This window comes from Paramormyrops kingsleyae, chromosome 8, assembly GCF_048594095.1.
Source record: "Paramormyrops kingsleyae isolate MSU_618 chromosome 8, PKINGS_0.4, whole genome shotgun sequence".
In the NCBI taxonomy this organism is placed as follows: domain Eukaryota; kingdom Metazoa; phylum Chordata; class Actinopteri; order Osteoglossiformes; family Mormyridae; genus Paramormyrops; species Paramormyrops kingsleyae.
Window position 1 is genome coordinate 27,479,702 of NC_132804.1, and position 104,675 is coordinate 27,584,376.

At 42.2% G+C, this 104,675-nt stretch overlaps 6 protein-coding genes across 10 annotated transcripts; 5 read left to right on the forward strand and 1 right to left on the reverse strand.

Annotated features, from left to right (window-relative positions):
• The first annotated feature begins 1,448 nt into the window (after positions 1-1,448).
• Positions 1,449-12,156, forward strand: ippk (inositol 1,3,4,5,6-pentakisphosphate 2-kinase). The gene is made up of 13 exons (XM_023799540.2): positions 1,449-1,664; positions 3,091-3,150; positions 3,837-3,932; positions 6,006-6,072; positions 6,886-7,007; positions 7,176-7,265; positions 7,742-7,800; positions 8,032-8,104; positions 8,232-8,487; positions 10,719-10,854; positions 11,022-11,124; positions 11,372-11,451; positions 11,757-12,156. Exons 1-13 carry the CDS (start codon positions 1,584-1,586, stop codon positions 11,995-11,997), a joined length of 1,464 nt encoding a protein of 487 aa, XP_023655308.1. The 5' UTR covers positions 1,449-1,583; the 3' UTR covers positions 11,998-12,156.
• A 1,975-nt stretch (positions 12,157-14,131) lies between these two features.
• Positions 14,132-88,501, reverse strand: cenpp (centromere protein P). Its single transcript, XM_023799718.1, has 9 exons — positions 88,426-88,501; positions 87,086-87,216; positions 86,573-86,736; positions 86,299-86,387; positions 85,534-85,619; positions 78,720-78,816; positions 16,616-16,695; positions 16,323-16,414; positions 14,132-14,470 (listed from the first exon to the last, which is right to left on the reverse strand). The coding sequence occupies exons 2-9, from the start codon at positions 87,208-87,210 to the stop codon at positions 14,349-14,351; spliced, it is 855 nt and encodes a 284-aa protein (XP_023655486.1). The 5' UTR covers positions 87,211-87,216; positions 88,426-88,501; the 3' UTR covers positions 14,132-14,348.
• On the forward strand, positions 25,100-41,445 carry ecm2 (extracellular matrix protein 2, female organ and adipocyte specific). The gene is made up of 11 exons (XM_023799715.2): positions 25,100-25,273; positions 25,945-26,025; positions 28,992-29,313; positions 31,479-31,667; positions 33,416-34,087; positions 34,437-34,552; positions 36,416-36,551; positions 36,720-36,877; positions 37,668-37,807; positions 38,658-38,984; positions 40,081-41,445. The coding sequence occupies exons 3-11, from the start codon at positions 29,031-29,033 to the stop codon at positions 40,250-40,252; spliced, it is 2,193 nt and encodes a 730-aa protein (XP_023655483.1). The 5' UTR covers positions 25,100-25,273; positions 25,945-26,025; positions 28,992-29,030; the 3' UTR covers positions 40,253-41,445.
• aspn (asporin (LRR class 1)) lies at positions 43,916-53,906 on the forward strand. Its single transcript, XM_023799716.2, has 8 exons — positions 43,916-44,288; positions 45,199-45,509; positions 48,212-48,324; positions 48,637-48,850; positions 49,586-49,696; positions 50,751-50,844; positions 51,097-51,235; positions 51,784-53,906. The coding sequence occupies exons 2-8, from the start codon at positions 45,230-45,232 to the stop codon at positions 51,985-51,987; spliced, it is 1,155 nt and encodes a 384-aa protein (XP_023655484.2). The 5' UTR covers positions 43,916-44,288; positions 45,199-45,229; the 3' UTR covers positions 51,988-53,906.
• Positions 71,962-76,627, forward strand: ogna (osteoglycin, paralog a). 2 transcript variants are annotated; one of them, XM_072715572.1, is made up of 6 exons: positions 71,962-72,351; positions 73,740-73,812; positions 74,533-74,697; positions 74,967-75,169; positions 75,350-75,442; positions 75,764-76,627. In XM_072715572.1, exons 1-6 carry the CDS (start codon positions 72,229-72,231, stop codon positions 75,932-75,934), a joined length of 828 nt encoding a protein of 275 aa, XP_072571673.1. In that variant the 5' UTR covers positions 71,962-72,228; the 3' UTR covers positions 75,935-76,627. The 2 variants fall into 2 exon arrangements, with proteins under 2 accessions (XP_072571673.1, XP_023655487.1); XM_023799719.2 differs by having other exon boundaries at positions 71,964-72,351; positions 73,737-73,812.
• A 192-nt stretch (positions 88,502-88,693) lies between the features above and the next one.
• On the forward strand, positions 88,694-102,864 carry nol8 (nucleolar protein 8). 4 transcript variants are annotated; one of them, XM_023799714.2, is made up of 17 exons: positions 88,694-88,844; positions 89,247-89,322; positions 89,410-89,472; positions 89,559-89,637; positions 90,282-90,432; positions 90,772-90,840; positions 91,338-93,050; positions 93,146-93,337; positions 93,549-93,662; positions 94,089-94,191; positions 94,472-94,610; positions 96,221-96,304; positions 96,596-96,864; positions 97,182-97,332; positions 97,418-97,479; positions 97,618-97,700; positions 97,854-98,076. In XM_023799714.2, exons 4-17 carry the CDS (start codon positions 89,561-89,563, stop codon positions 97,911-97,913), a joined length of 3,267 nt encoding a protein of 1,088 aa, XP_023655482.1. In that variant the 5' UTR covers positions 88,694-88,844; positions 89,247-89,322; positions 89,410-89,472; positions 89,559-89,560; the 3' UTR covers positions 97,914-98,076. The 4 variants fall into 4 exon arrangements, 3 of the variants coding, with proteins under 3 accessions (XP_023655482.1, XP_023655480.1, XP_023655481.1); XR_002836669.2 differs by lacking the exon at positions 88,694-88,844 and adding an exon at positions 102,415-102,864 and having other exon boundaries at positions 88,856-89,322; positions 97,854-97,993; XM_023799712.2 differs by lacking the exon at positions 88,694-88,844 and having other exon boundaries at positions 88,856-89,322.
• The last annotated feature ends 1,811 nt before the right edge of the window (positions 102,865-104,675 follow it).

Consider the following 104,675-nt stretch of genomic DNA (forward strand, 5'->3'; position numbering starts at 1 on the left):
TTTAGGACATGGGCTCATGATGAACATGAGGATACCCTGGATGGTGCCAATCCAACACAAAACAAACCCACAACTTCTCACTACAGGCAATTCATTTAAAGACACTGATTCACCTAATCCCTTGTTGCTGGACTGCAGAAAGAAAACCCACACATATGCAATTGGAATATACCTGAAGGTAAGATTACATATAGAAATAAAATTAGTATGATATTCAAATGGCCATATTTTATGTTTTGCTTCTTTTGGCTGAAGGTTTGTATTGCTAGTACTGTACTCATTCTATGGTAAAAGCAGGGCTGAAAGAACTCTTATGTCTGGGAAACAAATTAATCTTTGATTAATAACTCAACCCTGATTAAATCCTGCAGTTCTTCATATAGGTATTATTTTACATTTTCATCTACTAATTATCAATGAAAAGGTGGGGATTCCAAACATAGTTGACATTTTATACCACATTTATATTACTCTAATTCTCAGTTGTCATATTCAGTCACAGTAATTTTGGTATCTGAAGCATTATACTCTAACTAAAATGATTAATTTCTGAGCTCTGTAGTACTGTGTCATAAGATGGAATATAGTTCTCTAAACACTATAGGTTTTTCTGATTTCACATTCAGGGTGTCCTCAGCCACATTCCTTGTGATTCCTAGTGCTGCAGGTCTATTGTAACACATTGTACATGGATTGATGGATGGTGGCAAAGGAATCAAATCAGTGACTGCCTTCACAGGACTGAAGGCCATTAGTGCAGCTCATCTGATTTATTTAAAAAACCTGGGTCATAGTAATTATGAGGGTCCAAAACGTACAGTCTTATATGTATCCTTATCAGAAGGCACTTACTTACACATAGAAATGTCACTAAAACATGATTATCGGCTATTTTTATTTAATCGTATATGACTCTAATTAAATTCGCAAAATATGTTTAACATTTTATGTTATAGATTACAATTAGGAAATAACTGTCGTTTTTTCTTGTTATTCAGATGTTCCAAAACATGAAACATATTAGTGCTACTAATTATATTAAATCACAAATAATACTTTTACATATTAACGAACCTCTATACTTTATGTGTAACATATCCAATGGACATTTTTAAGCCAATCGTGTAATATAAATGTATACATACAATATACAAAAGTTATGATGTGTGACGTCATACATTTCAGAACAAAGCATATTTTGCGCTGAGTAAAAGGAAATCTTTTCGTTGCACTGAAGTGTTTCACGTCTTGACGTCATTCATTCATTACAGATTTTTACATAGAAGGCTTTACTTCCTGGACAAAGAGGCAGGACTTAAATTTGATTGGCGTAACTATTGTGCAATAGATGTCCAGTACTGGACAGCTTTCTGGCTTGTCAATTTTCATTTGCCAATGAACGTTGTATTTATGAAATCTTGGCAAATCGGGTGAGAGTAGGTGGGATATCCTTGAGAAAAGCGGTAGTGGTAGTAGTCTGTTGGTGTTTCGCTTAGGGAAGCGATCATTTTCATATCAGTTTGTGTTTATGTGTCTACACGTCCGTTTAGTTTAGTTAAATCATAATTAAGGTCATTTGTGTTATGGAACTAGATAAAATGGACGAGAACGACTGGAAATACCACGGAGAGGGTAATAAGAGTCTAGTTGTCTCTCATGTTCAGGTAAGTATCGATAGCATCAGCTAACATAACAGCTACTTTGTACAACTATTAAACATGCAATAATTTCAGGCTGGTTGCAACTGAAGTTTCTTTTAAAAAAGGAACCATCACAGTAACCCTGTAAAGATCTAATCAGTTAGTTGAAGGCGTTATATGATTATAATATGAAGTGGCATTTTATTATTTATAATTTTCACTGTTTAATGGATTAATTAATTCCAGTTGTTATTCAGTACAGGTGCATACGTTCACGCCCTCAAAAAGTGTTATTCACTACTGACGTTCAGACGTTCATTTATTTTTTTCAAGGAATGTCCAAAATTTTACGATCACACTAATTTTGGGTTTAATTCTAAGTGATTTGTAGGTCTCATCAGTATAGTTTAGCACACTTACGGAGTGTGTGGCAATTAACCTACAGAAATGGAATGAGGAGGAGTACTGATCTATACTGTATATATATATCGCTGAAAATATTTCCGTTTGAGAAACCCAGCAGAAACTGCCCTTTAGAAGATGGAGTATTGCATTTAGGCTGGTACATTTCTTCCGGACTGACACACTGATTTATGTGCGAGCACTATTTTAAAAAAGTTTGCTTTCTTAATGACATGGCGCTTTGGAAATTTTAAGATAGCTTGATCGTACAGCTATAAGGACAGATAAAGACAGATATCCTAGAGAAGTGCGATATAAAGCCTTTGTTAATCAACAGGGCGAACTTTTAAAAATATTTATGGAAGTGAGCATCGCAAGGATCTTTTAATTTAAAGACATATGAATGAGAGAAATGCGTCAAATATAGCCTATAGGCGACCCGTTTCTTTAATTTATTCCAGCGACGCTTAAACGGCTATTAAGGATCATTAAGGAGCAAATGTCAAATAACCCAGGGGAAAGTCTAACATAATAGTGCGTAAAGCGTTGAATGAAAATGTTTAACAGTGTAAATTGTACATTTAGAACCATGCAGTGATTCAGTATTGTATTGAACTTGGTTTCTAATGTGGTAAATACGTGATCGTTTCAGTACATGCTGTACATTGTGAACATTCAGAGGCAAAACTGCCTATATTTTATAGGAAACTATAGTCCCATCTTTATTGGTAACATGTGCATATCTGTTTTTATTTCCTTTTGCTGTTAGTGCAGTTTTAATTTCATTATGCCGCTCATGACGTTAATTGGGGAGTGTTTCCTATTTTCTGGATTGGGTGCTAAAACTGAGACAGTTTCGATAAACTGTTCTTCTATTACATTATTATTATTATTATTATTAATAATAATAATAATAATAATAAAACGCAGTGTGAAAATATTGTCATTAAATACGGTTTATAACGGGAGAACTCAAATGCCATCAAATTGAAAAGTAAAGGCTGTAAATGATGAATATCGTTTCTGTTTCAATTTATTTTTATTGCAGCATTCGCAAGTCCTTCGCCTTTTGAAATACCCCACAGAAGATGCTGAACACGCACACCAGGTAAACTTTAATCAAAACTTTGTGGGGGGTGGCAGCTTCTTAAAGAATAATGAATGTTCTTGCCGTCATTGCCTTCTTAAATTAAGTAAACACTTGTGACACACATCAAGCCACGAAGTGAGTAAAACAGATAAACAGATAGTGTTACTTGTTAATCTTGCTTTCATTTTATTTTTGGCCTTCATTTGGCAAATACAAAAACCGGGAGCAGTGACTGGTTCTGAAATGTCTTCAGTCAGTGGGCTGTCACAGCAAGGATCCAGTCCCATGTGAGGGCTTTTGTTACAGCCTGGGCACCCACTCTGTATACAAATGAATATTAGTGTCTAAATGTTATTTGCAGTATAAAGACGCACGCTAGTGTTAAATGGGTATAATATGTAGAAATAAAAACAAGGACAAAATCTGGAATTTTTGAAAGGTTAGTGCTGTGTCACTAAGAACTTTTTGAAGTTCTGTTGAGACTGGTAGTTTGTTGGATCATATGGCCAGATCTTCAAGGGAGGCAGCTGTTGTTTGATGTTAGGGCACTGGGGATGCGGTCCGGCCCAGGCGTGATAAGGGCCACGAGGCATTTGCCTGGATGCAGAGGCTGTTTTCGAACTCTACTAAAATTAGTTATCATCCATCACTGATGTCCCTGTACTGTCCCTGATGATAAATGGCTGTGTTCTTTCTGCGTCCAGACATCGGAGCAGGCCTTCAAACACATCCAGAACATTGTGGAATTCAGTAAGAACGTCATGAAGCCTCTTCTCGGAGAGACCTGCGTCCACCACGGGGTAAGGATTCCTTGCGGCGTTGCTAAAACAGAGCAGCATGTCACCCGAAAGCTGAGCTCGTGACATCGGATTACTTCACTGCAGCTTAACTGGAAAAAAGTGTTGTTTGCTATGTTGCGTTGCCATAGAACATTCCGGTAGGTCATTAGCACAGTTTGAAGAGGAGCTCTATTTTTAGGGCTCCTAAATTGTACTTTTGCAAGCTTGTCACACTGAGACCCAAAACCTACTGGAAAATTTTGCATCACTGAAAACTGGGTTTCATTTACTTATTTAGTGCCTTTTGTCCAAAGTGACGTACAAGTGAGTAAATCCTGGCGTCAGAGAGCAAGATCAGCAATTTTCCACCGTCTATGATGCAGTTAGGGTTTACGAGCCTTGCACAAAAGCTCAACAGCAATATGATTACTGCGTCTCCCACAGAATTCAAAGCCACTACCTTCTAGATGTGGATAAAAATGACAAACCGGCTGAGCCGCATTCTGCCACAAGAATCACTTAAAATTTTTACAGCGCTTCTGCGTGGCTCATAACTTGTTTTTATAGTGAGATTTCTGCTGTGGGATTCTTTGCTTTGTGTGGCAGGTGTAGGGTGGCCTTAGACTGGGGAGAAGCTGCTGAAATGACTGTTAAACACTTTAAGCCAGTTCCCTTCACTAACATTTTCATACTGTGTATTACCTGTACATTCAGCACAGAAGCCAACTGACCTGATGTTCTCAAAGGGCCCAATGGTGATAGTTACTCTGCCAACCACGAGCTTAGACATACACACAGTGGAACTGGCAACCTTTTTTCTTAAGCATGTATAATAGTGTATGCTTAATACAGCATGCAGAATATTCCATAGGATTTAATGGAATTATATTTCAAATTGGCTTGAGTAGCTGTGGGGTTAGGGTTAGCTGTAATCCTATACATACATACATACATACATACATGTATGTGTGTGTGTGTGTGTATATATATATAATTATATATAAGTATATAATTCCTTTACTAATCTGATTGCAACATAAGAGCATTCAAAGAACATCTGTTGGCCCTTGCATAGTCTTCTTAGTAGCTGTTGTGCAGCTCCTGCTTTGTACCTGGGCGTTCATTGTAAGCTCAGCCTAGCTGCATTTATGCCTGTCCGACTCTTTCACAGCCTGAATGTTTGCAATGTGCTATTTGCCTTGCTGTACCAGGATGGCAAAACAATGGCCCTCAGTCTGCCTTTGGGTTTCCCTTGCTGGGGAAGGATGTGTGGTTTTGTAGTCCTCTGGTTTCCTGGTGGAAGATTCTATGTTGGTTTCCTGCTTGGTGAGGGACACCCATTTTCCCCATGTTTGTTTGTTTTATTTATGCAGTGTACTCACTTCAGACACTGTTGCATTCATATCCGGACATTGCCGTCATGTGAATCGAGTCTTACTGACATTGCCGTCAATGTGTATCGAGTCTTACTGACATGGACGTCAATGTGGTTCCCCCCTCGCAAGTTTATTGCGTGATTTTTGCCCAGGCTGCTCTCTGGTGTCACGTTCCTCTCTGCACAAAGCTTTTACTCCAGCCTGTCCACTGAATCCTTTGTGCTTGTAGCAGAGTAAAATGATCTGTGTTTTCTGAGAAAGATGTTCAGTAACTGGGAACAGTCAGACTACCACTGAAACCAATCCCCCCGGGAACTGTGCAGCAAGCTCAGCGACACAGGAGATGGTCTGAGGATATAAAATAAATGTCACTTTCCAAAAAAAAAAAGAAGAACCAATCCTGCTATCAGTTTTTGGAGAGCTGGGAGTGAAGAAAATGCTGGATTTATTTTTTAATTAGTACTCTGCATTTAAATATGAGGTATGGAATTACAGGAACAGCTGAAGGTTATCATTTGTTGGTGAATATAGTACTATGAAGTTGCATCTGTTTAAGGAAGGTGAAAATGCTAAAGCACTAATAATGAAGTATCATTTTTAGTTTGTCAAGCCGTTTCCTGTTTAGAGGTTTTCTTATTGCAATCAAACGCAGATCAAGCAAATCAGTGGAATAGCATAACAAGGATTATGTTTGTTGCTGTCTTTCATGTCTTTGCAGGAAGCCGTTAAACTCCCCTTGGATTTTCTGAGGCAGCTGTCCTTAAAGGTCCAACAGGAGCGGCCAGGTAAATGTTTAAGACCAGCACTGCGTGGCCTGCTTTCCCCACATTACCGACCCCTCCCACCTAGTGATTGGCCCCTTAACGGATCCTTTAATGACATCACCCGCATTCTGACTGCATCATGGAGTGAGGTGATGACATCACCCACATTCTCATGCATCATGGAGCAAGGTGATGACATCACCCACATTCTCACTGCATCATGGAGTGAGGAGCTGGAGCTGCACTCACTGGAGCAGAACTTGACGTGACTCGACCCTGTGGTCAAAATTGCTCATTAGGTGGAAGTTGAGTCAGGTGGAAATGTTGCTACACCCTTCATGTGACTTGGCTCTGGCATGCAAGCTGTCTCAACCCCATGACCGGATGGCCATGTGCAGCAGCTATGAGCATCTTCTTAATTGCTTAATTCTGGGGAGTAGATGGTCTCTAGTTTTCTCTTAATTCCAAAATAAGAAGAATGAAATGGATTGTAAGGTCAGTTCCTCCTGCAAGGGGAATTTGTCTCTTATGTAATGTTAGTCGACGGGGTAATGAGTGAAGGGAGTCCCTCTTTTCCAGCAGGTGTCAATCTCATTAAAATAACTGGTAATAAGTAAAATGGCTGCTTTTAGATTAATTTCACTAATTACGATTACTATAAATAAAATAGCTCTGATTAAATGTGTCTGTGCCCTGCATGTAAAAAAATCTCAGTTCCAGCATTTTCTTTTTGGTGAAGTGTAGAGGTCTAGGTTTCGAAGTGCAAGTCTGTCCCACAGGTGTCGGTGAGAACGCGCCCTTTATCGCAGCGTGTTGCCACTTTGGTTTCTGCAGAGTCGCGCTGTGACAAGGTGATGGACACATTCAGCGGCTGCGCGCTGTGCCTGCCCAACCTGACGCAGCTCTCTGCCTGCCGCCTCAGCGACCGCGGGCCGCAGCTCTGCATCGAGATCAAGGTGAGTTTTGTGGGGGTGGTTGTGGTAACGACGGCTTGTCTGTGAAGGACACCAGTGCTGACTGTCACTCTTTCCTGTGGGTGGGAGATTTTCAAATCATTGCAACTCATTAGCTCACACAGGCTTAGAGGGTAACGCTGTAAAGTCTGTTTGTTTTTTTTCTTGCAGCCAAAATGTGGATTTCTGCCATCTTCACAGCTGATCATGAAGGAGGTCAAGCGTAGGGTGTGTCGGTTTTGCATGCACCAGCACTTTAAGGTGAGGGGGTCAGGCTGCGTCCTCTTAATGTGGGGTCTTTAAGATGGGGGGGGGAGGGGTCAGGCTGTGTCCTCTTAATGCGGGGTCTTTAAGGTGGGGGGTCAGGCTGTGTCCTCTTAATGCGGGGTCTCTCTTGCTAGTCTTGGTAAACCAGCAAATAATGATTTAATGGCACTTAAAGAAATAACATTTGTTTTTATCTTCTGTTACATTTTGTCCAATACTGGTAGGCCTGGAGCCTATCCCAGAATGCACAGCGCTCACGTGTGGGTTTACCCTGGACAGTGTGCCTGCCTATCGCAGAGCCCACGCACATAGCATTCATGTTAGAAACCACAGAGCCCCATGTATGCAAAGGCAGTGGGCCGGAATCCTGGGGGCCATTTGGCTAGTTTGATTCCCCCTGGTGGAAGAAATGCAATATGACTTTTCGAGGTATGCATTAAAGAGTACAAATATGGTTTTGTTTTGTGCAGATAGCTAATGGAAAGTGGAAGCGGATGAGCAGATACTGTCCTCTGGATCTGTTTTCAGGGTAAGTGACCACGAAACACGCACAACTAGTGTTTTACTGCTGGGCAGCTTCTAGCATATCAGATTATCATGATCTTAACTAGTAATACTGAAGAAATTTGTAGAGTGGGGGGAGGTGAAGATACTCATTAAGGAAACTATATCTGTAGTTACTTTTTCTAAAATATTCTTACAGTATGGTTTCATACAGTATAGATCACCTTCACGTATGCATCTTTATCTGTTCATCTAGGAACAAACAGAGAATGTACTTGGCAATTAAACACTTACTAGAAGAACCACAGAACAACTTAAAAATTTTCAAGGTAAGCTTTGACAGTCTGCAGTAATTTTAAAGAAATGTTTATTCACGCGCCCTTCGGCACTTTTGGGACGGATGGCTGGGGTTGGGTCCGTGGCTGGCCGGGCGTGACGCCGCCGTGTCCCCCACAGAATGGTGAGCTGATCTACGGCTGCGAGGAGGTTGCGTCCTGCCAGCAGGACCTGGATGCGCTCGCGTGCCACCTTGGCCCGTACTTCCCCCCGCAGGACACCGATGCGCCCGTCAACGAGCTCATCCAGGCCATCGTGGGCGCGCTGCTCGACAGCCCAGGATGCGACCACGCCGGGGATCACTGGAGAGCGCCCCCTGTGGATGGCTGTACTTACTGCGAGGGCAGCCCACTGCCTTGTGAACTGCTCCAGAACGGTGAGACGCCCCTTGTCAGCACATCTCTGCTCCTGCTGTTTTCATGATATTTCACTCTTCCTTTTTGTGAAAATGCAGCTTTCTGTCTCCCGTATTTAGTACAGGCTGCATTTTGCATAATGTAATTCATTAGGTGGTATGTCAGGGAAACGACTGTCTGCAGACTGCCTGTCTGCGAGGTCACTGGTCTATTGCACTGTTACTTCATGGATTTATTTCTAACTCTTCATTCAGTTTGATCAGGGTGGTCACTGTCCGGCTGTAGGGTTTTCGTCATGTTTCATTGGTTAATTACCTAATCTTTTTTCACATCTCTTTGTACAAACATATTTTGAGTGTTGCCATTTGAGCTTGTATTTCCTAGTTGCGTTTCAGGGTAAACATACAGTCATGTCAAAAAAAGTATACCCTCTTTCAGTTCTATGCTTTTAAGTATCAGCATGTAATAAAATATTTAGTCCTTACTAGGTTATATTATTTAAATCTAACCTGAGGTGTAAAATAAGATTCCACTGTGTCAGTATTTAACAGAAATGAAGCCAAAATGGAAAAGCTGTATGTGGAAAAACTAAGTAAACCCCATGATTCAGTAGCTTGTAGAACCACCTTTAGCACCAATAACTTGAATTAATCGTTTTCTGTATGACTTTCAGTCCCTCACATCATTGTTGATGAATTATGACCCACTCTTTACAGCGCTGCTTCAGTTCATTGAGGTTTGCAGACATTTGTTTATGCATAGCTGTAAGATCTTGCCACAGCATTTTGGGTTGAGGTCTGGACTTTGACTGGGCTGTTGCAACACCTTGATCCTTTTCTTTTTCAGTCGTTCTGTTGTAGATTTGCTGCTGTGCTTGGGATCATTGTCCTGTTGCATGACCCAATTTTGGGCAAGCTTTAGCTGTCAGACAGATGGCCTCATATTTGTCTTTATAATACTTATAATAATATAATAATAATACTCGTATACAGAGGAGTTCATGATTTACTCAATAACTGCAAGGTGCCCAGGCGCTGTGGTTGCAAAACAAGCTCAAATCATCACCCCTCTACCACCGTGCTTGACAGTTGGTATGAGGTGTTTGTGCTGATATGCTGCGTTTGGTTTTTGCTAAATGTGGCGCTGTGCATTAAAGCCAAACATCTTCACTTTGGTCTAGTCTGTCCAAAGGACATTGTTACAGAAGTCTTGTGGTTTGCTCAGATGCAACCTGGCAAATCTAAGCCATGCTACCATGTTGTTTTTAGAGAGAAGAGGCAACCCTTCCAAACAAGCCATACTTGTCTTTTTCTAATTGTACTGTCATGAGCAGTAATGTTTAACATGCTAACTGAAGCCTGTAGAGTGTGAGAGAGGTCATGGATTTTTCACAATTTCTCTGGCATTGAATGGTCTGACCTTGGGCTAAATTTGCTGGGACGTCCACTCCTGGGAAGCTTGGCGACTGTCTTGAATGTTTTCCACTTGCGAATAATCTTTCTCACTGTAGAATGATGGACTTTAAAATGTTGGTAAATGGCCATATAACCCTTCCCAGATTGATGGGCAGCAACAATAACTTCTCTGTGATCACTGCTGATGTCATTCCTCCTTGGCATTGTGGTAACACAAACCTGAATGCTCCAGACCAGCAAGCTGCCAAAACTTCTGCTTTTATAGATGTGGTCATACTTGCTGATGATCAAATAATCAAGTGCATTTGATTAGCAGCACCTCGCTGCTACCCTCTGAATTTCTGTGGAAGCAGTAAATTTTTAGTCTTAATTTTTCACACTGCTTCTGCATTTTGGCTTAGTTTTTGTTAAATAATGTTCATCTGAGGTTGTATTTACCTAACTGTAAGACCTGCTAAGAACCAGATGATTTTCTTGTATCCTGATACGTAAAACCATATTAGTAAAAGTGGGTGAACTTACTTTTACACGTAACTGTATCATCACATTCTAAACTGTCAGAATTCCCAAATTAAACACATATCAAGCAAGCCAGTAATTTTTTAATCAAGTCGGTTTAAACCAGAGGAACTAATCTAAATGAATGCTGTCAAGGGCAGGGGGCGGCTTCGAGGCCAGGGAGGTGAGATTTTACTGTGTAGTTCAGGAACGCAGATGACCTTATGGAAGTGGAACTGGTTTTAGTGACAAGTCGCATTCTTCCGTTCAAACCCCACCAATCTCCATCAGTCACTGTGGGCGTGAAATGTCAAGCTGAACTGTCCTTTGTATTGCAGGGAACCACAGCCTGCCCAAGGATTGCATCTTGCACAAAATACTTCAAGCTCAAATGCTGGACAACCTTGACATCGAAGGGGTTTACCCCTTGTACAAGCGAGTTGAGCGGTACCTTGAGGAATTCCCTAAAGAGAGGTACTGGGGTTCATTATGGATCAGTGTTTAGATGTGTGTCTAATTTTTGAAGTTGAAAAAAGTTTGTCCACTAGGTGGCGTTTATGCACAAAGTAACGTGACTGAATTAAAGTATTTTGTCATTCTTTAGCTGCAAGCTGATGGATAGGGATGTTTTTCTCTGTTAGGGGAAAGCTACAGATAGATGGGCCCTACAATGAAAAATTCTTGGAAAAACTGAAAAACTGTCCAGCTGAAGATGACGGTTCCATTGAATATCCTGTTGGAAAGGTACCGCCTCATATTTGGGTAGAGCTTCCTTTAACGTGACATTGTGAGAAACTATGATCTGATTGCATATCTGTTGTGATACTTCTGTGGTTGTCGTACTTGAATCCATCAGTCCCAGTCAAGGTGCATGTGGCGCCCAAGGCAACGGACTTGCTAATTCAGTGCCCCTCAGATGGCACTCTAGGTAGCCACTGGTTGGCCATTTTGGATAAAAACATCAGATGGCAAACACTTCATTTTCTTCCAGGTTCACCAGTACAGAGTATCGATGACAGCCAAAGACTGCTCCATCCTGATCGCCCTCTCACCATGCGGAGAGGATGAACTGTAAGTATGGGCGCAGTCACACGCCTTCCCAGTTACCAAGGGTCTCTGTTTCCATTTCAAAAGGCGAAAGTCTGTCTTAACAACTGAGAAAGGACTGATTTTGTGTTAGAAATGCTGCAATATAACAGCTAATATTTTTTCCTTTTACTATTTTACCTTTTATTTTCTAAACATTTCTTTACTATAGGGAGCTCTCAGGGAAAATCCTTCAATTACCTGCATCTTCTGCTGTATGCTGTACTGTTTAGCATTTGACGGACTTTGACTTGTACTGAACGTTTGTGTTTGTTTTTTTTTCCTCTTAGACTGGAGCCCAACCTGGATTTACAGGCTCCAAAGCCCAGGTTCACATACTCCGTGTCCATCTTAGATTTAGACCCCAAACCGTACGAGAGCATCTCTCACCAGTACAAACTGGACTCAAAAATCGTGAACTACTATCTGTGGAACACGCAGGCCAATCAGAACAAGCCGCACGCACCAGCAACGCATGTCTACCTGGAGAGAGATGCTCAGGACTGCACCCTAGTGTTCCAGGCTGTCTAAACATCCGCGCTCCCGTCACCTGCACGGAGCATACTTTAGTTATGCAAAGTGGACCTAGATACCTCCTCCCTCCCCCCCAACCCCCCTCCTGCAAAGCTGAATGCCGTTCTTGCTGAGTGAATGTAAGTTGGACTGTGGTATAAAGTTGTCGTTCCTCGATCTGCTGCCTATTTCCCGAGATTGGTCTCGAGCAGTATGACATGCCTTCACTATGTCATAGAGGCAGAGCTGGATGGATCCTGTACCTTAGGCGGTTTGGACGCCCATTCGATCATACAGAATTCTGCCGTAGGTGCAGAATCTAACGTGCGCTTTGACTTTTCAATTGGCTCCGATCTTGGTCTGTTTAAGCAACATAAGAAAAAAAAAAAAAAAAAAAAAGCACTAATGTTGGTGACACATGTAAGTGTGCACAGAAGTACACTGAGCAAGATTATCCAGTTGGTTATACTTTTTTCTGCAGTGATGTCAAGCTCTGACTAAATGAGGTCTTACGGTTCTGTTCCTGAGCATTTATTCAGAGTTACTAGTGTAATTCAGGTTAAGTAATCACTAAAGGTTAGAGAAGCTTCTGGGAACAAACTAGTAACCACCGCTTTAAGTCTGACTATTCTTTGACGCGGTGAATGTTTAGGCCTGCATTTTATATTTTGACTTATGTGTACAGGAAGCAGAACTGGTGGTGATGTGGGATAATTCTTAGGAAAAACTGTGGCAGGTGGTGAGTAGTGCAGGCAAACTGAGGCACAGGGGCTGCTTAGAGACTTGCTGAAGTGACCCCCTTACAGTGAACAGGCTGTCTCACCGCCGCTTTACTCAACCCTAAAACCCCATAGAAGCCAGCTTGCTTTATCACACATTAAGTTCCTAAAACCTGTATGGTGATTTTGTGTCAGGGCAGAAAGCATGGAGCCCTTGTACCCACCCACATTTAAAATGAAATCCTTCCATGAGCAGAATGGACATCTCTTCAGAGGAGACGGCCTGGGAGAAATGCCAGAAAAAACCACTTCATTTTCCTTGTTAAACTGCTCTGGATTACAGCGTCTGTTTTATTGACTCTGTTGAGCAGTGCATGGCTCCCTTTATACCGCGTGAGCTGGGATTTGATGAATGTGGTTGAGGTCTGAGGCATATCCACCCCCCCTCCCCTCCACATTCAGAGTCTCTTTTGGCAAGACTTGGTAACTGGTTCTGGAGACAGGAAGGCCACAGAGTCATCTTTTCCAGTGTTTAACACTGGCTTGAGCCTGTATTGGTTTAAATGACCCGTTACTGAAAATGCAGAATAAGCATAAATGAAAGCCCCCCCCACCCCACCCCAGAACCCAACAGCTTCAGTAATGTGAATTACCTCAAGACATAAATGGGAAAATCGCAAACTTACAGCTTTATTCGGCTTCTTTCCCGTTCGGATTTGGTTGAGCTGAACAGCCTTCAGCTGTCAAGTGCTGCTACACGACTGCGATGCTCACGTGTAACGTCTCGGGGATGATTATTCATAGCACAAGTATTCCTGCATACGAGATGGCAAATCCACCACCAGAGGATCTGGGCTTTGTTCCTCAGTCCCAGTAAAATCATGCCTGAAACTCCAGGCTGAGCTGGAATGCAGACCCTATCCACCAAGTCGTCCTGGATTGTTTTCACACTCTCGCTATCGTTTAGCTTGAACTGTATGTGGTAGATTTAACAGCTACTACTCTGCATCATGCCTACTTTTCAAATTAACTGACCATTATTAACTAATCTGAAAATCCTGCCAAAGATGGAATATGATCCATTTGTCTTAACAAATCTCCATGTTTCGCAGAAAACTCCAGTTTTTATGTATTTTAAAATTTCTATGTGCACATGCGCGCGCACACACACACACACACACACTCTCTCTCTCTCTAATAGACCCAGTAATAGTTAATTGACCCAGGGTGTATAATGCAGTAAAACAGCATTTTTGGAACATTTTGAAGGGTATATTGCAATTGTATCAAAGACTTACACTGTTTTCTTTTGAAAATTGGAAGATCCATGATTAAACAGGACCGGAAACACTAATAATAAATAAAAACTAGCACTGTGATATTGAAGTAACCTGTACTGCTAAGCTGGGTAGGTGCAGCAGAATATGACAGACTTTTTGTATTTAAATGTTATTTATTTTTTTAGGACTTGGCTAATTATAAATATTGACAGTACAAGTATATGTACATACAGGTGGAAGAGAATGTGGGTTGGAGGCTTTGGTTTCAACAGGAATTGTACAGAGATTTATACTGCTAATAAAATGCTATGAAAGCAGAATGGCTTCTGTCTTCCTTACCCAACCACTGACATGCTACCAGCAGGAGGCGCTAGTCCACACACACTGCTCTTATCAGACTGTCGATTGCGGCCTCCACTCCCAGCACACGGAGCAGACTCTGAAAGGAGCACGGGGCTTTTTCCATCACCTTCTTCTGGTCCATGCGGAGGGCTGCCACACACACACAGCAGTTTAAATTTCACCCTGTGATCCTGTGGCTTGTGCTAACCTTATGAAAACCTTTTTTGATAATTATGAATCAATTCCTTCGAGATTAGCATTTCACAAGTCGTGTAGACAGATCGCGTTGTATGGCTCAGTGAGTTAAGCCTATATGCCTATATGCCTATGATCAGAAGGTTGCTAGTTTGAGCCACATCTGTGGCAGAATAGTCATATGTCTTTGAGTAAGACCCTTAACTCCCAGGTCCAGGGGTGCCACACGCCGGCTGACTCAACTGTGACCCCACTCGCCTGTATGTGTGTCCCATGGAGAAAAAGATGGGGTAGGTGAAAAGACAGTTTTCTCATAGGGATTAATAAAGTATCGCTTCCAATATAACTCAGTCCTGATATCTGCAGAAATCTTCAGATGACTCTGCAGTTGTGGGGTGTGTTGGTGCAGTCATTGTGTGGGAACATGTGGCTCAGTGTGCCTGTGATCAGAAGGTGGTAGGTTCAAGCCTGGTCTCAGCATGTCTTTGGGTCCATGAGCAAGGCCCTTAACCCCCCAACTCCCTGGGTGCTACGGTGGGTGGCACATAGTGAGCAAGGTGGGGAAATAAAGAGGATTTCCCCACAGGGATCAAATAATAAAAAAAGTAATGATTATTAATGAACGACCTTCTCTTAAGTGTGACCAAGACCAAGTAGATGGTTGTGGGTTTTAGTAGGAACAAGACTAAGCTTCCATCCTGGGAGAAATGGTGAAGAGACCTAGTCTGGAAATGTAATACTGAGGCTGTCTACAGGAAGGGACAAAGCAGACTCCACTTCCTGAGGAAGCTTAGGTCCTTCAGTGTGTGCAGCAAGATGTTGCATATCTTCTACCAGTTTTGTCGCGGCAAATGCTATTTTCTATGCAGCCATCTGTTGGGGCAGCGGCATCAGAGCAGGTGACTCTAAGAAGTAGAACAAACTGACTAAGAAGGCCGGCTCTGTGCTGGGGACCGCTCTGGGAGACTGACTAAGAAGGCCGGCTCTGTGCTGGGGACCGCTCTGGGAGACTGACTAAGAAGGCCGGCTCTGTGCTGGGGACCGCTCTGGGAGACTGACTAAGAAGGCCGGCTCAGTGCTGGGGACCGCTCTGGGAGACTGACTAAGAAGGCCGGCTCTGTGCTGGGGACCGCTCTGGGAGACTGACTAAGAAGGCCGGCTCTGTGCTGGGGACCGCTCTGGGAGACTGACTAAGAAGGCTGGTGAAACCGGAGATGGTTTGGGAAGAGTTTGACTAGAAAGTTAAGGAAAAGTGCCCAATGAGTGCTCAGCATATATGTGGGACCTACTGCAGGACAGCTGGAAAAGCTTCCCAGGGTCCACGTCATGGAACTCGAGTAGAGGAGAAAGCAGGATCAGCCAGTCCCTGGAGCTATTGGGGATAAGGGCCTTGGTTTAGGTTCCAATGGTGGGATCATTCTGCCGTCCCAGGGACTTGAACTAGCAACCTTCTGAGTGCCAACACACAGAGCTGCCCCCCCCCCTCAATAAATAATATTTTTTTGTTAAATATTTTTTTGGTCAGTGCATAATTCCATATTGTTATTTTATAGTTGTTATGTCTTTATAATTATTGTGACATGAAGGGAATAGAACAAATAAAGTTTTCTATGGATAGGTGTGTCCAAACTTTATATATTTGGTTCTTCTGTGTTATGTCTTCCTTATTTGTGTGTATTTTCGACATTTATGTGAATTGATACTGCAACTCCCGTGGGGGATGAATAAAGTACAGTGAATGTACTTCTATTCTGAATGTCCGGTAAGCATATGAAAAGGCAGGGAGCTCAGCCTGGGGGGCTCTCACCTCTCTCTGGCAGTCTGGGCAGCACCTCCAGCTTGGGAGTGACCCCTCCCTCCTTTGTGACCTTGATGCTCCACACGACGCACAAAGTGCACCTGAGAAAAGCCAACCATCCTCAGCTCAAATACATAGGAAGGCAAACCCACCAGGTCCTTCCAGCGAGACGCCTGGAACCATCTCGCTCTATGATCATGTGTAACAAAGCCAGCAGCTAGAATGTTTATACTAACAGAAGCATGTTTCACTTTATACAAGGAATAAATGGCAGATTTAATGGAATGACATAGAAGAATCACCCAGGTAGTTTCGGGCACTGGATCGTCATGATGTCCGCTCTGCAGCCCTCAGGAAGGCTCACCACGTCTGGGTACTTATCCTGCCATTGGGGAGGACAAACACAATGTACAGGCATAGCACTGCAGCACTGGTACAAATGAAAAGCAGGATGGCTGCACACTTATATGACATGAGCTGTTCCTGATCAAAGCAGCAATATTTTTCCATCTGCAGCAGCTGCAGACTTTCCATGCTTTTGTCGGATATCAGCCCCATCTGCCATTTCGTTGACTGCAGGAGAATTTATTAGAGGTAAAAATGGAACAAATAAAAAAATTCCAATGGCTGTACCTCAGCGGGTCAGTCCTCAGTGCCTGTGACAGAAGGTCGGCGGTTTGAATCCCGCGCTCGGCAGAGTGGCCACATCTACACTGGGCCTTCAGCAAGGCCTCTATCCCCCAAAAACATGCTCCAGGGGTCCCTGATAAATAGCTGACCCTGTGCTCAGACAACAAGCTACCTGTATGTGTCCTAGAAGAAAGCAAGATTGAAATGTACTTGTACAAATGGCAAATAAAGCATCATTCCAGGGGCCCTCCCGGGCTACCAGGTTTCCAGGGGCCCTCCCGGGCTACCAGGTGAGCCATGCAACCTAGGAGACAAACCCCGCTGAGCCACTTACTATCCGGCCTCCGTTTTGTCCTTGGAGCAGAGTCTGCACTTTCCAGAAGAGCCACACAACTGGGTTTTCAGCACCGTTCCACACGCTGTGGTGAGGTAGGGGAGACGTTTCAATTCGGGGCCAGAACGGAAACAGGAGATGCGCTGCAGTAGCTGCATGTCCTCCCACTGGATGATGCAACTCGAGGCAGAACAGGCCACTTACGCTCGACTAAGCACCGCAGGAAAATATCGCAGAGCGTGAAGGCTCATACACCAGGGTAATGATGTTTTAATGTTGAAATTGTATTGAAAATTCACACAACCAATACAAAGGTAGAAGACCAATTAAAAAGAAGAACCCTTTTTAAGGCTTTGAAACAGTTTTGATGTAACTGGCTCTCCCACACTGTACACAAGCTTGAAGACCAGCCTAACTCTACATTCTCATAGGACTTTAATCACACACCAAGCAGTGCATATAAAAAAGCCACCCCCCCCAAGATTGCTTGTCCTTAACTATACCAGTCTTCTTAATTTTCTTAATTGTCACCTTAAAAAACATCAGCGTGCTGGATCACACCACATCAACACTGGGAGAGTGAGGCAGTGACCTGCCTTTACGTCTCATAAGAGATTAATAGAAACATAGCAAACGCCGGGACGCAGAAATTATTAATGACCTCATAAATTAGCTAAAAGACAGCTGAAGTCACAGGGAGACTGCAGAAGCACTTTAAAAACTAGATTAGTCATAGACTGCAGGAAAAAATAACTGAATAAAATGCGTTAAAGAAAAAAAAAAGAAGAAAAAAAAAAAAAAACACGCTTCTCCTGGCTGGACTTGTGCAGCTTGCCGAGCTGCAGCCACGTTTCGGTGACTCTGAACCGGGCAGCACATCCTGCAGAAAGCAACATTCATCAGATAGGCAGCAGAGTGCCAAGCAAAACATGGCCGCCAGCTCGCCTCCGTGTCACTGTGCAGATGTTATCGATGCAGTAGCCACTCTTGCTGAAGCAGCCCGCAGGCTACCCCGCCCTCAGCTTCAAATGGACGCCATTCCATCACCTTTTTTTTAAATGAGATTAAGCATTCATATGACTAAAAGAATTAGTTTAATCAAAATGTAGGGCATGCTAGACTGGCAGGTAAAAATAGGGCATCACAGCTAGAAAGGTCTCCCATGTCTCTGTCTTCTCTGTTCATGCCCGAAAACAGCTTCTCTACAAAAAAAATGCCATCTCAGTCCTGCCAGCTGTGTTTCTCCCTTCTGCACTGTAGATGTCAGGCTCACAAGAGCCTTCGCACGAGCGGCTGTTTTTATGCAGAGGCGGGCAGAGTCGTGTGTTTTCTCTGGCCTCATAAATTTAAATGGAAAGAGTGTTAGTGACCAAATTATTCGTTTAGGAAGAATGTTGATTGTTTTAGTTTTTAAGAGTACGAGGTGCACAATAAACAGGCAGAGTTTATAAACGATGGGCCACCACTTAGTTCAAGAACAAAACAGTCCAGTTTTTACAGGAATCTGCTTCTGTGGCTTGACCTCACCCCCCCCCCTCCAATTTATGAATTAATATCTACAATTTGTCATAAAAACGGGAGAACATGGGATTCCTTCAGTCCATTCTCACAGTAAAACAGTGCAACGGTGACACAGAAAAGTAATTTTAATGACATTAGATAGAAAACACCAAGCAAGTCAAAGAAGCTTTCTGGGTAAAGCGAATAATGAGGAGAAGTCCCTGAACGCTGCATAATACGCTCCGGGTGAATTTAGAGGGTTTATATATAACTGAGCCAGACTAAACAATGGTGAAATATGGAAAATGACTTGTAATTGGAGGATATCACAAGATGAAGGGCTACTTGGTTTTGGATCGATACACTGTAACCTTATCTGGTAAACAGTGATTCTCTGAAGTATAATTCAACCTCTCCTTGGCCTTTGAGGAAGAGCAACATGAAGGACACTGTTACACAGTAATACTTCATGAGCATTCAAAAGTCTTTATATAAAAAATGCTGCAGATTTAAAAGGTTAATTCGGGTCTTCCAGAGCACGTGTAAAATAAAACGCTGTCGTCCTTCCAGCGAGGGAGTGGAGTTTCATGACAGTTCAGTCAACAGTGTGAGGAAACCATTTTCCAGAGTAACCAAAGAATTCATAGAGGCATGGGCTGACGTTCAAAGGGAAGGGGGCGATCACCCATGATGCATCAGGCCAGGCACTGCCACCGTTCACATTGAACTCACACGAGTGCCTGGCAAAATACACAAGCTGACCACTTAACTAAGTCAATTAGCTAATGAAAAGCTGACGTACAGGTATAACTGGAAGGGACCTAATAACCCTGATTTTACTAATTATTTATAGGAATAACAGTGTTTGAATTCTATATTTTAATGAAGCATTTCTTTGTCTTAATATTACAAACATTATTTGATAATCATATTGATTTACAATCATTAAACTATAATTATGCCGGTATGGAAACCCACATGTAAGGCCAGAAACAACAATAGGATAATCACTCAAAAATTCACATAAATAATGGTACAAAATAAAAAATATTCAAATGTTTTCAAAAACATTTAGTGATACTCATACAATTCAAGGCAGTGACTTGGTTCACAAATTGTATGTTTGGGCTGAAAAGGGTAACTGCACTTCTGTTGTGACTGCACTGTGAAACCAAATCTTTAAGCATTAACCCAAACTCTTGAAGATACTACATGAGCTCTCACAGATACAGGATGAGCGTTACATTTAAAGCCTTTTCCCATCTGCATAGTGCCAACGAGACTGACATCATCTTAGCGAAGCACAACAGCGCGGAGTACTGCTGGCTCCAGAACACGATGATACCGAGGATGACAGAAACAGCACCAGCGGCAGACCCTGCATCCACGGAGTCACTGGGACCCGGACTGACCCATTACTGGATCAAAGCTTTAGCGGGAGCATGATGTGCGACAAACCGCTGTGAGTCCCAGAATTCACCATGTGCCAGAACTGCAGTGCAGAGTGCAGTAGTCATGATGGTAATAACAGTGATAATGATGACAGTAGTAGTAGTAGTAGTAGTAGTAGTAGTAATAATAATAATAATAATAATAATAATAATAAATAATAATAATAATAATAATAATAATAAATAATAATAATAATAATAATAATAATAATAATAATATCATCTCTGTAACCCTGGAGGAGTCCTTAGCAGATGGATGGATGCGTAGTGGTAGTAGTTATAATGGGGGCGGCACAGTGGTTAGCACTGTTGCTTCACACCTCTGGGACCTGGGTTCGAGTCTCTGCCGTGGCTCCATGTGACTGGAGATTACATGTTCTGCTCATGTTGTTGTGGGGTTAATAATAATAAAATAATAAAAATACAAGGCTCCAAAGGGTCAGATGTAGGCCTTCCTGTAGTTCCTCTTACACGGAAGTGTTAGTGGCAGAGCGTTCAGCCGCAGGGTTCCTCGTCTCTGGAACATTCTGCCAGCATGTGTGAGGGCGCCACCCTCTGTCTCAGCATTCAAACCCCGACTGAAGTCCTGTCGCTTTAGCTTAGCCGACAATAAACAAAGCTGCTGCCTCCACTCAGCCGGATGCCCTGGACCGGGGGTGGACACCAGCTGAGTTCATGCTATGGGCACAGCAGAGGACTGAAGACGTACCTGCCAACGGCGGGATAGAGAGCTGACCTATAGGGGGCGTGGAGAGTCACAGAAGACGCGTCACGGAAACACACCACGCCCTGGCCTGTGTTCTGTTAGCACTGAAGGGGGGCAGCTGGGCAGCCAGCTGACCCTAGACCACCAGAGGCCTCGTTTCCTCTCCTCCATTGTCTTCCGGCTTGCATCCCCCATCCGTTCACACCATTGTCACCCTAAACTGTGGTGTGTCAGTAAAAGCTACTCCTGCTTGATTCTATGTTGAGTGTTTTGAGGGCGGCGTATTGGGAAAGACGTTATATAAAAATAAACGGAATTGTCACGTTACCAGAAAGAGTTCAACCTCAAACTCGGGAGAAACGTAAACAGACATTTGGGATGAGGCTAAAATTCATACCCTATATGCTGCATATTCTCACATCAAGAATTATGATTGAGGTTGATGATAAACAAAGACTGCATATTAAAAACAGCCTGGGAAGCTGTAATCCAATATGAAAGACACTTAACCACAGCTATTTCTGTATTGTTTTCTATCAGTTTTTAACTTAATGGCTGTGTGATTCCAAAATAAAGAATACATTTAGAAAGAACGCTGATTTAAGAAGCCTGTCCCTGAACATCCCTGCTGCGGGGGCAGCATGGGGCTTTGTGGGCTACGATGCTGTACACCGGTCCAAACCCCAGGCAGCAGAGTGATTTCAGCACTGGGCCTTTGGGCAATGTCCTTATTCCCCAATTGGCACTTTCTCAAAAAGGTACCTGCATTGCATAAAAGCTTTTGCTAAATAAATGTAGGTTAAATATATTGCGAAGGCAATACGGGATTCTGGGCTATAAGGTTTGGAGAAACTGAGGCTCCTTAGTGACTCCCCCATAACATCCTCTCGGTTCACACGCTGCTATCCCTGATGGAGTTTTCCACCCTGGTTTTTATGCTGTCCTACACCTCACCATTACTGCTCTCTATGCCTCCCCGTCTGCGGGCATTCCACACTGCCACACTAATGACGGGTTATTAAGCCGAGGGGCCGCACGGTCCAGCAAATGATGCTTATGAGCTCGATACACACAGTGACCCTACAATAGCTAGCTAATCCGAGATAAAACCTCTATTCTCCTCTAAATGCAGGCTTGGTCTCGCCACAGTAATTGCAGCAGCGAATGTCAGGTTAGGTTTCTGTAAACAACAAATAAGCATTATTTATTTCCCAACGCAGTGAGAAAATCTTTTTATTCAGTCATCAGGTCTGAGACACACATACCAAGGAACACGCAGGGCAAAGGTGTGAAAGCAGGGATGGGGTCACTCCAGAGGGCAGCGGCGGGCAACCAGGCCGCAGATGGGGGCCATAAATGCTGGAAAACAGGGGCCCCTCTGTCAAGGTAAAAACAGCAAGAAGCTTGTAACAGCAGCCAGGATTTTGTTACGACATGGGAAATCCTCTGGAACGTCTGACTTGAAGTAATGGGTGGATGATATGGTTGAGAAAGCAGCATATGGAAATATGTTAGGAAGGACGGAGGGGAAACAGGAAACGAGGGTGACTTGGGACCATTTCCCAAATCGTGCTCAAACGTCCCAAGACGTTTCTTCCTTTTCTTAATTGTTCTGCCATTTTCACGGCTCATGTCTATTAAAAGTTTCCACTTGCATGATATGTTCTTTTTTATTCTGATATAATATGAATGGCTACGAACCTATCTAAAGTAAAGACAATAAAACTAGTACCAGACCAGAATGGAATAAATCCAGTAAGTCAAGACGCTGCTCGTGCATCTGCCTCAGAGCATTATGTTATCAGTGTTTTCTGTGATGAGTAAGGGATTGCAAAAATAATTTCTACTTTTTTGCTTTTAGCTTTCACAGCAAGGTGGTTGTTGCCAGGGCCTCGAATTGCCATGGTGACTAGGGAAATGCCCCCAAATTTCGACATCACGTGGAGAAGTGTGACCTCGCCGCCGAATCCTGCTGCCAGTTCTAGCCCACGATGGAGAATTTCCACAAAACAGGGACACTGTCACAGAGCATAACATTCTTTCCAAAACCCACATTCAGGAATTTTTTGCTAAAGGACAAAAAATAGTGAGGCATGTCTCTGTCCCCTTATTGGGGGGGGGGGGGGGGCATGGTTTGCTCTGACAAGCAGCAGCTGCACATAGCAGGCGAGTGAGTCAGCGGGGTGCCGCCCCTCACCTGACAGCATGGGGCCAGAGCAGCCTGTCTGTCACACAGCCTGCATACCACTGGCCAGCTCACAGTAAGGCATGGGATTCTGACAGTACTCTCATCTAACCACCGGACCACCACTGCTAAATGCTAAACCCTGATTTTCACCTGTCCTTCCCCATTCGTTAAACAGTAAATAAAACCTTAGGATCTTGTACAAATTATGTAAATTACTGACAGTTAAGATAAAGAACCAAGGGGAGCTACTTAAGCTACCATACATACTATTACATGCATGACTGCCACCTGCTGGTCACAAGTATGCAACAGCTAATACTTGCTTTCTCTCTCTCTCTCACACAGACACACACACACACGCACACGCACACGCACACATACACACACGCACAGCTGTGCTTCACTTTCTCAGCATAACAACTCTCAGTCTGGTGTCTCGAATGGCTCCTGCTAAGTCACATGAACCAGACAAATCAGATATTAGCCAAACGTTTAACGAGGGCACTTATTGCAGCTAATCACCCGCCGGCATGTGGTTTGCATTCACCTTTCCCAAAAACATTCCCCACGTTGGTTATGAGGGTGCTCCCATTCCCAGCAGACCCACATACGTACGACACAGGGAATGCTCTAACGACTGATTGACCTAGAATTTCACCAAATGCATGTTCAGAAACTAAAAGCAAATCAGATTATCCAGACGGTCATTAAAATAAAAAAACATTTATGAAAAGGGGCTAGACTTCTGGCGAGGAGCACTATGCCTGACCGTGATTCTCAGCCCTGGTGTATCTTACACTTAATCCCCATCAGAATTCCCAGATGTTCCACCTCCCTGTCATCCAACCTGGCATCAGGACCATCGCTTCAGCATAACACCTAAAAAAGCGCATAACAGGTTGCGAGGTCAAGACTGACGTTTCGAGTTACAGCCCTTTCCTTCTGCCTTTGGAGGACTTCTCTCCAATGTTACTTCTTGTGTCTCTTCAGGCTGGTCAGCAGTGATAATTACTACTTTTAACAGTTACTTAGCAATGGTGAATTACAAGCTGCAACCAGAGCGTGCATGACATTCCTGTAACACCCCAGATCCAAGGCCTTGCCTATAGTCTCCCGAGAAGATCACATAAGCAATGAAATAGGTGTGACTGGTTAGATCTGAGATTACTCATACTATGGGCTCTCTCCAAATTCAAGATCTGACACAACAGGGAGCATGAATGGAATGCACTAGCCTCTTGTCAAACTACAGCACTGTTTTGTCCAGAGTTACACCAACCAACCTCCACCACTGTTATAGGAGGAAAGACTCTGCGGCTGAGGAGTGTCATTGTACTCTCCGGATACACATAAAACCTGAAGCAAGCCAAGAAGCCGCCTCAGTGCCTGTTGAGTGACACGTTAATGAGGATGCTGAAGCCGGCAAGTTCAAACAAGACGGTGATGCGCCCATGTTTGGCTAAATATCTTCCGGACGTTGTGCTTCTAGGTAAAGAATCTTTCCAAGTTCGGCTATTATAGGCTTAAACTTAAGTCCACACAACTGTGAAATGACTTCCATAGCTATCGTCATCCCTGGAGAGACATTGGTCTTCCATATTTAAGCTTCATTGGCCTGGTTCCACTAGAGGACTGGAGAGATGTTTGGTAGGGATAGTAAAATAAATAAAGCACTTTTTGTCATCAGAAGCTGGATGGAGCAGAGCGGCCCCCAGTGCCACCAGCCCAGTGCCTGCAGTCCGGCTGCCCACGCCCCATCCTCCAGCAGTCCTCGGGACAGGTCAGGCATGCCGTGTTTACGTTCCTGTCGCCCACCACCCTACCCTCTCCTCCCCCAGAGCGGCAGGTCCTCACGCCCGGTGGTGTTGCCGTCTGTGCTGCCCTGTAATTACGGCAGCGGAAAAACCCCCAGGCCCCCAGCGCCACGCCGTAGCTGACCCGCTCACGTCGGGCGGCTTTCAAACGGCGACTTCAAACACTCCCCAGACAAGCCCCGGCTCCCCCCGACTGCAGCCTCAGCCTGATCGTCTGCTCCAAGCATTTATCAGATCAGCCAGGCAGTAGGACAGACGCGCTCCCTCTCGCAGCCGCTGGCCGTCCCATAAAGCCACGGGCGAATTGTTGGCCAGGCGCACTGTCCGCGAACCACTGGTAACGTACTTCGTCCTTCTTGCTCGCTCTCTCTCTCTCTCTCTCTCTCTCTAAGCTAAACGGTAAAGTTCGTGCTCCCTGCCCTCCTTGAGTTAGTATCGCGCTCGCAGCAGCGCTGCTGCCTCCTGTCTCGCTCGCTGATCGTTTTACATCCTTAGTGACTAGAAAATGTGCTTTTCTCTAAGGTAAACACAGTCCGACGTAAAGTCAGAGATGTTCCGTAGGAGGAAAAGTTACGTAACTCCTTATGCTTTTCTTTGTGTCCGGTGCTCTCTCAGGGGGTCTTAGGGCTGCGATCGGTAACTCAGATTCGTCCGCCCCGAGTCCTTTAGTCAAGGCGGAAGTGCTTCTGGCTACTGACTTGGAAATGGCAGCTTTTGGTCTGGACACCAGGCACAAGAACAGCTGCCTGTTCAGTAAATTGAGAGAAAAAATAAGACTCTCCATGTGAGCCTTGGCACCCCGAGGACCACATGAATTAAAATCCCTTCCTTTCTTTCCTTCCATTCCCCATGCCCCCTCCCCCCCTCCTCTGCAGCGTGGACTGTTTTGCTACGGTTCCCAAGGCAGTTTATTACTAAATGAAGGCGTCTGAGCCGCAGGGCCTGGGGTTACTGTTTCGGGGGCAGCCAGCCTGTTCTGACCCCCCCCCCCCCCTCCGTTCTCTGCAGGGGCCCCCATCAGAGCGACCGCCGTCTGTTAGAGGCTTATGGAAACAGCTCAGAACTGCAGCTACGCTGTTACCATCGAAGGTAAATCACTCTTTCGAGCTCCATGCCGACATCCTGGTCAGTATTTCAGCATCCGCTCTTCCCATAACATCTGAATCCTTTTAGACTGTAAACCGACTGAGCTCTGATCTTGGGGTAAGAGGGTCGTCACGGAGACCAAAGGAGGAAAGTAAAACAGACACTCAGGCCATGCATGTCAAGCTAGCTTACATTTACCTTTAATTTGTTTAGCAGATGCTTTTTGTCCAAGGTGACACACATTTTATTCTTTGAGAGAGAAAGCAGGGTCAGAAAATTAGCATCATGCCGAAGGGTTTAACAGAGACATCACTCTGCTGACCCTGGGATTGAAACCTACAACCCTCTTATCACAGGCAAAGGGTCCTAATTCACTGGGCCACACTCCACCCCCCTCTGAATGATTGGTGACACACTGATCCCATCAGCATCTCTCTTGGTCATGTGGGTCTCCACTCCACCCGCAGCCTGTGGTTCTCTCCCAGTAAGCCGTCTTTCTGGAAAGGGCTGCAATGCCGCCCCCCCCCAGAGATCATGGCCCCATGCTCTGTGGACACGTGCCTCCCACCCAGAGGGAAGGGAAAAGCTGAGACGTGGGTTTTTACAGTAATGCGGTCGGGGGAACTGGAATCGTCCGAAGCATTTGAGTGAATGTCGATGTTAAGGGGGGGGGGGGGGGTGACCAAGGACGAATGGAGCGAGATCCTTGGCGGGGGCCTGAACGACCTCGTAGCTTTTTATTTGCATGATGCAAAGACTGATGACATCCTCTACTCCGGCGGTCCATGTGAACGCGCACTCACTGCCAACTCGGGATTCAAAAGCGGGGTATTACATGGTGTTTTACCCAAAGCCGCAAAGTTTTAAAAGGACATGTTTTAGTATTATTCACAAAAAATAAGTACTTTTTTTTTTTTTTTTTTTTTAATAAACGAATTGGCTCAGATTTAGCACCAGTTTCATGCAAAAACCTCCATCAGAGATTGTGGCATCACTGTGAACTCAGGCCACCATCAAGCAGATAACACCTTTCTGACATAGAGACAATGCTATTCAATAGCGGTGGGTATCAGCAAAGAGATCCTCCGTTTATAATATATTGATATATTGCTGATTCGATATGTGTGGCAAATGTTAAACAGAAGAGCGATTGAGGTCTGCATTTAAAGTGAAGACCAGGGCTGTAATGGCATACTTAATGTGTAGTATTCAGTTACAACATTTTCAGTTTGGAACGTGCAATGAGACGAATAAATAACATTACCTGAGACACATGAAACCTAAATTACAAGTAAATTATACCAACAACAGAGAGAGTAGTTGATAACATCAAGAATGTCTGTCAGTTCTATTATACTGAACTTGGATCCATTGCTGGAAACATATCCAACATACTAACTCATGTGAAAAAAAATCATTACTAATTATTATCAATAATTTATCACTACAGATATCTGACCATACTTGGTAGCAGGAAACATAGGATTTAGTTCATTACCTTTGTTATGATAGTCATATAATATTTATCTTTTTCTTATACTTTTTGCGTGCAAATGTGTCTCTTAGGTTTTATTATTCAGACGTGGACAGACACGTTGCCATATGTTTGGTTTACAATTGCTCCTACATAGTGTTTGCAATTTTAATAATAATTTCAAAACAAATTCTGTTTCAAGATTCAAGATGGTTTATTGTCATTCTGAGAACATGGGGGTAGCATGTTAGGGAATGAGATTAGGTACCGAGGTCTCATGAACAGCACTATAGTTTAACACAAACATTTACTTCTAGGAAGAAGAAATGGTTACAAGTGATTTGAAGTGCAGCTGGTGCTCGGGGAAGTATAAAGGGCTTCAAAACGGGTAGAAAAGGTGTGCAGAGCATCGGGGAGAGACTGAACCCGAGGGCATTCGGTGTCTCTTTGGCTGTAGTTCATGACAATCTTGTTGACTGCTCACATGCTCCAGGGCTCACTGGTGTGACCCTGAGTTTTTCCCTGCTGTACCAAAATAGTCCCTAACCATGAAACCAAGCAGACTGCCATATTCGTGTCTAGGTGTCCATTTACTTTACAGTTTGCCCAAACATTGGCTTTCAATTGAGATGGTACAGGAAATGTCTCTGCACATGCATACTCACTCATTCATGACAGCACCGTGCAGTAACAAATGCGACCAACCAAATTTCAGTAAGACATGTTTAAATTTATGTTCGGCAAACGATTTTTTAACTCTCATGGCAATATTATAATCACCGCCTGGAAGAACTGCGATTTGTAACGGAATCAATTCCCACCCTCGCAGAGACAGCACGAGAAACAACTCCTGTAGTGTGACGTGTCTGCAGTTTTAGACATTAGGCGATGGTCACAAAGGTAACAAAGGCCATACAGAGTAAATGACAGCAGTGGACCTCTCAGTGTTCCTGTATTGGGCTCTATAGCTTAGTGCGCGTGTGTGTATGTGTGTGCGTGTGTGTATGTGTGCGTGCGTGTGTATGTGTGTGCGCGTATGTGTATGTGTGCGTGTGTGTGTATGTGTGCGCGTGTGTGTGTGTGCGCGCGTGTGTGTGTGCGTGTGTGTATGTGTGTGCGCGTGTGTGTGTGTGTGAGCGTGTGTGTATGTGTGCGCGTGTGTGTATGTGTGCGCGTGTGTGTATGTGTGCGCGTGTGTGTGTATGTGTGCGCGTGTGTATGTGTGCGTTTGTGTATGTGTGCGCGTGTGTGTATGTGTGCGCGTGTGTGTATGTGTGCGCGTGTGTGTATGTGTGTGCGTGTGTGTATGTGTGTGCGTGTGTGTATGTGTGTGCGTGTGTAAATATGACCCACGAGCCTGGGCACCCAGTGGACCCACTGCCTTGCTATTTAACAGCACAGCCTTGTTATTAGCAGGAACAGCACCCACAAATTACCACAGGTATATGTAGGGCTTCACAGGTAGGCGACCCAGCTCTGTCTCCTGCCCTCCCAGTGCTCCCAGTCTCCGGATAAGACTCTTCCAGGCCCCAGCATGAGGCGCGTAGTTCTAGCCAGCCTGGTTCTGTTGGCCTGCCTGGGCCTCACACTGACCCAAGACGCCAGCAGCCCACCCGGGACGTCGGGCAAAAGGCGGAGAGGCGGCGGCGGGCAGGCCCGGCGAGGCGGGAGGAACGGGCCGGCACAGCAGGCAGGCCCCAGAGCCCCGGCCCGGCATGGCGGGGCCCCCCTGAGCCACGCTGACGACGGGGCCGCCGTGTTCATCGACTCCTACAGAAGCATCCAGGGCCTGGAGTCCAGCTACAACGTGTTGCCAGGTTAGCCAGCGGCCGCCACAGTAAATGTTACTCAGAGAGATGGGTGCAGGCTGCTTTCGCTGTTGTAAGTGATCCATCCCACAATCCCTTGTGTAAGTCATATTTTACGCAAGTCAGATTTACCTTCCCATACCATTCATGACGCCTTATAGCAAAAATCCAAAAATATTCTCGGTAATATGTACTAAAGAACACAGATAAATGAAAAAATAAAGTGTAAATTTCCTTAGAGTTGTGTCAACTTTTTGCGTTAGTGCTTCTGGAAACTACCGTAAGTCCGAATTTACGTAAGCTGAGAGCTGTCTGTACCTGATCCCTGCTGTCCCTGACATGAGAAAGCACACGCGAGGCTGTTCACATCACTGTTTGGAATGAAAATATAAAGGGGAGACTGCAGGCATTTGCATCCAACCTCCTAACTGGCTGGAAACTTTCAGCATCTCGGTGCCTAAAGCAACTAGAGCAAGGACAGCAACAGAGTAACTGACACTCACTGCCACGGCACTTCATAACAAATATACCATTAAATCTCAGCATCTGTTAGTATTAGATTTTATTAGATATTATTATATATTAGTTTTGTAGTCAGAATCCACGTAGATAACTTCCAAATTCAACTGTGTAAGAAGTCTTAAATTGCTGAATAATCAAAAGCCTTCTAATCATTAACCAATATAACCAGCGTGAGTGTGAGAATTTTGACCCATCGTGAGCAAATATTAAGGTATAAATGTGTGCGCTTTAGTTCAGGGAGATTCCAAAGAACGGCTAGGCCGCGCCTGAGGGCTGAGCTTGGGTGGCACGTTCGGCCTCCGCCATCACTCTGGCTGTGCGTCACCCACCGTGGAGCTGCCAACTGACCACATGAGACCAACCTCGCACGCCAGTGGTGAATTACTGAACACATGGCTGTGAGAGATCACGGCCGCGTGGCCCAACACCCGGCCACAGCCCCACCCACTAAGTACAGAGCATGGATCGCTGGCCAATACGGTGTCAGAAACTTTCACATCCACCTCTCTACTCACAGCGAGCAAAGCGAAGGCCGCCTGACAAAATATACGTAAGATATTTACTATTAGAATTAAGCTTGACATGTATACTTCACTGCTCCCTCCCTCTTTTCTAATTACATTGTAATAACATTTATTGCCATCGTGTTGTCTTATCTGACATCAAAAGGAAGTAATATCCAGCTAAAAGACGGAGCCTGACAAAAGAGTTTCCGAAGGAACTTGTTGAAACGAGTCAAATCTATAACTTGATGAAACAAGCTGGATTAGATTACGTTCTGCTTTGAGTCAAGACACCTTACAAATTCTGGTAGCATGCGAGAACAAATTAAGATGCAAGAAAACGTGCTTCCATATTAATTAACTCAATGTCAAATGATATGAATAATAAAAGTTAAACCTAGTAAAGCTGAGCATTTCACATATGATTTCTGCTAAATGCCCAGCCAGTGTCACTCTGAGGAGAGATTTTGAAGGGCAGGTCACACATTCAAAGGGCACCTTAACGGGAGCGTGAAGGATTGGAACAGGGTGGATAAAAAGCTAAGGCGCTTCTTGTACAAGCATATCGAGAATGTCTTCAAAGTGCAAAAGCAAGTCTCAAGTTTCCACTTGACTGGAGTATATGATCTCTGCGGAGGACATATTTTAAGTGCTTGGTACATGGTGTAATTCGCATAAACCCCATAATTATCCATCCTTAACACTGAGGCCACGTAAGAAGGCTGAGCTCCTGCTTTGTATCACAGTATTTTAACTACATACTGCAGTCAGATAAGTGACAGACGGAAACTCGATTACAGAGCGAAAAAACGAGGCGTTTTATTTTCTTGGTGAAGGGATTGTTGCGTACTGCCGATGACTATTGTTTAGTTATTTAGGAGGGCTGTTGTTATTATAATTATAGTATACAATACAGCATATAATATTATAGATGATGATTTTACAGTCATATAGTGGTAGAATAGTAGTGAAAAATGCAGATTTGTGAATAAGAAAACATTCACAGGGTAGCAGTTGTACAAAGGGATGTAAAAGGCAAAGCTGTGCTAACCAAGTCACTGTGAACAAGTGCCATCAAGTAAACAATATTCCCACCAGGAGTTTCTCACTGCGACACCCCCTCCCTCTGCCTGTGGCCCCCTTTCTCAGGGAAAACTGGGGCGTGTCAGTACCAGGGCATCACCATGTTCGACACGGCAGTCTGGTCCCCCAGGCCCTGCATCACCTGCCTGTGCTCCAGCGGGGAGGTGGTCTGCGATGACTTCATGTGTCCCCGGCTGAGCTGCCCATTCACAGCCACCCCCGCAGGGGACTGCTGCCCCGTCTGCATGGACCTTGGTAAGTGGCCTCACCGTAACCCCACCCACACCAAAACGGACGGAGATGCTAGCTAACCCCGGTGCACATGCCTGGCTCTCACATGACGCATTACATGTGACATCTTCTGACAAACCTGTACATAAACAACAGTGAAACATTTGGAATCTGGCACCTGCCTTCAGTCATTCCCGCCCCCCCCCCCGTGGATTTCCGTCATTAAATGACAAAACTTACAGTATTGTCAACAACGTCATTGCAGCATGTATTTGCTGGTTCCTACAGACCCCCGGGATGCACATATGTCTGTCAACACTGGGGCGAGACATGCTACGCTATGCTGTGCCCTTCGGTAAAACCCCCCGGTTTCATTTGTGGCAGATGTGAGACAATGCTAATCACCCGCAAAGGACTTTCTCTTGGATGAGTTTGTCACAAGCTAACTTTAGGAAATGCAGAGATTGAGGGCGAGATCTGAAGCCAATGTTTGCATGGAAATACTTTATTCTGCCTGGATTAAGTTTGGTAATTAAGCGTTTCAAGGCTTCATATAGTCTATTGCGTTTGCTTTCCAGCATACATTATGGGACCTGATGAATATGGAACATGATCCTGAACAATTAGCGTTACCTTTTGGTGCCAGTAATGCTTAACGTGTAGAGCACGTGGCAGGATTAGCATTAATGCCACATACAGCAGGTGACATGGGGACACTGCTTTCTCTGGCAGGTTTCGCAGGCTTCCAACATGGGCCTATTAATCATGTGTTACCTCTGGCTGCACACTGAAAATAATCAACTGCACGCATTCAATCACGCAAGCCAGGCATGGCTGAGATCAACAAGAAGTATGTTTTACTTTAGTTATTTGAGGAACAAAATGCTCGTCTACCTACCGCTGGCTAGATTAAGAAAAATAAGGCAATTTTCCTACTCAACTCATCAGGTCTTTCGCCGGTGCGTCCAATGCTCACAGATTCATTGCCGGTGTTTCAGTCAACGTTCGACACGCTGTTTTCGAGTTTCCGGTGCCCACTGTTAACTAACGGCTGGGAGCTTTTCGCTGGAGTATAGTTTTGAGATTCCAAGAGACTCCACCAAAAACTCAGCACTCAAACCAGTATGAACGGCAATGACCTATCAGTCTGTGTGCTGAACCTCACAGTGAACAAGACCATGTGGCACTACACGAAGACAGCATCTTCAATCATACCCACATGTGGGTTTGTCCTCCAAAAGCGTGCATAAATACAGACACAGATGTTATATAACATGTAGCTACCTTTACTAGCATTCTTACCGCTTAGTTAATGGTCTGTCCCATTAGTGACATGTACAAACACATTGATGAAATCAGATAGTCATTTACACCACCCTGTCGAGCTGACAAAGGCAACATGCTTCTAGGAAATGACTTATTTTAAGGTATGGTACATCCCATTCCCAGATAAACATAATAAGCGAACTACCAGCAAAATTACTTCCTGGAATAAGAGATGAGAATACTTTCTTTAAAACATAATGAAACATTTAAAATTCTGATAAGTCTCTTAATGATATTTGACAGTTTAAATAGCCTACATAAGGCCTGTTGTACATAATTTCCCGAGCTTGGGACAAAATTACTGCAACCAGGCCCACTGACGTGCAGCACCCCCCCCCCGCCCTCGAGATGGCCGGCCTAGTCTACATGGGAGAATCTCCCAAGGCCGTTTTGTGTCTCCCCCTCCAATCCTGAAACCACACTTGGTGTGTTGCTTGTTTCCTCAGCCCCCGACAGCCCAGAGATTTCCGGCGATTCTCCACTGCCTGACACCCCCCACAAGACAGGAATGAATGCAGCCCCACCTCAAACCCGCATCAGGACCGACGAAATGCTGAAGGAGAAGGAGCAGGGGGAAGTGCTCCCAAAAAAAGACGCCAGACAAAAGAGGAAAAGGAAGGAGAAGAAGCCGGAGGCTGAGAAGCATCAGAAACCCCTGGCAGAGCTGTGGAATGAGGAGGAAGAGGAGCAGAGAGAGAAGGAGGTGAAGGAGACGTGGAGGGTGGAGGCAGGGAGGAGGCAGGAGGCGGTAGAAGAAAGGAAACTGGAGGTGGAAGAGGAGAACTTGCGAGACAAAGGAAGGAGGGAGGAGCTGGAGGCAGAAGAGAGGAATCTCTTAAGAGCCATGCAGGAGGTGCTGGAGGCCATGGAGAGCAGAGAAGAAGAGGAAGAAGAGGACAAAGTATGGTTGAGAGGTGATGTTTTTGAGATGCCAGAGGAGAGCCACACAGAAGAGGAAATCCCGCCCCTTCCGGAACCTGAGGAGGAAGTGATGGGCGGGGCACCCTCCCTGCCGGCCGGCTGTACCATCTCTGATACCGCGGTCACCTGTGAGAATGCCGAGCTGACCAGCATCCCGCCCCTGTCCCTTCCCGAACTTAAGGAGCTCAGCCTGGAAGGTAAGCACCTCCACGCAGGCCAAAAGTCTGCTGCTCGCCCTCGACCAGCAACGCTGCTTAGAAGGAATTTCCAGAAGCAAGGCCACTCGGTGCAGAAATCTGCGCTCAGGCTGTGAGGACCCCGCGTGACCCTGTCAGAGGGGGAGTTCGTAAAACTCAGTGTTGGCGGGAATTGTTTCCATGTGTACATAGCAACAGCATCCCGATGACCTGCTCATCAGCACGCATACAATCGCATTGAATAAGAGATGCCTGTCAGACAGTCCTGATTAATGGCGCTGTAAAATCCATAAGTGATATTTTATGATGGATAACCTCTGTGACTGAATGTGAACATTGTCCTTTTGAGGGAATGCCATAATGAGCATCCCAGCAGAGGCGTTCAATGGCATCCCTAACCTGGAAAGGATCAACCTCGGGAAGAACAAGCTCACCTCGGCCGGCATCAGTCCACATGCTTTCAAAGTGAGTGACTGCAATCATCACCCCCTTGTTCTCTTCTTCCTTCCATTCATTCGTCCACCAATCTATCTATCCAACCATTTTCTAACTGCTTATTCTGAGCAGGGTCACTTTCCATTTCTTCCATTTTTTTTTTGGGGAAAAAAAAAACATGAATCAAATCTTCCAACCACATTTAGCAAAGCCATCTGGGAGAATGTTTAAGAGTAAGACTTTCAAAGGCAAACCAGCCTCACAGAAAATTCACCTTTTAGGCAGAAAGGGTTTCAAAACACACATTTCAAAATGTTTTTCTTTCATGCTGCCATGCTCAGTCCAGGAACCACCAAATTTCACTGCTTATGTACAGTTATTCACTCCCCCCCCCCAAATGTGCATGGATCCATGTCGTAGGATCCGACGGATCCCTTTCAATTCTGACTATACACTCACCTAAAGGATTATTAGGAACACCATACTAATACGGTGTTTGACCCCCTTTCGCCTTCAGAACTGCCTTAATTCTACGTGGCATTGATTCAACAAGGTGCTGAAAGCATTCTTTAGAAATGTTGGCCCATATTGATAGGATAGCATCTTGCAGTTGATGGAGATTTGTGGGATGCACATCCAGGGCACGAAGCTCCCGTTCCACCACATCCCAAAGATGCTCTATTGGGTTGAGATCTGGTGACTGTGGGGGCCATTGTAGTACAGTGAACTCATTGTCATGTTCAAGAAACCAATTTGAAATGATTCGAGCTTTGTGACATGGTGCATTATCCTGCTGAAAGTAGCAGTCAGAGGATGGGTACATGGTGGTCATAAAGGGATGGACATGGTCAGAAACAATGCTCAGGTAGGCCGTGGCATTTAAACGATGCCCAATTGGCACTAAGGGGCCTAAAGTGTGCCAAGAAAACATCCCCCACACCATTACACCACCACCACCAGCCTGCACAGTGGTAACAAGGCATGATGGATCCATGTTCTCATTCTGTTTACGCCAAATTCTGACTCTACCATTTGAATGTCTCAACAGAAATCGAGACTCATCAGACCAGGTAACATTTTTCCAGTCTTCAACTGTCCAATTTTGGTGAGCTCGTGCAAATTGTAGCCTCTTTTTCCTATTTGTAGTGGAGATGAGTGGTACCCGGTGGGGTCTTCTGCTGTTGTAGCCCATCCACCTCAAGGTTGTGCATGTTGTGGCTTCACAAATGCTTTGCTGCATAACTCGGTTGTAACGAGTGGTTATTTCAGTCAAAGTTGCTCTTCTATCAGCTTGAATCAGTCGGCCCATTCTCCTCTGACCTCTAGCATCAACAAGGCATTTTCGCCCACAGGACTGCCGCATACTGGATGTTTTTCCCTTTGCACACCATTCTTTGTAAACCCTAGAAATGGTTGTGAAGAAAATCCCAGTAACTGAGCAGATTGTGAAATACTCAGACCGGCCCATCTGGCACCAACAACCATGCCACGCTCAAAATTGCTTAAATCACCTTTCTTTCCCATTCTGACATTCAGTTTGGAGTTCAGGAGATTGTCTTCACCAGGACCACACCCCTAAATGCATTGAAGCAACTGCCATGTGATTGGTTGATTAGATAATTGCATTAATGAGAAATTGAACAGGTGTTCCTAATAATCCTTTAGGTGAGTGTAGATCTGCATTAAACACTAAAGCCACCATTTACTGGAAACTCCCCATCATGACAGCAACAGAGCAGAGCACGGGAGCCACGTATTAACCTCCATGTTCATTAATTTAATTTCATTTCATTTAAGCAGCACAGACCTACATTCTAATCACAGCCGTGCCTCCTGATCTCCTGGTATCATGACGTCACACCAGTCCATTCACCTCATCATTTTCACTGACAGAAGCTGAGACACTTAAGGCGGCTCTACATGGGTGGAAACCTCCTGCAGCAAATTCCGGAAGATCTACCATCCAGCCTGGAAGAGCTCAAGATCAACGAAAACAAGCTGAGCGGGATCGACGATGACAGCTTGGATGGTAATTTCACATAAGCTTTTGAAGTGCCCGTAAACAACCCATAATGATCAAAAGCGCACAAGAGCGGCACTGATTACTGTTACAGCCCTGACAAACGACCATAAACATTCATTAGCTCGCTTGAAGGCCATGACAGGCTCGCGGCATTCACTATGTGGTGTGTGCCAGATCTCAGCAGCCTGGTGACACTGGAGCTGGAGGGGAACCTGCTGAGCGAGGCCAACGTGGACCCCATGGCCTTCCAGGCCCTCAAGCAGCTCGCCTACCTGCGGCTGGGCAGAAACCACTTCCGCACCATCCCACAGGGGCTACCACAGAGCCTGCTGGTGAGTCTGCCCCAGGCGGAGGGTCATACGAGGGCAAGGGTGTGTGGTTCGGCGGGTTATGACGCTATGCTTGTGATCGGAAGGTTGTTGGTTCAAATCCCAGGATCGGCAGAGTGATATTAACGTCAGGCTCAGTTCCTCCGGGGACTGCCTCACCCTACTGTCTCAAAAAAAGCATGTCGGGTAAAAACTTTAGCTAAATATGACCCTGAATTGGATAAACAGTTACAGAATATGGATGAACAGAAGTAAGGATAATGCCCCCCTGTTTACAAATGGCTGGCTATTTTCAGGCTCATCACCCTGGATGAGGAAAAACACAGATTCCCTCAATATCCCAAAGCTCAATAGCAATTCCCTAGAGGAAACAGTAAAACAAACCTCAGAGTTCACTGTTCAGTGTCTATTCTAGCCAGCACTCGCCACCACATTCTATGTAGAACCCTTGGGGTTACTTAAAAAAAATCGTGATGGGCACGTTTTGTTGTATGTGAGTTTATTTCCAATGACAGAATATCTCTTAAACTATTTGCAAAGTTAACCAGGCTGGATGAGTGGAAATAAGGATCAAATTCTGCCTGTCTGCCAGACTGTACTGTGTTTTACCTGGGGAAGCCATTTAAACTTGAACAGTAACTATGGTTAACCAAAACACCAAAGCTCACCATAGAAACGAGTGATTTCTTTGCCCGAATAGCCAGTAAAGCACCTCAGAGGTTCGGCAGTAAGTATGATGCAAGGAATGGTGTATTCACAAGATCAACACAAAATCTAAGGCTTCATTTCTCAGGAGCTGTACCTCGAAAACAACCTGATCGAAGAAATATCGGAATCGGCACTCAACCGCACCACAAACCTGAATGTAGTCGTGCTGAGGCACAACAAACTGGAGGAGTCGCGCATCGCCCCCCTGGCGTGGATCAATCATAAGTGAGTAAGGGGGCCTGCAGGCTCGCTGCCGCTCAGCGTGACTGTAAACATCTACAAATCACCTGATTGCTTTCAGATGTTGGTCTTGGCTGAGATGTCTAGTGTGATGATAAAAAAACGGTAACGGTGTTTAAAAATGCTAACACTTATCTTCCAGATGCACAACAGCTTTGCTAATTTCTATCCTAATTGTAACAAAACATCAAGAGCATCCTTAACAACTGACCTGAAAAACAATAACCACACGTTCCGAATATTATATGAGTGATTATTTTATAACAGGAAAAGTTAAAATTTTAAGCTTTGATTTTAAACTGTTAATTCACATGTGTGTTTTTACCATTCATCCATACAATGACAAATATGACATATTCAGCCTATTCAAAATGTTACACTATTTCAAATCCTATTCACATATGGTGGACATGTGGCTCAGTGGGCTAAGCCTGTGTGCCTGTAATCAGAAGGTTGCTGGTTCAAGCCTGGCCTCGGCACATCTGCGGGCCCTTGAGCAAGGCCCTTAACCCCCAGCTCCCTAGATGCCGCAATGGGAGGCTGCCCCTCACAGCCAGCTTGCTCTTATCTACAGAGAGCAAGTTGGGGGAGGCATAAAATACCTATTATTATAACATTTTTAGCTGCTCAAACAGAAAAATCCTTAAATACAGAATTTCTCAACTATATCATTTCTCAAAACTCCCCTATTTTATAATGCTTCAGCAATGTTCATTGTCATTGAACTAAAAATCAGATCTACTGGAGTTACTCTGTTACTTTCCTACTTATAAACTCAATGACTAAACAAAAAAATATCATCTCCACTTTTCATTTCCGGTTTCCCCACTTTCAGGAACCTGGAATCCATCGACCTGTCACACAACAAACTGTATCAAGTCCCTTCTTTCCTGCCGGGATCTCTCGTCCATCTGGTTCTGGTCGGAAACCAGATTGACAGGATTCCAGGCTACGTGTTCGCCCACATGAACCCGGGCATCGAGTACCTGTACCTGTCATTCAACAAGCTGGACGGCGATGGGATCGACAGCACATCCTTCTTCGGGGCGTACCACTCGCTGATCGAACTGTTCCTCGACCACAACCAGCTGGCTTCCATACCCCCAGGAATCAGCGAGATGAGGTCGCTGCACTTCCTCAGACTGAACGACAACAGAATCAGGTAAACCTGCAGCTAAACCCGCAGCATTCTATGGGCGAAGATGGCAAGGAGTAATACTCTTTCCGGGTGAAAAGATGCGATTCACTGATAGTCATTGGTTTCTCAGAGTTGAGGCTGTTCTCCTTCTTGAGTTAAGACTGAGATTCTGAACCCAATCCCAAGTTCCCCACCCAGTCTGGATTTTTGTTCTAATATACCACCTGCATGTCTGAGCTAGAAAATCAAGAACATTATAATTAGCCAACAAGTCAAATCAAATCAAAGTTTAATTATCAATTGCACAACAGTACAGCACTCAGCTGTAGATTTAGGCAATGAAATTAGTTCCCTGAGAGCTTCCTATAAAGCAATAAGTACATTCTACTTATTTAGCAAACAATTTCTTTGACAAAGCAGGGTCAGACAGTCCCTAGAGCAATTAGGGATTAAGGGCTTTGCTTAGGGACCCAACGGTGAAATTCACTTTGCCAACCCTGACAGATTTGAGCCGGCAACCATCCGATCACAGACGCACACTTAGCCATAAGTAATAAGTAATTAAAATTAAGTATGTAGGTAACAAAACAGAAGAAGAGTGTGGACCAGCTGAGGAGTCTGAGGAGCAGGCTGAGACCTAGTGACTTCAAAGGACACAAGAGGAATTTATGAATGAGCATCTGTAACAATTTAAAATAGCTTAGGGGTGTTCCCAACCTTCTGATGACTGCAGACCGACATACGCTGCGCAAAAATTTCACGGACTGGTAAAACTTGTCAACTGGGGGGGATCAATCGGCGAGCCAGAAGTGGCTTTTTTTTTTTATGTGAAAGCAACAAGCTTTCACATAAAAGTCAGGGGTCATAACAAGTCAGGGGTCATAACAAACGGTGTGGTTTGAAAACATAACGGTATTTAATAGATCATCCAGCCACTCCCCCAATCCCGAAGTGTCCCCTGGTCCAGTGAAATACTGGGAAAGTCTGGGGATGGGGATCCCCTAAGATGGGGATCCCCTACGATGGGGATCCCCTAAGATGGGGATCCCCTAAGATGGGACTCGGTTTCTGAGCAGCCCTGGCTATACGTTCACTCACGCAACCGTTCCCCCTCCAACAGGAGCTTCGAAGAAGAGTCCATATGTGACCCCCAGAATGACGAAGACTCCAGCCTGGTGACTCTGCGTCTGGAAAACAACTTCATTGACACCCGGAAGCTCTCCCCAACATCTTTCTCCTGCATAATCTCCTACTCTAGTGTTGTTCTGAAGCCACAGAAGGTCAAATACTGACTTAATCTATGGTATGATTATGGTCCAAAAGAGGAAAAAAACAAACAGATGTACAAAAGGGCAAAGTCAGTGCTTCACAAGAAAAAAATCACACACAAGTACATGGATATAAATGATGATACGGTGCCGCCACGATTCAAAGACAATTCCTTTTTTTAATCTTAAGATTAGACATTTTAAGATGCAATTGCCATCTTACATTTTTTAAAGCAAAAGTAATCATTACCTGACCACAGATTTGCATTTTTTCCCCCTTATAATATTTAATAAAATTTCCATAAATTCTCAAAAAAAAAAAAAAAATCATGTAATGAGGAAAAAATGTTGAAGCTTTGCAGTACGGTAATGATCACCTTCATCTACTTCAACATTTCCTTTCCGTACCAAAGAGACGTCTGCAGATGGTGCAGATGGAAGCCATTTCCCACAATAACATGTTTATCGTGAGCGGTGAAACTAATTCTTTTTCTGTGGAAAGTGCTGCCCCATGGAGAGGTGCCCTCTGTTACGTGACGTCTCCTTAGCATTGGCACACCTTTACAGATATCACAGAGGAGAAGAACTGGGCAAGAACATGGCTCATTAAGGCTGCTTATGAAAACAAGAGTCCTTGGCCAGCTGTAATCAAAGTTGGGTTACTGGATAAAAGAGCCTCACTTTGCTGTACAGTTACAAAAACCATCAATATAGAAACGAATTTCTCACATAAAACATTGGGATCCTTTAAATCAGAGGTAGATAAGATTTCAACAACTCTGAGCTATTAGTTGAGTTCTCTCCAAACGAGCTTGATGGACTCGTTTGTAAATTTCTTATGTTCTTATATTCATAGGAATGGAAGTTAATATCCTGGTACATTTAGACAACGAGGCAACTCTTATTTAAATCTAATCTAAAGACACCAACAGAGAAATTTATAGGGACAATGCCAACGTCCCCTTTTAGGAGACCGAGTTCTATGCGAAAACAGCTCTTTTTATTTGTATTTTAACTATACTTTTATAGTATTTGGATACATTATTCTTTTTGACTGTTTCAAGTTTATGACTCTTAAGCACCTGTACTTGGCTGGTTCAGATTAAAAGCAGGCTTTTTAAAATAATTTTTAACAAAATAAGGTGTGATTATGTACATTTTAATAGGATAATGTCAGTGGTACTGCTTCAGTGCACCAATAAAACATCAAAGCAAAACAGTGGCTCCTATAATTGTATTTCCACGTACAGAGTAAATCACTCATGGCTGGACGATTTTACGAAATGAGATAAACAGCGTAATCAAGCCTGGTTCCGCCAGCCAGCAACGATCATAAAGAAATCAGAGAGAGTATATTTCAAAAGGGCATTAGCTGATGCTGTACTAACGCTGCACTGTCGCTGGTTCTGCACCCTTAGCTGTTCCTCAATATCCCCATAATGATGTTCTTTCCTGTCACATGGAGACATGAGCTATTAGTAAGGAATTTCTTGAGGTCATAATAAAAAGGGCCGTGTCCTCAGCCTCTCACCAGGAATACATCTCTTGATGCTGCATAAACAGATGGTTTCTAAATAAGAGGTTGCTTTTGAAACCATGAGTTAAACAATCAGTCATATGATGTCTAATAATGCACAAGTTATGAAAATTAAGCAAAACGAGAGCTTGGGTTACCCAGTCAGACTTTCCCCTCTTCTTCTGAAGCATAAAATGCACACATTTTCTCTCCCCCCGGCTGCCGACTGGACCACAGTTTGGAACGGCTCTGGTTACACGTAGACTGCCTGACTGGCCTCAAGCTTGAGAAAATGACAGAACCCAGACAGGGAGCCATGTTATTTGTAAGGCCGGAGGGACCCATCCTCTACTGGGATGTGGGCAGTTTGGTGTGCAGCATTGCAGAGCAATGACAGCATGGTGTGATTCACAATTACTTGAAGAAAGAAAATTCGTGAGAACAGTAGATGGGGGCAAGTTGGTAATCGTGCATTGAAAATAATCTGTTCCAAAGTACATAATGAAAATGTGTTATATTTGCTTGCCGTTGTCGTCAAAACCTAATGGAGGAAAACGCTGACCTGCCAGTCCATGCTGCTCAGAGTACTGAAGGTGGCTGCACAGATATCTGGAAGCCCAGCGCAGATTGAAGGGTTTACAGTGACGTAGTAATGTAGATGGATGCTCAGTGACTCAATTAAAATGTTACACTTTTGCATATTAAAGTTACTTAAAAAATTTATTATTAAATTTATATTTATTATATTAAAAAAACGTATTATTATTATTATAAGATAAAAATGTATTTTTGGAATAGCGTGTTGCCCCCCTGCGCAGCCCCCAATGTTCAGGAAAAAATGATTTCCTAATTTCCAGCTCCTTGCCAAACCGAAACGTTCTTGGAACACTGACCAGCCGTAAGTACAACTGCAGGCAGCTCTTAAAACAACATTTTGTGCTGCAGTAAGCATATGCGTGTGCCGCCATGAGAGGGAACAGCATTACATTTGCCTGGAATCTGAGCTCTCCCTGTACCGTTCTGACTGCTACAATCCATCCCCGCTTCTCTCAGTGTAAAGAGATCATACTTTTCCATTTTATTCCAGAAATAAAATGATATAACACCCCCCCCATGTCACTTTAAAAAAAAAAAATCTCAATATACGTGTTGTCATATTTGCAAACTCTGGTGGAAATTTCATATTTTTAATGTAACTAAATAAATCTGAAGTTCAGCGTTTCTGCGATTCCCTTAGCAATTTTATTGAGGTGGTTTGAAACATAAAGAACCCCCCCCCCCCCACCCCAAAAAAAAAATAAGTTTGGCAAAAAAAAAACAAGTGTTTATCTGAACCAGGCTCATGCTGGAAAAACAACCATTCTCTGAAAATATGTTTGCTTTATCCGATTTGGCACGATTATATTCCCACTATTACGGTTTGCTTTTACTAAGTAGCTGCCGTTTTATTACCTCCTTCTTTCAAATTGACCCATTACATTTTACTGTGGATACAGACACATGAGGAGGTGATCTCTGGTCTCGGAGACATTTTGCTGGGGCTCATAGCATAACTGATAAGCAAAAACCGCACAAGCAACCATGCAATTTACAAAGCGAAAAACTGGCCATTTCATTTTCATTCTCAAAGGATGCACATTATGCAGATTACATAATTTTGTAGACAGTCTTGAAGTTCCAAACAAAATTTTGGAAATCCAGGAAAAGTTTATGATTTGCATTTCCTGTACAAAATTTCGTGGCAACAGTCATTGTGGTGAAAAGGGGGGGTGTCTGAGGACAATACCGAGGTTAAACCCCATTTTTTGGGTCACAGCGTATTTGAGGTAGACCTAACACACATCCTGCCGTGACACTGACATCATCATAAACAGCCAAATTAATGTTTTTACTGGTGACTGCGTGGCTTTGAGATCCAGGAGGGAAATTATCAGCTGATCAACTGATGAAAAAATAACAAGCTATTGGAAAAATAAGTCACGGTAGTCAAACATCTTCAAGCAGGGTGTTTAGTCCTCTTTAATCAAACAAATTCTGGAAATTTCACTGGAAAAAAAAGTGTGTTATTTTTAAAAACAGCTACATTAACACTGATCTCTTACCCCTCTCTTAAAAAAAAGGTTTTGCCCCACGAGTAGTGTTTGAAATGGCAGGATGCCACCTACTACGGGTATACCCTCTGCGAGAATCGAGCAGAGGAACATAATCTAGCAGCCCTGGCCCAAGCCCAGTGTGCTGATGGGAAACATATGAGCAGCAACAATGCATTTTCAACGTTTGTCAAGAACACGGCGATGTGACGAGCAGCGAGGGCTCGCCATTCGAGCATAACCTCGCAGTGCCAGTGGCTGCTCAGCTTTGATTGCTTTTGGGAACTGTGCTTATACTGAACCACCATCTCCTTTCATTTTTCAAATTCTCCAATTTTGCGGACATAGAATCTATTGATGATATTACCAGTTTTTTTTTGGGTGCATGTTTTGCCTAAGGGATTTTTTTTGGAATTAAAAAAAGATTAATCTCTCTTTTTTAAAAACAAAAAAGGTATGTGATTATTATTCCTATTTCCAGTGAAATTCATGTGTTTATGTGCAATTAAAACCTGTAACCTGGTAACAAAATGTAGTCATTTATTGAAAGGGTATATTGTAGCAGGTTTATCACTCTACATTAGCTACTGGTTTGTTTCTGCTCTGCTCAATGCTAGATGAAAGTGAGATGTGAAAAGCCATCAAAGCTACAGGATTATTCTCATGTTGATAAATGAGCAATGAGAACAGGCATGCTCTTGTAGGTAAATATATTTGCTGAAGCTTGAATTCTAACCATTTGAGGCAAATAAAGATTAATGATTTAAAGGCAATCTCATTCAAATAAAGTTATAATTTATTTTTATCATTAATTAATTTTCAACTAATCAAACCCCCAGACTGAAATATTTTCATTCATAATAAATTAAAATGTTGTTAGATGCTCAATACAACAATAAAGCAGAACAGATAAATCTGATTAAATCCAAAATCCACAACACTGTGCACTGTGCACAAAAAGGCTGTCACCTACCATTCATCTAAAAGGAAATCGTTATCCCGATTTGTGAAAAGAATATCTTTATGTGATGTACTATTTTTTTAACCACTATACCTACTTCTTTATGTTATGCTATCAAGTCGGGGATTAAATAAAACACACCAGACACTGAGGGCGACGGAACACAAACCCTATCCTTGGAATTGCGCCTGTCAGTCTCTCAGTAAAGTATGGATTCAGGAAGTCTGTCACATTGCAAAGGTGCCTGAACTGCAAAGTGAACTTCGAGGCCGTAAACAGATCTTTAGCTGCTCGGGTGTTGGGATCATTGGGTGACACGGGTGTGTCTGGAGCTATGACTGACTGTCCATGGCTCTGTTATTCCAACCGAATGACTGAACAAGCGGCGCCTGTGCTTCTGCAGACCTCCCCCACTCGGCGATCGGACCCCCAGCATGCGGGCGCTCCTACTGCTGACCCTCCTGGTTCTGGTCCAGGGCCGGCTGTACAAATCTGTCAATACCCTGGATGTCCTGAGGAGCCGAGACTTGTGGCTGCAGGACGCTGGGGATGACGACGACGACGACAATGACGATGACAAGGACGACGACGACGACGACGACAATGACAACTTCCTCATTCCATCCAGACGGTTCTTCCCTGCAAGCTCCCCCGACTACCACTGCCCGTTCGCGTGCCAGTGCTCTCGCAGGGTGGTCCAATGCTCAGACATTGGTGAGAGGATGTCGAACCTTTAACCCAGTGTTTTTCCACCAGGTCCTTGGGGACCCCAGACAGTCCGGGAGCTGGGAAGGAGCAAAAAGGTGGAGTGTCTGGCAGGAGGCTGGGAGGGTGAAATAACATGGACCATCTGGGAGTCCCTGGAACTGGGTCGAGAAACACTTCTTTAAACAGAGTGGGGGGTGGGCAGGGGGTGTCCAGTCCCCCTCCCCACAGGCTTATTTAATCATACCTATAAAGCACATTCATCTACCCTAGACAGCTGGGCGTGACACATCACAGGTTTCCAGGAATTACAAGTAAGGCCTCAGATCTTAGCCTGCCTGCATCAGTCATACAAATTAGCTACGACGATGGGCAAGATTATCACGCTTTAAATAACAAATCGGCATAAAAGTGTGTATAAAGAGAAAGGATAGGAAACAATACACTGACATATTTTGTTTAATATTTTAAATTTCTATAGCCTGACAGTACAGCAGAACAAAAGAGGTCTACTGGCAAAGTAACCGTTGTAATGTCAGACCCACGGCTGCAGATTGTCATGCTAAGTGAGATTAGCATGCTAAGCAAGAAACCACTACCTACCGAGAGTTACACAAGTGCCAATGGAGCGGTCGATATGTGCGGCCACATTGGGGGAGAGCATCATGTGGTGTCGCTGAAAAGGCTCACCATTAAACCACAGCACTGAGTCCAACGCAAACACGCTCATAATACGGCAGCTTCTTTCACAGATGTTAGCTTAGGCGGTCAGTAGGGGTCACACCTCTGGGACTGTGGGTTCCCCAGCTCTGTGTATACAGGGTTTTTGTGGATTTCCTCTTAATGCTCATTTAGACTTCACATTCACTGTGCTTTTGCTTTAGCATCATGGCCGCCATGCGTATCCTGCATTCATTCCATGCCGTTTGTGCAGCTATGAATGCAATTAATGCTACACGTACGCGAGATGCAGTACCACCAAAAAAATTGTGATCACTCATAATCATTTCCATCCTTGCTGTTTGAATCACACAGACAGGTTTGTGGGGAATGTATTTTGAAATCCTTTCTTTCTAAATTTTGCAATATTTATCACAAATGATTCTGATATGGTGCAGCTGTAATATTAGGCACAAAATATTAACTACTTTGAGATTTTTAGTTACATATAACACAACATCCAACACGAGATAGAAAAGTGATATGTGGCAGAATGAAGTACCAATATGAAGTGGCACAGTGAAGGCTGCAGCAGTATTACAGAATCAGCAACAATACATTTATTATATATATTTATCTTTGGTAGCTTGAGGAGGCACAAGTGTAAAACATTTCAGGCCAGAAGCTCATACAAACAAGTGAAACAGGAAACGAAGGAGCCGACCAAGATTGGTTTTCTTGCACTGCCCTCTAGTGGATATAAGCTACGCATGCAGGTCTGAGCGCAAGCGCGCATGTGTTGAGCATAAACTAACCCTTACATACACATGTCGCTTAGGCGAAACAGATGGCACCTCTAGTCTCCTGTAACAACCCATCCAACGTGCACCCAGCTTTCTGCCCAAAGCTTCCAGGGTTCACCTGCAGGCCCAGAACAAGGGCAGGATAACCAGTAATGGAAAGTCGATGGATGAATTTATGAATGGATGAACGCTCAATCGTTTTATGACATACATGGACAAAATATACCAAACGAGTAGCTTCATGATGTATTGAAATTCCAAAAGTAACATTTCATCCCCTGTAGAAAGTACACTTAGTTCATTTAAGACATATTTTCTTGAGGCTAGGCATTACATATTTTTAGCCAGCTAAACAGTGCATCATGATGGGAAAAATCTACTGGAAAAATCCAAACATACTAGAAGAAAAATGAATAAAACAGGCAGATTGTTGCGTTCACAGGCAAAGGGGAATTTCTTCACATCAGTGGCAGAATAAGGACCAAGTTTAATCAGAAAGTTTCAATGGTAGAACTGCGGTATAACTAAATAATTACCATTATTTTTCATTTGCTTTCATTTTCATTATGGTCATATAGAACTTTTCATACCAATGCTCATCAGTTTGTAATGTTAACTTCAAAGGTTACCTGAATGAGTTTTAAAAAACTAATTCAAATAAGCCAATACTCATATGCAATAGTGATATATTTAGTTATTACACTGTAGTAGCAAACAATATGAGCCCAAAATGACTATAAAGCTATAGTGCAAACGGATCCAAACAGATCCAGGTTCATCAAAATATGGATGCTGTTCTTTTCCTGAAAATATTCTGGTATGTTTTACAACTACTGCAAAGAAATTGCTCAGTTCTGCCATCTTGTGGTATAGTGTATTCCATGGCAAACAGACTGGAGAATCTCAGACCACAAAACGCTAGTTTACTAAGGTGAAATGGGCCACTGCATTAAGAGCACTTAAATGTAATAGAAAACAATTTAAGAGAAAATAAATCCATTAAAATCTGGTCAGGCCAAATCCACACTGCATGAAAAAAAAATCACATTACAGACGTTTTGTTTAGTAATACTGCATTTTTCTATGCTTTTAAAAACATTTCATTTTAAAATACTTTAGGATAACGTTTACACAGATTGTTGCATTTACGTAAATCTTACTTTAGTTTCTGTGAGTGATTCCTAGACAGGAAATAAAATCTGTATGTGACTTAAATGCTTTTTAAAACTTAAACTGTTTTCTTAACAGGATTGAAAGGTGTGCCAAAGAACATCCCAACAGATGCATTTCTGATTGACCTTCAGAACAACAAGATAAACGAAATCAAGGAAAACGACTTCAAGGGCATTAATAACCTTTATGTATGCTAAACCTCTCCGTCTGCTCACAGATATGTTTTGCATGTTATTTTACTTAAAGAAAAAAAGACTACACAATGAGATTCATCAAATCTTTTGAAACCCTTAGGATGCTATGAACTCTTTCACATAGAGTAAAGTTATGTAAAAATATTCAAAATGTGCTGAAGCAACCAGCTACAATATCAACATTTTGGTTGTTTTACCTAGAGTTCATATTAGCAAGAGCTAGATAATGTGTCTTGTTATACAAAAACAGCTGAAATAGAAAATGGCAGCATCATTTGAGTGTCTTCCCCTTCGATGTGCCCCCAGGCTCTGTTCCTGGTCAACAACAAGATCACCAAGATCCATCCACAGGCCTTCAGGAACATGAAGCATCTCCAGCTGCTCCACCTGTCCTACAATCTGCTGAACCAGGTCCCATCCAACCTGCCCAGCAGCATTCTGGAGCTGCGAATCCACGATAACAAGATCAACAGGATCCAGAAGGACGCCTTCAAGGGAATGAGGTCCCTACATGTCCTTGGTAGGCCTCTCCTGTGCCTCAGAAAACGCTGGCAGTAGTGGCCTTGATTTTGGAGCCCCACTCAAAAAGTTACTTCTAGGGCCCCCGACCCCACCTCAAATGTTTCAAAAACTAAATAAATACCTAGCGCACAGAGCCAGAAGGTTGTAGCTAGCTAGTTGGTTAGCTGCTTCTCCTAATAAGGAATGTGTTTAATATTCAGTGTAGTGACTGTTTGCGGCCAACAGGGGGGACACCCTAATCTCAGAGGCACCAAGAATGTTTTGAGTGGTGGTAAACACGGCTGCTATACACTGGTTGCAAAGGGCTACACCACAATTGACTCTAACCAGGAATTCCTTAAAAGACACAAACTAGCATTTTTTTTATCCCCTGAACAGCTCGATCCATTTCAGAAGGGCTCCAGTACTCTGCACCACCATAACAGTAGCATCACACAAGACCACGATGGTCAATTGAATTCCTGAAAGTCACCAGAAATGTAGTTGGCTCAAAGCTCAGAAAAGTCACTTTGTAATATCAGGCATAGAACATCTGTTGGTCCATCTGCACTTAAACACAAACTTTTGATTTAAAACCCTGCTTCTGTTTTTTGTTTTAATTTAATTTTTATGTTATTTACTACAAAAACATAATAAATAGTACTGTGTTGATCAATATTAAACTAGCATAGGTCCTGCCAGGATGCACTTACTAACGTTGCCCATTTACGAGATTCTTTTCTTTCCTTCTTAGAGTTGAGTGCAAATCCTATTGCAAACAGTGGGATTGAGCTCAGAGCCTTTGACAACATGGCTGCCCTCTACCTGAGAATAGCTGAAGCCCGGCTGACTGCAGTGCCCAAAGGTACACTTGGCAAAGAGCACCGAGTGACGGTCAAAACGCGGCCCTTCGTCACACCAGACTGGGCGTCCCTCATCATCGTTTGTGTACCCAGGGTGCAACAAGGATATCACAGAATCCAGTGTGACGTTTTTTAAGGGCGTTTTATTAAGACTAAAATGAGATGCAAAAATGAGCCTGACAATATTTCAGTGCAATATTATGATAAAGGTTTATAAAAGAGTTCAACAAATGAAATTAACTATAAGACTCATTAATATGATGCAGGATAATTACAGGATAATTATCCCATTTCTCTGAGTCAGCTATATCAGCTAGAGAAACATTCAGCTGTCTAATTTGCAGTACTGTGCAAAAGTCTCAGGCTGCCAAAGGAAATGTTTAAAGCTATTTATCTGGGTAGTAAGAGTATATGTGCTCAGAACAAAAGCAAAATTTAGCATTAGAACAATATTATACAATATTGGATGTAAAACATTGTAGTTTGTATTATACAAACTAAAAGTAACATAACAAAACTAGTAAGAATTTCTTATGTTCTCCAAAATGTTAGCGATTTCTCGCTGGATGGTTAAATGAACACCGCTTCAGTTCCCAAACCATTCCTCAGGGCCACCACAGCCATCCCATGTATTTGTTAAATTTCACCACTAGCTCATTTATTTATTTAAGTAAGTTAATTAAGTATTGATTAGCCATATGACATGTACCAGTGTTCAGGTCAAGGGATTTGTGGGTGTACTGGGTGATTATTGTGAAACTTAAGGGGAGGTTTTGCAATAACCAAGCTGACACTTTGTCAGACATCATATTTTTCCATCAACAGGAAGCTCATGTAAGCATCATTTTCTTAGACTGCCTAAGGCTTTTGCACAGCACTGTATTTCTAAATAATTAAGAGGTATGACATCTACATTGATCATTTTCAGCCATATCTTAAAATGTTCATTCTGGCTGGAACAAATCCAAGAAGCAAGAATAGGATCCAATACCTTCAGTAGAGTGAATCACATTGGTCAGGTGACCTTTCTGTTAATTCATAATTTATATTTTCAAGACCTGCCTTCCAGCCTCACCGAGCTGCACCTGGACTACAACAAAATCGGCAAAGTGGAGGTTGAAGACTTTATCCGGTACAAAAAACTGCGGAGGTAAAACAATAATCTGAGTAATTCATAGTATACTGAGCATTTTGAAAATATTGTAGCCAGTGCCAGACAAATGCCATGTGCCGCCCTAAGCAAGCCTCACCGCTGGCGCCCCCTGTCTGAGACAAAGTGAAGTCCGGCTGCTTAGTCAACATGCTGTCAGAAGATGGCGCCCCAGGCCGTCTAATGGGTTGACAAGAACTGCATGTAGCAACTGAAAATTCTTCATAAATAAACCGCTCGGAATATTTACAGGCTGGGGCTCGGATTCAACCAAATCAAGTTTGTAGAAAATGGGAGCTTGGCCAGCATCCCCAGTGTCAGAGAGATTCACCTGGACAACAACAAACTGAGAAAAATCCCCCCCGGCCTGGACTCTCTGAAGTACTTGCAGGTGAGCCGCTCTGGGCCGGCCGCCCATCTGGGTGGGATGCGAGACAGACCTTACTGGACTGCAGGTTTCTGGGTTTATCAATACTGCCATTAGCACTGCAGCTAATGAGAGACGGCACATCAAATTATACACTGCGGCAGCACACGTTGGTAGAAAACAAAGATTAATTAACAAGCAGGAGAATAAAACTAAATATTACCAAAACACCCACATTATTCTCCATTTGATGCACCATAATATAAATAAATCTGTGTTAGTCACAGAGGTTATGTCTCAACCGTAAGTCAACATAAAACATTGAACCTTCCATCCAGTCAACATCATTCTTTCTTACGTGACACATTTTCCCATCAGCATTTTGGAGTTGCCGGGGTGGGGTGTCACTGTAAAGTGGGAATAAATATTTTGTTTTGGGTCCACACACATCACACATGATTCCAAACATCTAAACTTTGTTCAAATGAAGTATAAATAAGTTAAAATAAGATGACGGGGGCAGCCGCTGCGTCAGCATGACACACACTGTTGTTGCTTCTACCGGTCACTAGGTGGTGTACCTCCACGGGAACCAGATCACCAACGTGGGGGTTAACGACTTCTGCCCCACCAAGGCTGGCATCAAGAAGACGCCGTACATGGGCATCAGCCTCTTCGCCAACCCGCTGAAGTACTGGGAGGTCCAGCCGCCCACCTTCCGCTGCGTGTCAGGGCGCAGGGGGGTGCAGCTGGGCAACTTCAGGAGGAGAAAGTAGGGGGGGGGGGTCCCGACCCCATATCCCATGAAACACCCGGAGCCCCACATCCTGGGATGGAGATCCGCACGACGGCAGATCACCGCCTCAGATTAGCTATTATTCTAAGAGGACCAGACGGGAGGAGCAGCGCCGGGGGTTTCGGGTCGAACGAACGCTGGCTGTTCATGACCGGGACTGGGAACTCCCAGTGCAACACTTTAAACACAGATTTAAAGCTTTAAGGAAGGAGAACAGCTCTTACTTGAAAATCAGTCATTGTAAAAAGGGGAAAAGTATAATCCACCAATGGGAAACCTGCAGGGATGAAATGGCAACTACTCTAATACAAAGCCAATGCTTACCTTCAGTAACAAGATACCAATAAGAAAATAATAAATCATTAATGTGTGTTACTAGGTACTGAATTTACCTTGAATTATACATGCAAAGCGCAAATGTCACCACAGTCAAAGACTGAAAGATGCAAATAACTGTCTATATGGTGCTTTAGTACAGTATATACAGACCGTCTTGTAATTCTGTAGCAGAACTGTCAACATTAAGATTATCTGACATAGACTGAGCTGCAGTCGTGTTTTTTGTAAATATGCAGGAATTATAAGGAAATGTTTGAATCCTCTCTTAAATTTGAGCGAAAAACATTACAGTGATAGCTCAAGGACAACAGTATTTTCTTTATTCCCCATACAGTGGCAGTTGCCGTAAAGTGGGGTCCGGTAACTGCCACGAAAGCTCAGATCGATCCTGCCATGAGGCACTGAGAGCGTGCAGCACAGTGGCAGCCAAACCAGGTCAACAGGTGAATCAACCTCTGCCAGGAACAGGCGGTGCCACGTAACGTATAAAACCAGCTACGGGAAGGTTCCCCGGGGCCAGGTTCGGTCAGCCCAACTCAGAGACTAATAAATCACCTTACATAAGCTCAGCTGTATAGGAATCAACAGACAAATTACACAACCTGTGCTCAGTGGGTCAAGAACGCACATTATTGACCATATTCAAGAAATGTCCACTTCTACCTAAAACGGACTTAGTTCAGATTCTGTATGGTCTGAAACGGTGCTTACTTGAGTCACCGTATCCAGATTCAGCTACATTAATCAAGTGTAGTAATTAGCTGCTGACGATGTGAAGATCTTGAAGGCTACTAGTGCGAGACCTGAAAGCTAATTGCCACAGCAGTGGGCCAAGAGACCCACCTTTACTCAATGTGTTCTGCACCAACTGCAAGAAGTAAAGTTAAGACAGAGTAGTAAAGTTAAGGTAACGTTGCACAGAGAGTGTTGCAGACTTTATCATCAATGTAACCATAGTTCTGCTGATAACATACCACATGACAGTGAAGCCACTAGACATCTGACATATAAGCATCATACCCTCAACTAGACGGTTTTTCTCCCCTGTGCTATGTACATCTATCCATCTTAACACTTTGGGAACTGCAGACGTAACAGCATAAAGCAACATTGACATTTAGAACCCACAACGGCTGTCAAACTGAATTGAACCCTATGGTGACCTGTACGTATCAAACTGAATAAGTGAACTGAAGTGCTTTTCACTCAGATTTATGCAAAGTGGCGGAAGGTACCTCCCTCCCAGTGCCGTCCACTGATATACTGCTATGGCACCATAGAGAAGCATACAGACATATTTCAGACACAGATTTTAAATTATATACACAAATGGGTTTCAAATCATGCTTCCCAGCGCCCACAATGACAAAAAATCACTTTTTTTCACATCCTCCTTCAGATATTTTTTTGTTTCATTAAATTTTAAACTGCATGCATTAATAGAAAATGTATCTGTGGGAAAAATGTCCTCTTGAATTTACTGTCAGAGAAAAGCTCTCCTAGAATATTGTTTGATTTGTTCAATAAATTTTCTTCTGAATAAATTCCATATTAATATTTGCTGTATATCTATTCTGTTTTAATAAATAGTTAATGCAAATTCTTTTAAGAAAGTTTATGGGTTCCACTTAATTTTTAAACAAGAACTTTTCATAATTCATACTTTAACATTCCTATCCATGTTAAACTGATTATCATTATTTTTTATTTTTTTTACAAGCCATTCGTCGCAATATGCAACTGTAGAGGAGTCATTACACAATGCGCCAGCAGATGGGGCTGTCGGACACACCACTAAAATTGCATCAATGCAAGCACATGCATGGTAAACTTCACCAAAAATATTATTTGGTACACGTCCACACTAAAAAAAACTGGCAAAAAGGCATTTAAAATATACAAATAAAAATTAAGAATACCACAAACATCAAATCTGAAAGATTACTCCATTGATTTTCTTTTCAGCTATAAGGAGTGCTGGTCAAGTCACATATACTTTATCACCCTGGTTGAACATCTGCAACAACAGAAATTAAGGAAGGTCAATTCATTATGGTTTTGTAAAGCAGGCCAATCACAAGGCAGGCCTAGCCCTTCACTTCCCACCTCCATTATTTGGGCTCCTGTCCTAAAACTCCCACTTGTACAGAATGAGGCTTCAGGGCACGCTGACCGCCGCCCACGTCACACTACATACAGGCAGTGCTACCGAGTGTGTGGCTACCATCCTCCATCACGTCTCTAACATACCGGGAAACAGACCGGCAACCGCCGTTTGCAGGTGCAGCCTGCAATGGGACACACGCTTCCTCCCATTAATTTACTGTCAGATCTTCACAACAAATACCGATGGTGTCCCATTTATTTACTGACCCATTTTCCATTCGCTCAGTAAAGACAGCATTTCCATCGAGAGACGAGAAACGTTGTGAAGGGTTAAATCAAAAAGAGCAAGAGCGAGTTTTCCACGATCTCAGCACGTGTCCGCTTTTGTTTCTCTTCAAGAAGGGCGTCTAGCCCGTCTGTTTTCTCCCCTTAATCACGACTTGGACGTCCCGGCCGATGCCGAGGGAGGCTGTGTGCAGGAAACATATGGAAGAGATCTGCAGGCTGGCGGGGCCTACTGCCACGTCTCACATAGTGAGGTCCCCCCGAAAAGCTACCCATAGGTTGTGAGCATTTGCCTCCATCAGCCCAGGGGTACTGAGTGACATAGAGCATTTACCTTCTCCAGGCCAGGAGGTACAGGGTGACTGGGAGCGTTTATCTCCAGGAGTCCGGGGTTACAGAGTGACAGGGACTCCAACAGTCTGTGGGTACAGGGGGGGCTGCAGCGTTTACCTCCAGCAGTCCAAGGGTACAGGGCGACCGGGAGTCTTTACCTCCACCAGTCCAGGAAGTACAGGGCGACCGGGAGTCTTTACCTCCACCAGTCCAGGAAGTACAGGGCAACCGGAAGAGTTTACCTCCACCAACCCTGGGGTATAGGGCGACCGGAAGAGTTTACCTCCACCAACCCTGGGGTATAGGGTGAGCGGGAGCGTTTACCTCCAACAGTCCTGGGGTACAGGGCGACCAGAAAAGTTTACCTCCAACAGCCTGGGGGTACAGGGTGAGCGGGAGCATTTTCCTGCAACAGTCCTGGGGTACAGGGCGACCAAAAGAGTTTACCTCCACCAGCCTGGAGTACAGGGCGAGCGGGAGCATTTACCTTCACCAACCCTGGGGTACAGGGTGACCAGAAGAGTTTACCTGCAACAGTCTGGGGGTACAGGGCGACCGGAAGAGTTTACCTCCAACAGCCTGGGGGTACAGGGCGACCGGAAGAGTTTACCTCCAACAGTCTGGGGGTACAGGGCGACCGGAAGAGTTTACCTCCAACAGCCTGGGGGTACAGGGCGACCGGAAGAGTTTACCTCCAACAGTCTGGGGGTACAGGGCGACCGGAAGAATTTACCTCCAACAGCCTGGGGGTACAGGGCGACCGGAAGAGTTTACCTGCAACAGTCTGGGGGTACAGGGCGACCGGAAGAATTTACCTCCAACAGTCTGGGGGTACAGGGCGACCGGAAGAGTTTACCTCCAACAGTCTGGGGGTACAGGGCGACCGGAAGAGTTTACCTGCAACAGCCTGGGGGTACAGGGCGACCGGAAGAGTTTACCTGCAACAGCCTGGGGGTACAGGGCGACCGGAAGAGTTTACCTGCAACAGTCTGGGGGTACAGGGCGACCGGAAGAATTTACCTCCAACAGTCTGGGGGTACAGGGTGACCGGAAGAGTTTACCTCCAACAGTCTGGGGGTACAGGGCAACCGGAAGAGTTTAAAGTGCATTTTTTAAAACCTGAATGCACGCCTCAAAAAGCCTAAGGACTAAAGAATGAAATGAATCACTCATGCAAATGCACCGTTTTCCAAATATTTCTAACTACAATCAAAAAAATAATAATGAAAGACCGCTGGGGAATTCATTCCTTAACGAATCTGGAAAGGAGCATTTGCCACAAATATTTACGAATGTTTCTGGATATTACATTTCTAGCTATAATCAGCTGAGGCTATTTTTTTTTAAGTCATTGTTGGCAGATAATGGAGCACAGCACATTAAATATGGAAGGTGTGCTGAGCCAGATCAGCACTGATTATTTTGTGTGCCGGAGAACCAAAAGCAAATAAAATACTCCACATACTAAGCATGTCGAAAAGCTCATCAGACATGTCCAGCCAGCCCTTTATCATCAGCGGACAATGTGCCCCCATGTGCAGGAAGAGCGGCTGTTAAGGATGTGGAGGAGGTTACAAGATTGATTCCAGAGAGGCACCCAGTTGTGAGAATAGGCACTTAACCTGTATCACTACAGAAGAAAAATACAGCTGCTTATACAAATGCAGAAAACAACCAACATTCAGAATAACATGACAACAAAGCACAAGACAGAGGCCTTTCCCATAAACAGATGTGGTCATTGATGCCCTGTGATGGCTGTAGGGTGGTCAGTGGCCCCGACAGGGTCTGTAGAGAGATCAGTGGGCCTAGCTGTGTGTCTGTAGGGTGGTCAGTTGACCTGGTGTGTCAATGGGATCTATCCATCCCAGCCAACTTGCATTTATCCCTTTGTGGCCAGGCCTAGTGTACTTGGCATCATGAACACATTCCAGCTTGTTCTGGCAAGCAAACTATAACCAATAGCATGATGTATAACAGCAGCATGTTCTTGGAAAGCACTTCAATCGTTTGTTTTACGCATATAGCACAGGAGCACATTAAACTGCCAACCACATCAGCTTCAAGTACCATGCATTTAAGTTTGCATTGGTATTTAATGGCATTCATTTCTAAAACATAAAAGAAATTCTTCAAATTAATTTTTTAACCACATTTAAACACACTTTCTCTGAATTCGTCCGACAGAGAAACAGAAAAGAATACATCTTTTTCCTAAAATTTCAACAATGCACGTCTTTATTTTCCTATTCGTTTCTCCATATTCCTAAAACTACTTGAAAACATTTTCAAAGCAAAAAGCTTCGGCTTACTTTGCACTGCAGGGACCGACAGTATATTAGGTTGTCGGTTATTAACATGATGCAGAAATATTATAAATTAAGGAAATGGTCACAGAGGTGCTCCTCCACCTGCGTGGTGAGTTTTTCATAAGCCTGTGGAGACGGGAGCCTGTTCCACACACAGCCAAGTCCACCCCGTAGAGCACTTTAAATCCTGCTCACCCAGGGGTCTGGCTTTTCAACCCTGCCATTTCTGGCGACAACACATGTGGTAAAAATATTCACAAAAAGTCTCATAATTGCAACTGGATAAATATACAGGGTGGTCCCAGCACAGAGTGATACGAGCACAGCCGCACTCACACAGAATCCCACAATGTAACTGGTACAGTACTTGCATTTTCTGACATTACATTTATATACCAGATGCTTTTTAGAACCTCTACAGAATTAGCCACAGTAGTGGGATCTCAACACTGCGTAGTAAATAAATGGCCTGAATTCTATACTTATTGTGTGATATATAGCAAAATATTATTTCCTGTTTACATAGCTGAGTTCAGAGCTGAAATCACAGTAGATCCAATTTAAGATGGCAATTCCCAATCCACAAACCATGGCGCCCATTATAAAACCACGAGATGCAATAGGAAACACAACACAAGATTACAGTAGCTATGGCTCCTCCTTAATCATGAGACATGAGTAATGGAGCCATTTACGAAGTCACGTAATTTACACAAAAAGTCAGTTCCCACCTTTTCAGATTCTGCATATAGTCTCACCTGCCGAACAAATATTTCTCATTGTCACACCTAATATTATTGCTCATTGAACATTAAATTTGCTGCAGGGGAGACATCGTCCTAGGAGATTTTGGGAACGAGGAGATCACACACACCCATCTGTTGAGAATGATTTTCCGCCATGTCACCCTCATGCTGTAACCAGTCTTTGGAACGCACCCGGGGCCCAAGCTGGACAGAAAGTACCCACTGGTGTCTTCTGGATCAACATGGGGGCCTCTGACGCATCTTTAGGAGCCACTTATGTGGTAGTAAGCTGAGACGATCTAGCCACAGCGCGACAAAGCCAGCTGGGGTCCACCGCTATGCAACTGAAGCTGGGGACAACATTAAGGCTAAAACCACAACATGATCTACTAGACTCAAGACCCTGAAAGCCAGACTGAGGCACTCAGGAGCCCTCGAGGGCTGTTTCTGCTAACCAATGAATGGAGTGAATTACCGACAATCTGAGGTACACTCCTGGGCAAAAAACGCATGGGCCAAACCAAAATTGCACAGCATTAAGTGTTGGCCCATTTTTTGCCCAGGAGTTTACATTTGGGAAAATGCAAGAAAATAATAAAATATGACCATAGAGACACATTGGCGTAAACAAAATGTGCTTCCTATTGCAGGCTCATGCATACATTTCAGATTATTTTTAACATTCCCAGAAAAACAACACGAAAATGAGGATAAAATGAGAATAACCCATGGTGTTGGTCATTCAGACGAGAACATGCAATCAGCATCCCAGCCCCACTGAGATATTCAATCCCAAGAGTTTGTTTTTAAACCCATAAACCTGCACAGAACACAGGTGACCTGCTGTGTATTTGTACTCAGGGATTTCCTCCCGTACTTTAATTAAGCTTTCAGATTTAAGTCTGGGAAAATTCATACTGAAAACCACAGCCTTGTTTTGAAAAAAAAAAAAAGCCTGGATGCCTGATGACTAAGCAGCAGCCAGGAGGTTTGAAGCCACCTCATCAGGCACACAGAGCTGCAAAAGTGGCTGGAGAGAGAGCAGAGAAGCAACACCACTCCACTAACCAGGGGGCTCATATGGAAATGTTCTTAATGACATGTAAATAACGATCTTGATACTTTAGTCAACTTGTTAATCAATCCAAGGCATTGATTAGTATATGTATTCAGTTGTTCGTAATTCAAACTGTCAAAATCTGTAGATTCAATCATTTCTAAGAGTATAATCTTTAAGCACAGGCAAGTCAAATCGCCCGATTTGTGTGGCACATTTCTTTATGCCTGAGCTCTACTAGTCCTTTACTGCAAAGATACACTTCCAGTCATGACTTTGCACACCACAGGCTTTTACCACTTTTACATTTATTTCTGAGCTTTAATTTTAAATGCACTAGTTAACCGTTTCATCCCACAAAACAGAGAAGTATTTAATTTTCCTTGTAAAAACAATGCCTCAAATTTTCTCTGCTGTTAAAACTGCTAGAGGAGGTTACTTTGATGCATCAATAATATTCTCTTGCTAATAAAGGTACTCGAAGGGTGAACATACTGCAAACGTATTTGTTATCAACGAATATCGGGTGTATTTTTGATATATATTAAGTGATTGACATGCAAATGTAAAAAATCTCAGTGTGTGCAAAAACTTTTCACTGGTAGTGTATACGCATAAGGATTTAAAATCTGCACAAAGGCATATACATTTTTATGCACATTTAGATTAGATGGTTCTCATAGCTGTTGCCTTGGGAACAAATGAAACAATATGTTCATATTTTTAAAATAAATTTTTTTAGGTAGTGAAAATGCATTCAGCATTGAAGGATTAAAACTGTACTTTAGCTCTCATAGCGTCACAGAGGGGGATAATCACCTCATCCAGGGGGTGCAAAATGAGTGTTCAGTTCAGTTACTAAATGCAGCTTCACACACAGCCGTAATGTTCGCTGTAATCACAGACCAGCCAGCAGAAAATCTTCTTACCACATCAAAGTGCTTTTTGTTTTCAACAACAATGTCTGAGATCCAAATGACGCCACTGTAAGCCTCTCCTTTCTCAGTTAAGGTGCTTTGCATGCTCACTGAGCATTACTTAGCATGGACGAATAACCATTACCATAACATTCACCACTGAAGAACTGGCCTTCATCATGAAAAAGTAGCTATAGGACTTCCATAGCGACATTTTTGCATCTATTGCGCTAAACGGCAGTTAACTTGATGACAGGAAAATGAGCGCAAATGACGAATAAACCACCAGACAAAACAAATCAATTGTTGCATTTAAGGTTCCAGATATGCTGGGTCATGAAAATGCCAATTTAGCTTGAGACAGTTTCAAAACAGTAAACCGTCAAATGAGACAAACCCAACATGAGCTGAGAGTTTTTATGGAGGCCAAATACTGCGTTACGATGTGTAGCTGTGTTACAATAAAACCGGGCTACTGACAGAATGAATGTTACATGGCTGGTCCCCCCACTAACAAGAAGCTCAGTATATATAAGGGACATGAGACTCCATGTTTTACCTGGAGAACCGCCCGAACATAAAAATAAAAATATGGCCCAAAAATAAAAATTTATTTTCAAATGACTTGGCTTTAATTTCAAAGGAGCTTGAAAGCTACATGTACATATGCACACACAGAACAGCACGACCATACAAAAAAAAAAAAGACTTTTTCTTTTCTGACATGTTCCACAGCGGGGCACTTTCACTCACTAGAAGGATAGCCGAACTCAAGCTTCCATCCTAGGAAGGTCAAGTAAATATATATCACCCTAATAAATTTTATTTTTCTGTTATTTATTCAGATCATCTATCTCACATGGCAAACATTAAATACGTGGGATACACATAAACACACACATATACACGATAAGTTTGATCAGAGTGTTTAGGCAATGGGATTTGAAAAGATTACAAATGTCACTTGAAATGACTCTTCTATCATCATTTTTCTACAAATAATTCTTAATATAATTCTAAATAATATACAGGAAATACACTATATCATAAAGCGAACTATAATTTGGGCGAGAGGAATCCAAAAAGGGGCTTTTGCCACCATATATCTTGACAGACCGTCACTTAATGACCCAAGCAGATGTTTGTAAATCATCTCCATGGTGACGTGCGCTGATTTATCAGACAGCAAATAAAAGCAGCTTGATCAGTGGAGTTCCAAAACAATTTATAGGGGAAGCAGTGTGCCCGAAAGTGCTTTTACATTTTGGCTACTAAAGTCAAAACAGTTCAACTTGACAAGCAACTACTTCCCAATGAAGGGTTGAGGTACCAAACACCTGGCAGCCCAGCAAAGAGAATTAAGATGCATAAACAAAGATATCTGGGGCAGTTGATTGTTAGTTAATTTTCAACTCACTTTCATTTTGGTGCATTACAATTAGATGCACAGACACTTATAATTCATAGAATCACTTCAGTCACACATCCCAGATCATCTAGATCTTTGAAAGTAGCCTTTTGGGAGCAAGTAGATCACATTCTGTCCACAGATGCGCAAAAACACAAATAAACTTGCTATTTATTATTTTCCTATAAAAAGTGCTTTTAAAAGTGCATAAAAATATGGACTGTGGGGCGGAGCTTATATTTCAGCTTCCAGACCTGTGCTTAAATGGGGAAGCTGCAGAGTGTGTCCCATTTCCAACAAGAACCGATATTATGGTCTCCTAAAAAAACACCCCAGGACTAATATTCAATAACCATGATATACATTTCCCTGCATGTCACTTCAGAATTAGCAATAGATTCGGTTTACCTTACTCTCTGTACTACTCAAGTAATGGAGGCCTGTCCACTAGGGTGATTTTTCCACCTCTGGACTGTCTGTTACGAAACGCAGCTCATGCTGTATGCCTCTGACCTCTTCTGAAGTGCCTGAATGCATTTCCAGAACATTTCTGAGGTTTTTTAAAAGTCCTACAAAGTCGTTTCTCTTCTGCAACTGTTTTGGCTTTCTCAGCAAAGCGGTGCTGGCCTTGCAGACAGCGTACAACTCATCGGGTTGGGGTGCTGGTCCTGTGCAGAGGGAGCCACCCAGGTAGGAGAAGATAAACGACTGGGGCACACTCTGGACAGGGTTCCAGTCCACATCAGACATGCCAATCAGTCACTGACTGGGAAGAAACCCACACTACAATCCCAAAGTGGGATTCCAACCCTGGAGGTGGGAGGCAAGAGTGCTACCCACTGCGCCCCCCAGATACTATATGCGGATTCATAAATATATAAGCCAACGAAAATATCACTAAAGCACTACAAACTAAAAATACGATATTGGCATTCTACCAATCAGACAGACTCTGTCACATGGCTGGTGTATGGAACTCATCAAGCAAACCTGGTATAATGCAACAATTCAAGGACACTTTGGAATCTGTCAAGGACAGATTCACCCATGAATTTCAAGCAATTTTTTTAGCCAAAAATCTGCCTACGAGAAAAATGCTAGAGGGGCCATCATAAAAAGCAGCTGCCACAGAGTGGCTACATGTGTCTCTGTATATGGTAAAGGTGCATGACAAACAAGAGAAACATATAAAAGGGTGACATGACTTTTATAAGCATTAATATAGTGCTGAGGCAGTAAAGGTGGTGGAGGTGAGATACTCTGCCACTTCCCAGCCCAGCTTTGAGGGAAAATTTCCTAAGCACAATTATTAAAAGGTAACAGTAAACAGAATAAATGTAATAGAAGATAGGGGAAATCCCATGTACAGTTATGATGTATTTTATGACACAATACAAACAGAAACTCAATGTTTCAGAGAACTGTTCTCTTGGATGACAAGAATAATGTCAATGTTACGTATTTATTATTTCTGTGAAAGATTCCATTAAATTAAAACACCATGCAGTGTTTTAAAAATGTAAAATCAATTGGTCTCATTAACAAATTAATAACAATATTATTGAGTAGACAGGCAGAATGGCAAATAAATCTGAAGGTTACCAATTATATTTCCTGGAACATCTGTTGTACCTTTGAATATGGCACCTAACCTGAATTGCTTTATCAGAACGTAAACAGCTCAATAATTGAGTAGGGGAAGCTTTTATCCAAAGCAACGAGGCTGATAATATATCACAAGCATAACCGACATTTGTTCAGCTTAAAATGCTTAAGTCTTACTAACAAACCAATAAACAAACTCTACACATGACCTCCGAGCAAGTCTTTAATTTTTACTGTCTGAAATCATTCTCCTTTGACTGACGTTATTTGGTAACTTCGCCTCCGAGTATCAGAGGTGGCTTCCAAGCATCTGCAAGTGGTTTTCCCTTCTAAAGCGATTCCTTAGTGTTCCACTAAGAAACAGCAACGTAAGCTAATCCTTGCCTTTGACAAATCGACGCCATTGAATGCTAATACTAATTTAAGGTATTAACCATATGCATCTCAAAGACAACCTATCATCAACCATGCAGCCTGTCACCCCTGTTTTTATTTTTTATTGAATTTGTCTTGTTTTATTCTTATTGTTATTGAAACCAAATAAATTTTGTTACTGTTGTAATTTATTCAGTATAGACTTACTTTAAACCAGTTATTATTATTAAAAAATCTTGCATAAGACAACTGGGTTATTCTGCAGCATAAGTCCAAATTAATATTTCTTTTTGGTTTCTTTGATGCAGACCTTTTTTCCAGATGTCCCTTGTATATACATCTGTCAGTGACGACTTTCCTGTATTACTAAGCGCTGTTTTTTTTTGGTAAGACGCCTGGAATACCTGGAAAGCTGGTGTGGATTTTGGAACATGGTGTTCATAGGCTCTTAATCCAAGGGGTGCAAAAATGGACAGAAACTGCACATGAGGTGGTTTGTCATCACAGCCTAAATAAACCTGTCAACTGACAACAAGCAGAAACCATCAGACTCCCGCTTTGAAGATAAGAGGGTGGCCCCGGCCCCAAGCAAAGGAAGCATTTTTTTTTTGTAATTATTACATTGTGGGGACCAGAGTTCCCCACAATTAGATTAAAACGTTTTATCTTGTGAGCAGCTGTCTTTCCTGCCCTGTGTGTGAGAATGTGTGTGTGTGTTCAGAATTAGCACTGAGCCACCCCCAGTAAAATTCATCTTATCCTAGTAGAATGAAACAGTAAATGCTAGTTGGAGAACAAGAATTTACTTCCACTTGACCTAAACTTGAAGCTGATTCTGATTCAGCTAAACAGATTTCACTTCAGAGATACATTTTAAAGTTTCCTTTTGATATTACTGATTGCTGCAGCACTGTAGAAGGTTTCTGTGCAAGTCTTGGCCAATCAAAGAAAATGTAAAAAGATATTTATTTAGGTAGTATGTGTGAATTTGCCCAGGAAAAAAAACAACACATGAACATATGTTAGAACATATGCAAATTAATAGTAACACACTAAAAACTAAACAGAATTTGTTCTGTTCTTCAAAAAGTTACTGATATCTCATTGGATGGCTAGATGAACACCACTTCAGTTCCCAGACACCTCAGCCACTCCAGGTATTTGTTTAATTTCACCACCAGTTTAATTCATTAATTTAATTAGTTAAATAACTCCATGAGGCAGTGATTACTAGCACACCTTGCATGGCTAATCAAACTGAAAAAAATACATTTGTGTATTGCAGGGGTGCCCAACTCCAGTCCTGGGGGGCCGGAGCCCTGTGTAGCTTAGTTCTTTCCCTGTTCCACCATAAATGATTCAGCTCAACAGCTGTGTGGTAATTAGCACAAGGAGTTGAATCAGGTGGGTTAAATGAGGGGAAACTCAAAAATGTGCAGGGCTCTGGCCCCCCAGGACTGGAGTTGGGCAGCCCTGGTGTATTGGATAGTTGGTGCAAATACTGGGGTGACTTTAGGAGAGGTTTAGAAATGGCTAAACTGACACACTTTAACAGACATAATATCATGGTTTTACACCAGCATGAAGATTATTTAAACATGCTGTCTAAGACTTTTGCACAGTGTTGCCTCAGCAGCCAACATCATCTGGTTCCAACTTGTACTCATCCTGGTGTTCATTGAGTGACACTCCCCTAATAAACACAATATGCTAGGAGAATACAATCATCTGATTAACGAGTCGACTGTCAGTGTCCACCCCATTACTCCCAGCTATTTCAGCTGCCCCATTTTGCTATAGATTGCTATTGAAATGGTAATAACATCCATATGCTGTCCCAGAAAACGGAATCATGCAGTCGTGATCTCAGAAGATATTTTTGGGGAGGAAAGTCGGCAATGACACACCACCATAACTCAACACAAGGAGCAAGAAAATGCGTGCAGACGAAGCCACAACGGGAGAGTCATTTTGCAAAAATGTCAATAACAAATAAATGAAGGCCTCCCTCAGCGTCCAAGAGCACAAAACACCAGAGGGAACAGTGAGGAAGCAGAATATTGATCTTCACAGCCCAATCTGTTCAAACCACAGGAGCCACATGAATTACACAGCAGAATGCAATGAAATCGCAACAGTATAGTCGTTGTTATCTGTGCAAATGTGTTTGCTTCTGTTAAGTTTTATGAAGAGGACTGGGTGCACCAAATATTTCAGCAGTTTATGTCACACAGAAACAGACAAGGAAAGCCCTTTATTCGTCACTTATGCTCAAAGACCAAACATTTCCAATAATAAATAAATAAATCCAAGAAGCACTATGGAATAATATCCACATTTTCTGTCATCTGTATTGTATACTCTTTGTTGATCTGTTGTGTGTGTGTGTGTGTATGCGCATTGTTTGGGTATTGTTCTGTAAGTATGCTATTTGTATGTGACATTTATAATACGCTATTTTATTCTGCTTTTAGGTTGTCTTTTTAAGAACTGGCCTGCATGGGACAACACATGAAAATTAGCCTATAGGGCTAACTCTGACTCATGCTTGACTCATGTGGGCAGTGGTGGCTTAATGGTTAGGGAAGCGCACTTGTAATTGAAAGACTGCTGGTTCGAATACCCGACCAGCAAGGCACCACTGAGGTACCCTGAGCAAGGTACAGCCGCCAAGCACTGCTCCCCGGGCGCAGAATTAGCAGCCTCCTGCTATGTCACATATGGGTAAATACATTTTGTGTGTCAACACTGGTCACTAAATTCTAATTCTCTTTCTGTTGCTCAATGAGCACGGTCCTAATTAAATATGAAAGAAAGAAAGATGCATCTCTGGCCTTAAGGGTCATGAGTATCATTCCCAGGTGAGACAAGGCTGACAAACAGAAATTCTCTTGACAGTAGTTCCCAGCCTTGTGCCCTGTGCTTCCTGGGAAAGCCTCCAACCACTCCGCTCCCCCAGCGATGCGATGCTGACTAGGATGAGAGGTTAGAAGACTGATGGATGAATAACATCTATCTAATCTACTTCACCTACACATCTGTCTCCACCTACACATCTACCACCAGGAGCTTATGTGGAGTTTACCTGTTCTCCAGTATTTGCAAATTTTTCTGTCATGAAGATTTTGTCCAGAAGGGGCACTATAGTTCGGAATATGGCACTCGGATTGTTTCAGCAAAAACAGAGCAAAAGCAGACTTCTTCCGATAAAAACATACACGAAGCAGCGGAAGTTATTTTAACAACACTAAAGGAGCTACAGCTAATCCCTTCACCAAACGCTGAAACAGATCCTCAAACTAACCCAAAAACTTCACCACAGCAAAATCTCATCTTGGCAGCATGTTTTTTTTCCTAGATGGGCACAGTCCGCAGAACATAACCATCAAAAGAGCCACTGGCATGCAAGCCCTGACTTTAGAGAGATCTCAAAATAATGCAAGGGCAATTGGCACAAGCTAGCTAGGATTATCATTATTAAAGCCAGGTCACAGATACGGTACTCATGCAGAATACAGGTACTAGCCCAGCAGGAAGAAGAAACACATTTAGTTGTTCTACCCTACCAGTTAGGTACAGAACAACATTTGTGTACAACAAGCCTAGTGTCTGTATTTGAAGATTCACTGGCATAACAAAAAACATCAAAAACTGCAATCATGTAAAAGAAATCACTTTACTGTGAAGGCAGGATTACCGTAAGAAAATTCCTCATGTGAGGACAGTGTATCAGTTACACGCCTACATAATTCCCAAGCGTTCAGGATAAAATCTGCAGAACCTATGAAAACCCAAGTGTAAAACCACTGTGCCAAGCCGTCAGTTTTGCTCTGTCCTGTGTTTTGTGCTTTAAGTCCTGTGAAAACTCCCCCCTTGCCATTTGCATGTTGTACCAAGAGCCTGGGGGAACACAATTTCATGCCACTGGATACTGGCATAGGAACGGTATAACGTATATACTCTTGCTGAGCTTTTCTCAATCAACAAACTGAGTACTCATCCATGCGGTAACCTTCAATCTGTAGGGAACTGACAGATAAAGTCTCTCAGACAGCCAGAGGAAATGCTCCTCACTGAATTCCTCCTAACCTCCACCATGATCAGGCGTATAAAGAGCTGAGCCGACCATCAGGAGGGACTTTGCTGGCTTCTTATGTACCGTCCCTGTTTATACTCCATGTACAAACTTACCTAGTGTAGATTTTAGGCTTGCATTACCTCATGTAGATCCGCAGTGACCTGGTTCATGTCAATAATCTGGACCAAACAGAAAACACCAACATGACAGATCCCAGGAAGGACCACAGCACAATTGGGTTTGATATAACTTAAATATCTTAGTAGAGAAACAAACTGAATTATCTAAAGCTGGCAAAAACAAAACTTCAGCAGCACAGAGCCTACAAGCCAGTAGAGTGCAAACACCTAAATTTAAAATCTGTAATAAGTGCTGAGTGACTTTTTTTCCCCCAACTTTCAGGCAAAAAGCAGATTTTGCCTGGCATTTTAACTTGGCATTACTTTATTAAAGTCCATTTTAATAAGTAAATTTGATCAGGAAAATTATGTCAACTTTTATATTTGATGTCAGACAGATCAGAAATAAGAATAAGCAAAAAAAATATTATTTAAATTATTAAAGAAAACATATCTTGGTTAATATTTATCCATCCATCTTAACCACTTATCCTGGTCAAGACCGTGGTGTAGTTATATTTTATATCTGAATAAACATATTTTAAGGTCTAATTAGAAACATTTAAAAACATAACACAGCACAATTGTTTTCAGAATATAGCCTAATATATATGAACTATGATTATACTAACAATCACTTAATCCATATGTAAACTATTTTTTTAAAAAGACCTTGTTTTTATCTAAAGACTGAAAACCACAAAGTCTGACCAATGTGATGGGATGCACATGAAAAGCCTGGAAATGTCTGGACATGTCATCTGTTACATACAGTGCAAATACTGTCAAATTTACAGAATGACAAAATTCATGGCTTTTCATGTCTCTAGTCTAGTCAGCGGTTTTCCCCCAAAACCATCTTGAAAGTGTGAGACCATGACCAGATCTGCCGACAATTCTCATGGTACCATGGCAAGTTCTTAATAAATTTCCCCAAAAATCACTCAAACACCTCCAATATTCCCAGCACACATCCCTGAACGTGAGGGGAAACTTCTGTTTTACCAATTAAGCCATCCCACAATTCCTACAAGAATGAAATTCCATGGCCATTTGCCAGCACGTCATCCAGGAACGCCATCTAGAAAATAGTCCAGGCAAACACAAACAACAGAGTATCAAACTCAAAGGTTTAATAGACCAACAGGCTAAATGTCTTCACGACCTAATGACAATGGAGGATTACCTCACAAAACAATCACACTTAATAACCACAGGGGAAAAGATAGCGGTCTTCTTCAATTAAAATGGTGGATGACAAGCAAATATCTACTCGTTGGTATGAACTAGAGAGCAGAGAAAGGCAATTTATAAAATGGAAAGTAAAAAAAAAAAAAAAAAAAAAACAGTCCCATACTTAATTCTAAAATGTAAAAGGCCCTTTTTGAAATTAAGACAGAAACTCAAACAGCAATAGTGGCTAGCTTGACAATTCAGGTGAAGCTTTTAAGTATCTTTTTACTCAACTAAGATGAAATATGCAGAGGACTGCAGGACTCCAAAAGAACCAGAATTTGAGTTTGTCTAGAGCAGTGTTTCCCAGTCCTCGCGGATCTGCAGACAGTGCACACAGGGAGCTGGGAGGGAGCAAAAATGTGAAGTGTTTGGTTGGGAGCTGGGAGGAAGCAAAAACATGGACCGTCAGCGATTCCCCGAATAGCGGGTTGGGAAACACTGGTCACAGGCATCCTCAATCCTCAGCTTGCTTTGGCGGCTTGTTTTTCAGGCTGCTCTTAGCTCAATATGAGCCATCACTTCAGAAGTCGCCTCCCTTACATTTCCATCCATGTTCCTCACTGCAGTCCTGCAGTTCTGTCTCGTTTCCTTGTCTATTGACTTCACGCCAACCCTTCTGCATGGATTTTTCCATGTCTAGTTTCCATACCCTCACCTCTATGCCGCACCATCGGCACGAATCCCCTTGCAGACAGACCCAAGAAAAACTATACAGAAGGGTGTAAATGGAGGTATAAACTATGGGTAAAAATTTCAGGGCAAAATAAAGTAGCTTCAAGCTAAAAGTCGTGGATAAAAACAAAAAAAAAATCCCAAGGACACGGAACACTTTTCAACACGTTTAGAAGGAAAAAGTTGTTTTTTCTCTATTTCAGGAGTGAAACCTGTTGCCAGTAATAAAAAAAGTTTCCCTTGAGTTCTTTAACAAGGGCTTATCCAGACTTTTAATCTTAGATTTTTCCTTAAGTATTTCTCACTTGAAGGAAAACAGGGCTGGCAAAACATCATCTAGTCTGTGGATGGATATTGGAAATTTTAAATGATGTGTGAATGGAAGTATAGCACAATAAAATCAATGTGCATGAATCACTTAAAGCTTCTGAGAACAATTCTTAAATATTAAACATCAACAAAAACAAATGAAGTTATTCACTGTCAAAAGACAATATTTTGCATGATTTCCTCTGCATCTTATTCAATGCATCTGAACTAAACATGAAGATACATTTTTTTGTTTATTACAAATAAAGACTGTAAAACAGGTAAGAGCATAGGACGTAACTTAAAAGATGTTTTCAGGACTTCAAAAAATTGTGTGTGTGTATGTGTGTATATATATATATATAGACACACACACACATACACACACACACACGCGTATTTGGGGTTGACATAAAAACAATACTGATTGTAACGTGCAATCTTTAGAGTATGGTCTAAGAGGGTTTGCACACACAATGCATCCTGTTATTACTTTTCTGAAGCTCTTTGGGGTTTTCAAGTTAGAATGATCCTTATGTGCGAGATCTATGATGAGGATGATACACTTTGTTTAAGACACTCAGAAAACAGGCAGATGCCCAGAAAGAATTCTAAATGTAAAGTTTTGATAGCGATGGCGGATTCTAAAACCCAGTCATGGACTGATCTATCTCCCAAACAGGAAATTTCTACAGACAGCAGAAAAGGGCAGAAAACATTGGTAGCAGATTTCCTTGCACGGCAGTTTTTTTTTCCTGGTGAGTATAATTGCAAGCACACCTGTAGTACTGCTTTTCCAGATGCACACCACTTACCCTCATTCCTAGGATGTTTACTTCAGAGGCCCGTCTTTCCATTTTCTGAGGTGCAAGAAAGGGGGGAGAGTTTGCAGCCGCGTGGTCAGGAATGCCTTAAACTGAGCACTCCTTTTGTTTAAAAGGTGAATCTGAGGTTGATCGTTTTGTGTCACTGCACAGCTAGGAGCTGAGACACAAGCATCCCATAAAATAAACATTCAGTTGCTCTCCCTGGAGTTTCCAGTCATGCATCTGCAAATTCAACTGCTTACAAACTGAGACATGTTTTCGGGTTTGTGCGAGTCAAGATCCTTCTTATTCCGCCAGAGCCAGATAACGATCTAAATGGCAGTAACTGATAACGTACAGATACGTCTCCCATTGCAGGCCCCTCAGGCCTGACTCATCTGCACCAGGAAGGATGTAAAGACCAGGTGGATTAAGTTTTACCTCCAATAAACCCCTGAAAGATAAACAGCATCATCTCAAAGACAAATGTGGACTCATAGAAAATGAGTGCACAAAGCCCCGCTCCATTATTTAAAAAGTAATAGGTCGTTATAAACCCCTGAAAGGGTACGACCTTCATTTAAAATGCATTCAGGTACATCCTGTGGAAACAGACGCAGACACTGCAAGGGCTTACAGGGTATGTCAACAGCAGCAATAAACAAGAGTCTGGAAATTTTTACTCGCCGTTAATATTTAACGCACAGGTAATATAAGCCACACTGTGTCTGGCCTATAATTAACAGGCACAATAGACTAATAAACATTTCAAGAAAAGAAATATGGGGAGAAACAAGGAAATATATGTCCAGCACAATAAAGTCTTTGCATAACACACTGGCAGCATTAGTGTGGGCTTCAGCTAGCCTCAGGCGACCCTAAATGAGAAAAAGATGTGCCGTGTGCCTTTACTTAAGCACATTCTTTAAACGTTCCCAACTTATTTTGCAATGTTTTTTTATATAAATTAAAATTTCCATTTGCAAGATTACCTTTTTTTTTCTTTTCTTTTTTTTTTTAAGAGGAGGAGCGGGTGGATCAGATTATCTGAGACACTCAACAACGAACAAAAAAAGCTTCCCCCAGTCCTAAATAAATCGTACTGTCAAAGTTCAGGAACTCATACTTGTACTGAAGATGCCTTCCCACGAACGATGATTAGCAATCAGAAACAGCCCTTTCCCTCCTCCAGTTCCCTCCGTCCCCGCCCCCCACTCGGCATAAAATACCAAGAAGTCACTGCCTAGGGGACTGGTTTTATTCCCTCCCATCTCACTCCCTCCGTCTCCCCCTGACGGCCAGTACAGGGTTAAAGTTGGTTCCCTAAACTCCCACATAAGAATCTCCTGGCAGCTACTCGTGAAGGCTTTAAATACTGATTTGACAGATCACATTCTAACTTGCAGGCACCAAGGAAAGGTCCCCGGGCTGCCTGCACCGTCTGCGCTGCCTGCGCTGCCTCTGCCGCATTCCGCTCGACTCCGAACGGCGGCCACCGTGCCCTGGAGCTTCCCCACCACCATGATCACGCAAAGAACCTTACTCTTCTCCTTCGTATTCCTGCCCTGGGTTCTTTCCTCCTTGGAACAGCCTTTCAGCTTTGAGGAGGATACACTATTCCATGATGATGCACGCGCAACAGAGGTAGACAAACACTTTTTTCAAATTTCTCAATAACAAGTCTGTGTTATTTGTGATTTTTTTTTTTGCCGGTCATCCCACCGTCAATATGCATACATCTGATGGATGCTTGCAGGGCAATATGCTTCTTTCCTCAGTATCATACGTCTATGTCATTCATAATTTTTTAATTACTGCTATAATTGTCGGACATCCTAGCGACAACATATGCTTGCATGGCAATACAGCTACGTTTTGTACTTTATATTATTGGTTGACACAGGTCATCATGTTCAAGATTACATCTAATTACTGCAGAATATAACATGCAGTGAAATTACATGAAAAATGACATTTTTCTTGAAATCATATTATTGCAAAGATACATGTATTTTCATCTTGTTTGTAATATACAAATAAATTAACAAAAATACAAATTATTTCTATAACCTTGCATATGTCTTCACCCAATTTATAATTTAACAACACCTATATTAATTTAATGGAAGGAACATCATAGCTGTACACACATGAATAAAAATATTTATATAGGTATGTGTACTACAGGGCTTGAGAACTAGGTGACGATTTCCATTCTTTTGGGGAGAGAAAGTCCTCATAATGCTTGGTGATCCATCCAAACCGAAATGTGAGAGGCCAGAGAAAAAGTTTGCTGAACTACAGCCGAGCCCAGAGACATTCAGGCATGAGCCCTCACAGCTGCTGCTGTGGTGCACTGAGCATGCTGTCGTGTCTTTCTCGACCATCTCCATCTTTGCAAACAGCAGTACTCTGCTTAAATCTGGGCCACTGTTCTGATCTGGGATCAGTCAGCCAGCTGGTGTGCCTGGGAAATGCTGACACCTGTTATTGCTTGCTCACTGGAGTATGACTTGGAGCCCAAAAAGGCCACCCAAATGTGCCTTTCCCAAGGGCATGGGCTGCCGCTGTACCATCTGGTATCTCAAACAACCCTACAATCAACTAAAGACCATCGCAGGAGCTTCTTCCTCTTTCAAAATGATACACATAAGACTACAGAGAGTTTTATTCTGTCTGAGCTATGACACATGAGTGCTTTTTGTTGGATTAAGGCCACAATAATAACACTAATACAAACAGTGTAAGTTCACCACACAGCACTGGAGTTATGGCAAGTAACATATGAAGTGTTTACAAAGTAACTTATTTGTCTCGTGATCAAGTCTCAGCCTTAGCTATGCTCTCAATTATTATTTTTACAGATAAATTAGAATAGTAATAATGACCAAATAATGAGGTTTTCATTTCAGGCAGCACATCAGGAATTGGTGGGAGGTCAAACCTGGCATCTGTTTACGGTTTCAGTCTCCAAATGCATGTGGGTCGTCAGGCCTGGACTTCTGACTAATCCTGAAACTGATTAACAGAAGGAGGCCGCCGATTTCCCACCTGCCGACTTGCCGGACGACCCCTTTGGAAACCCAGCTGTAGGGGAAAGCAGTGGTGAGTTGGCCTGACTCCCGGCTTGCCACCAGACAGGCCTGATTTATTAGCTCTGTGCGGCGTGCGCTAGCGGTCACATGTCGGTTATAAGGCGGCCAAAAGGAACCCGCCAGACGCTGCTCGCATACATGCCTGTGTGTATATTTCTCTCCATGACGCCAAGTATGTGCTGCCTTCTTGCATACTCTCCGGGTGCTCGGCTGTATAGCCATGAGCATTGTTTGTGTGTGTGTGTGTGTGTGTGTGTTTTTTTTTTTTGAGAGTATGACTCTCCCAAGGGCCTCTTTTTTCCCTGACTCATGGCAGACATTTCAGCACAACCCACCTTTCTCCTGACTTGCTACAGTAGCGTTTAACAGCTACGATTATTTGGCATTGTGATCAACCGGAACACGTTCCAAAAACATTCTAGATTATTCATAACAGCTCTGGAAAACACTTCAGCAATTCACAGGTGGGCTGATTTTTATAGGCCAACTATAAAGAATGTGTGCAGTGCCACGCCAATACCTGCAGTTTAGAAACAGATGTTAATGGTGTCCAAACAACTGCTGAGTTTTTTTTATTTTCCAAAAGAATGCCACTACACATCCGGTACCCCACGAATAACAGCTGGTTTGCAAGACAAACTCGAGACTCCAGCATGACCTGGCTGCTTTGTCCCTTTTACTTTTCTATTAGTTCAACACAATCACAAAGACCTTATTTGACCTATTGCAGATCTGCCCACATGTCTGCTGTGTGTGTGCCTGACCGGCTCAGTCTACTGCGAGGAGGTGGTTCCAGATATGACCTCTGTTCCCGCCCTGCCCAAGGAGACCTCATACCTGTATGCTCGCTACAACAAGATCAAAAAGATCACTGCCAAGGACTTTGCGGACATTTGTAAGCAGTCTTGTAATAATGCTACCAGTTCCTTAATGTTGAGGCATTTCAATATTCCATATTATCGGCTGAAATTAAAGATACATTGTACAAGTTTGTTGCTGTAATTCAAATTTGATGTGCTCATTGATAAGAATAGACATGCTAACGTGGAGCATTTTCTTCTGTATAAACAAGAGACACAGGTACCTATTATAGAGGTCAGAGCATTCACTATTAATTGGCTGAAGAATTTTCTAAAAACTGCATATGCATCGGTTGATTCCTAGTAACTTTGAAAAGAATCGACCTGACGGGAAACGTCATAACGGAGATCGAGGATGGAGCCTTCAGCAAACTCAACCAACTTGAGGAACTCACACTCGCCGAGAACAGGCTGGTCAAACTTCCCATGCTGCCACAGAAACTGAGCTCCTTCAATGCGAATTACAACCGGCTTAGAACAAAGGGTGTGAAGGCCAATATATTCAAGGTAAATATGACATAAATACACATTATAAAAACATGAAGAATACCCATAAATATTTTAAGATGATCTATAGAACAGGATATGGCATTATTTTGTCAGAATGAATAAAATTAAGATTCCAGGGAGGGCAATGATGGGTGATGAAGACTAGAGTAAATCAGTTTGCTTGCTTTCCTTCTGCAGAAACTCAACAAGCTGGAATACCTCTATTTGGCTAACAATGAGCTGGAGGCCGTCCCACAACTCCCAGAGAGCTTACGCATTGTGCATCTACAGGTAAGTTATCCATGGCTGGGGCCCCAAAGTTTTAAGACAATCTTACTGGTAAAGAACATCTCAAACTTCAAAAGCAATGCATCTCAATGCAATGCAATGAATCAGTATAGTACCTGTATCCTACAGGTTCCACAAATCATCAACAGATTATCCTTTGGTCATTTACCCTTATTCCAGATGGCAAGTTTTCTCACTATCCTATAGCCTGCAGACTTATTTCCATGCTAACCACATAGGAAGGAGAGGATCAATATGCATCACAAAACTATTTTGGGTACACAACACAATTCTACTCAACCTCCATTGTGTCTTTGCATGCAGAACAACAACATCACGACCATCAGCGATGAAACGTTCTGCAAGGGCAACACAACCCATTACATCCGGGAAAAAATGAATGAAATCAGACTTGATGGCAATCCAGTTGGCTTAGCCCAATACCCAAACAGCTTCATTTGCCTGAAGTCGCTGCCCCTTGGACGATACTACTGAAACACCTCTGTACATAGCTTAATGAAGTGAATTTGGAGAAACCCAGTTTAGCAAAGTCCAGTGAAGTCAAGTATGTCTTCCAAACTAACTGCATAACTACAAACAGATACGTGCAATTTACCCAGTAGCTTTTTAGGGTTTTTTTTCTGAAAGCTAGCCTTTAATTTATGCAGTGTCACTATTCTGTTCTACATTTGGCATCAAAACATTGTGCAAGTCATGTAATTATCAACTTGTTGAATTTTGCTATTGTTGTTCAGACTTCCTTGACTTACAAAACAGACTAGAAAAAATGCTTTTCTGAATAACAGACCAGGACCCACCTTCTATTGTAAATACACCCATCCTTTGTTGATTACTGTTCCTGTCCTCTCATACCAAGAGGTAAAAGCTTTTTGCTTTTCCTGGGGTTTCTGTGAATGACCTTAATTTCAACTTTTATTAATTCAAAGAGCAAAATGTACTTACTAGGTATGTGTAAGACACTTATACTGTAATGTGAGTTACTCAAAGAGATTTATCGAGAAGCTATCACAAGTGTTTTTCCCCCACTTGATTATTTCTCTGAACTTGCAAGTAATAAATTTAGAAATGACTACCTATGTGAACAAGTAGGCGGTACGGTATAACGTTTGTGACATAGCTAATTTTGTTTAATTATTTTAATAAAATGAACTTTTTTACATTAACAAACATGTTTCAGGGAGGTCTGTATCCTTTGAGTCAGTCTCAGCAGTCTTGGGTCAGTTTTGTAACCAGTTCTCACTCTGGACTGTGAGAAAGTTCCGACTTGGAACCTCTGAGTTGATGTGAGAATTCTGCTGATCATTTTCAATATGAAGGGATTTCTATTAACGACGAGCACAGCTGATCCAGTCCAAAAATTTGCACACAAGCAAATATGGAAAATTGGGGTTAACATTATTCCTTTAAGCTGGCCAAGTTGGCAGCCTAATTATGCATATATTCCAAGTAAATAATGGAATTGTGTCCATATTGCATTTGCCTTTTGATTCTACATAGTTCTTTTTTCTCTAAAGGATTATATTCCCCTTTTAACCAAAAACCATTTTATGTTTCCATCATGACATTTCAGTGACAGAAAGTAAATTATAAAACCAATTATAAACAAGCTATTCAACATTCCCCTCTTAAATATAAAACTCTTATTTAAGCTTTTTCCAAATATGAATAAATTTTATCTACCCAAGTCAACAATGGCAATAACATGTGAAATACATATATTAAAGGAAAAACTATGATCATGAATCTCACATGAGAAAACGTCTAACGTTAAAGTATATTTTACAAAGAACGAACAGCGAATTTGAGCCACCTAGTTTCCACCTGTCCATCACGCACTGGCCACTTAAAGGCGGGCTGCCAGCCAGATGCCTATTATCGACTATCCATCTGTATATAACAGAAATGTTTTAAGAAAGCGATATGTTCAAAAGGATTTCAAAATGTCCAGTTCTTAAAGATATAACCTTAGCATAAAAAATACCTTAGCTAATGGTCACTTCAGTAACACTTTCCAGGAAAATATTGTCCTGTGCATTTTCCAGCAAACAGGTAGGTTACAGCGTTTGTGCAACATCAGCCTAACTGCTCGACATAAGTCCTGCTTAGCTTAACACTGCTTCTTTAATGCTTCAAAACCACAAGCTGTTAAAACTTTAAACTATTCGCCGGTTGATTCCAACTGCGTTCGGAGCTGGAAATTTGATGGGCGGTTTTGAGAGAAACCACAGGCCCTCTGGCACTGATGGCAGACTTGCGTCACCCCAACGGTGGACTTGTGCCCAGATGTCTGGCCACAGCTATAAAGCTCTGCTGTCAGGTACAGGACCTGACGTTGGCTTTGGGGGCCGTCATTCGCTGCTGGCAGTCGGATGCACCGTTGACTCTGACAGGGCACCATTCTATTCAGCTGCCCCAGCTCTGCAGTTCTGGGTTCCATAAACCCAGCTGCTGTCCGTTATACTGCCATTGTGTCCCTGAAGTCATTTGTAAAATTCATTCATTTAAAAATGTCATTTGCTTATTTTTCTCACTACAAAAATATTAAAATATATTATACACCAATGAATATTCATTTCTTTATCTTTCATTTAAAAAAAATACATGCATTTCTTTAGAACTTGCAGGCACAAAAACGTATCATCAATGTTATGTTATCATCAACTTTTATACTCCATAGTCTACTGTAAATCTACAAGCTACTAGCATAGTGGCTGTATAACTTGTATTCCAACTTGCTTTATATTGATCCTATGAAAATATTTTTTAGGAAGGCAAGAAATTTTCAACTGATGCTTGATTTTCCCTTTAAAGCAGTCGGTATATGCACAAACCATGCTCTGTACCACCAACTTCTGTATTCCTGGTTTTTCATCAGATATTTTTCTGAGCCTTCAAACAAACTTTGAGAACACAATTGCAAAAGGCTGTTTGTTGAACATGAGCAGAACCCTAACCCACATTGTACGCGAAGAATAGTGTAAGGCGGAGCTAAGGACAACAGTTTTAAATTTTCATGGAGCCAGCAAGAGAACAAATTAAGTCTCTGTACACATAGGGAAAAAATCCTCTCGCTTCTCAGAATGGGGAACCGCCACAGCGCTTCTGCCCCTCCGGTGGAGAAAGCATGCTAAAGATTCACTGGACTGGCTCAGCTAGAAGCCAAATACAGATAAACCTCCCACTTCATGATAGCACATGAGTCCGGCCCAATACAGCGGCATGGAGAATGTGGCAAGGTGGCGGGCAGGTGGCGTCTTACCTGGAAGTGCCTGAAGGTCCGGCTGCGGTGTTCACACCACTCAGAGAAGCGCCGGAGGGTGCGGAAGAAAGCTACAAGGCTCCTGCTGTCCTCTGCTCTGGAAAAACAAACAACAACAGCAGCAGCAGCAGCGCTCAGAGTCCATGCCAGCAAATAAACACTTGGACTTGCATAGGTTTCCTTTCAACAATTCAATTTTTACTCAAGAGCTACAAAAAATGAACCACCAAACCATCAAACTTAGGCATGCAATGCTTGATGCGCTCATACTAATAGTCATCTGGTTAGTATACATTATCTTTCAAATTCTGAGCTATTCTCCCACTTTGACTGTGTCTACTCCAGCTAGTAGGAGGTATAACACAGGTGTGTTAGACACCGGTCCATTCCAGTTGCTTAAATGTCAGAAGCCACAAAACTAATATTCAGCGGCTAATTTCGCAGCATTCACAACCGAGGCCGTGAGGACTAGAAAGCGAGTTCCATCGCCTGGTCTGGACGAAGACATGCAAGAAAGCAGGAAAAGCCATTCAAAACCAACGTGGGTCTGACTGGTGCTCGCTGCAAAGTGGATTATCAGCATTTTCTGTAAATGGTTTCAACAGAAGAGGCTTCTCCTTCTGTTATACAGACATTAAATGACGAGTGTCTGGCAGAGGCAAACGTTTTGTCACAAACTCAAAAACTTTGGCTTAAGGATGTTTAGTATTAGTCATTTAAGCCAACAGGCAGCTTTTGGTAAAAGAGGCTTATGGAGGACACACATTTCACATAAATATATGGTATATAATAATTCAGAATTATAATGCATTATTACTTCTGAAAACTGAACACTGAAGTGTTTCAATGGTTTCACTTTTTATGCATTTCCTGTTTTCAAAAACTACATATTTGTTTGTTGAATTTTACACCATGGAAAAAAAAACTCTGCCGCCATTTAATAGCCAGACACTGGCAGTAAATTTTTAAAAGTTTTTAAATCATCGGGTTTATTTTGAATTTACCTATTGTAAAAGCTGTCTTTGTGCTGTATAAAAATACACTGCTCAGACTTGTGTCAGAATCATTATCTCCAGTATTTTTCCCTTCTATGAGCCAGGACAAAAAAGCCAGACCAGACGATGTGATCCAGATGTGTTCAGAGACCAGCAACCCGGTTACACAGCAAAATGCAGCCTCCACAAAAGGCTGCTACCAAAAAAATGCCATTAACAATACATTAAATGCAGTGCATTAAACTTATACCATAACGTGTCATTCAACACATTCAGCATTTCATTAAAAAATTTGCAATCGTTTATTTAAATCTTGTATTGAAATGCAAATAAAAATACGTACTGGCAATATCGATTCTTAAAGCAATTGTTAGAAATCAACAACCATCAGTATCTTTTCTCCAGTTTGATCCATTCATGTGGATCACCTGACCCTTGAAAAACACTAGATTAATACAAATTAAAAACAATGTAGGAGACGTGGGATACTTGTTATAAAAAAAATTATAACACTGTACGGTATAATTATATTATACAATAAACAATAAAAGCACAATATATATATTTCAATTAAATAATTTACAAATTAGCCTCAATTAACTTCTTATTATAGTATTATGAAGCTACATGATAAATTAGCAAATTAGAAACCCAAATTCTAACAATTTGCAGTGGTGGGTGTAAGCAACAGCAGCAATAAAAAACCTGCAGAGGGCAATAAAACATAAATGCCACCGTTAAAACCGCTTAAAAGGCCACTGCAAATCAGGCACCATTCTCCCACAAGAAGTGCAGTCCATGCCTGGTTCAGAGGACCAAAGAGTGCCACCCCTCCCCAAAAGCTAACATAGGCTCAGTCGAGGTTTAGTTCTGGCTTTGTGGATAACATCAGGGTCACAATCATAAAGAGTGTCAGGGGCCCACAAACGCTCTAAAGGCGAGGTCACTGCCTTCCTGAACCCCCCCCCCCCGAAAAGAAAAAGGTCACAAGGTCAAGACAATTAATCAGTTCCAGTCAGGAGCACTGACCTTACCTTTAAGGGAACCAGTGAAAGGACCCTATGGCAAATACATGACAGAACATAAAGGAACAGAGATACTTTATTCATTTTAGTGGAAAAACTGAGCAGTTGTCTCCTACACTTTATAGGACACACACACATATTTATACTGGTGAGAGCAAGTTTTGGGATCAGAGAGCAGGACCAGCCAGTGTCCTACACCCCCTGAGCTGGTCGGGGGTTAAGGACCTTGCTCAAGGGTCCAATGATGACAAATTGTCTCTGCCAGCCACAAGATTTGAACCCACAACCTTCTGGCCATAGATGCAGTTCCCTAAGTGACCGAGCTGCACCAGACACCACAACAGGGCTGTTAAAGGCGATATCAGAGCCACGTGGTTCTGCACACTCACACAAAAACAAGGATGGCTCATCAAGCCACGTCACACTGAGCCACAAATGAGCCAACACAATCCCTCATCCTCCACTACAACGCAATCTCTCATCCTCCACTACAACGCAATCCCTCATCCTCCACTACAACGCAATCCCTCATCCTCCACTACAACGCAATCCCTCATCCTCCACTACAACGCAATCTCTCATCCTCCACTACAACACAATCATCTCCAATATTTTAATAGTTATGTCTTCAGCTCTGGTATTGCTAACACTGAATATCAACCAAAATCTAATTCTCAGCCGGCAATACTGACCAAGACAAAATTATGATTCAAAATCTTTTTTTTCTTCTTAAACAATCATCGGCCAATATTGAGATGTTAACTGATATACTGTGCATCAAAGCCACATGTGAGATGCCACAAACATTTATATTAAAACAGAATGTGGTCAAAATAAAATTTCCTTCCCTGTTTGTAAACAGACAACTATGTAGTATAGAAATGTATTTATTCCAAACAAAAATCTCAAAATAAAGACAAAAGTAAAGATACATAAATATCGCTGTCGCATGTGTCAAATAAAGCAGCTATGACATAAAAGTGTTTTACTCCACTATCTCCCCCCCCCCCAGTTTTACACTGCTCTCAAAACAGTGGCCTGTACTACAAAGAGGGGTTACTGGCTTATCGGGGTAACTGCTGACCAGCCTGAAGAGACAAAACAAGTAACATTGGAGAGAAGTCCTCCAAAGGCAGAAGGAAAGGGCTGTAACTCGTAACGTCAGTCTTGACCTCGCAACCTGTTATGCGCTTTTTTAGGTGTTATGCTGAAGCGATGGTCCTGATGCCAGGTTGGATGGCAGGGAGGTGGAACATCTGAGAATTCTGACGGGGATTAAGTGTAAGATACACCAGTGGCCTGTACTACGAAGCGGGGTTACTGGCTTTTCGGGGTAACTTGTTGGATTTAAGGTACCACAGTTTAAATGGACTTCATATTCATTCACTTACATTTTGCACAGTAACCCAGCTTCGTAGTACAGGCCCGAGAAAGTGAAATTTTAGGAACAAAAGCTAAATTTAAAACCTATTTGGCAAATGACCCTAAAAACAGAAGCCTGACAACTATTGAAAGTGCACTTAATAATAGAAAATAAAACAAACATTGCAAATTGCAATATTTTTACACACTGAGCTGTCTGCCATTCATTTTAAACTAAATGAACCAAGTAACAATGTTTCCTCACCTTTCCCCTGCATCACCTTCCCTGTCAGATGCGGCAAACCGAACGTTTACATATTAGCTGTAAATTCTGGGATTCTATGCCACATCACAACCAAAACTCTTGTGTTGTTCACAGCCAAGGACTACTATAGGTCTCTATTAAAAATCTTGGATTACACTATTATCCCATTTAGGTATCGAAAAACTACATGTGTTAACAGTCAAAGAGACGATATCACAGTATGACTGCAAACGTAACAATAAAATGTTAACTTCGACAGCCCTAATTTTAACACGCAATAAAAGTATACTGATACAAACATTATGGTCTCATCCTATATCGTTCAAAAATATATCGATATACTATAAAAAAGTTGATATTCTGCCCAGCCCTAGCACAAAATGCTAAATGGAAGCCTGCAAATGTTCATAAACAGATTAATACCACAGAAGTGTTTAGTAGCATCCAGAGAGTAGCTCACAATGAGGTTCACAAGAAAAAAAAAACCTTAAAATGTGCACGACTGAACACACGTCACTGCACGCTCAGTTGTTACCCATTAGGGAGTATGAAGCAAAATGATATATCAGGTTGTCAGATTAACACAGAAAAACAACCTAGAAGCATGGAAGAACTGGTCTGGTTATAATTTAGACAAGGATGCAGGCCCCCGAACAGGAAAACAGCCCAGTGACTTACAAACTGTCAGTGTAGTGTACAAACTGCACTCCTGTCAGAACTCCTGCACGGAGCAGCTGCTCTCACACCGTGATTCCCCACATGGGAACAACATGGCTTAACCCTCCTTGCCAAGGCTACATCCCTCCCCTCCCCCCACCTCCACCCCGTATCTGTTTAAGCACTCCGGCCATTTGAGCAAACTCAACCCTGGCATGTAAACTCAACCCTGGCATGTCAACTCAACCCTGGCATGTCAACCCGCATTCATGCACCGTCGTTTACATTTTTTGTGCAATAATAAAACATTTTCAAACATTTCAGCAAAATACCAGTTTTAGTGCTGTACTATGAGTCATGTAAGTAGTAAACTTTCCCCACTGAAAGAATGGACCGAAATGGGATGCGTGTCGACTACATCTCATCAGAAAGAGGAACAGCTGTGCACTACATTCATACGGACGTGTTCATCAGATTTCAAAGGCTCCATCGTCCTCCTCCATCGGTCGCCATGTGGGGTCGCCTACTCATATGCCCATACCGATAACCAATATATTTCTGTTTAGAATTATGGATACTGATAACCAATAATGATAACTAGTTAACCTTGAAGCTCCGCAAATCCGTAGTGAAACTGATGTTGCTGACATTACTTCTTAAGATCTTGAGAAGGTGGTAGTCAACATATTATACAATGCAGGCAGCGAGACATCAGCAAAGTAACTGTAGAGAGGTTCCAAGCAGTGAATCAGCCGACGAAATGCCTTGTTCTCCACCACAGAAAACGGCTCATCATCAAATATATTCACCTCCATTATTTCAATAATTCAAAATCAGCAGCACCAGAGCTAAAGTCTAAATATCGGCCGGCGATATCTAATAAGATTGACACATTGGACTGACACCAGTGTGTTAATTATTAACGAACACCAGCCAATACTGATATGTCAAAGATATGTCATGCATCTCTAGCACTGCTGTTCATTCTCATCACTTCTCTTGACTTTCAATGTTGGAATTAGCTACCAGATAGAATTAGGACAGGAAATGCAAGAAACCTCTGCCTGCCATTGGATCAAAGGCTGAAGGCTCCTTCAATGCAGGTCATACAAGCAGTCCCAAGAAACCCCAAAGAATCTTCTGTAAACTCATTACAACTCAATTTTAATATATTTTTATTGTTTATGTAGAGACCACTATGCCCTGACTGCTACACCACACCTTGATTTGACCTGTAGTTCTCTGGTCTAGCTAGGAGATCTGCCAGAAGTCTCGCTTGATGGAGGCAAGCTAAGGACCATGGCCTCATTGTGCTGTCAAGGGCCAAACAGGTGTGTTGGTGTTGCTAGTAGAAAGAACACAACAACTTGTCAAACCAATGTATTTCTCCAGAGCAGGACCACAAATGAGAAGCTCGTGTCATACGAAGTTCGACACCTGCTCCATGTCAAGCCACCGACAGCACTGCCAGACAAAAGATGGTACACCACTGCATAAACTAACATTCAAAATGTAACATCCTTTTCAATTTCCATGTATTGGCTTTGTCAAGCAAATTAAAAAGGGTGGGCATCACATTCAAGAGATCCACCTGGTTTTTGACTGCTCTTTTGTGTCCGTAGTCCGAAGTTAGAAGTACGTTGAGTTGCCATGGTCAATGCCCGGTCCTATGCTCAGGAGACACGTCAATGCTCTGTTATGTGCCTTTATGTGATCAGAGAATTTTCCACAGGAAAAGAAAAAAGCAAGAGCAAGTCTTGAAAACATATCACCATAGCATTACAGAAGATGCCTGGGGATGCAGATACGTTGACGTATCATCAAAAAGGAGACTCCGTTCTGCGGTAAAGCTCGGTTTTACAGCCCCCCTGGCACCGGCCTCTACATCGGAACTATGAGTATTTGAACATATTTATAAAATATATCACCTTGCAAATTAAGACCTGGAATTTTTATTTTTTTTTTAAATAAGGAGGGGGGGGGCGCTCATGAGGCCGTGAGAAGTATCTGAAAACCAGGGCAGAGGAGGCTCCACCTCCCCCACCAGTAGAAAACAATGCCTCTTATTATATGGTCCTTTAGCAGGACCGGACGGTGGAGGAAGTTTGGTTTCTTTTCATTCCAGGAGAGGAATTCTCGGGAACGAAGCTCCCAGAGCGCCTGACAGGCCAGATGTGAGCTCGCGGGCTCCACATCAGCAGCGGCTGATGCTGTCCATGCGTCTCTCTACTGGAACCCTCCGCAGACCCGCCACTCCTGCAGCTGTCAGACCTGGATTCGCTTCACCCTATTAGCATTTGATTTACGCCTATTGCCAAAAGCTATAACAGCTCAGGATCTTAGGAAGCAGCTCAATGCTGGAAAAATCAATATTACATACTTAGTTCATGGAGGGGCGTTCAAGTACACAATGATTGTCTAGAAGGCACTTTTTAGGATGCTTTGGAGAGGCAATCACATTCCATCATTTCAAAAAATACAAAAAGAGGATTCTGCACTGCAGTACTTACTGTGACACAAAAGTGCTGATTTCACCAAACTCAGAGCCATCCATGACTATATTAAGGCTGGTGACAGTTCTAGGGCCATTGTTCTCCTGCAAATAAAGGACATTTGATTTCAGGGAAGTGTTCGGAGAATTCTAACTAAATGTTTAAGGCACAACAAAAAATTGATGTTCAACTCAACGTTAACGTAGTGTGTGTGGAAATTCCACTTAGGCTACAAAAAAAAATCATTTTTATAAGGTCAAAGCTTTTATCAGTTGTGCATTTGTTCCATACAAACACATGAATATATACAAATGCAATTAATTCTATCAAGTGACAAAAAAAAGTTTGTTTTTTTATATAGCAGCTAAGACAGAAACACTTTCTGGGAAGGTTTTGTAGCAACATAAAACAAACGGACATATGCTACACTGAACCACAGCATTAGCTAAAGGACAGATACCATGCCAAAACAGTCCAGTTTTCTTGGTTCTTTAAATTTCACACGTCCAACCGGAAAAGCACAAGTTAGAGAAAGATTTTCCATGAAAAAAGTACATGGCTTCACACTACCCCCTTGTGTTAGGAAACCAACATGGCAACTCATGGTTCACACAATGGTCTCAGTCGAAAGGATACAAAAAAAGTGCATGTATCAAAAAGCATAGCACAATAACTGAAAAAAATAAATTGTGATAAAGTACATTGAAATTTAGCAAAAAAAAAAGTATACATTAAGAGCATATACACAATACTGTACAGGAAATAAAAAATAATAATAGTTACCTGAACATCTGTCAACTCAAATTCTACCTGGAAAGCCAGTTGACAGCAGTAACCAGTAAGCCTGTGTTGCTGGATAATTTTGCTTTTATCTGGAAACAGAAATGATGGAATTATTTGCTAAACTCTTTATTTATAGGCAACCAAGATACTGAATAATTTTACAATGTCAAAGTAAGGTGGTTACTGCATGATGAACCAAGTCTTCAGCTACAATCTCTGCAGTTTCATAGCCAAAGACCCAGAATGGTAAAATCTGAATTTAGGATTAACTCACTTTTTTCCAGGGTCTTCACTCTGCACTCTGTCAGAACAATTCCGTTCATTTTAGTCTGGCGGGCAAGATCTTTCTCCAGCTTCTCCAATTCCATCACAAGATTTGAAGCTGTATCCATTTTACCTTCCCCATATCCTGTTGTTGACTTTGCCCTTAGACATGTCCTGAAATAAGCACATTCACATTGTCCTCAAGGGTCACTGACACCATGATAAATCACTTGGTTTGTTAGACACACATTATATACAGAGATGGAGATTTCAGGTCCAGAGAGCACAAATCCAAACCAAGATTTTGTTTCAACCAACCAGTTGAGTACACTGTGACTGTGACTCTTCATATTAAACTGGTTGGTTGAAATAAAGTCTTGGTCTGGATTTGTACTCTCTGGACCTGAAATCTCCACCTCTGTTTATACATAACAACTCTCTGCTAAACACAAAATAGCATTGGCTTGACAGGGAGCAAGTAATAAATAATAATTGTGCAAATTACAAAGAACGGTTAACTTACAAAAGTTTAGGTATGTCCTTATCAAAGTGCAAAGAGACCTCTCTTTCATTGTTTTCCAGATGTTCTTGCAATTCTGCAATTTCTTCTTGTAGAAGTTTAATTTCTGCTTCATAAGCTTCCTCCATAGCTTTCTATATTTGGGATTAAATGAAAATATATTACAAATATTCATGCATTTCAAGATCTGTGAGGATACACAGGCACAAAAATGTGGCTTGGAGTTTTTACAAGAAAAAGACTCATTTTCACTACCAGCAAGTCTTTTTTAATCTTAAGAGAGAACAGCTGGCCAGTTCTCTAGCACCAGTAATGGAATTAGAACAGGAAAGAATGGACTTGCGTTGCTGTTGTATCCCACTATCAAACTTTACTACATAATGGGTAGCACCCTTAACTAAATGCACGAAATATCTGCAACAGCTGGCCAGCTATGATGGCTCCTGTATGGTGAAGTGTAACTTAATTAAACCACCCCAGTTCCAGACCCGGAGCACTGTTAGTTCTCAGCAGTACATCTGCTTGTATAGCTCGCTCTCTCTCTCTCTCTCTCTCAGTTGATTTGTACAACCATGTGCTTAACCACACTTAATGTGAAATCTGAAATAAAGGAGTACTCTCTAGAACAGGGAGCTGTTGGACACAACCCCTGTGAGTGGTAATGAACTGAAGCAGCCTTCTGTGTGTATACGCAACATATCTTAATACAAGGGTTATATTTGAGTGATTGAAACTCTTAAATGGAAATAAGATCGAGTTGTTTAATACAGTGGTTTCACTGCTATGACAATTCACAATGTCATTCAATATGTGCAGCCACCCATCTTCTATAAGCATTTATCCAGTATACGGTCGGTAGGGGACTTTAGCCTGTCCCAAAAAGGAACGGACTAAGGGGGCAAGGCGGTATGTGTACGTTGGATTTAACTATCAACTACATATAGATTGTAGCAATATCCAGTGTACTGTAAGTCGAATAAAAACTTAACCAAAGCTCGTCTGTAATTTTTCAGACACAAAACGGAAGATTTGATCCACTTTGCTTGGTACAAACTGGAAAGACAGCTCAATCTCGTGTTGTTTAAAAACTACTATATAACACTGGCGATATTTATTTGTGACACTCGCTTAGCAAAATTAACATTCGTGGCCGTTTACAAAGGCTGCAGTGTCAGCGGAGGGCTGACACTTTCTGCATCCCTTTCACAGCTCAAACTGCATATACGGTTTTCACTAATCGACAGCAGAAATATGCCATGCGTGTTCACAACAATTATCAATCAACATTTTAAGTCAACGGCAAAACTACTAAAAGCCAACAAACTTAAACACTGGAGACTTACCGCTTTCAGGTTATTTTGAAGACCAGCGGAACTGCGCGCCCAGAGTGGACTCTACCAACTTCACCAAAACGGGGGGGTACATTTTACTACGTTACTCTTTCGATTACATCGAAATAATGAATAAATATATGCATTTATAATTATTAAATTGTCTGTAATATACATTTTTAATTCGTAAAAAAGTAATAAATGAGAGAAATAATAAATACTACTAGCTTACATAATTTTGCTGTAGTTAACTTGTAAAATATACCTACCTTGAATTAACGAATATCGATAACAACAATTTTATTTGAATATACATCTATTTAATTTGCTTTATTATATGTTTGTTTTGTTTTACGCCTTTTAGTAAATAAGCTTTTTCTTCTAGTAATAAGAATTTATTGACGGAACCTTCAAAGCGGACCCATTATTCGGTAAAGGAGTTCTGATGGGACTGTATTTTGAAAGCACGATGTACACACCGTTGTAAACGCATGTGTCTGTCCGCTTGATTTTGCGGGGTAATTGTAGTTTTGTAGGCATTTATAAATAGTTGATTTGGGTTATGTGAAATCTTTTTGTTTCTTTTATTTTAGTCGTTTTTGTCATTTCTAGTGATTGTTTCGTTCAGATATAGATTTACGTATTGCAATAAAACTAGCGGGGACTTGTGGAGTATTAAATCGAACATCGACGATTGTTTCCGAAGAGTTCCTGTTGTCATCTAATGCTGATATTTATGAATTAAGTAAAAATAGGTTTAATAATTTAAAATGCAGGATGTGAAAGATGTAAAGCGTTTATACATTGGTGGTCTTAGCCATACCATTTCTCAGAAGGACATTAAAGACAGATTTGGGAAATTTGGTGAGGTGTCAGATGTTGAAATCCTAACAAGGCAAGATTTAACAGGTAAGACTAACAGCCTGCTACCAGCATTGTTGCAGACCCTTTGCACTAAACCTTGTTGTTTACTAATCCTTATGGTTTTCCCTATAGGTGCCCCACTGAAGACGTTTGGTTATATCAACATAAACATTTCTGATGCAAGTCTAAAAAAATGTATGTCATTGCGGATTCTAGATAATACTTTATCTTAAGGAATGCATTTGATTTTTCTTTGTCAATTGATTTTATATCGTTTTTAGGCATGACAGTATTAAATAAGTCCAGATGGAAGGGTGGAACACTGCAAATCGAAGTGGCAAAGGAGAGTTTTTTACACAGGTATGTTAAAAAGCCATGAATATTGAAGAATCAAAATGAACAATAGTAATGAAATTAAGTATTTAAGCTTTAAGGTTTGAAGATAAATATATTATTTTCAGTACTGTTACGCCTCCAAAAAATCTTTCAAAACAAGGGAGGCCAGCATTCATTCAAGCAACCATAACTAATAAAAACCTTAGTGGAGACAAAAAAAAACAATATTGTTCTAAAAATGGATAGTAACCCATAACCACATATTATTGTGTCTTATGCTGCAGCTACTGATTTGCTCCTGGGGCAGAGAGTTTAAAGCCTTACCCAACCCTTTGACATCTTTTTGTCAAATGTTATACACTGTGTTTGTGGGTTTCCTTTTGGAGTTTAGAAGCATGCAGTTAATTAAGTTGGTATCTCTAAATTGCCCATAATGTGTGAGTGTGCCCTGCAATGTACTGGAACCCCATCCAGGATCTTCCCCTGCCTCATTACTTTCTGCTGGATAAGTAGTTATGGAAAATGGATGAATGGAAATTAGAAAATATGGAAAATGGATGGATGCAAGTTACAAAATACATTTGCTGGTTGCTGTAGACTTAATTTATTGGTACTTAGAGAATTCTTTAAGATTTCCTACAAAAAAAAAACAAACCTTCCTTTCATAGACTGGCCTTAGAACGTCAGCAAGCAGCTGCGAAGACTCAGACTTCTAAAGTGGATCCAAAAGAGACACTGATGGACTCGTTTAAGAAGGCGGGCGTAGAGAACTTCCACATGAAGTCAGCTGTTCCAGGAACTGAGATTCCAGGCCATAAGGTTTTTTGTGTTTTTCCCCTCTTTCCTACATTCTTCACCTTTAATATGCTTCACCTTTAGTATGCTTCAGCTAGAACTACTATTGCTGCTGCTACAGTAGCGCTAAGTTATTAAAGTTAGTGGTAACAAGTAGATACTAGTAGTTATGGAGGCTTCTGCTAGTTGGCAGTATGTCAGATGTGTCTTCTAGAATTTCACATCCAGCGTTAGGGAAGTATTCAGTAAATCAGTTTCTTGCAATAGTGAAACAGACCAAATGCACATATAGTTAATAGGTTTTTTAGGTAGTTCATCCCTGTTATGGTTTAATGGCTGTTTTCATTTTGTTTTTCTTCACAGGACTGGGTTGTAAGTAAATTTGGGCGAGTTCTCCCAGTGCTTCATCTCAAAAATCAAGTCAAGAAAAAAATATCCTTTCGTGGTTACTCGCTTTACACTATAAACAATAAATGGTAATTATATTATTTTGTTACTCTGTGGCTTCCATCTGTATCATTTTATATAGTTCTAATAGGTTACTATGGTACAGTACATTGCTGTAAGTTATCATGATGTTGTAGCTTTCCATTTAGTGTTATACACTTTATTTGTTAAGTGAGACTGTTACTAACAGAACACTGCCAAAAGCGATGGGTTAGGTCTAATTTATTACAGATAAATGCAAATAAATTAATTGTGTTTTGGCCAAATTTAACTTTAGCAGCTGCTTAGGTGCTGTAAGAAAACAGATATTTTGCCGGAGGCTAACTTTCTATGCTAACCTTTAGAAAGGCAATTTTTAATATAAAATTGTGCATTTTGAGCTGACATGTTTGCCTGGAGTCAGAGGAGTGCCCTGTGACTACTGTGCGGTACTGTGTTGCTGAGTCAGGCTTTCTGTGTGTGTTATACTTTAACTGGAGCACGTTTTTAAATATGATCCTTCAAAACACTGCCACAACATCAAGAAGCTGGAAACTGTAGTGACAACTGAGACTCCCGTGTCAAATCTAACTTGGGAAATACTAGATGCCGACAATGAAATTAGCAAGAAAAGAAGAGGAGAATTCCCGCCCCAGAAATCACTCCCTGCGAAGATCAGGAAAAATTCAGTGAGCAAAATTTTGATGGAATCGTATTCGGGAGCTGTGCCTGGCAGTCAACAAAAGGAAGAAAACCAGAGAAGGTCACTGAATGGTGCTGGTAAAGTTCATGTATTGCAAGACTTTTCTGAAAATCGTGGTTCTTCAGCACCCAAAAAGAAAAATCGTGAATGTTCACACTGGTGGGACAGTGATGTTGATTCAGAGGAAGAAATTAAAGTGTTGGTTGCATCAGAAAATGCACGCAGTTTGGAAATGAGTCTGGGAAATGAAGTTGAGCTGGAAGTGGTTGGTGATGATTTTGTTCTGACTCCAAATATTCTTCAGTTCCGGGGATCCAACATTTCTGAAGAGTTAGACAACGAGCGGGACTATGATTCAGCAGATACTGATGAAATTCTGTCCAACCGCAGAAGTTCTGGCAACCAAAAAGTAATTACTGAAACTATAAATGGTCCAAATTCCGAACTGGAGAAGAATAGTGAGACTAAAGCAACTAGAGGAAAGAGAAAGGCCAGTAAACTCATTACTGGGGATTTTAGTCAGAGTGGAAAATCAAGCTCTGATGAAGACGACTCCAGTGGGAATGAAGATTCAGATTATGAGGCTATGATGGCCAACTGTTACCGGCTCGAGCTTTCTCTAGCGGATTTGGAAAACCTGGCGAAAGGGCCTTCAGCCAGTTCTGAAGAGGACTGCCAATGGCCTACTTCACACAAGGAACCTAGTCAGTCTTCAGAAGTGGTATTGCCGCATAAAACAAAGCCATTAGCAGCAACGACTGGCAACACACCCGATGCTATTTTGGCGGCTATTTTGGCAGATGACAGTAGCGATGAGATGTGTGATAGAATGAAAAAGAATAAGAAGAGGAAAACCTCATCCCTGAGCCTTCCTTCCTTCATGGGAACAAAGTCCCTCTTCGGGCTAATGAATGGGGCTCAACCGGACTTTAACGTGAGAAGAAAAAAGCAGTCGGACTTCATGATGATGGAATCTGAATCAGAGCCAGCACTGGATTCCTCATCAGATTCAGTACCCTCAGAAAAGCGAAGCAGCGACGTAGAAACCCTAACAAATCAGCCAAAAGACAAAGCGGTGAATTCAAAACCCTTGTCATTTGTCGGCGGCATGGCAACAAAGAGAGAGAATGGAAAATCAGAGGAGTCCAGCAGCTCAGAGGATGAAGAAACCGAACGATTACCCAAAAAGTCCAAACAACAACCTAAAAAAAAAGTAAAAACCAATAATGCACACAGCTGCGGATCTCAGCCCAGTTTGTCGGATACCCAGTTTCCAGCAAGCGGGGATTCCAAAGGGAACCATGGTCACATTAAAGATATTGTGCTTCCAAAAATGCCTGAGTCTTATTCGGAGAAGACGGAACCCCGTAATAAGACTCCTCAGTATCCAGGGATCACACGGACCTCTGAGAAGCAACAGGAGGACAACCAGAAACGTCTTGCGGCCCTGGAGCAGAAACAGGAGGAGGCCGAGCAGCAGAAGAAGCTCATCCAAAGCGCCCTGTCCAAATTGGTAAGTTTTGCTGGTTCAGCCAAGTGCTATAAGTTTGGCATAATGAAATGAGCCAGGAAAATCGGCTCATTCAATCATCTCTCTTTTTTCCTAAGGACACACCTGGGACCAGTCAAGGCAAACACATAGTGTTTTACTCCGATGACGAAAGCGAAGAGGAGGCACAGGTTGCCACTGAAACCCCAAGAAAGACCTTGTTTGAGGACAGCTCTGAGTTGTCTGAAGACAGTGCTAGCGAAGTGGAACCAGGCAAACTCAGACAGTCCAGCAAAGATTTGACTGTCAAGGTATGTTTTGTAAGCTATTTAAGTTTATCATAATTCTGTGTTGTTATTGTCAGTGAATGATTGCATTTTTGCAGTTACCACTGTAAAGATTTGGTGTTAATTGTCAGGTGTCTGCATGAAAAAAGATCTAGAATGTGCGAAGATCAGTTAAAGCAACTCTCACTAATTTCATTGGTTTAATTGATTAACTTTTTAATATATTCCTATATAGGAATTTCAGAAACAGGGAGGCAGCAAACTGTTTCTCAGCGATGAGGATGATGATGAAGAAGATGATCAGAGGTTTCAGATCAAGCCCCAGTTTGAGGGCGAGGCTGGACAGAAGGTGAGAATGCTTGGTGGTCAGTCACTCGGTGGATTAGGAGGCTGTGCCTGTAATCGGAATCTCACAAGTTCAAATCCCAGGGTTGGCAGAGTGAATTCAGTGTTGGGTCATTTACCCGCAGTTACTGCCTGATGCTGCTGTCTCAAAAATGCACATTGCTTTAAATAAAAACATCTGCTAAAGCAGGGGTGGGCAATCTTATCTGCAAAGGGTCCAGCTATCCAAACCCAGGTGTGAGGACTCTTCAGCCAATCAGTCCTCTAATTAGTAATCTAATTAGGGAGTCGCAGCGAAAACCCGCATACACACCGGCCCTTTGCCACCCCTGTGCTAAAGAAATAAAAATTGTCGGTGTGAAAATGCATAAGTGTATGGGGGGAAAAACCCAGAAGGAAAGTGATGTTACCAATTTTTTCCACTATGAAGCTAATGAAGCTGCAGTCCAGATTTGGGGCTGACGAGAGATTTCGCATGGATTCCAGATTTCTGGAAAGTGAACAGGAGGCCAGTACTGCAGGTCAGGCTGCAGGTGATACTAATGTTTTGTGTCTATGCTGAGACTTGAAATGAATAGTTTATCAGCTGTCTACCAGCCTTAAATACTCATTTATTTTGCAATATATAATCACATATGCTAAAAAATATTGGGGAAATATGCTAAAAAAAAAACATATTCTTTTTCAGCCATTTGGTTGGATCATGTTGTTTGGTTTTATTGCGGAAATCTCTTCTAATACCTCGGGCACAGAAGACAATCACGTTTTCATGTTGACTGTTAAACTTTTTATTCTTTCTTATTTTCAATAAAGATCACAAGTCTTGCAATGGTCTTGAGGTAGAGCTGGAAGAGGAAAAAAAGAAGAATCTAAATATCTTGGAAAGCGTTCTGCACATTGGCCTGCAGGCTTCTGAGACAAGCAAAGAAAGTGTAAAGAGCAGAACATTTAGGTAAGGATTAGCTTAAATGTGTCATAGAATGTATTTTTCAATGTTTTGAAATGTTCTGTGAACATAGTTTGGATGGAAAGTGTACAGAAATGGTTTTACAGGCCCATTTAGAACCCTGTTTGGCCCAAGAATGAAACAGGATGTTTTCCCTTATTTGGTGGGCTCATTAATATGTTGATTAGCTGTATTTTGATTGGCTGATAGTGCGACACTGAAATGGCTCATACAGAACCAGCATCTCTACAGTCTGCATTACAACAGCACTGTATTACGTTTCAGTCAACGGACCACATATGTGATCGTGGTCCCATTAGATTATAACAGAGCTGAAAAATTCCTATCCCCTATAACGTTATAGCGCAGCGCATTACTCGTGTTCGTGGTGATGCTATGTCAACAAACCTACTGGCCTGCCAGTCGTGTATAACTATATCGCATGCAGTAATGTACAGTACATAATAAAATGAAACGGGATGTACATAAGGTGCGCAAGTATGCATTCGCCATATAAAGCAATATGTGCAGCAATTTTTTGTAGTAACAGCGCAAATGCGTACTTATTTTGTATGCATTTGTGCAAGAAATGACCATGAATTTTAACCTTTATACCAAGAATGAAGCACACATTAGCTGTATAAAGGTTAGGATGCAGCAGTGAATGTGTACTTGCGTACCAGTTACGTGCATCCCCATGATAAACAACTATGTTAGCAGTTTATGCATTTACTATCCTGTACTTTTTACAGTGTACTCCTTCTGCTTTGCCACACGTAACCGTAGCACTCCCACGTAAAACTTCGGCATAGTTATAACTTTATTAGCGTTGTAACAAGAACATGGAAATTATTTTGCATCTCAGTCAACAAATGATTTTACGATGCTTCGTCATGCAGTTTTTGTCAAGGACTGCAGACAGCAAGCCGAGCAGCTGGTAAATTTTGCGACGAATCTGGACTTTTAATTATTTTATTTGTACTTCTATATTGAGTAGGTATTTGCTTAGCTAACCAAAAGTCTCATCAATGTCAGTATCCCAGATTCATGTTTAATGTTGTTTGTTATGGGGGCAACTTACACAGCTGGAACAATGCAAGTAAGCTTTTGGGAAACCTACCCCTGATCAGGACTTCTTATCATACTAGTAATAAATAACCTTTCGTTAATGGCTGTCAGTATATGTTTTTTTCTTCGCCAGTTTGTGGAAACTGCGCATGCACACCCTTGCAGGTCCATTGGGCTTGAAAGTGGACTGGTGTATGTTAAGTTTGGGGGTGTAGTTAAGGCTTACATAACGGTCTAGGATTTTTGAATCAGCCCATTTTACCTCCTCCTTTGACATATGCAGGATTCGGATTTCAAAGAGCGTGTTTGAGATTCACAGTGTGTCAATTCCATGTATTGAACTCTCCTTATTTAACTTTGTCGAAGTCAGTCCTATTTTCATTATATGGCACCTACAGGCTCCTGGAGTCTGTCAGGATTTCCTGTTTGATGGTGCACGTGTGTCGGATGTTGTCCGAGTTCAAAGAAATTCCGACATTGCATATTGTGGGAGTTCTACAGCATTTTCTTTGCTGATCATTTTAACGTTTTGACTTCTGTCCCTTCAGAGATATGTCAGCCTTACACTATGATCCCACTAGAGAAGAACATGCAGCTTTTGAAACAAAACCTGAAGAACCCAAGAAAGAAGGGTAATAATAATAATTCATACTTTTATTGATCCCAATGGGGAAATTGTTTTTACGCCTCCCTCAACTTGCTCTTTTAGAGTAACCTGTAGTGGTGCCCAGGGAGCTGGGGTTTGAACCGGCGACCTTCTGATTACAGGCACACAGGCTTAGCCCACTGCTGTGTGTCGGCGTGTATTCAGCTCACCTCATCCTGCCCGTGCAGGACCGTAGTCCCAAGACAGCAGGAATCCCATGCCGATGGGTGAACAGCTTTGTAAAATAAATGTCTCCCTGTTCGTTTTCGCGCCATAGCAAAGCCGCAAGGCGTAAGAAACGTGAGGCGGCGGAGAAACTCCCCGAAGTGTCCAAGGACATCTTCTACAATGTGGTGGTGGACCTGAAAGAGGTATTCGGACCCACAGACATTGCTGATGGGAAAGATTCTGTAGCGTGGGATAAAGAGGACGAAGAGACGACGAAAGAGCTGGATAATACAGCTGGAAATGCAACTGAAACCGAATCGTCAGGCTTCAAATTCTCATTCTTCGGCGACGACCCGGTGGAGGATACCACTGTGAAAGGTTAGATTGCCGGGAAAGATCGGAGCCTTGTGTTAGAATGGCCCCTGAATCAAGTTCAAGGAGAGGTTCTTGCAGAGAGTTAATCTGAGCAGCTTTTATGGAAAAACCAGCCAGATTAATATGATTTTTGCATAAGCATGTCTGGTGCACGTTCTAATTTTAAAAAATTGAAATGCTTAGATCATGGGCACTAAGACTGGTTTTTGTTTGTGGAACTTTGCAGGCATTGTTGTGTGTGTGTGTGTGGGGGGGTGTAATAGAAACCACCCCCCCCCCCCCCCAAAAAAAAAAAATCTCTCACCTTTCTGCTCTTTCAGACGACTACAAGGTGGAGCTGCTGAAAGGAGCAAAGGTGTCATGGCAAGCCGATCCCCGTTTTCAAGACAGCAGCTCTGAGGAGGAGGAGGAGGAGGAGAACCAGGAGGACAAGGAGCCTGAAAATCAGCCTCAGCCAGCCAGTTCCAATGAGTAAACCAGTCTTCCATTGCCTACCAGCTTTTACATTGACATGGGGAGAGCCACTTAAATTTAAAAAAAAAATTGCTTATTTCAGGGGACCGGGACAACCGAAGAAAACATTTTTCTTTTTCTTTGAAGATGATGAAAGGCTGAAAGGTATGTGTATCCCACAATTCTTAATGTGCTGTGTGTCCATCAACAAATGTGGGTGTGGCCAATATTCAATGTGGGCGGAACCTGCTGTGTGTGACACTCTCGTTCTCTCCACCCACCTGCTTTGGGTTGGTTGCTCAGAAGGACCTAAGATGTTTTGCCGAATGGGAAACCTAGAAGAGCAGAGGGAGACGTGGGAGGAGACTCGTTCATTGTTGATTGAGGTAACTGTCTTCATACAAGTCAGCTGTGTCATTTAAAATTCATTTATCTAAGTTGCTCTGATTATGAGTATTTTATAATATTAAATGAATTGTCAACTCATGAAGGGTACAGTCTTTCTTAATGACTATAACTTTATTTAAATGTGTATGTAGGAGTACAGGAAGAAGCACAGGAATGCTAAACGAAGGGTGAAAACGTCGTGGAGGAGCTAGTAGGAAGACAACTGGACTGGCTTGTCCTGCCAACAGGACGCACTCAGAATGTCACTATAGTGACACCATCTGTAAAATAGGTTTGACTGCTGGCTAAATATTCAGTTTGGATTAACAGATATAGTTTCTAGCTTTGTCACAAATAAAAGGCAGATAATCTGGCTGTCGCATTCCTCTTATAACTAAAAATAACCCTGACCTGATTCGATATCTTCCACCACCCGGGTCTGGTAAAAGCTTATGTATACCAACATGATCACCTAAACTTATTTGACTTTTTTTTTTTTATTACTTTATATTATCCATTTATTTTGCAAATGTAGACAGGATTTATCAAGAATGAAATACTAAGGAAAGGTATTTGCCGAAAATTGTTTTCAAACAGATCTAATTTTAAACCTGGTTCAGAATTATCTTGGCATTTCAGCATACTGGTTATAGTTTGTCTTTAGAAGGAAAATGACTGCGTACTCCCCGATAGCATAAAGGCTTTTTTAATCTTTATGATATATATAAATTCATACACATGCATAAATGTTTAGACAGTTCCTGGAGCACTTTGCGATGGTTTGTACAAAGTACAAAGGCCCTAATCTTTACCAACCATCTAACCTTTCACACAATTTGTCTCATGTTGACTGATTAGTATTTCTGTCAGATGCAACATATAACAGGTTTTGTTTGATTGCTGCTGCTCGCGTTTAAATCAGTAGTGATAAAGCATGATGTGCTGTACTCATTTTTGCAGGATTTAGCTCCGCCCCTAATCCAAATGGTTCAGGCTGACAGGCAGAATCCTCAATTTAAAAGACCAGATCACATGACAACTCCGCAAAAATGATTATCTTATTAGAACATAAAAATGGATGTTTGACACCCAGGCAGAATCATGTGGATATTTGTTTCAGTAGCATCTGTGTGTCTTTACATTTTCAATTTGCATATGTCAATATGTAGTTATAGTGCTGTACTAAATGATATAGCTACCTAAATACCAAAGATTTATGATACACTAACATCTGTTCATTAATCTTGTTTGTGGTTCAGCACGGAAGGTTGTTGATTCAAATCCCAGGGTTGGCAGGTGATTTCATCATTGGGCACCTGACCCCAATGACCCCAGCAAATATCTGACCCAGCTTTCTAAAAAAAAAAAAAAGCCTCTTGATTTAGATAAAAAAAAAAAAAAAAAAAAAACGATTAGTGATAACATTGGAACCACCTACTGGTGAAGTGAAAAACATTGATTATCTCATTACAATGGCACTTGTCAAGGATACCATTATATATCTGGCTAGTGAACAGTTGGCTCTTGAACTTAATGTTTTGTATTTTCCAACAGCTGGACTGGATGCCAGTCTATCGCAGGGCCCAATCACACACTTGAAATTTTATAGATGCCAAAGCTGTAATATTTAAACTACTTTGCCTTTTAGTTGAGGTTAGTCCATAAAAGGGCCAGATGGTGACTCATTTTAATTTTTAATCTCTGAATCTGACTGGTGTTTGTTCAGTATCTTGAACTAATTTGCTACTGTGTCATCTAATCTACAATTTGAACACGTTGACCTTGGTTTGCTAGCCCTCTTTCCCTTTTATGCCATGTTGCTACCTTACAGTTAAGGTGCTTCTTTAGGTGTAAAGTACAACCTCACAATACTTATTTGAATTTTTATAATGATATACATTTTGTAGACTGTACTACATCGGTCTCCAGTCTGAATTACAATAAAACATACTTTAAGTTAGAAAATAATCTGTGGAGTTATAATGGGGGGGGTTTGTTTAATTCCCTCGCCATCCGAGATGAATTGCTCCCTGTGCACGCGGTCAATATGTTGCCGTCCCCTGTTGTAGATGCGGTTTGAGTACTCACTAGGTAAGACGCCACTAGAGAACACTCATTCATGCGCACGTGCACGTGGAATGCAGACAAAACGCATGAATACATGCAAATGTCGTAGTTAAATTCACAGCCCCGTATTCGTGCAGCAGCACACCGTATCTACACATAGGTATTTTAAATCGACAAGGTGTTCATTCTTTATTGCAGTTGTCTGCTGACGCAGACTCCCTGCTCTTCAGTGGTGCCCTTTCTTCCCAACCACAGGATGACCTGCAAGTCAATCCTCAAGAATGCATTTTCATGTTCTATAGATTTTTTTACAGAAAGGTGCATACATTTTCAATATATATAGCTTTAGATATAGTATATTTTCATTTATTGTTTCCTTTTTAGAACCAAGTATTCATTTATGTTATTATTTGGGTGCTCTGTACTATTTTTTTTATAACACGTCCAGTGCACAATGTGCTTCCTGCGGTTTCCGGGAGGTCGCGGTTTGCGCCTCTGTTTAACGCTGGCAGCGTTTCACAGCGCCCTCTAGCGGTGTTGGGAACTTTTGCACGTATGAATAGCTGTTTGCACCCAAGCGCTTCGGGCGAGTACATGAATGGTGCGGCCCAATAAGGAAACGTAAACGCTGTGTCAGCAAGTAAGTTCATGAGGAATAAGCTGGCTAAAAGGCGTTTAATCAAGGTCCCCGATTCTATTTGCATAAACGAGTTTTAGCTCTGTATCAGAAACGGGGGCAGATCGCCTTTTTTAAGCTTTCACAAAATTGGGAACATATTATTTGGATGGCTTATTTTCTTTAGGGAAAATATGGTCGTGTTTGATCAAATTGACGGCGAGTTGAAGCGTTCGGTACTTCTCGCTTCTTGTGTCGGTGGGCAACTATGCAGAAGAAGCGCCTCGCTCGTTTTGCACGTAGCTCTCTGCTGGTTTGCACAATTTCAGTACAAACATTGGGGGAAGGGAAGGGGTGTGGGGACACCAGGTGCACGTTTTTGTCATAGACACTAATGCATAGCTATTTCATTTTATATCCTGGAAGAGCGTCATCTTAGACGTACACGCGGAACAGGGTACTTTGAGTACGATACAGGCGCACATCCTGCTGCCTTGGCTACCGTCTTTTTTCATTGTACTTGTAAACACGACATTATGGTTTATTAATTCATAACAAAAACAACTTCGCAGCCCCCTGTCTTCAGATATTAACTGGGGGGGGGGGGGGGGCGGAGCAGCTAATCGTTTCAGTGAACTAACGGTTTGACTGTATTTTGCATTTGTGTAAATACTGTAAACAATTATTTTTTTCTTTCAGCCGGAACTACAATGTAAATAGCCTATCGAAATTCATCCTCAAGCCAATCAAGTTAGGTCACAAACTACATTAGCTATCTCTAAATTTGCAGTTTAAAAAAGAAATTTGTTTTTCATTTTAGTTTTTGTTATACTGTGGTTTTAAATATGTTTGCAGGAAAGACAGTTTTACAACATTTTAAAAGTGAAGCTGGCTTTTCAATAATGGGTTTTGATTCACTGTTATACCAACTTTTTGACAGTGTTATAACCGTGGAAATAATCATTCCCAGACAACAAAGAGGCTGCAGATTAATAAGAGAATGCTTGATCATGGTTTTTATATGGGTTCAAAAATGCCTTGCATTGAGCTGTTTACGTTTCCACTGGGCAATATTTCACAAAGAAACATGTAAAGATACATGTTTTGTAAAGCTTAACAGTGTAGAAATTAGACCGCGGGGGGTCGGATAGGTGCTACCTTTCAAGAGTATCAAGTGGATAAATTCAGCTCACTCTCAAGGTCTCTGCATAGTTACCATACAGCTAGGGGCCTTGACAGCGTGATGTGATTGGAGAGAGCAGGTCCGGCCCCCTGCCTTACATATAAAAACCCTTCCATCTGAGACACAGATGTTTAAAGACACACATACACCCACTGACAAGATGGGGGCTGGTGAAGGTGAAACATGCCCAGACAAAAAGTGACACAGTTTAACATGAAGCCAAACTTGCTAGCAGAATAGTGTTCCTTAAGGATACTAGTAAAGGTGTTTGCCTTAAACAGGTGGTTGTCATTTTTTCAGGTTTCTCTAAGTCTGCACAACATGTTATGTTCAATGTTTTTTTTTTTCCTCCTAAGAAACACGCCCCCTTTTTTGTGTGATAACATAAAGAAAAATAAGAAGGCATACAGTAGATATCTCCATCATCATTTGAAAATATCTTAGGCTACGTGAAGACAAGAATGATTTATTTTGGTGGTATCACTATTCACCATACCTTGTTTCAAGTTTATGCTTATATTTTTAATTAATGAAATTAATTTTGTGTGGTGCAGTTCACTGTCACCTCCCACCTCTGGGACAAGGGTCCGAGCTTCCGCCACAGCTCCATGCGTGTGGAGTTTGCATGTGTAGTCGTGGGGTTTCCTCCAGGTACTCCGGTTTCCCCCTACAGTCCAAAAATATGATAAGGTGCATTGGAGTTGTCAGATTGTTCATAGGTGTGAATAGTGTGTGTTGGGTTATTCCCTGCCTTGTGTCCATAGGTTCAGGATCCTTGCAACCCTGCATGGGACAAACAGATACAGAAGATGGATGGAAATTAATTTTGCTTCTACTTCTGTTACAGAAATCGGATATCCGTGTCACTCATGATAAATATGGAATTTTTATCTTCCTACACATATTAAAACTCTGGAGGATCTAAATGACACCCCTATTTGAACAGTGCAATGAAGCAGAAGAGGATGAATGTGCCATTCAGATCAGCAAGTCCCATCGTTACCTTTGTAAGACAGTCACTAAGGAGACGGACTGACTGAAAAACACAAGGCAAGCAACAGCTCCATTTAACCATTCACTTCAAAAATCAAATTAATACAGTTTTATAAGATTTTTATCTCATGCCAATGTGTTGCATTTGGTGATATTTAAAGTAGTAAAAACAATACCGGCAGAAACAACCATGCAGTTGAATTTGTGACCACACTGTGTTAACTGCACATTTATTAATGTATGAATTGTAGATACGTTGTTCATTAATAACACAGACCATTCCCTGGTTGGTAAGAAAAAATTAAAATAAAAAAAACTACCTTGCCCTAACAATGGCTCCTCTGTGTAACGCCCATGAAGTTGAAAAACACACACAAGCCGTAGTACTTTTCCACACGGGCGCACTGGCAGCTCGACACACTCAGCAACACCCTCCCTTCCCCCCCCCCCTCCCTTCCACTGCCTCCCCCCCAAAAGCACGTCCCTGCCATACAACATGCCCGTGAGCCCGTCCACCTCAAGCAGTTCAAAATTAAACAAGCTCTCATATTACCATGGGGTCAGCATATTCATGGGGCTGTCCGGTCACTGACCCCTGTCATCATTGACTGCTCCATATTTGATTGGCAAGCCTGGACAGGCTATTTGGAATCTCTGGGAAGGGCCTGACAGTTGCTGGGTTGCTTGTAACTTTGTGTGTGAAGTGTGTGACAGAGAGAGAGAGTAGTGACTGGGAAAGAGAGGTGGTGGTGGGGGGGGGGGGGGCAGGACAGAGCTGTTTAGGGATCTCTCCCTATCTTTACCTCTGTGTATAATCCAGCCCAAGCCTTCAACATCCATGGGGGAGGGGAGGGGAGGGGAGCCAAACATTCTCAGTGGCTCACTGATATAGCATGGGGGCATGACAGAAGCCTTCCTGCTATGTGTAATCCGTAGCCCAACTCATGATCCCTGCCTCACTCCTGTTACTTGTAGGTCTCCCCTGCCTCTGAAAATCATTTCTTAGACCTGGGAAGAGTTCCATCTTGCTGATAGGTGTAATTGTATCTTTGGCCCCTGAAGTCCTTCCAGAGTGTGTAATAAAGAATGGAAATAGGAATGTGTTACAGATCAGCCTCGGGGTGGCACCCATCCCCCCGCAACGATCTCCAAGTCTCTCCAAGGCTCTCTACCTGCACACCGTCTTCTCCAAAGTAGCTAGTGTAATTAAAGGAAAAGTGTCCCTTTTTTCTCCTCATTGAGACACATTGAGTGACACATATATGCACTGGGTATCATTATGCAGGACAGGCAGTTCATTCAGTTCTAATTCATATAGATAAAACTTTGCACACTGCATTTGCAGAACAAAAAAGATCCATAGGTCTGACACAAAGAAGTTGGCACCTACTTTTGTAAACTATAATATTTATTATCCTAAAGAACATTTGATTGGCTAGTGAACCTGTCTGGCCTAATTTAGAATGCTGCCATAATCTGTGAATGACTAATATGTTACTCAATAAGTGGGGCTTTATCATGTTAGGAAAGTTTTACATAATCTCATTTCAGGCTAGGCCCACATGTCTTATCAGTGTTTCTCTATGTACTTTTGCAGTATACATGAAGTGCCATTGAAAAGGTCATTTTAGACATGACACAAAGTAGTAAGACAAATAAGAAACTGCTCATTCAAAAATCAAATCTGTGCAGTATTTGTAAATTAGGCACTGGAAAAGTTTTTCTCCTTATTTCCTATACTATCATGCATAGCTTGTCGAAGAAGCTTACACACACAAAAACGGGGTACCTAAAATGGGAACACAGTGCTGTCTGACAAAAAAAAATGTCAAATGAAAGATAACTGTATTCCGTCTATGGCAGAATATTCTGGACGGTTCCTCGGCTGTCCGAGACAGACCAAAATGGCTGACGTGTATTAAAATGGTTTGGCACCATCCTAACCTTCATTTCCAGTTCATATAATATAGGCTTCTGCTGCTTGCTGTTGTAAAACTGGGTTAATATATTTCAAATAATTAGTTCGTGCATATATATATTTCGTTCCGTCAAGCTCGAGTTTAAGAAACTAAAATTCAAGAAGCTGCTTAAAAGACTTCGGAGGGTCGCTAATGT

What these genes read in the sequence shown, in the direction of transcription:
- ippk (XM_023799540.2), top strand. Translation starts at nt 1,584, where the DNA reads ATGGAACTAGATAAAATGGACGAGAACGACTGGAAATACCACGGAGAG. An exon ending in GGTCCAACAGGAGCGGCCAG is followed by an intron (nt 6,073 to 6,885) that starts GTAAATGTTTAA and finishes TGGTTTCTGCAG; the next exon opens with AGTCGCGCTGTGACAAGGTG. An exon ending in GCATGCACCAGCACTTTAAG is followed by an intron (nt 7,266 to 7,741) that starts GTGAGGGGGTCA and finishes TGTTTTGTGCAG; the next exon opens with ATAGCTAATGGAAAGTGGAA.
- aspn (XM_023799716.2), top strand. Translation starts at nt 45,230, where the DNA reads ATGCGGGCGCTCCTACTGCTGACCCTCCTGGTTCTGGTCCAGGGCCGG. An exon ending in GGTCCAATGCTCAGACATTG is followed by an intron (nt 45,510 to 48,211) that starts GTGAGAGGATGT and finishes TTTTCTTAACAG; the next exon opens with GATTGAAAGGTGTGCCAAAG. An exon ending in ACTCTCTGAAGTACTTGCAG is followed by an intron (nt 51,236 to 51,783) that starts GTGAGCCGCTCT and finishes ACCGGTCACTAG; the next exon opens with GTGGTGTACCTCCACGGGAA.
- ecm2 (XM_023799715.2), top strand. Translation starts at nt 29,031, where the DNA reads ATGAGGCGCGTAGTTCTAGCCAGCCTGGTTCTGTTGGCCTGCCTGGGC. An exon ending in CAGCTACAACGTGTTGCCAG is followed by an intron (nt 29,314 to 31,478) that starts GTTAGCCAGCGG and finishes CCCCTTTCTCAG; the next exon opens with GGAAAACTGGGGCGTGTCAG. An exon ending in GGCTACCACAGAGCCTGCTG is followed by an intron (nt 36,878 to 37,667) that starts GTGAGTCTGCCC and finishes TTCATTTCTCAG; the next exon opens with GAGCTGTACCTCGAAAACAA.
- cenpp (XM_023799718.1), bottom strand. Translation starts at nt 87,210, where the DNA reads ATGGAGGAAGCTTATGAAGCAGAAATTAAACTTCTACAAGAAGAAATT. An exon ending in TTGAGTTGACAGATGTTCAG is followed by an intron (nt 85,620 to 86,298) that starts GTAACTATTATT and finishes CTTTATTTGCAG; the next exon opens with GAGAACAATGGCCCTAGAAC. An exon ending in GGACCTTCAGGCACTTCCAG is followed by an intron (nt 16,696 to 78,719) that starts GTAAGACGCCAC and finishes CCCCAATGGCAG; the next exon opens with GATAAGTACCCAGACGTGGT.
- ogna (XM_023799719.2), top strand. Translation starts at nt 72,229, where the DNA reads ATGATCACGCAAAGAACCTTACTCTTCTCCTTCGTATTCCTGCCCTGG. An exon ending in AGCTGTAGGGGAAAGCAGTG is followed by an intron (nt 73,813 to 74,532) that starts GTGAGTTGGCCT and finishes GACCTATTGCAG; the next exon opens with ATCTGCCCACATGTCTGCTG. An exon ending in TACGCATTGTGCATCTACAG is followed by an intron (nt 75,443 to 75,763) that starts GTAAGTTATCCA and finishes CTTTGCATGCAG; the next exon opens with AACAACAACATCACGACCAT.
- nol8 (XM_023799712.2), top strand. Translation starts at nt 89,184, where the DNA reads ATGCAGGATGTGAAAGATGTAAAGCGTTTATACATTGGTGGTCTTAGC. An exon ending in AAAGCGCCCTGTCCAAATTG is followed by an intron (nt 93,051 to 93,145) that starts GTAAGTTTTGCT and finishes TTTTTTCCTAAG; the next exon opens with GACACACCTGGGACCAGTCA. An exon ending in AGGGCGAGGCTGGACAGAAG is followed by an intron (nt 93,663 to 94,088) that starts GTGAGAATGCTT and finishes TCCACTATGAAG; the next exon opens with CTAATGAAGCTGCAGTCCAG.